Source organism: Rattus norvegicus, chromosome 6 (genome assembly GCF_036323735.1).
Source record: "Rattus norvegicus strain BN/NHsdMcwi chromosome 6, GRCr8, whole genome shotgun sequence".
In the NCBI taxonomy this organism is placed as follows: Eukaryota; Metazoa; Chordata; class Mammalia; order Rodentia; family Muridae; genus Rattus; species Rattus norvegicus.
This window is the reverse complement of record NC_086024.1, coordinates 104711963-104848590: the sequence shown is the minus strand read 5'-3', so window position 1 is coordinate 104848590 and position 136628 is coordinate 104711963. Positions and strand designations below refer to the sequence as shown.

At 48.3% G+C, this 136628-nt stretch overlaps 1 protein-coding gene, 1 long non-coding RNA gene and 1 pseudogene across 6 annotated transcripts; 1 reads left to right on the top strand and 2 right to left on the bottom strand.

Moving 5' to 3' along the window:
- Positions 1–22278: 22278 nt before the first annotated feature.
- Actn1 (actinin, alpha 1) lies at positions 22279–117106 on the top strand. Of its 5 annotated transcripts, XM_039112992.2 has the most exons (22): positions 22369–22776; positions 74877–74991; positions 79069–79188; positions 85331–85417; positions 87290–87377; positions 87827–87905; positions 90598–90679; positions 91849–91934; positions 99421–99513; positions 100795–101025; positions 103011–103158; positions 105799–105949; positions 106956–107064; positions 107974–108114; positions 109404–109586; positions 109799–109933; positions 110843–111022; positions 111970–112116; positions 113075–113155; positions 113596–113661; positions 114809–114967; positions 116192–117103. In XM_039112992.2, exons 1-22 carry the CDS (start codon positions 22672–22674, stop codon positions 116348–116350), a joined length of 2745 nt encoding a protein of 914 aa, XP_038968920.1. In that variant the 5' UTR covers positions 22369–22671; the 3' UTR covers positions 116351–117103. The 5 variants fall into 5 exon arrangements, with proteins under 5 accessions (XP_038968921.1, XP_038968920.1, NP_112267.1 ...); XM_039112993.2 differs by lacking the exon at positions 113075–113155 and having other exon boundaries at positions 22279–22776; NM_031005.4 differs by lacking the exon at positions 113596–113661 and having other exon boundaries at positions 22419–22776; positions 116192–117106.
- On the bottom strand, positions 40428–40926 carry Ndufaf2-ps1 (NADH:ubiquinone oxidoreductase complex assembly factor 2, pseudogene 1; annotated as a pseudogene).
- On the bottom strand, positions 114534–116192 carry LOC120103564 (uncharacterized). Its single transcript, XR_005506086.2, has 2 exons — positions 115587–116192; positions 114534–115201 (listed from the first exon to the last, which is right to left on the bottom strand). It is a non-coding gene; the product is annotated as an uncharacterized LOC120103564 (long non-coding RNA).
- Positions 117107–136628: the final 19522 nt, after the last annotated feature.

Sequence of the window (136628 nt, the reverse complement as noted above, 5' to 3'; positions counted from 1 at the left end):
AGGGCACGTGTCTATTTTTATGAATAAAATGTATGAATTCACATACATAAGGACTCACAAATATGGAGACGTCACACACTCTTGGTTTTTGTTATTTATTTATTTATTTATTTATTTATTTATTTATTTATTTATTTATTGAGATAGGGTCTCATATAGCCCAGGCTGGTCTCAAACTTCCTATGTAGCTGAGAATGACTATGAATTCCTGACTCTTAAATGCCAAGATCAGATGTATGCACCACCACGCCCAGTTTCCTGGGACAGTTTTGCTTCTCTGGGTCAATCATGTCTTTGCCTTGTGTTAGCAAATGCACTTTAGCCTCTGCAGGTTTCAGTCATTTTTGTTAAGCAGCTAGGAAGGTCCACCTATCTTCTCTTGTCCCTCATCAGAATTGTTCATGGACCTTAACACAGTGAATGGGAAATATACTGCAAGTCCCTATGGGGAGCTGATGAGATGGGAGAGTCAGAAAGGGGTGTTCATCTAGAAGCTTCATATCCAAAGCCTACTCACCTGCTCTCTCTCTTTCAAGTTGCATCCCAAAAGTTGTGGAGCTGAGGCTGCAAGGTGTGGGTGGCACTTTGTTGTTTGATGTACGCGGATGATGACCTCATTCCTCACTTCCCCGGAAGCATGTCCGCGGAAGGGAAGGCATGGAGCCTCACTGGCTGGATTTCAGGCATTAGTGAGCAGGTTAAGGAGACCATTGGGAGAAGTGTGATATCTCCAGGTTTCAAAGTGTCAGGAAGTTGGGTGTGTTGGCAAGAGGGTCAGATTAGTCCTTTGAAGAACTGGGACCTAGGCTGGGGGCAGGGTCCCAGTTACCAGATCCAGTGTGCCAGGTCTTGTCACTCTCCTGGTTTCATATTCTTGGGCTATTTGTAAAATGGAGTTATGAATGATTGCCACACAGGACGTACACACATGCAGGTGTGCGCACATGGGATGTTCATACACAGGATACACACATTGCATTTGCCTACTCAGGCTGAGGGGAAGGGATCCCTCCAGCTGGCACTGGACAGAGGTGGAGCATTGAGTCTAGACAGATCATGGCTCCCCAGCCTCCACTCCACCTCCTTTGTCCTTTTGCCAGGGGGCGGGGCGGGACTAGCCTTGGACAATGGCATTGTGTGGCAGAGGGGCAGAGAGATGACTCAGAGAGTAGAGGCACCTCTCTCAGAGCCTGACGACATGAGTTCCATTTCCAGGACTCACACGGGCGGAAGGAGAGAGCCCCAAAGTTTGCCCTGTGACCTTCATGCATGTGCAGTGTTCTCCCCACAATAATAGGTAAGATATAAATGACATGACAGGAAGTTCACGGCTAAGCAAAGTGAAGGATTCTAAGAGGACTCTGCAGTCTCCTTTGCCCCACTGCTAGAGGAGGCTCCCTGTTGGCACAAAGGTGGAAATATGAGGCAAGACGGCTAGATTGCTGTCTTCTTGACCAGAAGGCACCAGTGTGATGAGGGGGAGGAGAGCACATTAGCTACGGGACTCTGTAACCACTACACAGTCCAGTCTATTTCAGTTTCCTCCTCTTTGAGAGAATAACACCTATTTTACATGGTTTGTAGTGAAGCTTTTTTTTTAAAGATTTACTTATTTATTATACATAAGTACACTGTAGCTGTCTTCAGACACACCCGAAGAGGGCATCAGATCCCATTACAGATGGTTGTGAGCCACCATGTGGTTGCTGGGAATTGAACTCAGGACCTCTGGAAGAGCAGTCAGTGCTCTTAACCACGAAGCCATCTCTTCAGCCCTATAGTGGAGCTTTAATAATGGGATATATATTATTCTCTTAGCTCGATGGAGACTGTTATTCTTCCCTTCTGTGGCAAAGGCAAGTAAGCCCACCAATCAGACCTTCCCATAGGCCTCTAGGACATAGCAGGAGGTCAATAGTTCCTCACTGAAGCAGATACACAATCCCTATTATGCACAAGGCAGGGATTAGAGTTCTGTCTTTCCACACTTCCCATTTGTTTCAGATAAATCCTGCGGCAGTAATTTGAGGCTGTTGAGAGATGCGCTTCTGACAGCCACTGATGTCCATTTTCCATTTGTAACAAGCTGTGACAACTCCACCTTCCCCACCTATCCCCACCCCTCATCAGCCGGACTGCTGGGGACTAGAGGGTGAGAGCCTTCCCACTCCATTCTTCACGATTTGGCCACTCAGTGCTAAGAGGGCAAAAGAAACATTTGGGAGCGTCAGCATTCAGGGCTCTGGCATCTCACCTGGCCCCTGCCTGGACAGTAATAAAAATAAATAAAATTAAATGAAACTGAGCTGCGAGGGCCTTTGTGCTTTGTAAGTAGATTGGTAATGCTTGGGGGGAAAATTCTGCAAACTCTCAAAAGGAAAAGAGAAAAAAGGAAGAAGGGAGAAAGGGAGAGAGAGAGAGAGAGAGAGAGAGAGAGAGAGAGAGAGAGAGAGAATAAGCCAGCATACACACAGAAGAAGAACACAGTTCCCTGGTTCCTAGTAGCCTGAGTTTGTCTGAGATGAGCTCCAGTTGGGTTTTCTTCTACGTTTTGATCCCGGTAGCTCACCGAGAAAAGCAGCTTCTTGAAACTCAAAGAGAAAGTGAATCGGTGAAGCAGCTTGGCTGCTCTAGCTGGTACTGCTGATGCATGCAGGAGTCTAGGAGGCCAGAGATGGGTGAAAGGGAGGTAGAGGATGGGGGTGTAGAAGTGGGGCAGTAGGGGTGGGGGGTGGGGTGGGCAACATTTCAAGACCCAGCACAATGTAAGGCAAAACACACTCAAACCGACACATACACACACAGCTGTGAAGGAGAGGAAGGCAGCATCCGCAAAGGCCTTATCCTCAAAGTGTGGCAAGGCTGGGCTGGGGCTTGTCTGACCTACAAGAGCTTCCACTGAACAAAACAGGTAAGGAGCCATCCCAGGCAGGTGGTGAAAGTGAGTTCCACTCCACACACCTTGTGAGAAACAGATGACTCTGTGCTCCGAGATGACAAACACCTCCAGAAACTCATCTCCATTCCTCCTTTGTTCCAAAGCAAACAGTTCCTTGGCTTCTGTTTCATGCCCAGCTGAACTCTGTGGGAGGGAAACTTCTGGAACCAAGCACCTGGATGGCAATAGCTGTCAGCAAGCCTCTGGGCCAGCTGTGGCCACAGGACTGGGGCTGCTTTCATAATGACATCTGAATACCCAAGTAACTGTGCTTCTGTTTACCCATGCACCCCATGAGGGGGACAGCGACAACAGGACATCAACATTTTTAGCACATGTGGCAGAGACAAGGGTCTGTGCTCAGAACTTACGGATATAAGCCCGCAAAAACCTGTTAACAACCAAGGAAATTGAGGTCCAGATAATTACATCCTGTCCTGGGACTTCTATTGCTGCGATGAAACTCCACAACCAAAAGAGAGTTGGGGAGGAAAGGGTTTGTTTGACTTATACTTCCACATTGCTCTTCATCACAGAATGAGGTCAAGACAGGAACATAAACAGGGCAGGCTCCTGGAAGCAAGAGTTGATACAGAAGCCTTAGAAGGATGCTGCCTACTGGCTTGCTCCCCATAGCTTGCTCAGTCTGCTTTCTTATAGAACCCAGGACCACCAGCCTAGGGATGACACCACCCACTATGGGCTAGGCCCTCTCCCATTGATTTCTAATGTAGAAAATGCCTTAGAGCTGGATCTCACAGTGGCATTTTCTCAACTGAGGCTCCTTTCTTCTGATGACTCCAGCTTGTGTCAAGTTGACACACAAAACCAGCCAGTACCTATCCCTGTGGAATGAGGAAGCCAGGAGTTGAACCCAGGCTGTCTGACCTCATCCCTCTGTGAGGGTAGATTGACTCTCAAAGCTGGGAATGTATACAGTGTTTCAGATACCCACTGCAGATGTGAGGGTCCTCTGCCATCCAGGAACAAGCAGGAAGCACAAGGCACACAAACACACCTTTCCTAGTGTCACCACAGTGAGACACGGTAATGGGAGGCCATAGACTTGCTGGCAAATGGCCCTACAAGAATTCTTAGAAATGGCTTAGGTTTTGGAAACACATGAGGGTTGGAGCACCATTTACCAAACCGAGTAAGTCACCGAGCTTGGCACAATGAGGTGTGCTCTCTATAAACCCGCACAAGTCTGGTATCTTTAGTGGTTCTTACGGTTGTGAAAGCAAGTGGAGAAAAGCTATTTCTGGGGTGGTAAGGAATTTCTTCCCAGTCTGAACCGAAATCTGCCTTTTTGTCACTGGGTCCTATTTGAACCTGGAGGCAAAAGGCCCTCTGCCCATTCCACTCTATTTAGCAAGCCTAGCTGTCTGCTTACCGTCCCGGACAGGCTAGAGGCGGCAAGTTAGAAAACACAGATGCACACAGCACCCAGGTTCTCCCCCACACTGTCTGTGTCTATGCGACATGCTTCGGTAGGGGATGACATTGTTCTAAAGCCCAAAAGGTAAATTTAGCCAGAGGTGGGGATCGCTGCATTGAGAAGAGAGTGGCTGGGCTGGGGAGGCGGCTCAGTTGGTAAAGTACCTACTGTGCATGCATGAGGAACTGAGCGTGATTCCCAGGTCCCATGTTAAAAAGAGAATGGGGGGAAAGCTGGGTGCAGTGGTGTAAGCCTGATACTGATGTAGGGAGGTAAAGACAGGAGGATCCTTGGGCACTGCTGGGCCAGTTATGTAGGCTAATCACGGAGTCCTAGGCCAGTGAGATGTGTAAGGGGAACTGACCTCTCATATGCTAGGCAAATGCTCTACCATTGAGTAACATCCCAACTCCTGATAAGAATCTGAATCCTCATCCAATTTATTCTAGGATTAGAGTGACAGACAGACAGACAGACAGACAGACAGACAGACAGACAGTGAGAGACAAAAACAAAGACAGAGAGACAGACAAAAGCAGAGATAGGCAGACAGTGTATAGGAGAGTATATTTTGGCCTCTCCAGCAGTTCCTCAAGAGCAAAGCTGTGCTCTCTGCTCCTGGCTGAGCCCTTGGGTCTTTGAGTCAGTAGTCACTCCCTTTTCAGTTCAAGAACACTCTCTTGCTTTGACAGAGAGAGTGGACATTTCAGATCCACAATAAACTCTGCTGCGATTTACCTATCCAGTTTCCGTCTGTGTAGTTTACCCCCAGGCTCCCGACACTGGATTGCATTTGGTTTATGCTTGAAGTAACCTTGTGTCATGGTTAATTTTACCTGTCAGCTAGACAGGGCTGTGGAGGTAGCCAGCGACCTGGAGGAACACTATCACCGCTTGTCAGTGAGGGTATTGTTTTGGCCCAGACTAACAACTGAATCGTTAGAGTGAATAAAAACAGTCTGTGCTCCCCATCGTGAGCGGGACTGGTCTAGTTGCTGAAGACTGGCTGGAATGAGACAGGAAGCTTTGTCCTCCTACAGTGGAGAGGCGTCTACCTGTCTGTGTCCCTGGACCTGATGTCACGTCTTCCTTCCACAGGTGAAACTATCTCAGAACTCACTTTGCTCCCCTCTGTTCTCAGTCTCTTGGCACAGAAGGCCCCGCTCTCACCCCATCTCTGGCTTCTTCCTTTTGCATTCTACGGGATCCTTGCCTGCCTGCAGGGTTATTTCCAAAACAAGTGAGGGATGGGCACTTCGAGGGCCCACACATTTCCATCTGCTATGGCTCCCAGGAACAATTTGGAGAAGGAATGTGTGTCTTAGCAGGAACTGAGTTCTGCTGTGTTAGCATCTTGGCTTGTACATGGAGGGAAGAAAGGAGGGAAGAAGGGCAGAAAATCAGGAAGGAATGGCTAGCAGCTTTCAGCAACCGAGTCTCGATGAATACCTCTGGAGGGATAGCTTGTGTTTGCAGGTACCCTATAAAGCTGGCACACTAAGTGCAAGGGGACCAATGTCAGCGTGCCACATGCCACTTACAAAATTATACCCACCGACTGATTTCCATTCCCAGTACTTGAAAACACTTCATCACACTGTCAGCACTGCTCTTTCTTGTTCCAAGGGGACTGCCTCAGACGGGTGGGCATGGTGGGGCCAGGAGGGCCTTGGAGACCGGGACAACCACCTCTTCAAGGTCTCCCCTAAAGGCAGCTCTCTGAAAGGCCATGACAGGGTCCGAAGCTGTGCCAAGATGGAGTTACAGGGCACATAAGAGGGCCTTGAAAACAAAGGTGTGTGGGAGTGTGTCAGGTGGGTATGAGGTAATGTTCCCAGAGTGCTCTGGGGCCTCTGATTAAAGGACCGTTTATCCCCGAGTCATTATCCTGCCTAGTATTTGTGTCCGCAACACCAGCTGTGACAATGGAGCCCACAAAGGCCAACCCGCGGCTGCTGTTGCCTAATGTGCACAGAGAAGGCTGGAGGCGGACATGAGCTGATGAAGTTGGTCTTTGATCCAAGCACGGGCTCAGCTGGCTGTGGTCTGCAAGAAAGCCCAGATGGGTTAATGCAGAGTTAATGTTTTCTGGGCCCCAGCAAGGGTGGCAGCTCACATTTAGTTTGAATATATGCAAGGAAAGACTCCAAGTGCTCCTTCCTTCCTGCTTTCTCCTCCCCTTCCTCCCTCCCTTCCTTCCAGATAGAGTCTCTGTTGCCCATTCTGTCCTGCAATTCATATAGACCAGGCTGGCCTTGAACTTGCAATCCTTCTGTCTGAAGCTTAAAATGCTGAGATTTCAGAAGCGTGTCACCCTATCTTGTTTCAGCATCTTTTGTGAGAGACAGGGCTCAGGGTGATAGCCCAGTGTGTGAGGGTCAGCCACAGAAAGTGGTAGACAGAGATCTTACCAGGGCAAACAGTATGCCTAAGTGGAGATGGGCCAGGTTCTGACTTCTGTGTGCCTCAGCCACACAGGCCAGGGCTGCCATCTGGAGTCATCACAAATCCCATTTCCTCCCTGCTTGGTCCTTAGAAAGAACTGCCCAAATTCACCCAGAAGCTGGAGATCTGGGCTTCCAGTTGGAATACTCCGCCTTGTCTGTAGCCTCTGCACCCAACCAGAAGCTGGTAAATGTCCCTGTCCCCAGCTGTGAGGGATAGAAAGCTGGCTAGCATCCAGTTCTCATCCAGTTCACTCCAGCATGTGCTTTCAGAACGTTTGTTCTATTGTCACATATGTCAGGCACAGGCTAGGATGTGCACTTCGGGGTTACACTCTGGTCACGTCTTTCTGTGGCTTTGCTTCTTCTTCAGAAAACGGACATTAATTGTCATGCGTCACACACTTGGTGAGTGCTCTGTGAAGATGGCCTTCCAGCTGGATGGTGGTGGGGCCACACCTTTAATCCCAGCATTTGGGAAGCAGCTGCAGGCAGATCTCTGAATTTGAGGACAACCTGATCTACAGAGGATCTCTATGAGTTTGAGGCCAGCCTAGTTTGCAGAGAGAGTTCAAGTATAGTCAGGGCTGTTACACAGAAAAATACTGTCTCAAGAGAGAGAGGGAGAGGGAGAGGGAGAGGGAGAGGGAGAGGGAGAGGGAGAGGGAGAGGGAGAGGGAGAGGGAGAGAGAGAGAGAGAGAGAGAGAGAGAGAGAGAGAGAGAGAAATGGCTATCCAATATGGGAGCCAAACCCTCAAGAAGGTCCAACTCTCAACTCTCAACATATAGCACTGAATGAAGGCGCAGGAAAAGAAGGGAGAACTAACATTCTCCATCTCAGCATCTGTGTGTCCACAGCATCCCTGACTTCTTCATAGAAGCTGGAATATATATATACATATATATATGTATTATATATATGTATTATATATATACATATATATAATACATATATATATGTAATTTAAGGAGCACAGAATCTCTGGACCATGGCTTCATGGCTGGAGATGAACAGAAAGAAGCAGAGGTGGGCATGTGTTGCTTCAGAGATGAGGTCAAGAAGTACAATGAAGCTTCCTCTTCTTTTTCTCTCTCTTGGATTCCTCAGCTCAGGGAAGTCAGCACCATGTCAGAAGGACACTTAACTGGTTACAGATTGCCTGGGTGGCAAGGAGCAAGCCACATCAGAGGAGCATTGGGACAGATTTCCCTTCAGGCTTCAGTCTGAAGTCACCAAAGAGACTGTGAGTCACAGCTTGGGGACCCCAGCCCTGCTCCTCAGTGGTGCCCTGCTTGTCCTTCGAGTCTGCCAGCTGAATCCTGCAGCCATGATAACCAGTTGTTGGCTTACGTGGAGAGGGGTAGGTAAGACTTGAAAGCAAGGGCTCAAGAGAGAGAGGAGAAAGAGAGGAGAGAGAGAGAGAGAGAGAGAGAGAGAGAGAGAGAGAGAGAGAGAGAGAGAGAGAGAGAGAGAGAGAGAGAGAGAGAGAGAACTGTAGAGATGAGATGGCTCAGTGGTTAAGAACACTGGTTGCTAGGACTTCAGTTCTCAGAACAACCTTCCTTAACTCTAACTCCAGGGATTCTGATGTCCAGAACTTCATTTTTCTTTTCTTATTTTAGGTTTGTTTTTTGTTTTTTGCCTTCTCAGTTGGAAAGTTGGCGGCTCTAGGCTGATCCTTACTGCTGGGATCTCAGGGGAAAGCAGCTTCTCACTCAGATTTCATTCTGATTGGGTGTCGTAATCATGCTGAAATCAATTATTGCGCCTGATTGGTCAGGCCTGGAAGGGGCGGAGTGAACCCTACCTGAAGCACCAGGGTGGTGCTTTCCCACAGGAGTAGCGAGGCACAGTTGCCAGGAGCAGGAAGTGGTTGCTGAGCGGCCAAAGAACAGGCACTTATTGTCCCTGTGCTTTGATTGTGTTCTTCCGTGTGTCTCCTGCTGCTCCCCTCAAGCCACCTGGCTTCCTGGCTCTTTGTAGAATGTTCTTGTTTCTTCCTCTCGTTCAGGTCTTAAACACCACCCTTCAACAACACTTCCCTTCAACACTGTTTTAATCTTTTTTTTCAAAATCAGCTGTTTTGGATGTGACTGTGTCTGTGGTGTGTGAGCATGGCTGTATTTGTGCGTGGCACACGCAGGCGTGTCCGCCAGTGCCACAGGCAGATGCTCTGCGGTTCGCTTTATTGTTCTTCCCCTTATTCCTTTAAGGCAGGGTCCCTCCCTGAACCTAGAGCTAAGTCTGGAAAATAGCCAGCTCCCACAGTCCTCCTGTCTCACCCCCTCATTGCTGGGGTGACAGGCACATGACTGTCATGACTGCTAAAGGGGGGAAATGCTAAGGGGAAAAAACCCTAAAGAGTTTGTACCTAGTTTTATGTTTGTGCCTATTAAAAGAATATTTTAAAAATTGGCTGTGGGAGCTCATGCTTGAAATCCCAACACGGAGCAAAGGAAGCAGGAGAATTGCTGTGCGTTTGAGGCTAGCCTGAGCCACAGGCTTTTTACTTGGGGATTTGAATTCAGCCCCTCTTGTCTGTGCAGCAAATGCTCTTAAACATTGAGCCATCTCTCTATAATAGTTTTTAAAATTATTTATTGATTTTTTTATCTTATGTGCTTGGCTGGTTTATCTGCATGTGTGTTGGATCCCCTGGACTAGAGTTATAAACAGTGGTGAGCTGTCATGTGGGTGCTGGGTATAGAACTCAGGACCTCTGGAAGAACCGTCAGTGCTCCTAACCACTGAGCCATCTCTCCAGCTCTGAACCCTCTCTCTAATCTGAACCTCACCTTGAAAACGCAAGTGCCTTCTCTCCCCTTCATCTCTTCTAGATTCCCTTTCTTTTCTTTTTCCCCTTGAGACAAGGCCTTAATTATTTACTTCCACTGAAATGTATGCTCCACAGGGCAGAGTCTTTCATCCATTCTGGTCCCTGCTATTTCCTTTCTACCTAGTGCCCAACACATAGTAGGTACTCTATAAGCAAAGGCTAAATGAAGGAAGGGGTGTGCACAGCTACCCTGTGAAGTAGCTGAGAGGAAAGTGAGGCTTCTGCAATTACAGATGAGGCCCTAAAACTTAAAGGATCTCCTTGGCTTGAAAAAAAAAAAAAACAAAAAACAAAAAAAAAACCAAACCCAAAACAGTTGTTGTTTTAAACACTAATTGTTGAGTGTTAATGAGAAAAGAGCAGAGGGGAGCTTGATGCATTACAGCGTGCTCCCACGGAGTGAAGGTTTGAAGGCACCCTGATGCAGCAGTTCAGACTGAGAAAGTGGCAGGAGACTGGAGTCCCCGCCTGGCTGCTGGTAATACAGACTTCCCAGGCGCGAAGGAAACACCTGCCCCAGCTCAGCCAGATCTGAGTCACCCAGAGTCATTTCGTTTCAGTAAACAGCAGCAGTCACTTTTAAATTAACGTGGCTCGTTTGAACTTTACTGGTTTTATAGCTTCTTTGAAATAGAATCTATTTTGCTTTTGTTGTTGCCAATGCTAATGGAAAAAACAAACCTAAAACGTTTGTACCTAGTTTTACGTTTGTGTGTGTGGAAACAATAGTCTAAAAATCGGGCATGGTAGCTCATGTAATCCCAGCAGAAACTGAAGCAGAAGGATTGCTGTGAATTTGAGGCTACTGAGCCACAGGCTGCAGGACCGGAGACCTTATTTCAAAAAAAAAAAAAAAAAGGAAAGGGGTGGGAGGGGGTGAAAAGAAAAGGGAGGTGAAGGAGAAAAAGAAAAGGGAAAAAGAACTGGCAAGAGGGGGCAGTGAGAAAAATAGTCAAGTGTAGTGACATATGCATGACTGTTACAATGACAACATGTCACTTTGTAAGCTAACAAAAGTAACTAACTCAAACATTATAACAGAAACTAATAGGTTAGCAAGCATTTGTATCCTTTACAAAGACACTTACTACTCAAGATGGCCAAACACTTTAGAAAGAGTTAAACCTTTGTCCTTGACACTGGAGGGGGGAGTCTAAGAAGGATTTTAAGAGAAGGCCCAGGACTCAAAGATCACCTGGTCAGTCTAGCCTCTCATGCTGCTTCTGAGGAAAGGCTGGGTTTGCTTAGCTGAACTCAAGGCTCAATTCCTGACCTTCTCGTGCCTCCCACCTAGGGAGAGTTGACCCCTCCCCCTAAGCTATCTCATCAACTCCAGGAAGTGACCTGGCTGGCCTCTGGGGTTGAGAGCAAGTGCTCCTTGTCTCTGCCTCCCCCAGCCCCAGGAATCTGCCTGCCACCACCCAGGTTGGGGGGGATTACTCACCAGGAATTCCCAGCTGTACTTTGGGTGTTTGCATGCTGATATTTGCTGGGAACTAGAAATATCTGGGAGGTCTTCCCAGCTTTTCTTAGCTGCCTGGGGCAGGGCAGCTGTCGAGCACGGCTATCTTTGTTCTCAAAGCTGACCCCAGAATTGCTGCTGGAGCTAGAGATTATTCTAGGGTCCTTTCCTGCCTTTAGCCCAGGAAGTTGGGAGAGAGATAGAAGTTTGCTCATTGAGGAAAAGAGGGTACCAGAAAGCCAGTTGCTCTGTCCTGAGACCAGCGAGCTGGGCACAGTGTGGGAAGCAAAGAAACTCTTTTGCCAGCTACAGGCCAGTCTTTTCTTAGAGATCCTGAAAGGCAATATGCCCACTGTCCCACACACCCTGCAGTCTGTGGTAGGAGGGGAGGAATGGCCCTCAGGAAACAGTTTCAGTCAAGTAGAAGATGAAGTCTGGGAGAGGCTGACTGGGCTGCTCAAAGGACACAGGCCACTCAAGTTTCTCCAGCATCGCTTTTCCTAAAGACTCAAGGACTTACGAATTGCTTGTGTAGACCACGGCAAAGGAATGACTTCTGTCTCAGGTTTGATAGGGAAACTGAGGCAGAGGGCTGGGATTTTACTAAAGCCCTGTTTCCTACAGCAAATAATTCGCAGAAACACTGGAGGTGGAAAATGTGAACAAAGGACTCAATTAGAGCAGAAAACAATCTGTCATCTCAGAGAGGTGTGCTGTGAGAGTTTCAGAGAATGTGAGTTCAATAATTCATTTGCTATTGGGTCTGAGGACCAAGCTAGTTTCAGCCTTTTGAACCTAGAAACCCAAGAAAAAGGGCTGCAGTTTGCTTTCTGTCACCATGATAAACACCATTATCAAAATATAACTTTTTATTAAGAAAACAGTGTTGGGGGGTTGGGGATTTAGCTCAGTGGTAGAGCGCTTGCCTAGGAAGCGCAAGGCCCGTTCAGTCCCCAGCTCCCAAAAAAAGAACCAAAAAAAAAAAAAAAGAAAGAAAAAACGAAAACAGGGTTGTTGGGTTGGGGATTTAGCTCAGTGGTAGAGCGCTTGCCTAGCAAACGCAAGGTCTTGGGTTCGGTCCCCAGCTCCGGAAAAAAAAAAAAAAAGAAAAGAAAACGAAAAAAAGAAAACAGGGTTTATTTCATATTACAGCTCCAGGTAACAGTTTATCACAGAAGAAAGTCAGGGCAGCTCCTGGAGACAGTGGCTGAAGCAGAGCCCACGGAAGGATACTGCTTACTCTTACTAGCTTGCTCTCCCTCGCTGCTTCTCCCTAGCTTTCCTTACAGCGCACACCCCCTGGCGAGGGATGATACTCCCCACAGAGTACTGGGCCCTCTTAGATCAATTAGCACTCAAGAAAATGTCCCACGGAGATGCTCACAAACCAGTGTGATTGATTTGGTCCCCACATTGAGACTTTTCAGATGACTCTGGGTTGTGTCAAGTTGACAGCTGAGGCTAACTTGGGAGACATGATTTTCCCATCTCCCTCTACCTTCTGTGGCTTAAAATTGAATATCCTTTATTCAAAAATGCTTAGGACTACAGACTGTTTCGGATTTCAGGGTCCTCACCCTTGATTTGGGAGTACTTACCTATACATGATGTGGTATCTCAGGAACGGAGCCAAGGTGTTAATACAAAGTTAATTTCTGCTGCAAATACACAGCCTAAAGGCAAATTTACACAATATTTTTAGTACATCTGCATGTTGACTGCAATCTATCATGTGAGGGAGGTGTGGAATTTTCCACTTGTGATGTTATGTTGGCACTCTCAAAGTTTCAATTCAGGGAACATTTCACATTCTGGCTTTCACTGGGCCTGGTGGTGCATGCCTGGAGTCCCAGCATCTGAGGTGCTTCAGAGCTGGCTTAGAGGTTAAGAGCACTGGCTGTTCTTCTAGAGGACCTGGGTTCAATTTTCAGCACCCACATGGCAGCTCACAGCCATCTGTAACTACAGTCCCAGGAGAGATCTGAAGTCTTCTTCTGCTTCCTCAGACACCAGGCACACGTGTGGTGCACTGAATTACTTGCAGACAAAATACATGTAAATAAATTTTAAAAATTTTTTTAAATTCCAGCATTTGGGAGGTGATGGCAGGAAGACAAGAGTTCAAGGTCATGTTTAGCTAAGGCCAGCCTGGGCTGTTCGAGACCTTGTCATAAAAAAATAAAGATGGGGGCCTGAAGAGATGGCTCAGCAATTAAGAGCTCTGACTGCTCTTCAGAGGTCCTGAGTTCAATTCCCAGCACTCATGTGGTGACTCACAACCATCTGTAATGGGATCCAATGCCCTCTTCTGGTGTGTTTGAAGATAGTGACAGTGTATTCACATACATAAAAATAAATAAATTAAAAAAAATAAAAATAAAAACAAGCAAACAAACAGTGCAGAAGTTCAGATTAAGGGTGCGTACTCATTCTGTGTCCAAATGACTACTCTGTCTCTGTGTTCTTAGGAAACGTTTATAGGAACCCATTGCCCTCACCCTATAGAGGAAGAGAACCCAGGATACAAAGAAGGAAATCCCCAGATTGATGGACTAGGGGCCTCACGGTGGTGTCAGTTTCTAGTATTTTATAGATCTTGTCTGTGTTTCCCTATAAGGCTCTGCAGGGCCCAGAGCTCATAGTAGAACAAGGAGAATGAGTGACTGTTCAGAGGTCTGCTGTCTACCAGGTCCTGGGCTGGCAATCTGTGGGTTTTTTTTTTTTGTTTTGTTTTTTTGTTTGTTTGTTTTTTGTTTTTTTGTTTTGTTTTGTTTTTGTTTTGTTTTGTTTTTTTTCCGGGGGTTGGGGACCGAACCCAGGGCCTTGCGCTTGCTAGGCAAGCGCTCTACCACTGAACTAAATCCCCAACCCCTCATTCTGTGGTTTTTGTCTCACTTCAAATGTCAGTCCAAGGACGAGGGCTGTAGATCGGTGGAAGAGTCCTTGTCTCACAGGCACGAAGGCCCAGGTTCAGCCTTCAGCAGAAAAAGAGAGAAATACTTTGATTTGCATTTGCTTTAACAAATTCACACCCAGTTCATTCCTCTCAGATTGTGCCAGTCTGTAACTAGCTGTTATATGGCCAGAGTCTACCGGAGGAAGCCCAGGTCTGAGCCCAGTTAGGGCATTTGCATTTTCAAAGGCTTCCAGCATGCTGCCCGCATGGAGTGGGTGTGTGCTATGCATTCCCAGAATTCTCAGGCATCTCTGTGTCTCCTTCTTTCCCAGGGAGGTTTGCTTCTCTACCTAGAGCAAATCTCTCTCAACACCAGGACACCTGTGGCTCCTAGTGACCCACAGAAGCAGCTACCCTGAACATGCCTAATGGAGGAGGCTCTGAACATGCCTAATGGAGGAGGCTGTGACTAAGTAGGAGGTGATGGCCTCTCTCTTGAACAGCTCCACAGAAAGGGCTGCCAGGGTGGAGAAGCTTCAGAGTTCTCATCTCACCTGAGCAAATGCGGTAGGTTTCAGCCCTACCCTCTAGTGGTTGCTTTTTTTTTTTTTTTTTTTTTTTTTTGGTTCTTTTTTTTTCCGGAGCTGGGGATCGAACCCAGGGCCTTGCGAACCCAGGGCCTTGCGCTTCCTAGGCAAGCGCTCTACCACTGAGCTAAATCCCCAGCCCCCCCCCCCCCACCTCTAGTGTTTTAATAGCAAGAATTCTTCTCACCACGGTCTCTGCTCCTTTGTTCTTGCAGTCAGAGAAATCCGAAAGATGCAGAAGAGAAACAACCAGGACTCCAGGAGGGTTCAGCGTTGTTTCCTGTTGACTCTTCCCCTTTGCCCTTTCACTATCTCGCCTCCATTTTCTCTGCACACCTAACTCCAGGGTGTGATGGGGATTGAACCCAGGGCTCCAAACACACTACACATGCCTCCACCACTGAGCTACACCTCCAGCCCAGGACTCTGTTTGACTTATTTGGTTTGTGTCTTCTTACCTTACCTAGGTTCATCTCAAACTCAGTCGTAAATGATGCTCTGGTCTCCATCTACACTGCAGTGGCGCTGTGGGTGTGAACCACCGGGCCTAGGGAGAGATATATTTCTTTTTTTTTTAAAGATCTATTTATTTATTATTTATGAGTACACTGTCACTGTCCTCAGTCACACTGGAAGAGGGCATCAGATCCCATTACAGATGGTTGTGAGCCACCATGTGGTTACTGGGATTTGAACTCAGGATCTCTGGAAGAGCAGTCAGTGCTCTTAACCACTGAGCCATCTCTCCAACCCAAAGACGATATATTTCTTTTAAACTTTCATTTGAAATATCAGCTGATGCATGGAGGTATAAGACCCAGGAGATACAGACATGTAGATTCTGTGAATTCAAGGTCAGCCTGGTCTATAGTAAGTTCTAGGCTGGCCAGGGTTATACATTGAAATCTTGTCTCAAAAAAAAAAGGGGGGGGGGTTGGGGATTTAGCTCAGTGGTAGGGCGCTTGCCTAGCAAGCGCAAGGCCCTGGGTTCGGTCCTCAGCTCCGAAAAAAAGAAAAGGAAAAAAAAAAAAGAAGAAGAAGAAGAAGAAGAAAGAAAGAAAGATCAAGTGAAATGGCATTCAAAATAGACTTTATTTATTCAGCTGGCTCAATTTCTACTAAAGCAAAATAAAACACCTTCCACTTAGAGACAAGCAGTCCTCACAAACAACGGTCCATTGAATGGTCACTAAACATACACTGTCTATTTTAAGAGACACAAGGTCCTGTCTCTACCTTGTGGACCTGCCCCATGTCTCACCTTTTTGCTTTGTTGTGTTTTGCTATTATATTTGAGTTAGCATGTTGCTATGCTGCTAAGTCAAGCCTTGAACTCAAGATCCTCTGTCTTTGTCTCCCAAGTGCCAGGATTAGAGATTCGTGTCATCACAATCAGCCTCTTTACTCTGTGTGTGTGTGTGTGTGTGTGTGTGTGTGTGTGTGCTGTGTATATACATGTGTGCATGTTTGTGTAAGCATGTGCATGTGTGTATACTCATGTGTGTATGCATGTGCATGTATATATACTCGGGTGTATGCATGTGTGCACGTTTTTGTATGTATGTGCATTGCATGTGTGTCTGTTGTTGCATGTGCACGTGCAGGTTGGTATCAGGGGTTTTTCTCAACCACTCTACCTCTTACTCCTTTGAGACAGTCACTCACTGAACCTGAAGTCTGCTGATTCAGTTAGACTGGCTGGCCTGAGAGTACCTGGAATCCTCCTGTTTCTGTCTCCCCAGTGCTGGGATGACAGGTATGTGCTACCACCATGCCCAGCTTTTACGAAGGTGTGGAGGATCAAGTCCTCCTGCTCACACAGCAAGCACTTTATTGAAGGAAGCATCCCAGACCCCTTTCTTCATTCTTTACTCCTAGCACAGTACCAGGCACAGATAAAGACCTGGTGAGGGCATGAAGGAATGAGTGAATGACATTTGGGGAATTAGTGAAATAGGCATAGCAGATAGAGAATGAATTACTACTGGACACTATGGTGACAGGGATAGGAGTCATTTATTCATTTGGATGATCAATAACACATAAAAAGACTTACCCAAAAGAACCCACTGCTCACTCACCATAATGGCTTTTTTTTTTAAAACAATACCAGGTGGTAGGAGGATATGAAGCAACTGAAGTCCTCTTCTCCTGCTGCTAGAGAGTAAATTGTTACAGCCAATTTGAAGAACTGTTTGACAATATTGACAATATGAAGCATATGCCAACCTTGTGACCTAGCTGTTTCACTCAGAGGTATACATTCAAGAGAAATTAATGGTTATGTTCACCAAAAAGACACAGAAATGTTCATTGTGACTTTCTTCATGGTAGTTACAACCAGCAAGCAGTGAAAATGTCTGTGGATATACGTGTGTAATGAAACACACACACACACACCCCCACACACACACACACACACACACACAGAGCTACACAGGGCTGGGGGATATAACTCCTTTGTGGCCTAGCATTCACAAGGCCCTAGTTTTAATTTTCAGTAGTGCATATAACTGGGCATGGTAAGAAGAAGAAGAAGAAGAAGAAGAAGAAGGAGGAGGAGGAGGAGGAGGAGGAGGAGGAGGAGGAGGAGGAGGAGGAGGAGGAGGAGGAGGAGGAGGAGGAGAAGGAGAAGGAGAAGGAGAAGGAGAAGGAGAAGAAGGAGAAGAAGAAGAAGAAGAAGAAGAAGAAGAAGAAGAAGAAGAAGAAGAAGAAGAAGAAGAAGAAGAAGAAGAAGAAGCAGCAAAGCAGCAGCAGCTCAGGGTCATCCTCAGCTACATTGGAAATTAAGAGGCAGCCTGAGCTACATGAGACACTGCTGCCAAACAAGAATACAACAAAGTTTAGCTGGGTATGCTGGCTCAGGCTTTTAATCTGGGATCTTGGAGATAGAAGCAGGTTGATCTCTTTGAGTTCAAGGCCAGCCTGGTTTACATAGTGAGATACTATTAGCTGAAGGGGGGAAGGAGGAGAGGAGGAAAGGAGGAAGAGGAGGAGGAGGAAGAAGAGGGGGAGGAGGAGAGGAGGAGGAAGAAGAGGAGGAGGAGGAAAAGGAGGAGGAAAAGGAGGAGAGGGAGGAAGAGAAGGGGTGGAGGAGGAGGAGAAGAGGAAGAGGAAGAGGAAGAGGAAGAAGAAGAAGAAGAGGAGGAGGAGGAGGAGGAAGAGGAGGAGGAGGAGGAAGAGGAGGAGGAGGAGGAAGAGGAGGAGGAGGAGGAGGAGGTGGTGGAGGAGGAGAACAGCTCTGGGATATGAACCAGACTGGGTCCTGGAAATGCTTTTTATCTATATTTGGCTGACAGGGCATAGATGCTTGGGTCAGTACTTTTTCTTGAGATACGTTCTGATTTAAAAGTGGATGTTATAAACCTGCAAACACCTTAAAATCTGTATTAAAAAAAGGAACAATTTTAGTAACTATGTTTCCTCTATAGCAGGTTGCATTACTCTGGGATTAATGTCACTAGAGAGACCACCAACTGTGAGAAGCTGTGACTCACCTTCAGGGTCTTCCACCCACTTCCTGACCTGCTGCCCCATGCCATGGTCACCTTCACCCATCATTCCCTCTTTTCTCAGAACATTCAGGTCTTCTTAGTAATCACCCATCCTTAATTAAGCTGGTGTTCTTGAACCCACATGGTCCTGTCCCAAGAACTCCATGGGGCCCCTCAGTTGTCCCTTGTTTTTAGCCCTCTCCTTCAAATTGAATCCCTCTTTCAGACTACAAGTAACTCAGGTTTCTGTTTTTAAGAAATCTTCCTTTGAGTGCGGCTCCCCTCTATTGCCAGGATTCCTTCTGTGCTTGTGATCTTAACTTATTCACCACTTAGTAAATCCGTTTCTTTTTCTCTTTTAGTTTTTCCAGGTAGTCCTGGCTGTCCTGGGACTTGCTCTGTAGACCAGGTTGGCATCAAATTCAGAGATCCGCCTGCCTCTGCCACCCACTTAGTGGCTCTTAAACTCACAGCTGTGGCCACTCCACTGAAAGCCTAGACCAGAAACTTTTCAGCTGTGAGGTGCAGAGGCCGTTGTTTTAGGTACTGCCCCCAGATTTTTCTGCTCTATCTGATGTGGCCCATTTCCCTCACCTTGAAAACCCCTCTCCTTCCATGATACAAAAGCTCCAAGCTCTCTCCTCCTCCTTTGCTAACTGCTTTTTCTTGGTCTCTTTCATAAGTTCTTATTTCTTATTTCTTTCCCTCCCTTTATTCCTTCCTCCCTCCCTTCCTTTCTTTCCCCTTTGCCTTTCCTTTCTCCCTTCTCACTATGCAGGCATCAAACCCAGAACCCAATATATGTGAAGCAGATATATAACTCTGAGCCACCAGGCTCTACCTCCTTCTTTTTTTTGGTTCTTTTTTTTTGCGGAGCTGGGGATCGAACCCAGGGCCTTGCGCTTCCTAGGTAAGCGCTCTACCACTGAGCTAAATCCCCAGCCCCGCTCTACCTCCTTCTAAGCACTGTGTGCCAAGGATCTTCTTTTGACCTCTTCTCAGTCCATACTGGTGTCTGTCACTGCCGCTCTCCTAGTGACGACACCATCTATACAACAGATGATTCTCCCATCTGTTTCCTCTGAGGTCAGACTACGAAGCCAGACTGCTTTCTAGACAACCAAAGCTGGACGTCTGAAGGGCACTTCGAGTGTGTTTGAACTCAATCCACAGTCCTGCACCTAAACCTTTCGATCCCAGCTCCTGTGGTCAAACTTCCCTCATTCACCAAATTTCCCAAACTACAAATCCTTGTCAGTTCTCAGCCTCTGCATCGGTGATATTTTGAGTCAGAGCATTCACTGTTGTGAAGAGGCTGGTGTGGCTAACGTAGGATTCAAATGGCGTCCTGGCTTCCTATCAACTAGGTGTCACTAAGGACAACCATAAAGTGACTGGGCCTGGAACTCACAGAGTTCTGCCTGTCTCTTCCACCTGAGTGCTGGGATTAAAGGCATGCGCCACCATAGCCTGGCTTCACAAAGGGATTCTTGACATTGACATATCCTCTTGTAAGGACAGGGATTAAAATCTACTAGGATTGAAAGTCACTAGACGAAAAGCATGTATCTAGGTATCACTGTGCAGCTTGGACAAGTTTCTACTTCTCTAGACTTTGCTTTATTTTCTGTTATATGAAACTTAAGTATTTGTTACAGGTAAACCTCACGGTCTGCTCCACAGTGTGTCGTGGACAACTTGCTACTCCTCTTTATGTCCAGTTAAACTCCTGTTTGTCCCCCGGTATCGTCTCTATTCATGTCTTTCCTGTCACAGCCTGGTTTCTACAACAGGTCTTTGGGTTTGCAGCCAGCTGTTTCCCTCTGACTTCACGGGGCACACTAGGCCTCCTCTCTAGCCTGTCTCTCTTTCCCCGTCACAGTTCCAGTCTAGCTATCTTGAGATGTTAGGCATCCAGCTGTATGCCATGGAGTCACCTGCTCCTGTGTGCTAACTTCCCTGATCCCTCTGCCTGGAAGCTCCCAAACTCACGTGACTCTCATCCCCTCCCTAAAGCTTACTCAGGCTGTACCTGGAGCCTTCCTCTCTACAGAGCTCAGTACTCTTCCAGGTTCTATAGAACCACATCGATCTCCCCCTGCTTCTGTCTCATCTTTGCTTCCAAGTCTGTCTCTGATGTACTTGTGGGGGAAATTTGTGGATTTTTCATTATTATATGCGCGGCATCTTGCATGTTCTCCGACAGGCAGAAGGTGTTTGGAAGATATTTATAGAGTGAATGAACAGACAGAGCCCCGTTATTGCTATGTTAGATTTAGAGCCATAGTTTAGAAGTGCTTATAAAACAGCTCATAAATCTGCTGTCTCTATCCCACAAGCAGTTGTGTCCCTGGCCCGGGACTTAGAGAAGACACAGTACTGATGGTAACACTGGCATGAATGTGTGTGGTTGACTCATGACAAGAGAATATGTTTACACAAACCCATCCCTGTGTCCCTCTGCCAACCGAAGACGCTTTTTTCTCCTACTCTGACCACTGTGGGCTTCAAGTACCCTAATTCAGAACTCTTCCTGTCAGTAAACATCTAAAAAGTAGACTACACTAGCCCCTGGAATAAATAGCCACCCTACAAACACAACTGGCCTCCCTTTCCACAGTTTAGAATCCTGGATTGAACTAACCACAGATTAAAAGTATCCCAAGAGTAGGGGATTGCCTGACCCTGTAGACTTCATTTTCCTGTCAGGATTTCCTCAACACTGTAAGTAATCACATGAGATTTCTTTTTCTTCTGTTTTTTTTTTTCTCCCTTTTTCTTGTTGGCTGCACGCACAGCTGTGTGACGGTATTAGGAGCCCTGGAATTGGAGTTACAGGTAGGCTTGAGCCTCCATGTGGGCGCTGGGAATTGGTCTTAAATGCTAATCCATCTCTCCAGCCCCCGAGTCACATGGCACTTCTGTTCAGGAATGATTGAAAGTGTACAGTGGATGTATGTAGGCTACATACCAATCAATCCTGTTCTGCTTTATACCTGTGAGACTTAAACACTTGCAAATTTTGGTATCCGCAGTGGTTCTGAAATCAGTCCCAAGTATTAAGGGATGACTGTATAAATTAAACCCTATTCGTGCAAGGAGGATGTATCTGTTGTCCACATCAGAATGCACAAACAACTGTAGTTTTTCTTGTTACTGGTTCTCATACTCAGCATCCCTCACAAGACCATCAGGAATCCGGGTGGTCTCTTCCCTGGATGCAACACTGCTGGACCAACACGTCCCCACCTCCCTTTACTGATCCCAGGGAGTACCCCCAGTCACCAAGCAATTTAGCTAGTCTTGCACTGTTTCTTCCTCCTCCAAGGATAATAAGGTTTTTGTCAGGCACAAAGTTACACACAAAACGGGCCTGTAGAATCCATGCCGGCACAGTCTCTCGTCCACTCCACTCTTCGAGTCTTAGTTTCCCCTCTGTTAGGTGTATGATACAGGTAGACCATTTTAGGGCTCTTCCTAGTTTCAGGAAAGTGTAGGGAAGCTGTAAAATTGGGGAAGGAGGAAACTGGTCTCCAGAAGGTAGCTTCAATTGTGTCAGTACACCAAGGCATACCTGCCAGGGAGCCTGGGTAGCCTGGCAAACACACAAGCAGTCGGCAGCGGGCCAGTGCACCGAACCCTAGAAGTACCCAAGGATCCTTGGTGAGGCGGGAAACTCAGTGGGCTGAGACGTGTCAACTAGCCACAGACCTGGCTCCAGGGATCAGCCTGGTCCCGAGGGGCGGGGCGGGAGTGGTGGTGGAATCAGGAAATTCCTTTTTACTGTGGGCCCTCTCCACCCCTTTCCAGGGTGCCGAATTGTCCCAACCTAGGTTCCCCCGAGATAGAGAAAATGAAATATGTCTCGGATTTCCCCGCGCCCTGCCGGGGTTTGTAGCTTGCGTGGGACCTCAGGAAGACCGGTGCGCCCGAGTTCTGGGCCTTCCCGCCCGCTGGGAACGGGACCAATCCTCGGCGACTCCTCGGGCTCCCAAGCATAGTGCCATTTGGTCCCTGAGCTCTGGGAGGCGTCCCCAGGCTCCACTCCCGTTCAGCTTAAGGTGGTGTCACATGAGCTGCGGGGGAGTGGGAACCCAGGGAGTGGGCGGTGGCGTGCGCGCAGGGAGGGGGCCGCCCAGTCCACCTATATGCACAGAGACCCGCCTGACGGATGCCAGGAATTCCCAATGAGAGGCGCTGGGGGGAAGTTTGGGCAACTCGGCCTGGCCAATAGAGAACCTCGGGAGGGCTCTGCCCCTTCTCCCCGCCTCCGCCCGCCTCTGCTCCCGCAGCGCGAGTGTTCGCTGAGCGCAGTGTGCGTGGAGATTAGGTCGGAGCGCGCGCCCCGGGAAGGCAGTCCGCGAGCTCCAGCCGCCGCCGTCAGCAGCAACCTCCTCGAGCAGAGCCGCGGCGGAAGCGGGCTCAGGGGAGCGAGCCCGGCCCCGCCAGCCCAGCCCAGCCCAGCCCAGCCCAGCCCAACCCTGCCGACTCCCTCCCCACGCCCGGGTAGCAGCCGCCGTCGCCTGGAGAGAAGGTGGAGAAAGAAATCTAGCCCCTAGCACGCACGCACCATCATGGACCATTATGATTCCCAGCAGACCAATGACTATATGCAGCCTGAAGAGGACTGGGACCGGGACCTGCTCCTGGATCCGGCCTGGGAGAAGCAGCAGAGAAAGGTTAGCGGCCACCCCCACCCGCCACAGCCCCGATCCCTGATCTGGGTTCTGCCCGCTGCACTCCTGGGCTCCGGGTTGGAAACCAGTTCCCGGCGCGCAAGAGCGGAGGCGGGGACATCGCGGCCACTGCGAGGTGGGGTATTGGGTTACAGGCACCGGGCGGGAGAGGGGAGCACCCTTGCCCCAGAGCCCGCGAACTGCTAGCGGCGGTACGGGGAGGTGGCGCCGCCGGCCGGTAGATCGGCTCCGAGCGGGTGGTCCGGGCCACCCGGGTGCTGCCAAAACCGTCTCCCCGTGGGCAAGGCGCGGGGGCGATGCTCCGGGGGCTGGGACTGAGACTTAGGCTCCATGGCTGCTTACATGGGATCGATTTTCCCCTTCCTTCTCTTTTTCCTGGCGCCTCCATATGGCGTGCGGTGGCAGCACGTTTCCTGGGCCGCCCCTGGGGCTCTGTACCATAGGGGCAATTGCCCCGGACACTGCTCGCTGAGCTCGGTCCGCAGACAGTGGGCGAGCCGGTGCTGGATGGTTTGGCAACCGCCTCGGGGTCTACCTGGAAGTGGACGTGCGGGAGTGCGACTGGGGCTGAGAAAAATCGGGGGTCGTTCGCGGGCTCCCCTGGGCCTTGTGGGGGCGGGGTCAGGACGGTGAACCGTTTTATTGCCTAACTCAGTGAACTGGTGGCTGCAAGCCTTGCATCTGCGTTCTGCCCTCTTCTTTTGCTGGTGAAACGCGAGTTTAAGTAGCTTGGCTCTAGTTGGGCTCCTGGAAGAGAGACAGTCTCAGGAGATATTTGGGGTTGTTTTTCGAGGATCCCTGCTTAGCCACGGCCTTGTATTCTAGTCGCCATCAGCGAGGTTCAGGATATGCTGCTCCGTCTGAGCTGGGAAATTAGCGATGGATCCCGAGCATAATGGCTAGTGGTAGGGAGAGGACAGAAACCACTCTTGGTTGGGGAGGGGGAGGCATTAACTCTACTACGGCTTCCTGCCTGAGCAGAGAGCGCTTTTTTTAAGGCGGTACCCTGACCCCCCCAACCCCCAATTTCCGTCCAGTCCCTCCCCATTTTATACTCTCCCCCCACACATACTTCGTGATCTGGGGATAGGGGGGTTCAGGATGGCGCGTCCCTCTGGATAGTGCGGTTAGGGCTGGGCTTGAGGGAGAATGCTCATGTCCAAAAATGGTAACATTCATTCCCTTTTTTAAACTTAAAAGGGGGGGAGTTTAGTGAGCCGGCTGAAGTTTTTTCTTCCAGCGTAAGGCATCCTGTATTAGCTCACTCAGGAATCCTAAGCTCTGAAACGGTGCCCTTTTAGTCACTTCATCAGACAAGCAGAGGTAATTTAAAACACACCACAATGGGCTTCCTTAAACAGGCGACCTGGGGCCCTGCCCCTGTCTCTAACTGCAACAGCAACTTAAGAGCCGTCCCTTGGCTTTGAACTAACTCTGTAATGTATTGGTAGCTAGCTTACAGACACCGCCTTCTTCCTGTCAGCCCCCTCCCCCTCTGCTGGCAGGACTGAGGGCTGAGGGTCTTTCCTGGTTCTTCCCTCTTGAGTTTATTTCCTGGGACTGTTGGTGGGAGAGAAAACTGAGTGAGCAGTTTGGAGATTCCCAGGGAAGGCAAGAGATCTCCTTCCTTCCTCTGCTTCTTTCTCTGTCAAAAAAAAAAAAAAAAAGTTTCTTAAGTGACGTTTTTTTAAAAGTGTGCATTGATGTTTTGCCCGCACTTATGTCCCTGTGAGGGTGTCAGATCTCCCGGAACTGGAGTTACAGACATTTATGAGTTGCCACGTGGGTACTGAGAATTGAACCCGGGTCCTCAGAAAGAGCAGCCGAAGCTCTTAATCCATGAGCCATCTCTCCAGACTTTTTTTTTTTTTTTTAATCTTTCTTAAGAATAGATTTTAAGTTGAACAGGAGGGGTGGGATCAGAATGGTGGAAATCTTGGGATCTTCCATGGAGAATAGAAGTCCCTTCCAGGAGTCCACTTTGTGCTGGAAGAGACAAATGATGGAGCTATGGAAGGCCTGGCTAGTGTCCAGATACTGAGTCTTGGGCCTATACCCTCATTCAGTATTAAGGAATGAATGGCTGGACAAACATATTCAATAGAGTTGGAGAGAAAATGATAGCTTCCCAGAACACTGACTGACCTGGTAGGAACAGGCATCTGGGGAATTTGGTCATCTGGGGAATTTGGTCATCTCCGGGCACACATAACATATATAGGCTGATATTGGCTAATGTGTGGCAGCGTGGTACCCATTTTATCTTGGAGATCCCAGCAGCCCTGTGAGCTAGACACATGTGAGGTTGAGTAGACCAATGAAGGGAGAAGTAGCCAGCCATGGCTGAGGGCCGGGACACAGGGCACTGGAAGCAGCTGGAGGAAGGATGGAGAACTCAGTCTGGCATCCTAAGCCAGGGGGTTTTGGAATCAGGGGATCCACATTTGCTTAGGTTAATAGTGGGAGCCTGGCAGAAGGCCCTCTACTTTTGATTGGAAAACCTAGTCCAAGGTTGTGCCCCTGGCCGTTCGTTCTCTGTTGCCTTCTGTGAGCATAAGTTTCCTCACCTGTGTAGACATTAGCAGAATGATAGGGGCATTTCTAAAAGCTTAAAGCAACACCGTGTAGGGTTTGCTATTCTTCCTACTGACCGGGAGTGGGGCAGGTATTATGTGGGGTCACTGCCTATGAGTGAACAGGGCCAAAGGAGGCAGGGGAGAATTGAGATGGCGTGGTGCAGTGGGAGCCAAAGGTCACAGCATGAGAGACAGAAGGCAGCCTGCTTTTAGCCCTGGTGCAGCTTAGCTGTTTGTGAGACTGGGGGCAAGTCACTTTTCCTCTCACCTCTGTGTGTGTGTGTGTGTGTGTGTGTGTGTGTGTGTGTGTGTGTGTGTATACTAGGAGGTGGCTAGAGGTTGATGTTTGTCGACTTCCTGCGTCAGTCTCTATTGAGAGTCATTCTATGTCCTACAGAACAGGCTGGCTTTGAACTCAGGTGTGCCTCTGCCTCCACACCTGGCCAACTCTCCACTTTGTTTTTGAAAATGGGGGTGGGTAGGTGGGGTGGTCTCTCTCACGGAATCTGGAGCTCTTGACTCAGCTAGTCTAGCTGGTCAGCAAACTAGGGATTTGCCCGTCTCTCTGCCCTGGCCAGTGCTAAGCTTATAGGTACAAGCCACTGTACCCAACTTCTTACCTCTTTTTTTTTTTTTTTTTTTCTTTCGGAGCTGGGGACCGAACCCAGGGCCTTGTGGTTGCTAGGCAAGCGCTCTACCTCTGAGCCAAATCCCCAACCCCCTGTACCCAACTTCTTATGTGGGTGCTAGAGATTGAATTCAGGTACTTAATACTTGTGCAGAAAGCCCCTCCAGGACTGGGCCATCTCCCCAGCTCTGAGCTCTTTCTAGCTATATTTCACAAATGCACTGTGAATGCTGACTGTCAGCCAGGCTGAGTTCTGGGTGTTGGAAGTGGGATGTAGAGTGAGACAGAGCAGATCTCTCTGTTGTTTCCTTATCTGTGAACCCGATGCGTTTCTGCCCCACTCCCCCCCAACCCTCCACACCCCCCAGCTCTTACCCACTCCTCTGAAATAGTGTGGTGGGAGCACCTTCCTGAGGTGGATGCTGACAGAAGCCTGGGCAGGCAAGAGGCATGACTCAGGAGCCAAAGGGGGATGGTGTGGTTGTGCTTATCCCTTCTCCAGAGAATGCTTTGGGGCAGAGTTCTTGGGTCTGGTCCACACACCTCCAAATGCAATATAAGACCATGGCGCAGCACCTGTGGACCAGAGGCGATCACTTGGATCACCTTCCTGACTCCCAGGATCAGGCCTGAAGTCACCTTTCTTTCCCAAGACAGTTCTTTTCATGATGACCAAAGGCGTCTCTCTGTGTGTTCCTTCTCCAAGATCTTGCCACACCCCTGAGTGTACGAGCACAGGTGGGAGGCAGACTAAAGAGAGTATTGACTTGGAGTCACATCCTGGATCTATCCTCTTTCCCTGTGACCTCCAGTCAGGTCCTTTCAGCTTCGCATCAGGCTCCATATTTGTAAAAAAAAAAAAAAAAAAAAACCAGCCGATTCAGGGTTTTGTTTTTGTTTTTGTTTTTGTTTTTTAAATGTGCATTGGTGTTTTGCCTGTATGTCTGTGTGAGGAGGGTGTTTGATCCCCTGGAACTGCACAATTACCAGCTTTCATGCGGGTACTGGGAAGTGAACCTGGGTCCTTTGGGAGAGCAGCCAGAGCTCTTAAATCACTTCACCGTCTCTCTCCAGCCTCCTAGCTGATGCAGTTTTAACTTGAGCTGTAGGGTGGTGCTTGTGCCGTTGAATTATTTTCTCTTCTCTCTGGTCTTGGAAGTTCTGGGTGACTGTGTATTCCCACAGGTGTCAGCCTTGGGGCTTTTCATAGTGAGACACTTAATCAATATTGAGTACTTACCAGCTGTTGGCAGGTGAATGAAAATGGCTGTGGATAGGACTCAGGTCCTGATTCTGCACCAGTGGTAGGCAAGGTCTCAGCAAGATAGGCCACCACCTCATTCACACCAGCTTCTGGGCAGCTGTGCAGTCTCATGGGAACTTACCTACGATTCCCAAAAGGAAAGGGCTTGCATGGATGGGCTTACCTGGGAAGGATTAGATATCCCAAACCAGGATGGTACCTGGCAGAAATGAAATTAGAAAGAGCAAAGACTTGTCTCTTCTATCCTCAGACTCTTTCCTCGTTGTCCTCTTGACTGCCATCCCTGTGACAGTGTCTCTGGGGCCAAGAACCCGGTCTGCCCTGTTCTTTCCTGAATTTCTGATGCTGAGCACAGGGATAGGACTGACTGAGGCGGCTGCTTGGGGACATAGATGCTCTTTGTTCTAGATAAGAAACCGATCCTAAGCCTGCGTCCTGCTTCCAGCTTCTGCAGATAAATGTGCACCGAGTATGCCAGGGGTGGGAAGTGTGTGTCTAAATTGTGGCTTCCTCACTGAGTAGCTGTGCCATCTTGGATCTACATAGTGAATTCTATCTAAGCCAGCTTGATACCCTGTCTCAAAGCCCCCCTCCCTAACCACTCCCCCAAAGAAAACAAATCAGAAGAAAAGTACTTAAAACCTGTGTCATCACGTTATAGTTGTAACAAACTTGACACACCGAGAATGACTTATTTTATTTATATGAGTACACTATAGCTGTCTTTAGACACACCAGAACAGGGTATTAGATCATGTTACATACAGATGGTTGTGAGCCACCATGTGGTTGCTGGGGATTGAACTCAGGACCTCTGGAAGAACAATCGGTGCTCTTAACTCCTGAGCCATCTCTCCAACCCATGAGTGTCCTTTAAGAGCCATTTAGCCCAGGAACTTGCCCTGCCCTCAGACCTCCCAGCCACTTCCCCCAGCTCACTCACCTTACTTAGAACCTGATGGAGCTGCTTCCTCTTCAAACCCTGCTCCACATGGGTAGGCTGGGAGCAGCTCCCCCCCACCCCCAACTGGTTCAGCAATGGACAAGGCCTGAAGAAGGGGGTCGGGAAGGGTTGGGCCATCAGACCACAGATGCCAGCTGGCCCCAGACCAGGCAGGTATGAGAAGGCCTGGCTTGTGGTCCGACAACCAGTTTCCAAGTTGAGGGACACTAGAGGTGGGTTTGAGGGAAGAAGAGGCTGACAGGCTCCCGTAGGGTACGTGGTCAGTGTCCTCTGGAGGAATCTCTTTTTTCTGAGGATGGCTTAGGGAGGTCCTCTCTAAGAAGGTCTGGCACTGGGCACCTGGATGATAGCCACAGACTAGAAATTGGGCTTAAGACCTTGTCATACAAGATGTACTTTGTATGGGTCTAGAGCTGAGATGGAGTAACCCCAGCCTGAGATACGACCTGGCCGTGGGTGTTCTGCTGTGTGGCTCCTGGAAAGAGTTCAGACCTAATGTCGTTGAATTGTTGAGATGACCTAATGTCATTGAATCGTTGAGATGATTACTGGAACCAGTTACAGGGTGTCAACTGAAAACCCTGGGTGCTCTGCCTTGTGGGTCATGACAACCGCAGTTTAGGTGGAGAAACTAGGGGTTGGGTGGCTGGGGGTTGGGTCTCATGTAGCCCAGGCTGACCTTGAATTTTCTGCTTATCTGAGAATGGCCTCCCGTCTCTACATCCTAAGGGCTGGGAGTACCGATGTGTAACAGCACACACTGTGGTGCTGGGTATTGAACTTGGTGTTTTCATACATGGTGAGCAAGCATTCTACCAACTGAGATATGTATCCGGCCCCTGTCTCTTTACTTTCCAAGAGAGATGCCTAAGTGAGTCTGCCCAGATAGGTCACTGGTCAGGTTCCTAAGGCTCACACCTCTTTGTACTCTTGGGGTCCTCCCAGCCAATCAGCACCATTGATACACAGGCTGACATGCAGCCAAGAATTGCCTGTTCCAGTGGCCTTGCCTTTTCTCCTCTGGATATGGCCAGTGACCTCACATCGCTACAGGAGCAGTCCTGTGAGCTGGGCCCATTTACTGAGCAAGACTACTGTCAGGGCTAGATGTGGGGCGCATCCTCTTCTTCAGTGGTAGCACTTAGGAGACAGAGGCAGGTGCAATGTCTACCTGGTCTGTGTAGTTAGTTCCACGACATCCACACAGTGAGACCCTGTGGAGTAATAATATGCTGGCTGGTTCTACAGTTGCATGTGACAGTGAGGGGACAAAGAGTTCCTCAGACCTCTCAAGACCTTCTGTTGACTTGGGGTTATTTCACAATACTTTGGTGGGTGGAGCACTAGGAGTCCAGCCTACAGCAGGTATCCTGAGGGCCTGTGTGCATGTGTGTCCATCATGTTTCACACCTGGAGAACTGTCTGACCGTTTTAGGATCTCAAGGTCAGGGTGACAGTGGCTTTAGGAGCTGAGGCTGGTGGTCCCTTCCCCCTCTGTTGTTTCGCTGCTGTGCCGCTTATAAAATAGTCAGCATGCGTAGGAACATTAAGCAAAGATGGATGGATATATACAAATAAAACCCCAGGGGTGGACATGTTCTGGAATTAGACTGTGGTGGTGGTTGCCTGGCCTTGTGAATAGATTCAAAATGACTGGATTGCGCATTGCGAAAACGGTGACATTGATGTTGTGAGAATTCTGTCTCAATTGAAAAACCCAAGAAAAGACTAATAATATAAAGAAGAAGCTGACAGCTGGCTGTCATCCCACCTCCCCCCATGTGAGCACTGTCACAGGGGTTCAGATGGTATCTGCCGGCCTCATAACTTATCCTCACTTTGGTAACAGCGCTCCTGCACCCCTACCCCCCATTTCTTCTTGTTCACTCTCTACTCCTGGGCTGGGATTTGGAACCATGAGCTATGGTAGGAGTAGAGCTGAAGAGTCATCAGGAAGGGAAGCGAGTTGTCTGATTGGCCTCTTGGAAACTGCCTGAGAATATATGATACATAAACGCCAGAACAGGGCTGGGGAGGAAAGGTGGCTTTTCTTATCTTCCCAAGTCCCTACCTTGAGAGAGAGTCCTGGGGATGTTCAAATATAAACCCCGTTCGACTGTGGTCACTTCACACCTTCTGCGGTCCCCAGGGTCAGCAGGCAAGGGTGGCTTTCCTCAGGGTCCCAGGCAGCCATGGGCTGGGGAGGCAGCCCCCCCTCCTTGGGAAGTTGCCTAGCAATTGTGGGTAGGTGACTTAGCCCACTATAGAGGTGGGAGGAGAATAAAAGGCAGTGAGGATGGGAACTGGGTGTAGATGCGGAGGATGCTGTTCCCCTGGAAACTGCCTGCTTGGTCCTTGGCTACCGGGGGCCTCTCGTGGGGCTATGATTCGCTATCTATTGAGATGGATCAGAGTCTTCTTCAAGACTGTGTCCCAAAAGTTCCAGGGTGGAGGGACGCTTGCATGCCAGCCTGTAAGTCAGACACGCTTAGTCAAGGCCACCGTTAGCATCCACAACAGCAGAGGACAGAGGTCTTCCTAGAATGACCTGAATTTAGGGACACAAAGTAACATGCACTCTGGCCCACAGAGAAGAAAGGGTTGGACATGAAGACCCAGGTGTTCATTTTGGTTTGAAGTATTTCATGAGCCCAAGGTACTGAGAGGGAAATGTAAACCCCATTCACCTCCTGGGAAGGGAAGAGAAGATTCTTGAAGGTGGACTGGCCAGGATTGCTGTCTGTTTTGCATCAGTCAACCAACTTTATAAACAGTAAGTAAGTAAGTAAGTAAAAGGACCAACAGCTCACAGTGATTAAAGGTTAACTGACTGAGATGACCTCAGTCTGCATGCCTCTTCAAGGAAGGCACTGTTAGTCTACTTTGGTAGACCGGAAATTGAGATACAGAAGTAGCTTGCCCAGGAGCTGACCAGCTAATAAGCTGACTTATGAGCAAAGCTAAGCAGATTAGCTTCCGAGTTCTGATTTTTAGCCATCAGTAGACACACCCTCTGCTGTGAAGGGGCTTATGTTTTAACTGAGTCTTAAATGTGAGTGAATAATACCTCAGGGTGGTATGTAGTCAAGGGCTCATTCTGTGATTCATGGTTTGTCACATTTATACTCTTGTGTTAATCATGATGTGATTTCTTGCCTTTAATGGTGATGAGCAAACTTGTGAGGACTCATCTCCATGTTAGGGTAGAGAAAATGAGGTTCAGAAAAGTTAGGTGACATTAACCAAGGTCTGGACACAACTTGAATGTTTAGGGGGAGTTTGGGCCAAAGTCTTTGGAGGGTCTCTTAGCTTGACAGATCCTAGCTGACAAGACACTTCCAAAGTTGGGGGTGGGGAATGCCAGTGGGCACATTGTGCACCCCAAGCTGCTCTTGGCCCTGACTCCGGCTTTTGGGGAGTAGCTTCCTCTGCTTTGGGGTTCAGCAACTCTCCCTCCTTGCGGCTTCCTTCTCTCACCTGCCCTGTCCTTTGTTTATGGTCACCTGGGAAAGGGGGCACCAGACAGGCTTTGCCCCAGGCAGCAGGACTATTTTGATTACAGGTGTCCACACTTTAAGCCTTCAGAGTGAGGTTCAGAATGATATAGGGGAAAGCTGAGGCTTAGGCTGGTTTTGCCATGACAGGACTGGAGGTTTCTGGGCCAGGCTGAGGAAATAGCTCCTGCTGAAGGATAGTGCCATTTATTGAGCCCCAACATTGAACATCCTAGGCCTCAGAGGGTCTAAACCAGAGGCCCCAGCTGTTGGTTCTGGGTGGAAAGACAACCAGGTGGGAGAGTCCCTCTTTGCTTAACCTTGCTACTGCTGCACGGTGGTTGGAGCTTGTGGGGCTGTCTGGAGTGGGGTTGCAGGCCCTGGTCTGTGTTAACCAAGCCACGGCTTATAGGGCCCTGAAGACTTATTTTAGTTGTTTGAGACAGGTTTTTGCTCTGCAGCCCAGGCTGACCTGGAACTCACTGTGTAGCCCACTCTGGCCATAAACGCCCAACAATTCTGTTTCAGTCCCCTGAATGCTAGAATGATAGGCACGTTACAGGTATGAGCTACTATGCGCCTCTTTTGAAGAAAGATACTTTAGTATAGGCTTAAACACAAGGATAAAGGGAGAGAAAGGTGCTCAGAAGAAAGTACATCTGCAAGCACGACTGTGGGTTTCTCAAAGAGGAGTCTCAAAAAAAGACAGACGTCAAATATCGGTATGAGCTCTTCCAGGGAAAGTTGCCCCTTTTAAAGTCATCTGCAGAGGTGAATATGATGGGAGAAAGATGGTGTTGGGTCCCCCTTTTCAATCCTCTGTAGGTGAAAGCCACAGGAGACAGAACCTGGAGGTGAATGACCTCCTTCAGGCAAATCTCTTAGTGTATCTTGCCTTCCCTTGTAGGACATGAGACCCATTCCCTTTCGGATGGAAGTGTTGTGAGGGTCAGATCCTCTCTTCTCACGTCCCACATAGAGAGGCCAAACAGCTTATTTTGAGGGATGGAGAAAAAGTGGAACTTTTAATCCCTCTCAGCCCAGTGCTAGCCTAGGAAGTGGGGCCCTGCCCTGCTCTGCCTTGTTGCCTGAATCATAGGCCCCTTTGTGTCTCGCTGGCTGCCAGCAGCCCCTCTGTTGTTTCTGGCTGAAGTCTTGACTCTGGGGGAGTGGTTCCCTTCAAACACCACAGACATCCTCCAGATAATACATAATGGCACCTTCCAGTCCAGTTCCCGATATTTCCAAAGGGCTTTTCTTTCCAGGAACCCAAAAGTGCTTTTCCAGACTCAGCTCTGGGAGCTGGGATGAGGAGGCACATGAATGTGTTTTCCTGGAGGCGGGAACTGGGCCCAGATCCCTGTTTCCTGCCCTCCGGGTTACTACGGACAGGACTGTCGGTATCTGTGCACATGGGGCCCTGAGCTCACTCACTCCCTTTTCTCTGGATCACCCCCACCCGCCATGACCTTTAATGTATTGTTCTGTGGTTCTGGGAATGTAATCTAGCTAGGACTTTGTGCATCCTAGACCAGAATGACGCCCCCACTCTCATCTCCTTTTAAAATTTAAGTTAAGCAATGCGGGGCTGGTGAGGTGGCTTAGCAATAAAAAAATCTTGCTACTAATACTAAGCCTGACAGCCTGAGTTCAGTGCCTTGAACCCACATGAAAGAAGAAAAGAACCAGTTGCTGGGAGTTGTCCTTTGACCTCCACATATTTGCACAGGTTTATAAAACAAATTAAGGTATAATGGAATAAATTATTTTTCGAAGTTAAACAACAGTAATCTTAGACCCTGATTAAATATATTTGTAACTTTATCTTATCTGTGTTTGTACATCAATACATATTTACTTATTTATTTCTTTTGTTTTGTGACAGGGCTGCTCTGTAGCCCTGGCTGTCCTGGGACTCACTCTGTAGACCAGGCTGGCCAGGAACTCAGAGATCCACCTGCCTCTGCTTGCCGAGTGCTGAGACTAAAGGTGTGCACCACCACGCCTGGCTTTCTACGTTTCTTTTGAAAATTAAGAACTATACCTTTGATGCTTGCTCTTGGGCCTGTCTACTGCCGCCCTACTGAGGCTGCTTGGCCCTGAGTGGTAGGGTCACTTTGGCACCCAGGAGTGCCTGATTGGGGAACCCTGCCCTGGGCCTTTCTCCATACAAGCCCCTGGTTGAAGAGCAGGTCCAACTTGGGGGTGTACCATCCTGGGCCTGTGACAGTGACTGTTCATGTGTCCCACTGAAGCAGATGTCTGTAGTACTGTGGGCTAACATTCTCGGTGTTTCCCAGATAGGCTTGCATTTAGGGCTCACCTGCAGCACTTGAGATGGAATGGCTGGCAGGGAAGTGAAGGTTCCTGGAAAGGCCTGAAAGGTTTAGGTGAGCACAGCAGGTGTTTCTAGAGTGTTTGCTTTTGAAGCTAGTTCTTAAAGAGCATGCTGGCTTTAGAGTTCTATTTTAAGGCAATGGCACATTTGAGTTGAGATCCAGGAGCACTCCTTTCTGGAATCCCATTGGCTTCCCTGGTGGTGTGAACCTGTATCCTGAGCGTGATGTTTTGTTAATAAGCATATGGTCATCTTAATCCTGTCCAGGCAGCTGGCATGTATCCGTGACCATTTTAACACTGGAGGTAATGGAGCTGGAGAGATGGCTCAGTGGTTAAGATAGCTCAGTAGTTAAGAGCTCTGACTGCTCTTCTAGAGGCCCTAAGTTCAATCCCCAGTACCCACACAGATGCTCACAATTGTCTGTAATTCCATTTCCCGGGGACCTGCCACCTTCACACAGACATACATGCAGGCAAAATACCAATACACATAAAATAAAATAGATAGGTAGGTAGGTAGGTAGATAGATAGATAGACAGACAGACAGATAGGTAGGTAGGTAGATAGATGATAGGTAGATAGGTAGGTAGGTAGATAGATGATAGATAGATAGGTAGATAGATAGATGATAGGTAGATAGGTAGGTAGGTAGATGATAGGTAGGTAGGTAGATAGATAGATAGATGAAAGGTAGGTAGATAGGTAGATAGATAGGTAGATAGATAGGTAGGTAGATGATAGGTAGGTAGATAGATGATAGGTAGGTAGATAGATAGATAGATAGATAGATAGATAGATAGATGATAGGTAGATAGATAGATGAAAGGTAGGTAGATAGATGATAGATAGGTAGGTAGATAGATAGATGATAGGTAGGTAGGTAGGTAGATAGATGATAGGTAGATAGATAGGTAGGTAGATAGATAGATAGATAGATGATAGATAGATAGGTAGGTAGGAAGGTAGATAGATGATAGGTAGGTAGATAGATAGATACTGGAGAGAAGCTCATAGCCCCCATTGCACACTGTTGAGGCTTTGCTCAGGTTTCATTGTTCCTTGCAGGTGGCAGGTAAAGCCAGGGCCCAGCTTCCTGCCTCTGTGGCAGCCTATCTCAGAAGTCAGTCTCAATGTTGTCATTTTTCCTAAGCCTGTTTTTTGGCATCTAACTCCCATGTCCTGCGGTTACCTGCTTCCATTGTCCTGCCTGCCATCCTAGGGCTTTGAGGTTAGGGTCTTGAGGACTTACACTTCCTTGTTATTGTCTTCCCAGAGTAGCATTTTTCTTTCTATCATGGCTGTCTGTCTGTCTATCTATCTATCTATCTATCTATCCATCCATTCATTCATCATCTATCTATCCATCCATTCATCTGTCTATCCATCCATCCATCCATCCATGCATCATCCATCCATCCATCCATTCATCATCTATCTACCATCTATCCATCCATCCGTCCATCCATGCATTATCTATTTACCTACCTACCTACCTACCTACCTACCTACCTACCTACCTACCTACCTATCTATCTTTCTATCTTTTTGACTTGTTTGGGATAGAGTCTCATGTATGACCTTGAACTTGTGATCCTTTTTCTTCCATTTCTAAGTACTGGACTTACAGGTGAGTTCCACCAAGCCTGGTTTTCAGTGGTGATGGGGATTGAAACTAGGGTTCCAGAAACTACTTGTACTCTGTGAAACAGACATTCCTGTCGGGGGCTTAGATGAACATAAGAGTTTTAGAAAACAGCAGAGATAGGGAGCCATGGTAAACCCCTGTTATTCAGTCCCAAGGACAGCTAGTGGGATGACAGCATGTCACCCCTGTCCCTGCCAGGCTTCTTTGCTCCCCCCTTATTCTCCCTGGCTGTCAGCCATGTAGCTGTTTCCTTGCCCAGTTGGCACCTGGGCTTCCAGGATGGGCTGGTGAGAAACTTGGAGGAGACAGATATGTTGGCGGACTTGCTATACTGTCTCAGAGCATCAGTGTGAAACTCTTGGCTCTGAGGACATTTGGAGGATCAGTGATCTGAGGTGCCTTGGTGTGGCAAGTGTGAGTCTTCAAAAGTCTCCCTGACAGGCGCTGTCCTGCTCCCTGATGACAAGGCACACAGAAGCTTGTGTGAAGGGGCTGTTTCCCAGCTCACTGTGTGCCTCTCGCCAGGTGTCTGGGTAGCAGGAAAATTCAGCAGGAAAGTCTTGTGTGTCAGGATCTGAGTGGCCAGTTCTACTCCAGCCATGAGGTTGTGTCCTGGGTTCAGGACAGAGGTCTGGTTGGTTCCTCAGATTCAGATGTAGCTTGGAACCATTCTCATCATTGGACTGGGTCAGAGCATTGGATGAGCTCAGACTCTGCTAGGCCTCCTGTTACTGTGCCCTTTGTGTTCAGTCACGAGGGTGCTGTTGATCACCTCTCAGCTTCCTTGAAGACAGTCCAGCTATGGTTTTCCTCTTAGCCACGTGCACACTCCAGATTTCTTTCCGGAGGGACTATCCATGCTGGCCCCTCCCCCACTGCTTTCTCCCTGGAGGTTGAATATTTGGCTGGGATCCCTGCTTCAGAAAGTCTTAAGGAGTTTCTGGTCCTTTTGTGTTTGCTTGGAGATCAAACTAAGGTCTCCATTTTCCTTCTTCTCTGGCTGGGCTAATGTTGAGTGCACTCCCTGAGGGTGGGCCTTAGCCTGCTGTCTTTAGCCACCTTAGTATTTATTTTCTTAGGGTTTCTATTGCTGTGAAGAGACACCATGACCAGAGGTAACTCTCATAAAGGACCTTTAATTTGGGCTGTTCAGAGGTTCAGTCCATTATCGTCATGGCAGGAAACATAGCAGCAGGCAGACACGGTGCTGGAGAAGGGGCTGAGAGTTCTGCATCTTCATCAGCAGGCAGCAGGTGCCACCCGTGGGCATGGCTTGAGCATAGGAGACCTCAAAGTCCACCCCTATGGTGACACACTTCTTCCAGCAAGGCCACATCTACTCCAACACCTCCCAATAGTGCCACTTCCTATAGGCCAAGCATTTAAACGCAAGAGTCTATGGGGCGATTCCTATTCAAACCACTATAGGTGTGGAACTAGATGGAACCTTGGGGCCAGGTCATGGTGTCTAGTAAAGCCTTGGTTCTCTTGCCACTTCCTTGTCAGGACTTTGGAGAGTGGCATTTGGGACCCTGTCCCTTTTGAAGAGCTGCTTGGCAGAGTCCTGTCCTGTTCCCTCAGCACAGGAGCACTGGTGATGTAAAGTTCCAAAGCCTCAGGAGACCCAGGGGTTTTTGTTGGTGCTGGACCAGCCATAGCTGAGCATGGCTTATAACCCAGGTTGGTTATAATCACAGAATGGTGGTCAGTGCTTCATGCCAGTGGTTAAGGTTAAGGTGGTGCTCAGGGTCATGGATTACCACGTGGGAATCATCTCCAAGGCCTGGACCTTGTTGGTGTTTGGTGTCTGCCTCCCTCCCTCCCTCCCTCCCTCCCCTTTTCTTTGTCTGTTTGTTTTGAGACAGGGTCTCAGCTGTGTAGCTCTGGCTGTGTAGTGAGCAGGCTGATCTCAAACGCAGAGAGGGTCGCCCACCTCTGCCTCTCAAGGGCTGGGACTAAGGGTGCACACCACTGTTCTTGACTTGTTGGTGGTGGACTTTTTCTTTTAAGGTGTGTTTTTATTTTTATTCATGTGTCTATGTGAGTGTGTGTACACTTGTGTTTGGGTTCCAACAGAGTCCAGAAGAGAGCATCAGATCCCTTGGAGCTGTAGTTACAGGTGGCTGTAAGCCGCCTAACATTGTGCCTGAGACTTGAACTCAAGTCCTCCGTAGAGCAGTAAATGCTCTTAACCACTGAGCCATCTCCCTAGCCATGTTGGTCCCTTATGAAGGGACGCTCAGCAGATTCAAGCTACTTCTTCGGGTGATTTTAAGATGAGCCACTGGGCTTCCCAGCCTGTCCCTGAAGCTAAGCCTTCTGCAGTCTTACTTGTGGGAACTTTCTGTACTCTCGGTCTTCAGGAGTTTCTCCTCACCTGAATGGTGAGCAGGGCCAGGTGGATAGAACCAAGTGAATGTCCTTCCCTTACCCAGAAGTCAGTGCTCCATGATGTAGGCTCAGCCTTCTTTGTCTTGACTCCGGAAATGCTTGGCTAGGGTGTGGCCTTGAGTGGGAAGCCAGTTGCCCCAGGATATCTGAGTGAGACTTTGGAGTTATCAGTGGTACCTTAGCTTCTGTCCCTTAGCCTGGCTGCTCCAGGCATGATCAAGGATGGGAGGTTCAAGGAGGAGTAGGGACTGTCTCTGCCTGTTGCAAGGTAGGCTGACATAATCAGCTCCAGGGTTGCCTTGGCCACCATCACCTGTGTGAGGGAGCTTTCTTGTCCTGTGAGCTCTGTGGGTTCAGTGGGTCCAAGAACCAGGCAAGACTTTTTGCGTGGAATCTAAGAAGAACTGGTGTCACAGTCGGCCTTGCCCCTCACTCATTCAAATTCAGAGCCTGCTCTCACCCTTCTTTCTCCAACACCTGTTTGAAGAAAGCAAATCACAGGATGCCAAGTCAGAAGGGACCTGGAAGGTTATGTGGATGAAGAAATGAGAGTGTCTAGCTGCAGTCTGACTTGGCCAGGGGCACTCTGCTATGATCTTATTCTGTGTGAGGCTGGCTTTGTCTTTACAGACACATGGGAAGGAACTGTCTTTTCCCATCCCTTCAAGTGGGCTCAAGAACCTGAGAGTGGACATGCCCAGCTCTGACACACTGTACTCTGAGGCAGATAAAGCTCTTTGGGCTTCTGGCCAGTATGTGGGGGGCCTAATTTCAAGTGAATTTTGCAAGTTAGAGGTAGTGATGGGCAGGTAAGCTTCTATACACTGATCATCCTGGACTGGCCCGTGAGTTTGCGTGTGAGCAGGGCTACAGGGACCCAGCAGCGTGGAGGGGGTGGTGATGGCGGTGGTAGTGACAGTCCTGGTGATTACAGCTCATACTCGACTCCCACATGCCTGGTCCTGTACTGAGTCCAGTTCCTGCACTCTAGGTGAATCATGGTAACCACCTTCTGGAGAAGTGGCGCTGCGATGTGCCTCAGCTCACACAACTCTTTGTGGGGGAGGCTAAACATGGTAAGGATTTCCTTATTCAGAGCACATGGAGCTACCTGCTGTCCCAGCTGCCTTCCTTCTGGTGGTGATGTCTCAGCCCTGCCTGGAACATGGAGGCCCCTCAGAGATGGAGCTGAGTCTCTACTTCCCCAGGTCCCTGGAGATGCTCTTCTGAATTAATAGCACAGCACATTCCTAAGGAGCAAGGAGGTGGCCCTGCCTGATGTCCCACATGTATCAAGTGGTTGATATAGGGGTAGCCTGGGGTCATAGGAAGGCTTATTATCCCTCCACATTTCCTTGATTGGCTTTCAGCACCAAGGATGGTCTTGGAAGTGAGGTTCTGTTGGGCCAGCTTCTGTCAAGGCAACCCTCCTAGCACCCAGGAACTTGCTACTGGCCCTGCTGCTATAGGCAGCCCTGAGTAAAGTCCCTCCCTGGTCTGTAGGTATTCCAGGCCTCCACTCTTTGGAGCTGCTGTGGTCATGGTGATCCTCTGTTGCAGAGTCTCTGCTGACTGCTGCCAACTGTCTTGTTATATTCCCATAACAAAGTAGGGACACTTGGCTCTTTGGACAGGTGCCCAGATCAACTCTTTGAGAACTCACCTAGGCTGTCAGAGCAGACAGACCGCCACACTAGCTCTGTAAGACTAACACCCCCAGCACCTCCACTTAGTGAACAGAAAGTGGTAGGTGGCTCAGAAGCCACAACCCAGTGTTTAGCCTGGCCCACAGCATCCTGGGCCCGTGAGGGTCTCCCTAGGCTGTATGTGAAGCAGTCACCAAGCTTCTGGGAGCTTCTCCCTTTGTTACATTATAGCTGGGCTTGGGGCTGGGCCACTCATTGCAGAAAATCCCAGGGAGGTGAACACAGTGATATAAAGATAACCAGAAGCCAGACTGAGGCCGGCCCTCTAATGGTCCACCTCAGTGATTCCTTTCTTTCAAGTAAAGTTTCAGGTACCCACTGTCACCTGGACTGGTTGCAAGGGGCTGAGTGAGGGAGCCTGGTGGGTTGTATGCATCGTGGGGACCGAGGACCTGATGGTCCTCTGAGGTTATGATGAAGTTGAAAACTTAATTGCTGCTGACGATGACGATCTTGTTGCCTCTGCTGTCTCTCTCTTCCTCTTCTGAAGCCCATGCTGCCCTCCAGTGCACTGTGTGGCAGAGGACGACTTGGGATTTATTTATTTATTTTTTCAACTTTTAATCTCTTTATTTGTTAAAATAACGATATCCATATAGACCATATGATGTCACCACAGCACATTCACTGACTCTGTCTTTTGCTGTCTTCTGGCACCCAGGATCCTGGCTGGAAGGTTTTGCCAGTGCTGGTGGGAGCCACTGAGGATTCTTCCTTCCCAAAATAGGGGGCAGAGGCTTGCCCTTTAATTTGAGTTGCAGTAGGTGAAGAGTTCTTCACTGGTTTCTTTACCGAGTTTATCTTTTTCATAAAAATCTTGACCTTTTATTTTAATTTCTTCTCTGTATTTTTCATTCTTTAGTATTTCCTCCATAGTAGGTGGAGTCTTTCTTTTTCTTCTTATCCACGTTTCCCACTCTGTTGGGATGTCTCCTGCTTCATAGTCTACCTCTCTTCTGTTTGTTGTTTCTACAATCCTTTTCTCTCGAATAGTCTGCCCTCTCCAGTTCTTGTACTCGGCAACGTAGTGGTATTTGTTCCCCAGATGGTCCGTGCCCACGTGCTCCCTTACCTCCCTGGACAAGGCGCTCCAAACAGCGCACCACACCCGCCACTAGCTCATGCTTGCGCGCAGCTCAAGGTCCTAGGGCTCTCCCACGACCGACTTGGGATTTCTGATTCTCCAGTCTCCACTAAGTGCTCGGAATCATAGGCATGGGACATCACACCTGGTTTAAGCTGTTTTGTGCACACCAGGCAAGCACACTGTCCGCTGAGCCACACTGCCAGCTCTTGCCGAGGGTTCCTCTCGAACCTCTGCATTGCCACTGTGTTATACTAGCCTACTGCAGTCAGTACAATGGTGTATTCTGTAGACTGTCCACCTGGGAGCAATAGGCTACAGTATCTAATCTGGGCGTACAGAAGGCCATAGGCTTAGCTTTGTGTGAGTCCTGTTCACACAATGACAAAAACCTCCCAACAGTGTAGGCTCAGAGGCATCCTCATTGTCCCGTAACCCAGAGCAGTAATAGTAACTTTAATATTGGGCAGTGTGGGTGCAAACCTGTTTCATAGCGTGTGGCTGGAGCTGTGTTCTCTTCTGTGTCCAGAGAAGTTAACCCAGCAAATACTTTCCTCGTAGGAACCTATCCAAGGTCTGGTAGCCACCATTTCATACCTGGGGAAGCTGAGGTCCAGAGGGGTATGGTGACTGTTGTGTAGCTGGTAAATGACAGAGCTAGGATCCGACACCAAGGACCATGATTCTTTCTCTCTTGTTTTTGTTTGCTGAGAGAGGGTCCTGTTCTGTAACTCACTGTGGCCTGTAGCTTACTGCATACACTAGACGTCAATCTTAGAACATTCTGTCTTGGCAGCAGAGATTACACGTGTGAGCCACCCCATCTGGCTAAGGCCATGGCTCCTCTGCAGAGGCCTCTGTGTGATCTTTGTGTCTGTGCTCCAAGCTGGCGTTGCACCTGGGATCCAGTGAGCTCTCAGAAGAGCTGTAAGGTTTGGAGCCCCAACCCTTGAAGAAAAGCGGCTTCTTTGTTGGAGGAAATGCTGTATGGTACCCACTGGGAATGGGAGGCTCCTCAAAGTTCCTCTCCTGACTCCCTGTAGTCACTGTTGGGGTTGAGGGATAAATTCAAGTTTAGGTGGAGTAGATGGGAGTCCAGAAGGCTCCCCCTCTGCTCCCGAGTTGGAAAGAGAAGGCTCTCTGTTCTTTTTTTTTTTTTTTTTTATTACTTTTGGCACATCAGCATGGCTCGCTGTCACAAATGCCACCAGCCAGTTCATTCCTACATCGAGTGTAGATAGCAAATACTTTAGAATTTAAAGACAGTGTCATCTCCTTGGAGGCTGATTCTGACTCCTGCTCTTACCCATGATGCCTGTGTGTTGCATGCATGATGCAGAACTTACAGGAAATTTTCATTCAGGCACAGAAGAAGTCATGCAAATTAGCTTCAGATCGTGCCTGGACAATTCACTGTGCAGCTCGTGCACTGAGATCTGCATGCTCTTGTGACCTGCTGGGAGTGACTGGAGTAGAAAGGCTAAGGAGAGGAGATGCCATCTTAGTACAAATGAGCATCCACCCTCTCCTCATGCAGGCAGTTACCAACGGGTTTGAACTAACAGCATGCATCATTGACTGAGTGCCATGACCGTGTATGAAGTGGGTGGTTAGCAGGTACATGCAATTCTTACACTTGAAAGTTAGGAAGGAGAGCATTCTAGCCAGCTACATCTAGTTCTTCTGCTCAACCCACGTTTGTTGTGGCTTAGTTATTTATTTTAACTTAACATTGTTTCTTTTGTTTGTGACATGGTACGTGTGTGTGGTCAGAGGGCAACTTGTAGGAGTTGGTTCTCACCTTATACTGTGGGTCCTGGGGATTGAACTCAGGTCTTTGGGATTGGTAGCAGACATCTTTATCTGCTGAGACATATCCTCAGCCCAAACTTTTATCCGGCCACCCTTCTGTGTAGTCCTGGAATTCTTTAGAGATCTGTCTGCCTCTGCCTCCTGAGTGCTGGGATTAAAGGCATGCGCCACCACTGCCTGACATCTGTATTTAACAGATGTGCTGTGTGTCAGTTCACAACCAGGACACAGCCTGAGATCTGAGTCTTTTGGTGATCAATACTGAGCAATAAGCATTTTCTGTTCTGTTAGAGTCTTACAGGACCACAGGCACCATTGTTCCATCTGGTGATTATGAGGCACCTATCTCCCTTAAGCCTTTGTTACATCCAGATAATAGCCAGGCGTGTGATCTCTGCCAATGAGGCGACAAGTGGGTGAGAGTTCCATGCTGGCATATCCTAAGGACTCAGAGGTCAGCCCCTGCTCTACCTGCAGGAGACAGGTAAAGTGACACTGAGCTAAAAATCCACAGGTAAGGAAGTAGTAATACTTGATGTCAAAATCCAACCTGGAGGACGGGTGATGAAGTTCAGTGGGGGAGCATTTGCTGAATATGCTTGAGGTCCTAGGTTCTGCGTGTGTGTGTGTGTGTGTGTGTGTGTGTGTGTGTGTGTGTGTGTGTGTGTGTGTGTGCGCGCGCGCGCGCATGGCACACATATACGAAAAAACAGAGCATGGTAGGCATGGTTCTGCAGACCTATGACTCCAGGATCAGGGGGCTGAGACAGGAGGATCACTACATGTTTGAGTCCAGCCTTGACAATACAGAGATCTGGAATAAGACCCTGTGCCAATCCTCTCCTGCCCCAAGAAAAGAGAAGAGAAGAAGAGGAGAAGGAAGAGGGAGAGAGAGCAAGTCAGGCAAATGTGTTGGAGAAGTAGGGTGTGTGGAGATGGGCAGAGTTTAACCAAGGGCAGGAAAGCTCTGGGGACAAAGGGCCAAGTGAGTGTGAAGGAGTGGGCTGGAATACAAGAGTTGGGGGGATTGGGTAGCCCTGGGTGAGCCCTGGTGAGTCAGTAGAGAGATAAGCTTTGGCCATCTATGGGGAAGTAGCAGTTACTAGGCTTGTTCTGGGATCTTTGAAGCACACAGCCATCCAACTTGTGTGCTACATGTTAGGGCCACGGATTGATCTCATGTACAGAAGCTCACGTGTGGGGCAGGGTGGAGACTCACATCATAGGGATATTTAGTGGAAGCTGAGTTGGTTTGAGGCCACAGGCTGTCGTTTAGATGAGAGGGGCTGCGTGGGGGTGGGCCGAAGCAGAAATAGGTCTCTGTGGGAGCTGTGCGGGGACGCAGGCTAGCTCTGAGTCGGGTATCTAATAGTGCTCTCTAGCCAGAGGGACTAAATGGATACGGTGGGATTGACGTGCTCTTGAATGCGCTTGGCTGGACTCTGTCCTGCAGCTGGGTGGGGCTTGTGCGGGGAGAGGGCTCTGTGATGCCTGGCGTCAAGGCCCTTTACTGTATGTTCTAAGAATTCAGACTGACTGTGGGCATAGGCACTCTGAGGAAGGCTGTGGAGGAGGCACTGGCATGTTGCCATGGGAACTCTCTTTGCTGTGGGTTTCTACTTGCAAGGATGCCCTAGAAGGGAGTGAGCTCATCCTACCTGCAAGGTGATGAGTCAGCCCCGCCTGGGCTGCCAGATGGGAGCTTGAACTGCAGACCCCTGCCCCTGCCTGCTCTATAGGCCACGCAAATACCCTGCCCGGGATGTCCACTTTTGTCACCAGACGGTGAAAGTGACTGCCGTCATTCATTCATTCATTCATACTAAAATTCTGAGTCCAGGTAGTCTCCGGTCACCTCAGCCAAACCTTAGGCCTCTGTGCATAGAAGATATCTGCTAACCCCTTAGCTGAAGTGGACTGGGCCCCAGCCACAGTTGTTTACAGCCAGAGGCTGGGTGACTACAGAAAATGGGGGCAGGAGTACAGGGCTCAATTTTTTTAATAAATGGAGTCTATGGGAGGACACGGCAGGTACTGAGTAGCTTTTTTAGGGGTGAATAGAGTGTCCAGGGGGTTAGGTGGTGCTGCTCTATCTGATGGAAGGAAGCTAGAGTTTTCTGACAGTTTTAGGTACCCAGAGGTCCAGGGGTTCTGGTTCCTTCATGGATAACTCATCCGACATGCACCGAGTCATGAGAGAGTCAACCATCAGACGGGGATAGATTGTGGGAATCTGGAAGACCGTGATTTGAGAAAGCCAGACCCTTGTACCATTGCCATTGGGGGCTGTCATGGTCCTCGCACGGAAAAGTCGTGCTCTCCTGGCTCTTGATCTGGTGGCGTTACCCACACACCCACCCCCCCATCCCCCACCCCCGTTTGAGAAGATAAATGACTTCAACAGGAAAAGGACTGTCTAGCCCTTTCACCTAAACAAAACCACTTATGTTTCCAGAAATCTTTCGGTGATTTAATCTTCCCCGGAGTATTTGGATAGCAGTAATCATAGTGTATATAAAATTTAGCTTGGCTTTTGTATTTTCCTATTTGGCATTTTACCAAAAACATTTTTTTTTTTAAACAGAACTTTGCAGCCTCTGTATTTCTCCCCCAGGGAAAGTGAGATCCAGGAATAGAGGTTGTTTTCATAGACGTGTACTTATTTGTAGATTTCCTGTCTCTTTCCCCCAAAGCATTAGAGGTAGGCATATGCAAAAGCTTCTGCATAGCCAGGCCTCAGCGTCAGAGGACCCAGAGCGTTGGTAGGTTAGGGTGAGGCCTCTGAGAATCAGTTAGTTGGAAATCATTGAGGAAGAAGTCAGTTCAGGAGACTAGAGAGGTGGCTCAGCAGTTACGAGCGTGCACGGCTCTTTGAGAAGATCCAAGTTTGATCCCCAGTTCCCACCACAGCAGTCGCCAGCTAACTCCAGGGAGAAGCTGACACTACTGGCTCTTTGGGCACCTGCACTTACTTTTGCATGTGTGCCCCATACGCCGTGTGCACTAATTTGAAAAAGATAAGAGGTCAGTTTCCTTGTAGTTTCAGAACTCTGAGAGGTTGAGTTCCAGACTAACCTGGTCTCAAAACCATTTTAAAAAGGGTTGTTAGCTAAGAGATGGCTCAGTGGGTAAAGACACCATGTGCTTCCAAAGCCCAAGGAATTGAGTTCAATCCCCAGGGCTTATACGATGGAAGGAGAGAACTCATTCCCACACGCTGTCCTCTACCCTCCACTGCATGCCATGGTGCAGCAATGGCTCAGTGGTTTAGGTCACTTGCTGCTCTTCTAGAGAACCTGAGTTTAGTTCCCAGCACCCACATGGTGGCTCATAATCATCTGGAACTCCAGTTCTGGAGGAGATAGCTAATAGCATCTTCTGACCTCCTTGGGTACCAGCTACACGCGGTGCGTATACATATATATATAGGCGGACACATTCCTACACATAAATGAGTCTAAAATTTGTTTTTTTTTATCCCCAAAGGGAAGAAGGTTGGAGAGATGGCTAGGTGGGTAAGAGTGCTTGCTGTGCAAGCAGGAGGATCTGTGTTCAAATCCCCAGCGGAGAGCTGGGTATGGTCGCATAATCCTGTAACAACTGCACTATAAGCCTACGGAGACAGGAAGATCTCGTGGGAGGCTTGATGAGAGACCGTCTTAAAGAGAAGGCAGAGAGTGAGTGATAGGGCAGGCACCCAGTGTCCTCTGGCCTTTGCACACGGATGTGTGGGTGCTCATGTGCACGTGCACACAGACATGCACTAAGTACATAAGAGCAAAACCAAAGCACAGGAACACAATTGTTTTGTCAACTATACCTCAAGGAAAAAGCTGGAAGGATAAAATAAAGAAATAATATGGGAGTGGGGGTTACGCATGCCCTAGGGTGTGTGTGTGTGTGTGTGTGTGTGTGTGTGTGTGTGTGTGTGTGTGTGTGTGTATGGGGGGGGTGTGGAGATCAGAGGACAACTTCGTGGTGTTGGTTCTTTTTTTTTTTACCTTTGTGTCTACCCCAGGAATCGAATTCTTGTGTAGCAAGTACCTTTACCTGCTGAGCCGTCTCACCAGCCTGATTGATTTTGAGACAGGGCTTCAGTATGTAGCTCTGGCTGTCCTAAGACTCACAGAGATTCTCCTGCCTCTGCCCCTCAAGTGCTGAGATTAAGGGTGCATAGTCCTGCCCCAGTCTTCACTCTGTTTCCGAGGCCTCCCTCAGACTCCTTACATGAGCTTAAGCAGGCGGCACTCTGTATAGCTTGTTTCACTAAAAGCAGTGGGTTCTATAAGTCAGCATCGGTCTCTGTTTTGACCCCTTTGGCCTCCAAAACAGGAGGGAAACTGGAATAAACTGCTTGTCTCCCAGTATGAGGAAGTCTATGGGCTCATTCGTTTATGAGCGCTAACCAGCAAGGTCATGAGCAGTTAGGAGAGAGGTCCACTGGACGTGCGGTCAGTAGTTCATGGAACACACAGAAACCTCTTCTGTATTCTTGGTTTTCAAATGAACTCAGAGTAGAAGTCAAGGCTTGGTGTTAAATTGCACTTGTCTCAAGGTGTTGCTATGGGAAGTGGAGGTCATGAAATCCAGTGATGCTGTTTCTTGAAGCCTAACCTGGGAGAACACAGGTCCTTAGATGCTTCACAGCGTTTCCTGAAGGCTCCAGGGACAGTCCATGGTGCCCCAGCTTGGAGTCCACAGGTTTTCTGAGGCCTTTACTATGAAGAGAATGTTTGCTTTGCCTGCTGGGTACTGCAGCTTCTATTTCGTTATGAACATGAGAACATGGCCACTCTGCCTTTGCAGCATGCTGAGAGGAAGCCAGAGTTGTCTCTGGCAGGCTGTTTTGCATCTTGCAGGTGCGGCCTCCTCACACAGCAGGGTAGAGGTACTTCAGGGAAGAAACCATGTGATCACTTGGGCTGGGCATGTCACCTTTGCCTGCCATCTTAGGTCCCAGCTGACACTGTCTATTAATGTCGCCATGGTGGCATTTTGTTTTTTCTTTACTGCTTTTGGTTATTATAGACAGTGACTTTTCATTTCTTGGTATTCTCAGGAGAGCTGTGTACATTGATGGGAGGTAATATGATCTGTGTGTGTGTGTATGTGTGTGTGTGTGTGTGTGTGTGTGTGTGTGTCTGTCTGTCTGTCTGTCTGTCTGTCTGTCTTGTATAGTTAATGTTGGTCTTGAATTTTAATCCCCCTGTCTCAGGCTCCTGAATGCTAAAGGCAGGAGATGAAGCAGAGAACATGGAGGAACACTAGCTTGCCTCCATGCTCACATTTTTTTTTTTTTTTTTTTGGTTCTTTTTTTCGGAGCTGGGGACCGAACCCAGGGCCTTGTGCTTCCTAGGTAAGCGCTCTACCACTGAGCTAAATCCCCAGCCCCCCATGCTCACATTTTTAACAACCCAGGCTGACCTTTCTAGGGAATGGTATCACCCTCAGTGGGCTGGGCCCTCCCACATCAGTTAGTAATCAGGAAATCCCCCAGAGACCTGCCCACAGAGCAGTTCCTCAGTGGAAGTTCCATCTTTCCAAGTATGTCAAGTTGACAGCCAAAGTTAGCCATTACAGCCTGGAAACAAGACAATAAAGATTACTATAGTTCTACCATCCCAAGAGCATTGGTGAACTTACTGCCTATGGCAGGCAGACCTTTGCCCACTGTCAGGGGGTGGGAAAACTTTTTTTTTAAGACAGGGTTTGTCTGTGTAGCCCTTGGCTGTCCTGGAATTCAATGTGTAGATCAGGCTGGCCTTGAACTCAGAAATTCACCTGCCTCTGCCTCCCAAGTTCTGGGATTAAAGGTGTGCACCACCACTGCCCAGCATCTTAAACTATCTCATCCATGAACCTTGGGCTTACGTTGGCAGGTTCTGAAGGCCATATTAATTGTTTGGTGCTACGTGGAATGTGGTTCAGGAAATTCTCGGTGTTGAGAGATTAAACCACCAGTGCTTGTTTCTCCTTAGTAACTTCTGCAATAGCAGGAATAGCAGGTGAGACATTAAGGGGTCGAGATCTGGGTGGTGGACAGGGGCCAGCAAGCTTTGGCAAGGATTATTCAAGCATGGAATTTGTGTCCAAGAGTATTGTGCCTAGATCTGGACACTGACCATATCCCCTAAGTTTCTGCCTGTTGGAGAGGCTTGTCTGAACAGGCAAGGTGTTTGGTAACATTGGAGGGAAGTGTGAGGGAGTCTGAGCCTGCTTTCTCACTTCCCTTCCTCACTTCTCTGAGCTAACCACACCATGACTCAGGTGCATACTACCCTCCACTCCCCCAACTTCAAGAGGAAGCTCCTAGGTTGAGGACCTCTTCTGTGCTGGCAGGATGCCTGGCTCAGTTCTTGATCTCCTAACCCAGAACATTACTTTTCGTCAGTCTACTGTTACCTTAGCCATTATCTTCTGTGTTCCCCAGGATTTGGGACAAGGAGGAATTGGTTACTGGAAGAATTGTTTATCCTCAAATTGGGAATAAGGCCTTGTCTTGATTTGCTCTAGGAATCGACAAAACACAGGACTGGAGAGATGGCTTAGAGGAGTGAGTCTCAACCTATGGTTTGCAACCACTTTCAGGTTGGGTCAAGCAACCTTTTCACAAAGATGGCTTAGGATCATTGGGAATAATCTAGCAATGAAAATAATTTTATGGTTCAGGGTCATCACAACATAAGGAACTGTTAAACAGCAGCATTAAGAAGGTTAAGAACCACTGGCTTAGTGCTTAAGAGACCATATCATGTGTCCCCTTCACAGCCTTGAGGTAAAAAGAGCAGGAGAGCTGGCCCTGCCCCTCACTGGCTTTAGCACTCCAGAGAGTTGAGCCTGCACTTTGCCTAGGCAACACAGTAGAGTTGGCCCTGATGGTGAAAGCACAGGTGAGCCAGCCCCTCACAGGGTGTAGCACTTAGGAGAGTAGGCTCCAGGCCTTGACTGGGCAGCACAGTAGAGCTGGTTCTGGAGGCATGCATGTGGGTGATCCAACCCTAAGGGCATGAGAGCCAGGGATCTGACCCTGCCTCCTGCCAATGGTGGCCTAGGATGGCCTAGCAGGAGAGCTTGTGATGGAGATGCAGGAGAGCTGACAGACCGACCAGCTCAACTACCACCCAGTTCCAGATCCAGGGCTTTGAGTTGGCCCACCCCAAAATCTACATCATCTGTGAGCAGTTGGGGCATGTAAAAGGGCCAGTCCTGCTGATCCAAAGCTGCAGGATCTCCATGACACAGGGCAATAACAGGATAACAGGGAGGAGTCCTGATGAGGATCCAATATTGATGGAGTCACAGAAGCCAGAGACCTTGAATCAGAACAGTGACTCATTGCAGTAAACATTTGCAAGTGAAGTTGTGTGAACAGAGGGGTATACTGTGGGACACACTGTGACGTACTATAGTTTCCACTATCAGATGTTTTCTATACTTTGTTTTGCTTTATTTTGTCTGTTTGTGTGTATGTGTTTTATTTTGGGGGATGGAGGGCAGATAGGAGGGGACGGGGTATAAATGTAACTTTTATATGCCAGATGTAATTGTCATCTTGGAGGCTCACTGCTGAATAAGCTCACCCTTTGTAGTTCTTTCTGAACTCTGGCTGGCTGGTTCAACTCAGCTGTTCCGGCTCAAACTCCTCTCCAAGTTGACTGATTCGAACTGGCTTCTCTCTCAGCTTCTGACTAAATTGTTCTGCTTGGCCCCAACTAACTTCCAAACTAACTTTGGCAATTTGTTCTAATCTTCTGTTCCTTCTTATTCTCTGTCTTCAATGGCCTCTGCTGACCTGCACTTCACAAACTGTACGAACTGAACAGAACTCACAGATGAACTCAGCTGAACTCAGCTGTGGCTGCATGAACTGCACTGACTTAACCGATTCAACTTCTGCTCTCTGTGCTGCTCTTAAGTAGCCTCTCTTGTCTGTTCTCATGAGAGTTGGCTGTATCCCTTCTCTGACAATTCTGTCAAACATTTCTCTGATTTGTCACTTCGTCCCTCAATTAGACATTAGTTTCAAACATGGCTGTTTCCTTCTACAAATTAACTTTATCTTCATTGTTTGGGATTAAAGCTACTAAGGATATGTCTGATTCCAGCCAGAGGGATTAAAGATATGTCATTCCAGCAGATCACCCAGACCTGGAAGATCTTTGGATGTGATCCCTTGCCAGAACGGCAATATTGCTGGATTAAAATACAGTGTACAACTGGGAGATGAGTGGTATTGGGCTCCATGATTGAAACTCAAAAAGAATCAATAAAAAGTTTTTTAAAAAACCACATAGAGTTCTTGTGGAGGACCTGAGTTTGACTCCTATTACCCATAATGGGTATCTCAACATTGCCTGAAGCTCCAGGTCCAGGGGATCTCATATTTGGCCCTTGTGGATACCTACACTCAGTTGATCACACACACAGATAAATGTATATTCTTGTAATTTTAAAAAATAATAAAAAAATGTTTAAGTCCACTTAGATGGCATCAAATGCCAACATTGGTGTATATGCTGGCGCTCAGTGTTGTATACACAGCAGTGACTCACTTGGGTGGCTGAGGCTTGTTCAGTGAACAGGCACTGAAACCCAGGTCCCTGTCATCTGACTCTATTCATAGAGTAGAATGGGTTCTGAGCTGGGACTGTCACAAGGTCTACAAGTGTCCCTTGAAGGAGGAAGAGAGAAATACACGAATGATAGTGTTTTACCATTCTCCAAACCCCTGTGCCACATGTGAAACTGTTGCTCTCTAGAGATGGATGTAGAAGATGCTTAATGTCCTGTGTCCTAATGCTAACCATGTGACACACATTCCAGAACTGATTTCCAATTTCCAGTGGCTGTGGAGAATCAAAATCATGGGATGTACCAGAGAGACTCCTGGCCAAGGGCTCTTTCTTAGAATCAGTGATGAGGCTACCACTGTTAGTGGTACCTTTGTAAAGTAATCCCCATTGGCACCTTGTCTTGCCTACAGGTTGTAGCCACGTGGGCCAGTGGGGATTGATTTGTTCTGTCTGTCTCAAGTAGGAATTGATTTGTTCTGTTAGGCACTGTGCCTTTCTTTCTTTCCACGCTCAGAGTATCCCAGTTAGCACTACAGAAGGCCCACTAAGGTCACGTTGATTATGAGGTAGAGCTGACCTCTTGGGGACAGCAGTGGCTTTTGGTGGTGGCCAGTAAAGATGTTGCTTTATAAGTATAGTGAAGGGCCTCCCATCCTCCATTAACTACACAGCCACCCATTCACAGTGACCACAGTTTCTCCATAGGTATACAGTGTCTCACAATGTGGCTATCCTCTGTCACCCAAGAGGGGACTTTCACCCCAGGACTGTATTCTTTAAAGAGTGATCAGTGGGCTTCCTGGGCACTCCAGGTCTATGAACCACATGGCCCTCTCAGAGCTCAGGTGTGTGTGTTTCTAACAAGTCTCCCATGTAATTTTTTTTTTTTTTAAGATAAAGCTACAGACTCTGGCAGAGGAGTATTACTCCTTTAGTGTGAATATGGGAGTGGTTAAGCTCAACGTACTCAACTCCTTCACTCATAACTTCCCCTACCTCCAGGACATTCTAGTGGAGCCTTCTCTCCGCTGTGGCTCAGATCCTCAATTCTAGCTGACCCCGGCTGGGAATGAAGTATTCTCTCTGGACCCAGAGCCCCACCTCCCATTACTAAGAGAGAAAGAACGGAGAGGAAATGAGGTCGCCTTCCACGGTGTTGGGTCTGGAGCTGGTGGGCTGGTAGACAAACTGCAAGGCTACTTTAAAGAGGTTTTACAGTGGCTGCAGGGAGTCTGCCCTGATAGATGTCAGTCATCCTGGGGATTCTCCAGCATGTTAACCTGGCCGATAACCCACACTGCTCATGGATTCCTCACAGCCTGTGTTGTTCCTCTGCTGAGCACAAACAGCTATGTCCTTTACTGACCTGCCCATTTCTGTTGTTTGGTTTCCTGTGGAGGGAGGGCTTTTTGACTCTGCATCCTGCCTTGCTTGGTTCCCTAAACCACCTCAGTGACTTCTGTTCCTCTAGTCCCCATTTAGCCAACTTCTGTCCTAGATGTCTCTGTTGTGGTTCTGGCTTCTATATGGCAGTGTGACAGCAGGGGATTGGGTTGGCCCTGAACCTGCAGCTTCCTCACTGCCGTGGGACTGGGTCATTTTACCTGGGGGTCAGCCAGCAGCTGTGTTTGCTGGCACAGACTCAAACTGCCTTTGTAGACAAGCCCTGTGAGGGCAGCTCAGGAGGCTTATAGGATACAGTCTACCAGGATAACCCCTGATGCTGCACTGTGAGGGACTGACTAGGGCTTGTGTTGGGGAGTTACAAGAAGAAACGCACGCCCTGGCTGCTTCTGTGTCCAGGGAACTTCTCAGGGGAGATGAGAGCCACAGCACAGAAAAGGAATCGGAAACTTACTCTTCAGCTAATTTCCAGCTACCGCCTTGGACTCCGCAGCTGGTGGCCTCTTGAGCAGAGACAGCTTGGAAAATTCATTAATTCTTAACATTAGGTATGAACTCTGTGAGGTGTGCAGACTCGTCACAGAGGGTAAGACGTGTGTAGGACTTGGTTCAAGAAGGTGGGAGATAGATTTATACTTTTGTGGGAGTGACCAGATTACCCTGTACAATGAGCCTACCATCCAGAAAAACCTCAGAAGGGCAGCACATCCCAGCTGGCATGAAACAGACCTGCTTAGACTGTCCCACCATTGTGGGCTCAAGTTTAAGTGAGATGTCTGTCATCCTTCCTGCTTTTAGACCCTAGGAGCTAAGTTGAAGAACTCTTCTTGTGTCCAGAGCCTTTTGGGTCAGAGCTGGTAGGCAGGCTGGGCTCCTGCAAAACCCCTGCTAGGGCAGCCTTTTCTCATGCCCGGGTTGTTCTGTTTGTCCCTTTGTGCTAGTTACCCCTGTCTGCTTGAGTGTTAGGCCCTCAGGAGACCACCATGCTCAGCATTGGGAGGACTTTGACATTTTGTTTAGGTGGGGACGTTATTGAGAGTGTGCAAGGGTGAGAACTGGAGGCTCTGGCTCTTTAAGGCTGGACCTTCTAGTGAATTTTGGCAGAGGCCACACTGAGTGTTTAATTTTAGGGCCAGGGAGGGGGCTGGGGAAAAGTCCCCAAGCATCTGGTTTGTGTTAAGCCCTTCCTTTAGAAAAAAGGCTGTGTTTATGGTTAAAATCCGGCAGAGATGGGTGGGGGTGGGGAGATGGAGGGGCGTTGAAAGGGATACCGTTATCCAGCACCAGACCTTGCAGCAAAAAGACAATGCATGTAGCCACTGTCTTGTCCCCTAACCCCATCTCAGCCAGCTGGGTCCAACGCTGAGAAAACAGCCATACTATTTTCATCTCTGCCATTAAAGCAAGATGTTTGCCTTCAGACAGCCTCCAGCAGCTGGACTTTGCCAGGCTGAAGCTGTGTCCCTCGCGCCTCAGCACTCCCTGGAGTTGGCTGCCTGTCAGCTCATTTGTCTGCAGTCTGCTGTCTGCCTGCTCTGGGTAGGTCAGCCACTATTAGGTCAAAGCAGGGGCCACAGGAAGCGAAGCTGCGGGATGGCTCCAGCAACCAACCCTTCCTCCTGTGATCCCTAGATGGACTGTCAGAGGGCCCCCAAAGTCCTACCCTCTGCCAGTAGAAAAAACGGAGGGCCAGACAAATGACCAAGCTCGTCCAAAGTCTCTCACAACAAGCTGGTGTCAAACTCAGGATTTAAACCAGACTCTGGACTCTGATGTCCTTTGTGCTCCTTGTGGCTCTACATGGCTTTCTTTTGCTGCATTGTTCAAATTATCCATCCTTGCCTCTTAGCCTTTCGGGTGCCCACGCACAAACTCTGGGGACAAGAGAGGGCTTAAAGGGTCTCCATGGTCTCCAAGGTCCATGGAGAAGTTTCACCAGGCTATGTACGTCTCAGAGGCTGGGTTTGCTCACCGCTGTCTTCTAACAGTAGTAGCCTGTGGGAGCTACTGAGTGATGAGATTGCCCAGCCGTGGGGGAGGGGTGACACAGGTGTTCCAATTGGAACCCGTGCTTCTGGAGGGGTGCCAGGCATGTACTAAAGCTTGCCTGGTCCCAAAGCCACATCCTGTGTTCTCCTGTCTTTTCTCAGCTCAGCTCTTCCAGAAACCTAGAAGCTCAGTTTCCTCTGTCCCATCCCTTTAGATTACCAATGAGGAGACTGAGACCACCACAGCATCTAACCAGAGTGGGCCGAGACCTTACTTAGGACCCTTCCAGTGTTGGGAGGTGAGGTAGAGAGGGAAGTCTGTGTCCTGTCCTTTTGACTTCCTGTCCTGGAGGATGGTGTGTCAGGCGTGTGTGTCTCCAGTGCAGGTGAAGTGAAGTGGAATCTAGGCCTCCAGGATTAAGTTGAATCATTCTCTTGTGTCTTCCTAAAAGGGAAAAAAAAAGCAGACTGGAGTGGCTCACTTCCTTCTGGAGAAACTGGAGCCTGAGTCACCCCAGAGTCAGGACCCGGGAGGGGCCCCCAGTTTGCTTCTCTTCTGGCTGTGGGAGAGTACTTCCCTTCTGCCCTTCTGCCAGGGCAGAGGGCAGGGCAGGGCCTGAGGCAGTCTAGTTGTCCCTACCTCCCCCTATCTTGGGAGGTCTTAGTTCTTTTTTGGAGCAGGCAGGAAGGGAGGAGCCATGGGACGGTGTAACTCAGGGATTGTCAGTATACAGGGCTTAAAGGGTCTCCATGGTCTCCAAGGTCCATGGAGAAGTTTCACCAGGCTATGTATGTCTCAGAGGCTGGGTTTGCTCACCGCTGTCTTCTAACAGTAGTAGCCTGTGGGAGCTACTGAGTGATGAGATGGTTTTGGAACCTCCTAAAAGTGGACCTGTTTTATGTTTGCCCTTTTGTGATTGGTTTGTTTCACTTCAGATTTGTCCAAGTAGAATCCTGTGTCAGAATTAACTTTTTTAGGGCTGAATAATATTCCATTGTATGTATTAGCACATTCTCTTTATCTGTTCACAGATGATTGGGTTATTTCAGTAGCTTGGCTATGGTGAATAATGTTGGTATGAAGTTTGGTGCAGAGTTGAGTCATGGCATCTCTGTGTGTGCCCATGAGACCTTTGTGCCCTCAGGTGGGGTTGGCAAGTCAACAGAAGGCCTTAGACACTACTCCATTCTCTTCTCCCCCCTGACTGGGCTTATCACGGTAGCTGTCTGTAAAGGCCAATGGACTGGCGGGTCCCCAAGAACACATCATGTCTAGTGCGGCTGCTAAACCATTCTGGGGGAGTCTGAAAGTTCTTAGCTAACTTGAAGTTTCAGTATCTTCCATTGAGAGAAGAGTTTTGGGGGGGCCAGGTCCCCACCTCTTCCTGCCTCCTCATTTTCTTTAGCCTCAGACTTGGGGAAGGAGCTTGCACCCTCCTGGGCACCCCAGGGATTAGTAGAGACCCCCTAGCTTGCTGCTGTCCCCACTTCCTTGCATTCACTTTATCCCCAGCTTTTCCTCTCCCAAGGTTAGCGTATGACACATTTTTGGCCAGTGAGTTCGATACACTAATGCAAAACTTCCTAGCTTCCCCTGGAGCTGAGCACCATCTGTTTCTTTAACAGCAGGATCCTCTGTCCTGATTCCTACTCTCTCCCGGGCTGCTGTAACCAGCAGGTGGTTGGCCCCTGTTTTTTCAGCCTCTAGTTGCAAGCCCTTTCAGACTAGTCAAGTGTAAGGCAAACCGGTCTCTGCCTGCTGTTAGTGTGGGCTCAACGTCAAGCAGCCAGTGTTCATTCCTGACCCTGCTCCCTGCAGAGATCTGCATGTGGTCCCCTCTGGGCTGCTTCAAGCTACTTTAAAGCATGTGCCTCCTTGATAGTGGGCCTGTCAGCTAACTGGCGCTCTCTGGAGTGGGTCCAGTTTTTATGCTTTCCCAGAGCCTAGTAGTGGCAGGTCCAGCACCCTGTACAGATGCTTCCTGACTTGTAACGAGGTCGGTCACGTTCCCAATAAGACATTGGGAACTTGGAAATATTCTGTCAAGCTGCCGGTGACACAGCACTGTAGCTTAGCAAGTGCTACACTTCAGAGCACTGCTTGTACCCCCTACCCCCCCTCACTTTTAAAAAGATTTTATTTATTTAATATTTTATTCTGTATGTGTCCGTGTGTGTCTGTGCATGTGCTCGAGGAGTATTGGATCCAGGCAATTGCGAGCTATCTCGTATGTGTGCTGGGAATCAAACTCAGGTCCTCTATAAGAACAATGTGCACTTTTAACTGCCGAGCCATCTTTCCAGCCTAAGATTTATCTTGGGTGTTGGTGTGTGGTATATGCATGTGAGTGCAGATGGCCAAGGAAGCCGGAAGAAGGGGGTAGATCCCCTGGAGGTAGAGTCGTAGATAGTTGTGAACTGTCCAACGTGGCCGCTAGAAACTAAACTTGAGTTCTACTCGAGAGTAGTATGAGCCCTTAACTACCGAGCTCCTCTCCAGCCCAGTTGTCCCCCCATGCCCCCTTGTGAATGCATTGCCCAGTGGTGTAATGGCTCACTACCACTGCCCAGTGTCACAAGAAGATACTACTGAAAATCACTGCCCTGGGGAATGATGACGGTTCCGAATTCCAATATGGTTTCCGCTAAATGCAGAACCCCCGGAAAGTTGAAAACCTGTTAATTCCAATTATAGGATGGCATCAGCCTCTGTACTGAGAGGATGCCCAGAAACAGCAAGAAAAGAGAGGGAATTAGGGATCTGGTGTTAGGAACTCTAGTTTGGGTTTGGGACCAGCGCTCTCTCTCTCTCTCTCTCTCTCTCTCTCTCTCTCTCTCTCTGTGTGTGTGTGTGTGTGTGTTTCTTTCTTAATAAATACTACATTTGGAATGTATGTGCACGTGTGTGGTGAGCATGGTGCTCATGAGAAAGTCAGAGGACAACTTGGAGGACTTGTTTTCTCCCTCTGGATGGAGCCCAGGTTGCCATGTCTGGCAGCAAGCACCATCCCTTCACCCCTGTGCTGTTTCTTTGCTAGCTGTGCTACTTAACCCTCCTGAGTGTCGATGCTTCCATCTCTAAAATGGGAATCAAAGCAAACTACCGCTTAATAAACCTGATAAAAACAGTAAGTATGCCCCTTGGTATGAAGTGCCGACCAAATAAGGGCCAGCTGTCGATGGTAGGTCCCCTGCACTAGCTGGGTGAGGCCTGGGGTGGGGGTGGGGTGGGGGACTCTTGGGGGAAGCCCCGCCTTCCTCAACATACGTGATTTTCCTTGCTTCCCCTGGGTCTGTTCTAGGTCAGGCTCCTTGGCCAGGCTGCTTGAGAGGAAGAGGGGACAGGTGGCAGGCAGGCTCTCCTGTATAAGGGGGAACTGCCTCTTCCCTGGGCAGAGCGGAGCTACTAAACTCTGTCATGGGGCTGGCTGTGTGCTCTCAACTGGGATTATGTGTGAGGGAGAGAAAGGGTCCCAGAGTGCTTTAGGCTTCATTCTGATGTGCTGTGCTCTCTGATCTTGAATATCCTTCCTTCCCTCCAGCTCCAGGCATTTGGCGGAGAATCCCAGCTTCTCTGGTTACTTTGTTACTGTTTCATTGGTGGGCTTTGCTTTTTTTCTTTTTTCTTTTTTTCCCCTCAAGCTCCAGAGCATCCATTTTCCTTCTCGGTGCAGCCCAGCGTCCATTTCTCCTCTTTCACTCCTGTGGAGGCTCTGGGAAGTGGATCGGAGCCTGAGTCCTGCTGGGAGCCACATTCGCTGCTTTCTTGAAGTGGGAGAGAGGCTCCGCAGCAGTTGTATTTGAAAGGGAGTTGACATCTTAGCAGCTATGCTTTTGAACCTCAGTTTCTTTCCCGGCCCCCTTTTGTTTTTTTCCATGTATGGTTCCTGTGGTTGCACACGTACACATGGGCTTGATGTCAGGTGTCTACTTAGTTGCTCAGACTGAAGCTAAAGCCCCCTGATTTAGCCAGGGAGCTTGAGGGCCCCACTTGTCTCTGCTTGCTTAACACTGGGGTTACTGTCTTGTTTTTTACCTGGGTGCTGGGAAATCTTGGGCAGCAAGCACGTTACTCATTGAAGCTTCTCCCCAGACCCTGGTTTCTTCATCAGTGGAGGCAGACAGGGATGTGTACCCTGTGGGGACATTGTTAGAACTAAATCAGCATGATAGATGTAGACCACCTGGGCTGGTGTCTTGTACCTGGCGAGCTCCTGTCAATAGATGTGATAATAATGGGATGAACCAAACTGTGTTTTAGCCTTCTTTGCGAAGGCAGGGAGCCTGACTTCTTGTGCATTTCTTTAGCCCACAGTTGCCCAAGCTTGCTTGATTACAGGATTTGCTTAGAGTACCTGTTATAATACCAGTTTGTGGGCCCCACCCTAGGACTCCTGAACTAGAATGGTATTTGTCAGGGTGGGATTTCTGACAGGGTTTGATTTATAGAATGCAGCTAATTTGAGAAATGTGACTTTTTTCCCCCCTCTCTTTAGCTCACTCTCCCTGAATAATTGATCTTAACCAGATGTATTGATAGGAGGCAGGTATGAATCCTCTGGAAGTGGGGGACATTGTAGAGGGAGACCTTGTCTCCAGCGATAGACCCAGAATTGGAACGTGGGTCTTCTGATGCTGTGTGTCCTGCAAATATTCCTTTAGAGCATGTAGAAGTGAGGGGTGGAAAGAGGATGGTGGGAAGGGGTGACTCACTCAGGTTATCTTAGGGACTGTAAAGAACAGCTGAGGTGACAGATGGTGAGGTGGAGACCCTGGTGGGCCTTGGTCTTCATCTCAGAGCCATTGAGCATCGACAGGTGTTGGAATGTAAAAGATTGGAAAGGCTCAGGTGGCGCAGGCTAGGCAGGGTGGGCAGGGCTGCAATGCTTGAGGAAGTCCCATGGGTAGACAGTATCCCTTCCATTTTGATTGATCTGGAGAGCTTTGTAGGAGCACACGCAAGGCTGGCTCCCCAATTCAGATGGGAATGTGTGTAGCTGCTGCATGGCTTGTTGGCCCAGTGCCTGGGAGATGATCTTTAGGTGCTCTACACCCCCAGTTTGCTGGAGGCTCTCACGACTCACAGGGTGGTTTGGCTAAGTGTTGGTGAATAGCAGGAACCACTGCTGAGGTAGTTGTAGGAGTATGGCTGGGGCGCAGTGACTCTGCCACCTTCCCCTGCCCTCCCTTGTGGGCTCAGCTCAGATCCAACACCTGGTGGGGTAGGGGTGGGGTGGTCTCTGAACTCTCTCTCCTGGAGTGTGTCTAGGCCCCACCCACTTACCTGTCTTCACTAGCAGGGTTTTGAGCTACCTTGTCTCAGGTCACCCCTTTGTCTCCACCTGCTTGCAGCAGTGCGAAGTCTCTTTCCCAGATGAAGGTGTCATTGTGTGTTAACCCACACCCACCTCTCACACCCACCTCACCACCCTTCTATTTATTTCAGCTGAAATCCGACCAGAGATCTTCAGTGGCTTCCATTGTTCTCAGGGAAAATAATCTCAATGTGCAGTGGGCACCCAGGTTCCTGGGCGGCTGGTACTGTGCTTGCCCACAGAGACTGTGTTTGTTTTTTTTTTTGTTTTTTCTCTGAGTTGGCCTCTGCCCTACCTAGAGCCTTGGTTGTTTTGATTCTTCTGCTTGCATGACTCCCTTTACCCCCCAACAGCATATGCATGCAGCCCAGTTCTCGCTGGTGATGTAATATGGATGGCTTTTATTGTCACACACACCCCCCCTTCACTATTATCAGGAGGGTCTCTTTTGCAAACTTTTCACCTAAGTAGTGCTCTTTGGACAGGGGGTCAGGTCAGAACCCAGCCATGCTTCTTTGACGTTTCCTATGTCCCCTGGGGGATTCTAGGTCCGTGACCCAGGAACTGGTTTTATTTACTTACAGTATCAATACTCAACCAAGAATGAATGAATGAATGAATGAATGAATGAATGAGTCAGCTCCAACCCCCTGGGGGAGGTGTGGAGAGAACGGGCTGATCAGGAGGATCTGCTTCGGTGGCCTGCTTCCAGAGAGGCTGCTGACAGGGGGCCAGCCCAAACCCAAACAGGGTATTGCTCACACCCTGGCATCCACACCACCAGCTTGGCTGCCTCTTTAATTATTCATTGTCTCTCTCAATGGGCTTTGTGTTTCGGAAGCCAAGAGACAAGAATTCAAACCCACTTTCTACCTTCCCAAAACTGAGCCTTGGAAGAGGACCCTGCCCGACCTGACCCCAGGGAGCCGCAGGGCTAGCGCCCCTCTTCTGGCTGGACCTGAGCACTGGAGGTGATTCTTCGGTCTGTGTCCTGGACTGCCCTTTCGCTGCCCTCTTCAGTCCCAGACTGGGCACAACTGGAAAGCGCTCTGCATGGCTGTATATCCTGATCTAGATTTTCTACAGGGTGGCAGGCAGAGCTGGTGGTCACACTGTGTCTTTATCGTTGGCTAGATTTCCTGGCAGAGACTGAGCTGTCCCAGGAACCACAGTCAAGGTCTCAGTTCATCTGGTACTGTTGAGGTTGCCGCTGCCTATCACCCTGTCGCCTCCTTTAATGGAGGATTGCAGAGCAGATCCGAGATGATGCATGCCTCAGTGAGTTGGATGTACACACTGAGTGAGCCATTCCCTGGGTGCTTCTAATAGCCAAAGTCATTGATTAGCTTCAGAGCCTGATCGATTGCCTCTGCTTCTCTTGGGCCTTGAAGGTGTTCTCTTCGCCCTCAGTGTCCATCTTTTAGGTGAGGCTATAACACTATGTTTTCCTCACAAGGTTTGGAGGAGGCTGGAGTAATGATAGCTGGCCTGTGTTGCCTCCACAGCCCAGGAACTGTGAATGGTGGACTCTTGGATCTCATTGGAGGGCAGTGACCATGCTGACCCACAGATGAGGCTCCTGGCTCTGCTCCAGACAGAGGTCTCTGAGCATCCCAGCACAGTCAGAAAGCCTCTGCCAGATCTTCAGTTCCACAGATGTGTATCTGTGCCTAAGTTGCCTGCAGCAGATCTGTCTGCCCTGTCCCTGGAGCCAGGCTGATCATGAGGGGTTGGCTAACTGCCAGGCCAGCAAATCTGTTAGGCTGGGCTCCTGATAACCCTGGCTACTGATGGTTCTCCCGGACAAGCTGGGAGAGCAGTGATGGTAACAGGTAGCCATCAACTAGACCATGGGTAAGGGTTGGCTAATTCTCCTTCTAAAGGGGTTTAGAGTTTCTGTGCTGCTTTTTTGGTGTGTGCATGCACATGCATGTATGTAGTTCTGGGAACTGGGAACTTGTACATACTTGTCAGTGTCTAACATAGAGCTATATCCCAAAGCCTCTCTGGACTACTTTGTTTCGTTTTATTTTGTTTTTCAATACAAAGTTTCTCTGTGTAGCCCTGGCTGTTCTGGAGCTTTGTCTATATGCAGACCAGGCTATCGTTGAACTCACAGAGATCGGCCTTCCTCTGCCTCCTGAGTGCTGGGATCAAAGGTGTGCACTGCTGCCTCCTCCCCCGCCACCCAGCTCTGAGCTACTTTTTAAGGTGCTGATCTGTACTGTATGTGCTCAAGGAAAAGAAATGTGACTGGACCTCAGGTTAAGGGAATTGAGGTAATTAGGTCCTTTGATCATAGTCCACTGTCATCAAGGATCCATGGCAGATGACTGACCGACCGTCACATTTACCCTAAAGTCTCCCCACAACAGACCCTCTCAGACCCCTCCACTCTTTACATTCCAACAATGCAATCCAGTATTCAGCCACGGGGAGAATGTCCTGGATGGGGGTTGCTGGGTTATAGGGTGGGTGCACATTGAATCTCTCATGGGATGCAGACCACACTCTGGAAGTGCGGTAGAGTCCCCATGTCACCCAGCATCTTCCAGGAGCTTTCCAGGGTTCAAAGAGCCCCTTGGTATACACAGCAGTTCCACAGCCCCAGGATGGTTCGCGCAGTCTCATTTATTGGTGTTCCTTCCCGTACCCTTTCCCTTCTTGTACCTTGGATTTCTTTGACTGCCTGAGGCATTCTAGGCTTTTTGCAAGGATGAGCTCCTTGAATGCCCTCTACCCCTCAGCAGGAAAGGTATCCTGGAAACTGAGGCTCAGAAAGGTCAGGAATCAATTAGATCCCAAGGTCAGTAAAGTGGTAGGCCAGGGGCGCATCAGGTCTCCTGTGCCCAGACTCATCTCTTTTTTTTTTTTGGTTCTTTTTTCCGGAGCTGGGGACAGAACCCAGGGCCTTGCGCTTCCTAGGCAAGCGCTCTACCACTGAGCTAAATCCCCAACCCCTCCAGACTCATCTCTTAACCACCAAACCCGAGGTTCTTAGATGGCGGGGTCCACAGAGCAGTGGCATCTGGAGAAATAGGATGTTTCCACCTTCCCAGAGCACTGGAAGCAGGAGCTCTGGCAGTGGGACACATCCGTACTTATTCTAACTGGTGGTTCTGCTGTGTGTTCAAATTGGAGGCCCATTCCCCTCAGGTGTTTCCTCTGTCCTTCTCTTTTCCCATCCTCCTTTCTTCCTTTCCAACATTGGGTTAGTATGTGTGAGCCCAGATTTTGGCTCAGACTGCTTTTCAAGGTACTGGGTGTCTGTTACAGACAGAGATGCTTCTCTGTGGAGCCTGAGACCTCCGCCCCTCCCAAATCCCTGAAAGCTGTCGGCAGGACAGGGTCCCAGCTATCTCCAGCCATTGCATGGAGGATTGAGTTTCTGGACACTGGGTCAAAGGATCTAGATGAGCCTAGGTGTGTGGACTGTGGTACAACTCAGAGCAGAGGGGCCGGAGTGACAAAGGGGAGACCTGGACAGCGTCTTCGTCTAAGCAGTACTTTGTCCTTGGAATTTGCAATTTGTGCTAAGGATGTGGTAACTTGGTTTAAAAAAAAAAATGCAGCACATAAACCGATCTGTCTGTTGTCTGTGGAATCAGGAGTTCGAGGTCAGCCTCTTATATAGTGTTAGGCCAGCCTGGGTTACGTGAGAGACCCTGTCTCAAAACCAAACCAAACAAATTATGCTTTGTGGTTTGACCCCTGGAGAGCAAATTCCACACAGGGCCTTGGAATCCAGTCCAATTCCACGTCTCTGGTCAGCATAGTGCATTCCACCGAGATGGCCCAGGAAGAGACGGCCGTTAACCTGATCTTGTTTTCTGGGCCCTCATCAGAAATCAAGTGTTTTTCCATCATCACGGAAGGGGTAGATTCAATCCTCTCACGCATAGGTGCAAACATTACTGCGTCAATGCCGTACTTCGACACTAGGGAAGAGGTGCGTTAGGGGCTAGAGCCTGCCAGACCACAGAACCCTCCCTCCCACATTGAAGATTAGCAGGCTTGTCATGTGTGGGAGTTCTCTGTGGAACTGGGTGACCTGTAGGTCTTAGGATCGGTGCCAGACAAAACCAAATGAGCTCACTTCTAGGTGGCTTTTCCTTCTATGGGGAAGGAATGCACAGGCCAGTCCTGTGGGTCCTGACTTGCTGAGGTCTGTGTGCTGTCAGATCAGCAAGGGCCAGAATCACTCTAGATGTGAGTCAGGGACAGCCATCCCCGCCTCGCCTCCGGGAGTGGGATGCCACTCTGCTTAGAGAAGACTTGCTCCTTCAGCCTTCAAATCCTCATCCCACACACACGAAGGCTTAAAGTGGAGTGAGTAATGGAATGAACTTTAGCTCCTCCTTCTGTCGTTAGCCATGAAGGATCCAGGGCCTGCTTTTGAGACTGCATTCTTCCAATGGGCCAAGTAGACAGAGACAAAACAAAAACAAAAACAAAAAAACAACCCCACCCAGTATTTGCATAAAAGATTCAGTGGGATTCTAGAATATTTACTCTTTGGCTATTACCACCAGCTCTAAGCAACCACTACTTAATTTGTTGATTAATTTTGAAGCCAAGGTCTCATCTCTGCTAGCCTGAAGCACACTGAGTAGACCAGGCTGGCCTCAAACTCACAGAAATCTACCTGCCTCTTCCTACCCAGTATGTGCCACCATACCCAGCTGTATTTACTTATTTTTGAGTCCTCCAGCCTCAGGCTTCCAAGCGCCAGGCCCTTAGCCTAGCTTTATTAATGTATTTTCTGTCTGTGTAGAAGGAACATGCACGCACGCAGGCACGCACGCCATGAGCTCTAGACTGGTCCCTTTGCCATAGCTCACAGCAGTCCTATGGAATGAGGTTATTTTTGCTCTTCTTTTACTCATGCTGGAACCAAGACTCAGAGAGACCAAGCAAGTCTGGAACTATAAAGCTGGTGGTGATAGAACTTGTAGTTGCTGGGCATTTGCTGTGGACTCTTCCGTGTTTAGGAGCAAGGCAGTGATGGGGATGTGACACTGGCAGATTGGTAGGTGCAGCTGACGCTTGTGGCTAGGAGCTAAGAGGACAGACTGTGTGTCTTCACTGGATTATGTGTCCCAGTGTCATGAATTCTCCCAGGTTGCAGGTTCTGTACAGGGCAAGGAAGACCATGCCAGGGTCTCATGGTGGACCCTTTCCAAGCAGGGATCCAGCAGCCCCTTTGACCTTGGTGACCCTTCCGGTTTCTGGCACTGTGTTTGCTGAAATGGGCTCTAGATAGACACGAACTAGAAAACACAGCTCCCCTTCCGCTTGAAGCTGATGTGTTTCTCCTCATCAATGGGAGAAAACAGGGCCCCTTGATTGCCAATACTTGGTTCTCTGTGAATGATTAACTCTGATTAAATAGAAAGAAGAGAGGAAGTGACAAGGGACATTTATTGTACTCCTGCTATAACCAGGGCATTTTGCTGGCTGGTTAGCATACATTGTCTTAATCCTGAAAGCCCTCAAAGTAATGGCATTGTTTATTCTCTTTGTGCGGTCAGGCAATTGAGGCCCAGGTGGATTAGTAAGGTCACTTGGACCAGCTGGGCTGGCACGTTTAAAGCATCTGTCTGCTGTGGACAGAACACTGACTGTAGGTCTAGTTAGCCCCATTTTACTTGTGAGGACCTCGAACTGAGAACCTTGCCCGTGGAATTAAGGCTAGTGAGAGGTTAGGTTGGGACCCAAAGCTTAGCCTGTTTGGCCATCTGTATTCTGAGTTGCCCTGACCCCTGCACTCATGCATGGATGTGAGCGGTGGATGGGTTGACTTAGAGAGCAGAGAGAGCAACCAGGGGTTGAGGACTCCTTCACAGCAGCTCCCAGGTGGGTGGAAAGTAAACAGATCTGGGTGGAGATGTTCCACAGAGCTCTGCCTTTTATCCTGGGGGTGGGGGTGGGGGTGGGGGTGGGGTGGGGGTGGGGGTGGGGAAACCAGCTGATGACGCTTGCTTTGAAAAGCTGGCCAGTGGCCTTTAATAAGCTAACCAGACACTCCTGTTGACATTACCAGCACACCAGGCTTCTGAGATCTCTTCTGGGTGGGTCTCTGCTTAGACAAAATACCTAGAACACGTTCCCGGTTCCCGGGCCAGTTGTGGACTCTGAGGGACTCTAGGGTGGCCCTGGGGAGTGCCCCTCCCTATGTCAGCTGGCAGGTGAAGCAGGGAACTTAAACCCAAGCACACCAGGAACTCTGGCCACAGCTGGGGTCTGGCTTTGTCCAGTACCCATGGCATCTCAACTAGCATGGCACTTGCTGGTGGAATTGAAAGACTGTAGGGTCCAGTGAGGGTTTGTTTGTTTGTTTGTTTGTTGTTTTTGTTTGTTTTGCCTAGACCTGCTGGCTCCGCTCCAGGGAAGCAGATCCCAGGAGAGGAGCCAGTTTGTATAGGAAGTCCCAGGCCAACCTCAAGAGGTTTAGTTTCTCCTTTGGGTGCTCTGGGACTATGTGGCTAAGGGGCTATCCTTTGACTTTCCCCACAATGAACCACTATAGACTTAGCTGTGGGGGGAAATGTCCCCGGATTGCCCTCTGTCCCTGTGTCTAGTTACGCCTTTTCTTACAGGATTTTACCAGGGGATGTTTTCAGAGCCCCCTGTCTCTCTCATGCTTTGGCTTTTTTAAAATTTTGTTTTGAGTCAGGGTTTCTCTGTGTAACCCTGGATATCCTGGCACCCTTGGTCTTGCTGGCCTTGAACTCACAGAGATCTGCCCGCCTCTGCCTCCCATGTGCTGGGATCAAAGAGGTGCACCCACTGCCCGGCTGTCATATTCTCTCTGTGTGTATGTACTTATGAGGCGGGATCACATTTAGTTCAGGCTATCTCCAACTTAGTGTGTAGCTGAGGAGGACCTTGAACTGACCTCCAGCCTCTAGCTCTCCAGTATTGGACTTATAAGCACAAGGCACCATAGACAGCCTTCATTCGTTTAAATATAAGGGAGTAGATTCCCCTCTTTGTTATGGAAGCCATCAATAATACAGTAATAGCATAGACACTCTCTTCCACCAAATGGTCCCAGAGAAACAGGAAGTGTCTTCTGTCTCATCTCAGAAGCCTTATGGTAATGTTGAAATTTACACACTTCAGACAGACTCTCTTTACCTTTGGATGGGTTTTTAAATAGATAACCGTGGCATGCGGTATAAACATTCAAAAGAAAACAAAAAGGATATTCTGTGGAAAGCAAACAGCTCTCCCTCCCCAGTTTCAAACCTCTCTTCCTCCACCCTAGAGCCAGTCCCGGTTCCCACGTTCTCTTGTGTCCTCTAAGGAGATTCCAGTACAAGCTTGGTTGGTTCTGTTTTTCATTTTTTGAGAGAGGGTCTCACTAGGTCATCTAAGCTAACCTCGACTGATGGTTCTCCTTCTCCAGCCTCGTGAGCTCCTCCATTGCTCCCTGGATGCCAAGCTTTAGCCTGTTTAGTACACTGGTTACAGTTTTCTGCTGGGCTGGGAGGGTCAGGAGCTGCGGTCTTAAAACCAAAACACTGGTCATGTTTTGAGTCCCTTGAGGTTAAACCATTGGTCCCTGTGGAATTTGTTGGGAAGAAACTACAGAGGAACAGAAGACTGTTACCAAGTGTTCTCTTTAGCTGTGTTGTTGGGGCACCAGATGATGGGATTTCAGAGCTGAGTGAGGTTAACTTATCTGAGGTCACGTGCCTAGCTGAACCTGGGCAGGCCCAGGCTTCCTGACTGACTCCAGTCCTTTGAACACCAACTTCCCTGAAGTGTGCCAGGACTGGTAACCTTGGTTCCAAGAAACAGAGCTGTGTCCAGGAAAGGTGTGGCCAGCAGGTGAGGCCTCAGCCTGTGGTAGGCTGCCGCTGTCCTGTTCCTGCCTAGCCAGTCTCATTTGGCTGCAGGGCATTGTTTACTCTGTACTGGTGTCACTGGGGAGCCTCTCTGGGCAGGTCACTTAAGCATGAACAGAGGAATAAATGTCCAAAAGAAGAGGCTTGCCATGAGAGAAGGCTGAGAGTGTAACCAGCCAACTGTATTTATAGGCAGTCAGGCCAGGAGAGCAGCTAAGGATCCTGGGAACTTTAATTCCTGGAGCACAAGTGTGTTTGTGTTTGGACACATTTGGTCCTAGTCATTTGTCACGTCTGTGTGACTGCATACAGCTTTAAACCTGTGTTTATAAGCAGAAGTCATGCAATCTTTTTTTTTTTCCCTTTTTCTTTTTCTTTTCTTTTTTTCGGAGCTGGGGACCGAACCCAGGGCCTTGCACTTGTTAGGCAAGCGCTCTACCACTGAGCCAAATCCCCAACCCCAGAAGTCATGCAATCTTATTCCAGACTTAGTTACACATAAGCATCTTCCTGTGCTCACATAGTTTCAGAACCCATCATATTAATCATTACTAAGTGGACACATGATGATTTACGTAACTATATGCCTTATTAACACAATTAGGGGGCTTTCTGGTTTTCTTCACTTCAGTTAGGCTAGGGAACAAGTTATCATGCTGTATGCCTTTTCTTTATTTGGCATTTTATACCCAGGAGAAAGTCTCTGAATTGAGGTGTATAGTTCAGGCCTGTGCTGGTTCATGTTGACAAGCTGATTTCCTCTAGAGCTGTAACCAAGCAGCCTGTACACAGTTGTACAGGGGCGTTGCCTTGCACACCCTCTAACAATAGGACTTAGCAAGAACTCACTTTGCAAATATAATGGTTGGCTGTCCTAGTTTGCTTCCCATTGCTGTGATAAGCACCGGGACCATGAGGAACTTGGGGAGGAAAGGATTTATGTTGCTTCCATGTCCAGATCGGAGTTCATCGTGAGGGAAACCAGGGCAGATACTCAAGCAGGAGGAGCAGCAGCAGGAACCACGGAAGATGGCTGCTCATTGACTTTCTAATCCTAGCAGCTGCCTAGGATCTGTGTCGCAGTCAGATACCTTTTTTATATTCCCAAGGGCTGCCTGACCAGGGGTGGCATTGTCGAAGCGAGTCGCCTTCCCACCCCATCAATCAATAGCTTAGAAAGGGCCCCCACAGATTTGCCACAGGATAATCTGATGGAGGCAGAGCCTCAGTTGAGGTGCTCCCTTGCCAGATGATCCCAGCTTGTGTCAGGTTGACCAGGTAATCGGCACGACGAGCTTACCGGTTGTTTTAATTCACAGGACATGGCAGAATGTGTGTAGCCATCTAATGTCCTCTGGGAAACACATGGTCTGTCGATCAGTTCCAGCTGAGGAGTCCTCTCCCTTCCCCACAGGATGTCCCCTCCTCTACTTTTGATAGAAATGCCCCCAGCTCTTGCTACCAGATTCTCAAATGGCTGATGTCACCGGTGTCCTTTATGAGTGATAGACACAGGTATCGGTTGGTGCTTACGCGCCGCACAGTGTGTTTGTATATAATGTGTTCACAGACTTAGAAAGGGTCCATGACGTCCCACTGTGGGAGCAGAGATACCCAGTGAGCCTTAATTTAGATTTGGCTGCCGACTGTAATTTTTTGGAGGCAGACCGGGTCCTTCCAACATGCATTGTATTTTCAGTTTTGGCAGTATTTAAAGATTGAGCAGTTCCACATAGAAGTCCAGGTTTCTGGCCCTTTTCTTTTCTTGTTGAGGCATCTCTGTGAAGATCCAATGAGTTCAGTGAGACACAACATTCAGAAGAGGGTCCATCCCATAGTAAGCACGTGCGTGCTTAGTAAGCACAATTACTGTCACGTCAACTGTGGCATGTATGTTTGCCTCTGTAAGACCAGATTCTCCACAGGGCATGATGAGGGGTTGTCTCAGTTTTAGATAGGCTTATTAACATCTAGTGGGTAGGGTCCATGATGGTGCTAAACGTCTGATTTCTGAGATCGTGCTACTCCTCCAGCCGCAGGATATTCTGACCTTACATCCCGGAGTATCAAGGTCAAGATACCCTGCTTGCGTCCTGAAGCATGTGACCCTTGGTGTGGCCTAACAATTGTTCTGGTCTTAATCAACACTTCCAGGAGCTGCCTGGGCTTTTGTAGGATTACCATTGTAAAGAACCTTACTCAGCCCTGCCCAGGGGACTGTGTGAACCCCTTCAGCACATTCACACTGTGTTCTGTGACATACCACACGTCCAGCTCTGGGTCCCTCAGTCCACTGAGCTCCGATCTTTCCCGAAGCTCTCTGTCCTTTATCCTCTTGAAAGCAGCTGCCTAGGATCTGTGTCACCGGGATCTTCCATGTATGGCCATGGAGAGTTGTAGAAGTGAAGTCACTTGCACAGGATCATTTGGGTACAGCTGCACAGAATCCATATTTCCCACCAGCTGCCTGTTCTGCCTGGGGCCGAATCAGGCTTGCCTCTTTGACTATGGAAGTTGAGATGACCTCCTCAGACAGGCCTTGTCTCCTGCTGGTCAGAGACCCAGTTCCTGAATCCTGTTCCCCCTGCCCATCTCTTTCTGGTCTGCCTCCCTTTGGAGGGTCACCCACTATCCCCTTTCTTACATCTCACTGCCATGCTACCCAGAGAGGCCGTCTCTCTCTTACCAGCACTGCTGACACTGGTGGGGGTTTCCAGAACCCATGTGGCTTTCATTTTTCCGGCCACTGGTTTTCAGTGGAATTTCATGAAATTTGGCTCACTTGTGTGACCACTGAAAGTTTCAGCCTTGGTTCTATACCCCTTCAAGCACCCTACTCGCCCTTACCTGAGCTGCAAAGCTATGTCATTCTGGGAAGCAGAAGTTGTAAGGGAGTTAGAGTTGGTGTCAGTGACCCGAGGAAATGTACTTAACCCTCTCTGATCCTGTGCCCTCAATATTAAAAGGAGGATGTTGGACTCAACACTTAAACATCTCTTCAAGCGCAAAGCCATTGATGGAGTGTGCTTATCATATGCACTGTGAAGACCGTAGCTTTCTCCCTCTGGCATGGCAATGGGGCTGCTCAGAAGCCACAGAGTAGCCCTACCCCCCCCCCCCAGCTCAGGTACCCCCTTCGTGTTTTTGTTTTGAGATAGGGTCTCCCTATGTAGCTGTCCTGGTATGTAGATCAGGCTGGCTGTGAGCTCATGGAGATCCACCTGCCTCTTCCTTGAAGTGCCAGGGTTAAATAAACGTGTGTGCCACCATGCCCTCCTCCCCGGGTTTTAAGAGGACTCTCCTCAGACCTTCTATTAACAGTCCACAGTGTCTGCGTTGTTACTCTCATGTGCCTGTTGGATACCTGAGTTGGAGTGGTGACAGGCCACTCACCCACAGTGATAGATGTGGGGTCTTTGTGGGTATCTTTGTGACCATCTCTCCTGTGTGGTCCTGCAATTCCTGCTCTGTGGAGGGAGGCCACAGAAGCTTGTGGCTTTCCTGTGTTTGCTGCCCTCCTTCCGCTAAGGTCAAGGCTATGGCTGACACTGACATTAAAACTCAGCCCCTGACTCCTGCCATGGGAATAATCATGTTACCCCAGTCCCTGCTGGGTGTGACCATTCGGAAATCTTAATAGAAACAACAATGGAGGCAGTCGTGATAACAGCAGGGGCCATTTCAGACACAGTCATATTTCAGGGCCATTATTAATATAAGCAAATACTACTACTTAGTATTATTTCACTTAAGCTTTGCCTCAGTCATGCCTGGTAGTTAACTGTTGTCCCCATTGTATATAAAAAACTGAGGTATATGAAGAAGGCTGTGTGATTATAGACACCTTTGAGCCAGGAGACAGGAAAGACACATTCTCAAAAACCAGGAGCGTTCTCAAGGTATATTAAAGGAGACGTGTTGCCATGGTAGTTGTTAAGGGCAAAATGAGAACATGGTAGAAGCCGGGAAACTGAGAGCCAGGCCCTAGGAGGAGTTGGGACAAGATGTGTCTCTCTCACTGGCCAACCCATGTACTCCTATCCTTTGTGCCCCTAAAATTCCCTGCTATGTGGATGCATTCTTCCCTTCACGCCACCATTAGGTACCAAGGACAGGGAGGGGTGAGGGGACCCATTTTTCCTCTCCCTGTCCAAGATCTGCAGAGGCTGGCAGTTGGATGCACATGAACACATGTGCATGTATGTATGTATATGTGTGCACAGGGGGGAGAGATACAGGTATAGAGGGGCACAGCAGACATGTGCATGTATGTGTGTATATGTGTGCACGGGGTGGGGGGTACAGGTTAGAGGGGTACAGCAAAGGCACTGCCACAGTTGTGGGAGTAAGTCTCAAGTATGGTCCTTGCCTAAGCATAGCTCCTGAGACCCTGTGTGTGACACACCCCTCCTCCAAGCACATTTCTAGAGCACAGTGGATCTTGTGAAGGGGCCAACCACCTTCTCCCTCTCCCTGTCTCCTTACTAGACTGTGAGATAAACAGGCTCCTGGAGGAGAGTGAAGACTTGTGGGTGAGGGAACCTTAGGTAAAGGAAGGCCCTGGGATGCAGGCCCCGCCTTTTTATTTTATGAAGTTGGATCATTAGGCCTCTGAGTGTAGCACTGCCCACCCTGTTGGGTATTGTGTGGGGCCAGGAGTTTCTGAAATGGGTGTCCCTTTGGCTGCTAGCTTTTCCTTCTTGCTGAGTCCTCGGGCTACTGCTAAAGAGATGGTCTTTCTGTGGGGACCTTGCAACCTAGGGAGAACATAGTTGCGCAGTACATGGTGGTCTGTGGCTTCTCTGCTGTGATGCAAAGGTTTGCTGTCAAGACTTTACTGACCCGTCTGCTAGGTCTGTTCTTTAAGTATTAGCACCAGTCCCAAAGGTCTCTCAGAGCAGCAAAGCAGCACCTGGAAAGGCGGGGCCTTGGGTAGCTTGGTGACTGGAGGCAGGGAGAGATTTTGGAGAGAGGGAGATGGGGAGAGAGGGAGAGAGGGGGAGAGGGGGGGAGAGAGAGAGAGAGAGAGAGAGAGAGCACTTGTAGTGGAGCACCCTTCCCAGCCTTGTCATGGTTTTTGCTGCTGGTGGTGGTGGGGTTTTTTTTTTTGTTGTTGTTGTTGCTGCGTGGGTGGGTATCTTTTTCCTTCTTACTGTTAATGGCACCCTTACTACCTGACAGGCACTTTGTAAATCGGTTTTTAAATCCTGTGGACTTGAAAAGTGCCTTGCAATCCCCATTTTATTGCTGAGGGAATTGGAGTTCGGAGAACAGTGGATTCAGATCTGGTTCATAGAAGAGTGTGTTCTTAACATTGTATTGCTCCATGTCCCCTGTGCCTGGGCTTTTTATGGCTACTGCTTGTAGGGTACTTTAATCCTTTGGAGGGGTTCAGGGCACTAAGCTGTGGGGCTCTGGGGACCAGGGCTTTTATATTGACTCTTCCTTGAAAGGCTTATTGGTCCCAGAGCTTTGTCCTGGAGACCTGAACAAACCCAGGTGTTGTTTTGGCCCTTGCGGCTTCCCCAGGATATGGGCTAGCTGCTTTCTACAGCGCTCCCCTCTTTCACAAGCCAGTGTCTTCTTACAACAGCCTCTTCCTCCCTCAGCTCCTCCCCCCTCTTAGAGACCAGGTTAATAAACAAGAACTCACAGCCCTCAGCTGGGCAACTCCCATCAGGAACTTTGTCTTCCCATTGCTGGCACTGGCCAGTTTCCCTGGAAGCCTTGGGGAGGAAGCCTTTGGCTGAGGGTGGAAGGGACTAAACGTTGGAAGATGGGCCTGGAAGAGGCTTAAGAACTAGGTGTTGGGAGATAGGAGATGTTAATCATGGAATAAGACACTCCCATCCCCGGCCCCTGTGAATGTGCAGTGTGGTGGCTCTGGCCCAAAGTGAAGTATGGACAGGCGACAGTTGGGAGAGATTGTGTAGAAACTGTACTCTACTTACTCTAAGGATTCACACATCCTTTGAAATGTAACTCGGCGGGGGTAGGGGGCACCTGGTGGACCCATGCCTAGATGCCCTCCTGAGAAATCACGCCATGCAACATACCTAGTATATGGGGGAATGAGGAAGGGGGGAAGGGGTAGAGGCAGACAGATGGGAGCAGAGCCACGAAGGCAGAGAAGGGGGGCAGAGAAGGACAGAAAGAGGGAGGGAGGGAAGGAGAGGGGAGGGAGGGAGGGAGGGAGGGAGGGAGGGGGAGAGAGAGAGAGAGAGAGAGAGAGAGAGAGAGAGAGAGAGAGAGAGAGATACTGGCTGGGAACAGAGAAAGAAAAAGTGAACTGGGTGATGAGCACTCCTTTTATACCTCACCCATGCCTGGCAGGGGCAGGTAATGACAGCAGGTGACAATGTAAACCGTTGCTAGGTCCCTGGGAAGCACCTGTAAGCTAACATTTCTCCCTTCCTGTTTAATTAAAAAAATGAGGAGCTAGAAGGGGGTAATGGTGGGACAGGAGTGAGGTTGTCTTCAGACGGAGGTCTTTAGAGTGAGGTGTTCTTTAGACTACTTCCTGATGACTGGGGGTGACAATGTCTTTGGGGGCCCTAAGAAAACTGGGATGCTGGCCAAGTCCTGGGATCTGGCTGCTTCGCTGATGTCCAGGATCTGTGAGAATATCTGCAGCTAGGAAGGTGCAGGCCCCACTGAAGCATCTGTAAGAGTAGACCGGATCGCCTGTGGGGAGCTGCCCTGGAGCTGTCCTGGATGCAGATTTTGAGTAAATACTGGACCCAGCAGATGATGGAACAGATATATATATAAAACTAGGAGCAGAGGATAAAGTTAATGTGACTGCAGGGAACAACCACACTGAGAGTTTCTCTAGATTCTGCTGAGTGGGTGGCCATCCTCTCTGGTCTCTTCGTGTGGCTTGTATGATGAAGATGGCCCAAGCCTGTTGAAGGCCTTTCCCAGAACAACTGTTAAGGTGTGGTGTGGGGGTCCTGGAAGCCACTGAGGCCTGTGGTGAGTGCCTCAGAGACAGTGTGGCTCATGAGGAGACTGAACCATCTGCTTTTCTTCCCTTTGTAATAGACCTTCACGGCCTGGTGCAACTCCCACCTGCGCAAAGCAGGGACCCAGATTGAGAACATTGAAGAGGACTTCCGAGATGGCCTGAAGCTCATGCTGCTCCTGGAGGTCATCTCAGGTGAGAGGGACCGGGTGGTACCCTCTGGGTTCTTTCTGTCCTAGCATTGGTTGTATTCTGTCCATGCTCACACTGGCCTCCTTGGGCACCAGGCACATGCATGGTGCATTTGCTTATATGCAGGCAAAACATTCATATAATAAAATAAATACAAAAAAAGAATTAATTAAGACCACTTTTAATTAAGTAACATCATGACAATAAAGTAACACCACTTACTTTCATTCCTTGGAGGGATTACCCTAATGACCTTATCAGCCCAACTCCACTTGGAGTGTCACCATGCTGGGACCAGCCAAGCTTCCAGGACCTGAACCACTAGGGGACAAACCATATGCAAACCATAGCATTGTGTGTCCTCTTGGGTGTGCAGGCCTCTATTTTTGCTGCAGACATCATCCTATCATCTTAAACCAAACCTGGGATGGCAGACTGCTCTGTCTCCACCTTTCTTTCCTACATGACATTTGCATTCCTTGCCTTCTTTCCTTCTTTAAGGATCCCCTTTTATTTAGCCTTTTATCCTGTGGACCTCTGGTGACACCCACCTAGAGGAAACCAGGAAGGCCTTAGGTTCTGTCTCCTCCCTGTCTCCTCCTCCCTGCAGTCTTGCTTTGTGAAGCTGCCCCAGGCATAAGATCCTCTGACAGCCCAAATATGGTCAAGTTGTTCCCTCGATGGGAAGGCTTTTGTGCCTCCCCAGGGCTTCCAGCCTGGGTCCACATTCCTTTGCAGAGCCCTTAGGATCATTTGAGAGCTGGCACCTGCTTTCTTTCCAACTAACTCTTCCCAAAAAGGTAGCAGACCTCGGGCCCTCTGCCATACTGGGAGGCTCTCCCGTCTCCCCAGATGACAGGCTGTCCCGTTCCTGTTTGTGTGACTTCTGACAGCCTCATTTCTTTAAAAACAGCTTTTCATATTTCCTTTAAAGTGAAACCTGAGCAGAGCAAAATATACACAATGGAAAGCATAACCATTTGGGATTTTTTTTTAAGGGGAGGGATTATTTATTTTGGCTCATGGCTTCACACGTGTCAGCATGTTGTGGCAGAGAGGATGTGGCAGAGCAGGTCAGTGGGCATCACGATAGCAAGAGGCCAAGAAAAGAGTTCGTGAAGAGGCCAGAGCCCAGTGGTATTCTTTCTCCCAAAGCCCCGCCTTCTGCTTTCACCGCCTTTTAATGAAGCCATCATGTTATGGAGCCGTCAAGGCATCATCCTGTTGATTGGGTCAGATCCCTAATGATGTAATTATCTCTGAGAACATCCAGGCGTGTACTTGACTAATCTTGGCATCTCTTAATCCATTCAGGTCAACACTTAAGACTGAGTGAGCGTCACCGTCTGCCTCTTGTCAGCTTGACACCTGAACACATCACTTTAAATCAGAACGTTCCACCCCTGAACCCCAAAAGACTACATTCAATTTATCTCCATGAGTCCTCATGGACTTAATAATTCCAACATTGTTCAGAAATCTAAGCCCAGAGTCCCCACTGAGACTCAAGGCGATTCCTTAGTTGCGAACCGCTTCAGTAAATACCTCTAACTTACTGTGGTACTAATGAGAGGGCTGGGGGCATAGGAAGGAAGAATAGTACCGAAATAAGACCAGAACTCAGAACGGTGGAGATTGCAGCCTGCACAACCATGTCCAATCTTGGGGAGGCATGGTGGTACGTGTGAACGCAGTGGGCTTGGGTAGCCCTTCCTTCCTCGTGGTTTTTCTCTTGTGTTGGTTGCATCTACTGCCCTAGGCTTTCATTAGCAGACATTCCATATTCCCAGCATCTTCAGCATCCGTGGGGTTTCCATTACAGCGCAGGCTTCACTCCAACAGAGCTCTTTGTAGGTAATTCAACCATGTTATAAATTTCCTGGCCTTCCAGGCCTTCCTTTGAAATCTGGATAGACACTGCCATGGCTCTGTAACTCTTGAATTTTGCACACCTGCAAAACTAGCATCATAGGGATGAAGCCAAGCTTTCTGCACATCCCTCTGTCCCACATTGCAGTGGCCTCTGAATGCCTGGATGCTGGACATAGGAGAATGCTTCCTGGAGCTCTCCCTTCTAAAGGAAAACTTTTTTCCTTAGGTCTTACTTTTGTGTTATTACTAATTTTTAGTCACCGTATAAGGTAATAGGTTTCATTATATATGCACATGCCTGAGTACTTTGTTCTGATTCATCTCCCTCCCTCACTGCCCTCTCCTGGAGGGAAGGAAAGTCTTTTGAACGAGTTTACAGTTTTATATTATGGAGCCTGTGATGGGTGGGGTTTGGCCAGTTCTTTAGATGCCAAAGCCATCCTTATTTCCAGACATTTTCTTCCTAACCCAGTGTAAAGTGCTTGGCGTTTTGTTTTGTTTTGTTTTGTTTTGTTTTCCAAGAGAATAAGGGATAGTTTATTCTGGGGTTGTTTTGAGTGACCCAGAAACACAGATTTAGGTTTCCCTAAATTCTACATTGCAACATGGATCATGAAGTTTTTGTAGTTGTACGGAACAAAGAAAGTCATAAATCAAGACAATTTTAAAATATGTTGGTGGCTGCATCAGACAGACAGTTACAACAGGATGGGGCAGGCTTCTCTATTAGGCCCAAGATGCTATCTGATGACATTCTAAGCTTTGATGGGAGCTAATAGTCTGCTAAGTCAGTAGCGTTCAAAAGATTTCTATCAGTCACAAGTCGTTAGGTCCCACACTGTGGAGAGAGGACTAGCTGGGGAAGGCCATTAAGAAAGAAACTCCTGGATCTTGTTAATACTGTCTGGGGCTTCTCCATGCCACTGATCTCCAACAGACACACCCTGCCTGTTCACAGCTTTTAGCTTCGCTTGCTCTTTTTCAGGCGAGGTTTCAGGGTTTCCAGATTGTTCCGTGCTGCTCTTCGCCCTTGATTCTCACTGTAAACCTTGCTAAGAGCACCTGCCGGTAACTACGCCGCAGCCTGAGTGTGATGGATGCTATTTCATTACTCATCCAATTAGCCCATTCCCCTTAAATGCAGCTTCCCACAGAGTTTCAGGTCACCCTCAACATTGACCAATTCTTTGCCAGACTATAACATGAGTGCCTCTAGTCCGTTCATGTGCCCTTGGCCTATCTGTCTGGCTTTGCCTCTGTTGCATCCTGGTTTTCTGCCTCGCTCATTAAGCTTTGATTATAGCACGCTTGGACTCCCCTGGTACACGTCTACTCATGCTTCCATACATCTGTTTCATGTGTCCTTTTGGAGGTGTCATTTCATCAATAGGTCCCTAGACAGTGTCTGTTCTGGAGGGTAAAGTGCCTTTAGTGGAACATTAGGCAACACCCCCCCCCCCATATTATTCTTTTAGTCTCCTGACCTTGAAGCTTGAGGAGCAGAGGTGTCCTTCTATGGAGAAGGGTAGGTTGTGGCCCTGGAGCGGAGCTGAGGCTCCGGGCTCTGGGCTCTCTCCTTCCTCCTCCTCCTTAGAAGGACACAGTTCCTTCTTGATATTTGCCCGTTGTGCATGTTTGTTTACTTTTAATTTAGTACCTTCTTTCCTACTGGACTACAGTTACATAAAAGCCAGGAAACTTGTTTATTCTCATATTCCGAGCACCTGGCCCGTTTCTGGCATCTGTTAGTAACATCATAATAAATGCTGGGGCTAGAGAATGCTCAGTGGTTAAGAGGCTGGCTGCTCTTCCAGAGGACCCGGGCTTGGTACCAAATATCCACAGTGGGTGGCTCACAATTCCCTGTCACTCCAGTTCCATGGGACCCAGGGCCCTTCTTCTGGCCTCAAGCATGCATGAGTACACACACACACACACACACACACACACACACACACACACACACACACATATCTTGAAGATATAAATTCTGAGCGACACACACAGGCTTGTCTCTGGGATATGGAAGATGAAGAATCCAGGTAGACCCTACTTCTCTCTGACTCCCTGCCTGGACGCCAACTCCAAATACCCGACAGGGACATCATGCATGTGCCCATTTAAGAAGCGCTTCAGGTGAGGGGGACTGTGGATCACCCGGGCTCCAGGACGCTTGCACTCACCTTCATTTTCCTTCCTCTTCACCAGGTGAGCGTTTGGCCAAGCCAGAGAGAGGCAAGATGCGAGTGCACAAGATCTCCAACGTCAACAAGGCCCTGGATTTCATAGCCAGCAAAGGGGTCAAGCTGGTGTCCATTGGAGCTGAAGGTGAGGCTAATACGCTGTGGTCACTGCTTCCTTGGCCCTCTCTCCCCTGACTCCTGGGTTCACGTGGCCTTGGAAACAGGTACCCCACCGCCTCCATGGTTCAGCCATACCAGAACTCAGCCCTTGCCCATTCTCTCACTAAAGTCTTTATGATGTGCAATTGCATGTGGAGTGCTGGGCACCTCCCCTGTTACACACCCCCCTGAAGTAGCTTGCTTTATTCATTCACTCATTCATTCATTCATTCATTCATTCATTTATTTTTGAGGCAGGGTCTCATTATGTAGCCCTGGCTATCCTGGAACTCACTCTGTGAATCAAGCTGACCTTAAACACACAGAGATCTGCCTGTTTCTGTTCTTTCTGAGTGCTGGGGTTAAAGGTGTGCGCGCCCACCACCACCTTTTGGGGAGAGCCAAAGCCGAATTTTAAATAGCTTCTTCCAGCACCACAGTTCCCTGGCTCCTTTCCCATCACCTCGAACTGTCTTTGTTTTTTTTGTTTTTTGAACAAAAAGCTGCTGAAGCCATTGTCGACATGTTCCTCACAGTTAAAAGAAGGTAGCCAGGCTCCTGGCGTCTGCAGTGCTGGCTCTGAAGTTGAGGCTAGAATATTCTAACCAGGCCCTCTGATGGCGTGACCTGTGGACACAGCATGCGGTCACTGGGCTCCTGCTGGGGGATGTCAGGGATTGAGTGGTGCCATCTTAACTCACTTGGTTGTGAGGAAAGCCATGCTGAAATGCTTTAGCCAGCAACCCCCCAGGGTGGAGCATCTCCACTGCTCACCCCCACTGTAGGAAACTATGTCATGTGACTTGCTTGGGTCCTATCTTCTGTGAGTGGTCAACACAGAACCCCAGTCCAGTCCAAGTATGACATTGGAGAAATGCACCTGGGGGGAAATTGCTCCCCTAAATCTGGGAGAGCAGATTACTTGTGGGTAAAGTGAAAAGTCCTTTTGCTTCCAACATGGAGGGGTTTTATGCTCATCCGTGGGCTTTAAGACAGGGGCAGCAAACTGTAGTGTGTGTGGCGTTGTCTCGTTGACAAAGGTCTTAATGCACAGCCACATCTGTTCGTTGGCCTGTCTGTCATCTGGTGCAGCTTTGGGGGTCAGCAGCGAAGCTCAGTAGTTGCTATAGAGACCACATGGAGAGCAAAGCCAAAAAACGATTTCCTGTCGGGCCCTTTATTGGGAAAGTTGGCTGACCCCTGGCCTTACCTGTCTGGGTGGGTGCTTAAGGTGTCAGACACCTGGATCCTGGCACTCTTGCAGCCCTGACCATCTCAAGGGCGGAGGCTATGTTCTTTCCACCCCGTGGCCATAGGTAGCTGATAATAATCGGTGTAGTTCAAAGCACGTGTGTGTGGTAGGTACTCAACTTTGTGGCTGGAAAAACATTTTTTGCCTCTTAATAAGAATAAAAAGAACATTGTGTTCTACCAGGAGGGATTGAAACCTTGGACAATTTTTTCTGGCAGAGGAAGCCAAGAAAAATGCCACTCAATGGTCTGGCACCAGTTCAGGTCTCCACTAGGGTAGGAGGGAAGGAGAGAGTGTGGGAAATGGTCTTGGGGAAACAGTAGCGATAGGTGGGGACTGCAGTGAATTGAGAGAGCCTTTTCCTTCGAAGAAGGGCAGGCTCACATAGCTCTGATTGACTGTTGTACGTGAAAGTGTGGGACTATTTTGGCAGGTTTTAAAAAGAAGCCCCAAAAGGCAAGAATTTTAGAAAGAAAAATTGGCGAAGGACCACCAAAGGGGAAGGGAGGAGGTGGAAGATGGATAAGTGTCTTGGGCTAGCCTGAGCCTGACCCAACAGGAGGATGACCTCATCGGGACAGGCTGGTGAAGTGAGTTTGACAGACTGAGTTTTAGGGTGAAGAACAATTGCCAGAGAGGGAGAATGTCAGGTCGTTCTGAACTATTCCACACCTGCACAGCAGAGTCAGGCCCAGGCCTGGGGTTCAGGCTCCAGGGCCGAGTTCTAGCCCTCTTCCTATTCTGACATGCTCCACTGTGCCCCCTGACACACTATGGCCCCCTGACACTGCTCAGCCTCTGCCAGGCCATGTGGGTCCCTGTGCCCCACTGCTGTGCTGATCCGGTACCTTCTGGTCCCTTTAACCTTGTTATAAAGTGAGATTTTAGCTGTCTTCTTCAGTCGTTATAGTAGACAGGCTGAGACTTCTGGGTTCAGTCCAAACCCGGGATGCTCTGAGGTGCTTGGGAAACCAGTTGAACACACCCTGGGGATTTGCTTTCTATGAGACAGCGCTTCAGTGCCATGGGGGCAGACCTAGAAGGGAAGGGGAAGACCTTGGGGACTACCAAGGACTACATGTGGGGAGCAGACCCTGGCAGGATATCCCTCCACTCCAGCACTAACACTGACTGACCAGGCCTGGCAGACAGACCCCATGTGTGGACCAGGCCTGGAGAGATTGCCAGACCTTATGGAATAGAAGCCATGCTCCTGTGGGCCTGCCTTGTCCCTGGGGTGTCTAGATGGAGCAGGTTCACATCAGAAGCAGGGAGATTTCTTCTATGACACTTGTGTCTGGGACATCTAGATCTCGTGAAGTGGAGACTTGGTTGGGTGAGGGCTTGTGATTTAACCAGGGGGGAGGGGACCCAAGCAGGACTTTTAAATTTTGAGATTTTGAGAGGAAGCTTGATGTTTGGGTGCCAAGAGCTTGGGGCCATCCCTACAGTTCAGATCTGTCAGGATGGGGGCGAGTGGGTGCAGAAGCCTGAGCGTTGGCCTGGAGGCTTGTGGCCCCTGAGGTTCCACACCTTTCACATTACATGGGGTCATTTTGGTCCTTGAATGTGGGCACGCGATTGCATTCCTGGGAGTGGGGAAGAGAAACAGAGTCTGAGCCAGCAGGATATGAGCAGAGTTTAGCTCAGAGTTTAACTCACCATGGACCCGGAATGGCAATGGGCCTCATTCTTCTGAGCAGCCCTTGTAGTCAGGCTACCTGTGAGCTGGAGTTTCCCTGGTCTGTGAGCTTCCAGGGTCATATGAGACTAGCAGGGCTGAGGCAGTGAGAAATTCTGAACAAACCCCACTGTCCTTCCTCTTCGCTGGCCTCTTCGCTATGACTTAGAATCCACTAAGTTCTGAGAAGTGGGAGAGGAATTATTAGGACTCCAAAAAAAGAAACCACCTCTCCCGCATACTTGAAAGGTCCCTGTGGGAGTGCACTGTGTTCAGCCCTCATGGAGCCAGGCAGACTGGAAGAGAACATCCATTCTAGAAAGGCTGAACTTCAATGTTATCACTTCCATAAGCTTAAGATTTCCCCCTAGAGTCAGAATGCTGTCCATAAAATTTCATTGTAAGGACCCCCCTCCCCCTGCCCAGTCATTAAAACCCCAGGAATGCAACTTTGAATGGTTCTGTTAATATCTATTTGAGCACAGCTGAGCTCTGTCACGTGGGCCTGCCTTGGGAGTGACTGAGCACTGATAAGTCCTCGAGGGCCAATGACAGGCCTTCGTGCCTCTGCCTATCATGATTCATGCCTCATTCCTTTGTTTGTTCGTTCGTTCGTTCGTTCATTCATTCGTTCATTCATTCATGGAGGCCTTGCCTTGCTCAGCGCTAGGTCTGCCCTGGTCTCTGAGTAATGATACAAGACAGGACAAGTCCCAACCCTTGTCTATCCAGAAGACAACAGGAAGCTCCCACAGATTTCAGGTAGAGAACAGTGAAGGGTTAAGTGGGTGGTCAAGGAAGGCTGCAGTGAGACGTCCTGAGGGGAGGGAGCGTCCTGAGGGGAGGGAGCGACAAGCCATGTAGATATTCTGGGAGAGGGAACAATGAAGATGCCAGAGAGGACAGAAGGAGGGACCCTAGAGGCTCTACTAGCTCCAAAAGGCCTTGCTGGCCGCTAGCCTCTGGGTGGAGTGGAAAGCCCTGGCTTTGAGAAGAAGAGAAAGGTGGTGGGGCTCAGGGGATTTAAGTCACTCTGTCCTTTGAACATAGTTTCCATGATAAATAACTGAACAACAGGTTATTTATACAGAAACTTTACTCAGTACTGCAGGTCTTTGGCCAGGGACAGAGATAGAATTTCACTGCCAGAACTGACCAGCTTTGGGATGCTTGGTCCCTGTTGCCAGCTTTTTCAGCGAGTTTTCTTTTTTTTTTTTTTTAAAGCCAAATTATGCTTTTAGCCGAGGTGTGCTAACGTGTGTGTTTAAATTTGCGTTTAAAGTTACCTAATGTAACGTCTGGGGAAAATGATACCTGACTTCATGTTCTGTATTTATTCATGTCTCTCACCTGTTGACCGATGAGAGCTCAGACTCTGTGCATATCAGTTTAAACCTTTGTGGTGGTACAGATGTTAAAGTACTGGAGGCTGTAGATCAATGGTTTCTAATGGCAACCCTTTAATACAGTTCCTCAGGTTGTGGTTGACCCCCTAACCATAAAATTATCACCACTGCCACGTATAGCTGTACTTTTGCTACTGATATGAATTGTAAATGTCTGATATGCAGGATGTCTGATGTGTGACCCCTGTGAAAGAATCGTCTGACCCCCAAAGGGGTCAAGACCTATGCGTTCAGAACAGCTGTTGTAGATAAAGCACATTTTTTTTTTTTTTAAAAAAAAGGTCATTATGAGGTGGGGCTCGGCAACACACACCTGTAATCCCAGCCTATGGGAGATGAAAGTAGGAGGAGCAACAGGTCAGCCTGGGTACATGACCCCACCCACCCCAGCTTTACATACTGATCCAATGCCTTCCCTCTAGTATTTCCTGCAGAGCTCTGGCTGACTGTACTGAAGGGGAAACAGTTGCCTGCTACCACAGCTCTCTGGGACTCTAACATGGGCCTGTGGCCCATGACTATCTGTGGCTCTGTTAGCAAGTTACAACATGCCTTGTGTCCCAAGCAATCACTGGTGTTCCTTTACTCAGCACACCAGTGCAGACCCAACGCAGTAGTATTGCGGAGAGCAATAAGCAAGATATCCAGTGGAGACTTTGCCTTTCACTGAGAGGAGCTTACTGTCTAGTTCTGCAAACTGGTTTGGATTAAGGAGCCTCAGCTGAACCTCACCTTTCAGCCCACACGACCAAAACAGCTCTGTGGTTTAGGCTAAATTATAGTTTTCATTTGTGTTAAGATATATTTACTTTTATTTCGTATGTGTTTGCCTATACAAATGCTATGTGCTTGCCTGCAAAGGCCAGAAGAGGGCGTTGGAGCCCCTGCAACTGGAATTAGAGACAGTTGTGAGCTGACACATGAGGATGCTGGGAATCAAACCTGGGTCCTCTAGAAAAGCAGCTGCTGCTCTTAACTCTTTTTTTTTAAAAGGGGTTATTTATTTATATGAGTACACCATAGCTGTCTTCAGGCACACCAGAAAAGGGCAGCAGATCACATTAGAGATGGTTGTGAGCCACCACGTGGTTGCTGGGATTTGAACTCAGGACCTCTGGAAGAGCAGTCAGTGATCTTAAACACTGAGCCATCTCTCCAGCCCCTGCTCTTAACTCCTGAGCCATCTCTCTAGCCTTGATCTATATATTTATTCTTGAAACCAAGCCTAGAAACTAAGAAAAAAAATACATAGAATGAAAGAAAGAGAGAGGGAGAGAGGGAGGGAGAAGAAGGAAAATATGATAAAATTTGTAGCATCTAAGGTCTGAAAAGTGCAAGCACTAAATATAGCAGGGTTTCTGAGCTGCCATCTTGAATGCATTTTAAAACAAAAATCTATTTTAAAACTTAGGGCATCTGGAGGTTGACCAATCAGAGGGTTGGTTAAAATGGCGCCTCTTAAAATGGACGTGTGTAGCTTTCTGTTCCCCAGGCTCCCTGCAGGAGTGGCTATTTTGAGAGCCGTGATTGTCCACAGACCCCCAGTTCATTGCCCCCCCCCCCACCACCACCACCTTTGTGAGGGCTTAGAAATCTGTCCCCTCAGGCGGGTGACTGTGGTTCAGGGTGTAGAACAGCATCCTTTCTGAAGAACACACTGTCTCAAGAGAGTCACTTGTTCATTGTTTTCCCTCCCGCAAGTGGGCGGTTTGTGATGTGACGTGGGACTGCTGAGAACCTGTGTCTGTCTTGCTATGGCCCACCTAACATGTCCTGCATGTTTCTGTAGAAATTGTGGACGGGAATGTGAAGATGACCCTGGGCATGATCTGGACCATCATCCTTCGTTTTGCCATCCAAGACATCTCTGTGGAAGGTGGGTTTCCTGCTTTGTTCTGTCCCTTCTCAAACTCTCACTTCTCCCCCTGCCTTGCCTACCCAGTCTTTCTCTCCAGCCTCATCCGGAACTCCCTCGTATGATTTCAAATAACCCTCCAAAGTATTGGCCCAGCAGCATTCCTGGCTTTGAGAAGGCCAAGGCTAGGATGAGAGTTAGGAGGAATCTTAGGAAAGTGAGGGCGCCCTTGTCCACTGATGTGCTCATTGCTCCCCCTGGTGGCCACCTTCCAGATGTACACAGGTTGCCCTGGTACGAGAGAATACACCCTCTCTGTATTCCTTACTCCAGCCATTTTATTTATTTTTTTTAAAACTTTGTGCCTGATAATTATGCTTTTATCACTTACCGTTCACGGTTTCCTATGTACATGATCTATACATTCAAAAAACACTTTTTTAAACGATGAGATTGAGATAAGATGCTTTTAAAATATGCAGCTTTAATTTTCTACGCGTGTGGGTGTTTTTACCTGCGCATGTCTGTGTTCTGTGTGCGCATGCCTTGTGCCCCAGAGTCCAGAAGTGGGCATTGGGTCTCCTGACACTGGAATTACGTTGTCAGCCTCCCAGTGTGAGTGCCGGCACTAAACTTGAGCCCTGGAAGAGCAACAGGTACTCCTGACCACCGAGCATCTCTTCAGTCCCGTAAAGATTTAATTTTATATGAATATGCATATGCGTATGTGTCTGTGTGTGGTTATATGCAGGTGAGTCCTGGTGCCCTCCAGAGGCCAGACGCATTGGCTCCTGGAGCTGGTGTACAGGCAATTGTGAGCTATTCTAACATGGGTGCTAGGAACCCAGTTCAGATCCTCTGCAAGGGCACTGAGTCGCCTCTCCAGCCCCATGACGACTCACAGATAGATTATTATTTATTTAGAGGCAGGATCTCACCGTGTACCTCTGGCTGGCCTAGAACCCGCTATGTGGACCAGGCTGCCCTTGAACCCCCAGAGATTACCTGCCTCTGCCTCTAGAGTGCTGGGATCAAAGATGTGCCGTATCATACCTGGCTCCTGTGTCGATTTATAATTGGTTGCTTGTACTTGAATAATTATAACCTTTGCACTCATTCTTTAGCATTGTGTTTTTTTTTTTTTTTTTTTTTTTTTTGGTTCTTTTTTTCGGAGCTGGGGACCGAACCCAGGGCCTTGCGCTTCCTAGGTAAGCGCTCTACCACTGAGCTAAATCCCCAGCCCCTTTAGCATTGTTTTTAAGTCCATTTTATGAATTAAATATGTGAGGTCGCCCAGGAACCCGTTTTAGTAAAGGATATCACCTGCAGTTCAAGGATCTGAACACACAGAGGCAGGGCAGCCCGCAGCCTGGGTGCTGGGAGTTCACCATCCCCCTTGGGTGCTTGGCTTTACTGATGCCCACCCGATCCACATAGAATGACAGGGCATCAGAGTCAGATCGGTGCAGTAATGGGAAGGAGCCTTACTGCAGATGAACCTGGACAGGAATCCCTTCTTCCTGGTTCTCCATGCTCACCCTGTAGGGGGCTTCTGGTCATGTAAGTTTCATGGACTCTTGCAGCTTGGAGAAGCCACCAGTTGCTAACTCCCCTTATATTAAAGTCATCTCTTGAATAGGAGGGAGTGAGGCAGGTTACTCAGAAAGCTGCTGTGTCTGGACAGTTTAGTCTATGGTGTAAGTGGCTTGCTTTTTTAATTCTTAAATAACTTTTCCAACTTTGCCTAACAAATAGATATGATACCCTAGACTTCTTCCCTTCTTGTAGCGATGGAGTTGAGCTCTTAAGGTCCCTGTAGGGCCTCATCTGAGCAGTGTCCTCCCTTCCCTGGGTGAGCCCACTGACCTCCTCCCTCCACCCTTTTTTTCACAGAGACATCAGCTAAAGAAGGGTTGCTCCTGTGGTGTCAGAGGAAGACAGCCCCATATAAAAATGTCAACATCCAAAACTTCCACATCAGGTGAGTGCTGGAGCCAGGGGGTCACATGGAGGCTGGCCTGCCTCCTTAGGGCATCTCATGACCTACCCTTGGCTGGAAGAGTTGGGGGGGGGGCTTATAGTTCTTCTTGGGAAGGTTCTGTCCCTTTGAATCTGCCATCCCTCCCTGTGGTGTCTTAAACCTGACTACTGCCTGGCACACCTCTGTTGGAATTTGTGACACTGGGAAGACCCCCAGGACTGTGTCAGAAAGCCCAGGGTTCTAGACCAACAGGCTAAGACTTTAGCAAGGGGGTTGGGTGGGTATGGTGGATTCATCTCAATTTGCCAACCACTCAAAAAGCTCGACCCCAATACCTGGGAATGTGGCAGGCAGAGAACTCCCTTTCTATCCCTGTCTTCTAAATCATGCTTCAAAGAACTGTTTAATAAACATTAGAAGTCATGCTCCACCTCTCTCTCCCTGGACAGTTGGAAGGATGGTCTTGGTTTCTGTGCCTTGATCCACCGGCACCGGCCCGAGTTGATTGACTATGGAAAGCTTCGAAAGGTACTTGTGCTCACTTGATCGCATGCCGTCTTCTCTTGCTTGATGACTGGTCCCCAGTGGGTGGAGACCAGCTGAGGGACGATAGGACAGGACCACTTCTGAGAGCCCGTTGTCTAGCCTGAGAGTTGTTGGCCTATGGGCCAGCTAGGCTGAGCCCCACCCGGAAGCAAGCGGGAAATGCTTTTTCCATTCATTACCCAGTGTGCACTTCCCAGATCCCTTTGCACATACACAGCCCACCAAGAAAGCCACCAGTACAAGATTGCAGTGTTTGAACGATGCTATGCAAAGTGACATTTCTCCCTTCCATCATTTCTGGTTTTATAAGGCAACAGTTTTAATTGATGATGTAAAGTGTCTTTTATCCCAAGAGACATTTTGCCCCTGTGTCCCTGTGTCCCTGTTCCTAGACAGGCACTGCGGTGGGTTTGATCTCTTGTGTTGACCCTCAATTTTATTTATGCTTTTGAAATAGTGGTGGGTTTCACTATGTTGTCAGGCTGGTCTCCAAGTCCTAGACTCAAGTGACCCTCAACCTCCCAGGTATCTGGGACTGAAGCCATGTGGCATTACATAACCTTCATTTATATCTGGATGTCAGTTCACTTGGTGATTTTCTTGCATGAGAATTGTATGTCACGGGCTGAGGAGGTGGGGCTGTTGTAAACTCATGGTGGTTCCAAGTATTTGAGCTGGTCAATGGGCACTGGCCTAGACACCTTGGTGAGGTCTGTCCTGAATGTTTATCTACCATGAAGCCAGGGTCACGAGCTCTTCCCAGCTCTATGCTGTTTTGGAATGGAATGAAAATGGAACCTGTTGGTGTATAGCCCTCTTGGCAGGTGGTCTTCCTTTCCTCCCCTTTCCCCAGGATACCTGAGGGCAGTGTTTAGCCTACCAGTACCCTCAAGCAGACACACCTGTGTCCTGGGCCTTCTTGCTAATCAGGAACCAGGAAAGCCCTGGTGGCTCCTACTGAGGCAACTGGTGGTGGTAGGGCCCCTAGTTTAGGGGAAAAAAATGAGATTCCCACCCTCTAGCCATCCCCACCCTCCACTAATGGAGAGGAGCCTGAGGCCTGGCCCTGTGTGCAAAGCTAGAGCCACTGGTCTCAAGCTAACTTCTGGGGGAGAAGTGAGTCCCAGCCTACCAGCTCAGCTGCCTTTGTATGGGGGAGAATGTCCCATATGTCACAGAATGTCCCATATGTCACGTGCCTATTGGAGAGCTCCTGGCTTCCACTTTCTGACCTGTGAACAAGGCTGCCCTGAGATTCCAGTGTATACCTCCCATATTCATTCTCTCTCTCTCTCTCTCTCTCTCTCTCTCTCTCTCTCTCTCTCTGACACCTCAGTTTCAATTCTTTGCTTACCTCTCAGAATCCTGATCCAGTGGGAATCCCATGTTAAATCTTTTTAAATACTTTTTTGAGGTTATTATATAATTACATCATTTCTCTCTTCCTTTCTCCGAATCCTCCCATGAAACATCCCCTCCCTTTTGCTCTCTTTCAAATCATAGCCACCTTTTCTTTAATTACCATTGCTGTTGTTTTCCTTAATTATTGTTGTCACTGCTGCTGCTGCTGCTGGTGTGTGTTCCTAAATACATAAATATAAACCGCTCAGTCCGTATGGTACTTGTATGTGGTATTAGGTAACTGCTTGCCGTGCTCTTCCCTTGGGAAGGCTCTCTCTCCAACTCCCAGTGTTCCTAAGTGGCCTGCAGTTCTTTGTCTAGGGTTGAGGCTTTCCCCCTTCTGAGTTAGCATGGCTACCGGTGTCACCGTTGTTCAGGTCATGTGTAGGCAGACACGGTGGCAAGGCTTCACGGGAGTAGCTTCTGGCATTTATAGGAGCTGCAGTCTCACAGTAAACCCTGTGATTCTTACAATGCCCCCACCCCGCCCACCCCCTTTCACAATAATCCCTGAGCCTCATGCAGGAGTGTAACTTTTGGAGGACCCTCCATACGGTCCTCCATGGCAGCTGCACCACCTTAGGAGACTGGTGTGTGGCCTGCTGGGCTGAGAATGTGCCTAACTCCATTTCACACTAACTCCTTGTTTGAAATGCACTCCAGGCTGCAGGGATCCCAGAGTCCCCAACATCCTTTGCCACCTTTAGCTTTCTAGAGAAGATCACAGAGGCATGAAGAAAGCCACGGCTTCTTAGAATAACCCAACACGTGGGAATACTCAGTGGGTCACCTTCAACTTCTCACTCAATCTTTACAAACTAGGAGCACACATCCCAACTATTGAGTTCAGAGCGGGGAAACTAAGTCTGAGTTCTCTACCCACGTGTCCTGCCGGAACTGATGGTTCTCAATCCCACTTCTTAGTAGTTCTTTCCTATCCCAACTCAAACATCGGGCCTGTTTTTACCCCATTTCCCTGACATACTGAAGCATGATTGGGAAAGAGAATGTTTCAAACCTCTAAATAGTGGCTCCTAAAAAAGGCCTTAAAGGCAACCTTTCTTACCCAGAGCCTGAGAGGGGGCTGGTAGGATATCTTTCTCTCTCTCTCTCTCTCTCTCTCTCTCTCTCTCTCTCTCTCTCTACACACACACACACACACACACACACACACACACACACACACACACACCCTGCCTGCCCCATCCTTTCCCAACTGGGCTGACCTGTGACCTGACTCTCCACACGCTCACTTGGTCCTTTTCTCCTTTAGGATGATCCACTCACAAACCTGAACACAGCCTTTGATGTGGCAGAGAGATACCTGGACATTCCAAAGATGCTGGATGCAGAAGGTAAGGGCTTTCTTCACCGGCCCACACCTCACCCTCCCCCTGCCCCCCCAGCAGCCAAGGCACGAAGGGAGTGAGTGGGTCTGTCTTCCTGGACAAGCTCAGCTTAAAGAGCTTGGATCACTTGCCTGCCAGGGCTTCCGTGTGGGTCAGAGGAAGAGGCACTGGCTGATAGCACACAAACAGCAGAGAGCAATCTTTTGGAGAGGGGAAGGTAGACCTTCCTGCTCTGCCCTTGCCTTTGGAAGAAGCAGGCACCACGGCCACTGTCCCTTGGGCTCTTCTTGATCCTAATGCTCATGTGCCTTTTACAGTGCCTTAGCCCCACATAGAGGAGCTGAAGAGAGTCTAGTTGGGGCAGGGGAATTGTCCAAGATTGCCCCCTGATAACCCTTTAGATCTGAAAATTTCTTCAAGATGATTCCAAGCATGAACAGAAGCATATGCTGGTCTAACACCCACCATTCATTCCAGAAGGGTTTTTGACATTCCATCACACCTTTTTTTTTCTCTGTGTCCTTTTGCTGTCTTTCTTGGACTGTATTAAATCTCAAATCTCATGTCACTGCCACCTCCTTCCAAGTACATGCCTTAAAGATAACGGGTATTTTTGCATGTAACTAAAATACTTTCCAGGGACCAGATGTGCTGACATGTGCCTATAGTCTCAGCACTCAGGCTGAGACAGGAGGATCGTGAATCTGGGGCCAACCTGGGTTCTATAAATGAGACTGTTTCAAAAACAAAAATAGTTTCACATCTAGCAAACATGACAGTGATTCCATTATATCTCTTGTCATGTGCATGACCAGAGTCCCGTAGTTTAAAATGGCCACTGAGGGTGGGTTGGCTGTGCCCATGCATGTACTTGGGTGGTGAACTCTATAGGTCACTTCCTCCTTCCTTTGACCCCTTCTATTGATGCTACTGACGTTGTAATTGGAGGAGGACTGCCAGGTAAGGTAGTCTTTGCTAGCCCTCTGGGATATCACATCACCCATACCTCTGTGACCCAAGTTCCTGTTACTGGAAGTTGACTCTGAAGGCTGGCTAGATTCAGGACAGACCAAGTGGCAAGGTCACTTCATAGTGTGCCAGCTTCTGCATCCCCTTGAGAGATGTGTGCTTACGAGGTAGCTCTTAACTGCAACTCTTTCTCTGTCTCTCTATAGACATCGTCGGAACTGCCCGGCCAGATGAGAAAGCCATTATGACCTATGTGTCTAGCTTCTACCATGCCTTCTCTGGAGCCCAGAAGGTACCCGGGCCCCTGCTCCTTCTCTGCCCAGCACACCTCATGCCAGAACCCAGCCATGCCCTCCTGCCCCCTCCCTCCGTCCATCCCTCCATATCCAAGTGCAGGGACGGCCTGGTTCTGGTCTTGTGGGTAGTTAGCTGTGTTTCTAAAGAGGTCTTGTTTGCCTCCTCCCCAGCTCTGCATTTCTGCTGTCTCTCACCAACTCTCAGTACTGAAAACATATAGCAAAGTGACAGTCCTCTGGAACCTCATGCCCCAGCCGCATGGCCCAGGCAGAAGGGTGGGGTGTGTGAGAGATCAGTGGGTCCCGGCTGCAGGAGACCAAAAGCCGCAGCCCCACTCCTGTGGAAACAACAGTCTTAAAAGTACTGGGGCTTCCACTGGGCTATGGTACACTTCCTCTCTTCACTTACCAGTTTGCAAAGTGGTCATACCCCTGCCCCCTCAGGCATGATTTAACAAGTCAGTCTCCAGCCCTTGAACCCTATCCTGCCTGGATCCCCCACTATACACTTTGTTCTTAGACATAAGCATGACCTGTGGGAGGAGGGGAGAGGATGTGAATGGCAGTGAGGCCGCTTCTGGTATCCTGTCCCAGAAGGCTCTGGGAGGCAGAGGGTAAAGCCAGGTTGTATGGTTCTGTAATACACCAGAGCCCAGTTCCTGCTGTGGGCACTGGGAAACTGGAAATTGTCACTTAGTACCATGCTTAACTGGGGCAGCAGGCGTCCCTCCCAGAAGCAGCACATTGGCTGTGACCACAAACCTCCATGGCTTTGGTCCCTAGGCCTGCCATATGTTCCTCATGACCTCAGTGACCTGTCAGAAGTGCATGATGGGAGGCTCTGCCCCCACCCCTACCTCCCTTGCTCATTTCCCTGTCTGCTCACCTCCCTCTGGCCTGCTCCTCTCCTCCTGCTCACTCCCCTTCTGTCTTGTGCTCTCCGTCTGCTGCTGCTGTTTGAGTTTTCTCTGTACTGCTCTACTCTCTCCTCAACCTCTTCTCCTTCTCTGTGCAGATGTGTAGGCACGATAAGGCCGGAGGGGAAGGCCATGTGACCTAATGTTTCATGTCACTGCCACGCCTTCTCGGTGCGCAGAAGGTGAGCTCACCCTCGGCCTCGCCCACTCTCCCGGCTGCCCTTTGGTCCATCTTGACCACCTCTATGGACAGTAGCAGTAGTTCCTGTGTGAGAGAGGGTTAGTTAATTCACCCATTCCCACAGAGGACAGGGCACTCTCAGAATCCTGGCAAGCACACTTAGGGATGCCAGAGAAGCCCAGCCTCTTGGTGGCCTTCCTTTGTGTCTTGGTGAACACTGGGCATAGGGGACCTCACAGGGGAAGGCAGACAAACTGTCAGAGCCTGGATCCTAAGCCATTCCCTTAAAGACCCAGGATCCCTGTTACCTCTGAACCTTTCTTCTTCTTGCCTAATCAAGACCATCTTCTCAAATCTAGGCAGCAGTCAGGGTGGGGAGAAGTCTTCTGCCTTCTCCCTGGTGTCCAGGCCAGAGTCCTGAATGTCACTTGCCAGACAGGCCTTTCATGGATAGTTGCAAACAATATAAGAATACCACTAGGATGCCGTAGACTGTGGAACTTTGAACATTCATTACTAAAACCTACCCTGCAGAGAGCAGCAAAACTGTTTTCCTTTTCTTGTTTTTTCTCTTTTTTTTTTTTTTCAGTTGGTCTTTTTGTTGGCTTGTTTTTGGTTTTTTGTTTGCTTGGGTTTCTTTTTTGTTTTGTTTTTGTTTTGTTTTGTTTTGTTTTGTTTTTCAAGACAGGGTTTCTTTGTGTAGTCTTGGCTGTTCTGGAACTTGATATATAGACCAGGCTGGCCTTGAACTCACAGAGCTCCAACTGCCTCTGCCTCCCAAGTGCTGGGATTAAAGGCCTATACCACCACCATCTGGCTTCTGGTGCTGGGGTTCAACCCAGAGCCTTGTGCTTGCTAGATAAACATTCTACCACCAAGCTTCATGTCCAGCAGAAAAAATGTCTCTGCCTGCCCCACCCCCCTCTCTCAGAGAAATACTTTAGGAAAAGGCACCTCCAAACATTGCCCAAAGACAACCAGATGAGCAGTCAGCAGCCCTGGTGCCCAGGGCATGGGCACCTGGACCTGCCTTTCTACTGACTGCAGAGGATGCAGCCCTTGCTGTTGGTTCCTCAGTGGCCAGCCTCCAACTTCCAAGGGATCCTCCCTGCTGGCCTCCTGGCTCTTCCTCTGTCCCCTCACCTCTGCTGCTCTCCTCCCGACCTCTCCTGAACCCTGTCCCCCACCTCTTAGCCAGTATATGAGCCGCCTCTCTGCTTGCCTTGATTGGGCGTTTCTACTCAGCCTGCTGACCACATAGAGTGCACTGCCAGGCTGACTTGAGGTGGCCTCTCCTCTCCATCCAACTATCCCAATCTTCTTTTTCATGATCCTTTACCTTTAAGGATTCTGCCCAGGGCTTCATGCCTGCCGACACTGGCCTTGCCTGTGTTTGCTGCCTTCTCTGTGGCCTGGTTGGAGATAATGCTCAGGGGGTGGAGGGTGTGCATTTGTGTGTGTGTGTGTGCATTTGTATGTGTATGCATTCGTGTGTGTGTGTGTGTGTGTACACATGTGCATGCACAGATGCATGGCATGGATGAAGTGTATCTCTTCTGTGTATGGTGGGCAGAGTGTGGGGTTTGTGTGGCTATCCCTCTGAAGTCGTCCTCCTCCTCCGTGCTCTCTTCCCTTTCTTCATCCCTGTCGCAACCATTTCATGCTTTTGTCCATACCCCAGAATGGGAGCATAGACAGTGGCGGAGTGTGGGGCATACTGTTTGATCCTCGGGTCTCCTGGTCAGAGACCTCAACCAGAGTTATCCCACAGCACCTGCCTAGGAAGATCGTCTCTGGAGGGATACAAACCTCCCGCGTGGGGGACGAGGAGATGAACGAGCCTTTCTGCATCTCACACTCTTGCCTTGACTCCCTCTGTGGCTAGTCACCGTGACAAACACCTTCCAGAGCTATATCCATGACCCACCCTCCTCTCCATACCTTTCTCTGGCCAGTCAGACATAATAGAAGTAGAAAATTCCCAGACAAAAGCCATGTGCAAATGCCTGTATACATTGACGTGCAAGCATATGGTGTACACAGCTGCCGAGAGACTGCCCTCACTGGGTGAGACCGACTTCTGTATAGAATGCTGGTTTGCAGTCTGATTCCTTCCTTCCCAGCCCAGGTTTGGACTGGGTGGGGGCGCATCAAGGTTTTGTTTATGCTGCTAGTGCTGTGGGGGTCTCTTGGGAGCTATTTCTAGGCCTGGCTCTTGAATGGGAAGACTTGATTTGATGCGGGTGTTTCTGGTTGCTTATGGACAGGTGGAGCTGCCTGCATCCATCCACCTGTCCATCAATCACTCGGTCCTCCAGAGTAAACCTTCTAAGGGACAAACAGTATTCCCATTCACAGAAGCTGTCTGGAAAAGGAAGGAGGCAGTGCCCGGAGCAGGGCTTGCACTGCAGCTGGTCTGTGCTGCCAGGTGCTTTCTGCGAGCAGCAGATTGGCGCTTGGAGGCTTACACTGAGATCAGGTGCCTCCAGGAAAGGCTTGGGTACCACTAGGGAAGGGAGAGGAGACCATCACGAGGAGTTACTAACAGTGGTGGCTCAGGTCAGCACAGCTAAGGCAGAAGCTTCGAGGTGTGAGAGGAGAGGAAGTCCGTATTACCAGGCCACTATTGAATGGGGAGTTCTGGAGAAATTGAGGCACAGGTAGAGGGATAGATATGTGTTCCCAAACCCATCCCAGCCTGCTTGTCTTGGAGAAGCCCCATTCTGGGGCTAGGAGCCATTGCTGGACTTAGCAAACCCAAGGGAAGGGTAGTAGTAGATTGGGCAGGGGAAGGGGTAGACTGCGCAGTAGTAGTTGGTAGGTAGTCCAGGGAGGAAGAAAAAGTAATTTAAGCTAGAGTTAGAGATCCTGTAGATCATAGGTAGGAACTATGGGTTGTGGGTGATGGAGCCCTGGTATGTTACTTTGCCTAGTTTGAATATTTGATGACACTTTAATTGATGACAGCCTCTCTATAAAAGGACCTATCTCAGGTGACTCAGGACTCTGATTATCAGGGTGGAAATTTGGCATGGGATACCTAAGTCTCTAAAAAACAATGGCTCATGGCTTTGAAAGCGATTATAATATAAAATTAAATGTCATGTGGCCAGGTCTGGTGATACATGTCTTTAATCCCAGCGCCTGAGAGGCAGAGAGGTAGGTGGATCTCTGTGAGCTCGAGAGCAGCCTGGTCTACAAAGCAAGTTCTAGAATAGCCAGAACTACATAGAGAAACCCTGTATAAAGAAATAATGCGTACGTTAAGTTGTATGCATAGTATGGTTGAAAGTGGTCACAAAGACTGTGAAAACACACATCTGGCCCCTTCCTTGGGAGTATTTTCTCGGCCCCTTGACATCTGTGCTTGCACACAGTCTGTCATTTGGAAAGACTTGGGCAGCCTGGTTCTTGCATGGGTTTTAGAACAACCCACTCCATCATAGAAAACCCAAAGTCAGAAGCCAGCCTGGGTTTTCTTCTGAGGTGGCTGCCAACTCCACCTTTCTCCCAAGTCCATTTCTTTTCCTCTCCTGGGCCAAGTTCCTCTCTGGTACTTCTGATCTCTAGCAGCCTTGCTAGGGTTGCTTATGCACTGTGCTGCTGTCCCCTCCCCTGACCCTATCTCCGCTCCCACCATGCATGCCATGGGCTTCTTGTAGCTCTGAGGAGGGGAAGCCAGATGTTTGGGATGACTGCTGTTGCCATCTGTAGCCTGATTCCCCTCATTCTATGAGAGAGGGATGCAGGGCCAACTGGGCTGACTTGTCTCACTTCTTTGACTGAGGTTGGTTGGTAGTGACTAGCCTCTCTTCATAAGGAGGCCACCTGAGAGCACACATATCACCTATGCCCCTGGAAGGCTTATTCAGGGTTAAAGAGGAAGTGGAGAACCAGTGTTCTGAGGACAGCCTCTGTCTCAGAGGACTACTATCCCTAAAGGTGACCCACAGATGGGTCTTTTGTAAAGAAAGCACTCTTGTGTTCGGTTGGCTTGTCTTCACCAAAGGCAGGTCCTTTTGGTGTATGGTGGAGTCCTCTGGCTTTCTCTCTCCATGAAGCTAGCCTGAAAAGGATAGGCCAGGGTGCAGGCTTCGTTTGTAAAAGGGTTAGTTAGATCCCTGCAAAAAGCCCCCAGGAGCCCCCCGTGTGGAAGTCTTCCCCACTTTTCATTCGAAGGAGTCGTCTTTGGCTGTGGAATGGTCCACAGACCGTGACAAAGCTTTCGAGTCTACCTGGCACCGCTCTCAAAGTTGTGCAAACTCTAGCCGGGCAGTGGTGGTACACACCTTTAATTCCAGCACTCGGGAGGCAGAGACAGGTGGATCTCTGTGAATTCCAGGCCAGCCTGGTCTACAGATCGAGTTCCAGGGTAGCCAAAAAGGATGCAAACTTATAGCTGTTGAGCCCAGGATTTCAGGGTGCGTCTGGAGGACAACACACTTAAGGTGAGATTTATTTACATTAGAAACTATAGCAGTAAGCTAGCACGGTGCTGCACACCGGCAATCTCTGTACTCTGGGGTGTGAGGCAGGAGAATCTTAAGTTCTGGACCAGCCTGTTTATCTACAATGAGGATCTATCCACGGTTTGTTAGTGGCAGTGTCTGCGGCTGTACCACCTCCTGGTTGCCTGTGGTCCTCTGCCCTAACTTCAGTAGAAGTAGCTTTGGTGACACCAGGAAGATTGTCACCTCAGCCAGCTTCATGGAGCATACTGACTTAGGGCTGTAAGTCTGCAGTCTTTGTGGATCCTGCGTCTTAGCCTGCTACTAGGCTCCTGAGAAGCAACGGTTTCCTCGGTGCCTCAGGTAATTCTCTGTAGTTACTCAGTGGTTCTCAAGAAGGATGACAAGTAGGACGTCTGTCTGACAGAGGACCATGTCATCTCCAGGACAAGGGTTGAATTGAGAGAAGGGGTGATGACTGATGGCTTTCATGGCAGTCAGGAGTCCCAGAGTCTCTATCCAGATGACTCTTAGATCCCTCTGCCCACTCCCATGTTCTCCTCTTGGAGCCCCAGCTGTTCCAATACCCACACACCATAGGATAGTCTCTTGACATTTCCCTTGAGTGAGCTTTAGGACATTTTTGCTCTGTCCCCATCCCCTGTGTGTCCCAGCACACTTACTCACAGGCATGGGTTTGGTTGCCTTTTCCTCTTTGAAATTTTTCTTGGAAAAAGCCACATGTCATAGACTTTCCTTCTGGTTCTCGGGAAGTTCTTCACGCTCGGTCTCATTTTGTGGTAACAGAAGGTCTTTCTGTTCATTAACCAGATTTAGGTTTTGCCGCCTTTTCTCTTACACCAGATGTCCTCTGTAGGTCACCTGTCCCAGGGTCTCTGGGTTCATATCTACTTTTTCATAGGCATTGTCCTCTCTAAACCATCTCCTTTCTACCCCGTGGTCCCAAAAGAGCTTCAGAATCAAAGTGTAGGGTTGGCACATGTATAGAAACACAGCTCAACTTCAGAACCACTCAAGTGGGCCAGGGGTGGCAGTGAGTACGTTTACACCCAGCACTCGGGAGGTAGAGGCAGGCAGATCTCCATGAATTCAGGGCCAGCCTAGTCTACAAGAGTTGAGTTCCAGGATAGCCAAGGCTACATGCAAGATGTTGTCTCAACAAACAAAACCCCCAACCACTTAATTGGAGTGGATTTGGAGCCCAGGGTCCCTGCTGGTGTTGGATAAGAGCATCTTTTCCAGCCACCAGAGTCTCCATGGGGCTAGGCCTTGTGGCTGGCTACCTTTCCATCCCTCATTCTTCTGGATGCTGAGGATGATCTCTGGTCCGCCATGGCCCAGTGCTTGGTCCACCGTGTGATCTTAGCTGAGCCATCAGTATTTGTGCTGGGTTTCCTAGGCTTGCCCCTAGTGCTGGGTTGATCCTTACATCTTATCCTCCGTGCACTGCCACGACCTTAGGTTTTCTCTAAAGGTCTTTGAACCAGGAGCCTTCAGAGAATCTTCAGGGACCCTAAGAGACCTCATTGTCAGCCAGCACTTTCTCCTCACATCTTCAAAATCCCATCAAATCCAGCTCAAGATTCCCAAGGCCTGTGATGCCTAGAATTCCAGGCTGGGCATGAATTTCTTCCTCTCTCCACCTGGCCTGAGATATTTGAATGCCTTGGTTACTTGATTAATTTCTTCCCAGCATGCATGATGGAAATCAGCCCTTGTCCAGGGCTGGCAAAGAGGTGCTGATGCAGAAGACAGTGGGGGTTGGGGGAGGGTGGGAATGTGACTCAGAGCCTCTGGGGCTTCTTTCCAACCGAATGGAGTGGCAGAGTGGAAGGGGTTTGTTGGCACAGGTGTGTCCATGTACCCCTGCTGCTGGGGACAGGCTGGTCATGACCTTTCTCTGTTTCATCACCAGGCGGAAACAGCAGCCAATCGAATCTGTAAAGTGTTGGCCGTCAATCAAGAGAATGAACAGCTTATGGAAGACTATGAGAAGCTGGCCAGTGATGTGGGTACCCCCATGTTTGTTCTTCTAGCCTGGCCCCAGCAAGGCCCTGTATTATACCCTGAGAGAGTGAAGCCCCCAGGATCTGTACCTGTATTGTCATTCTGCCCACACAGTCCCAGGCTGGTGTAGTGCATGATCCAATCAACCACCATTAGCATAGGGCCGCTTGGTTCTGGGCCTCTGGGAGCGCAGAAGTGAAGTCGGGGAGATGGTCTCCAGGCTATAGTGGGCCTGGGAAATGCCTTCACCTCTCTGCCTCTTGCTTTCCTTCACTTACTGAATGGGAGTTGAGCCCTTTAGACCTCAGAGGCATTTGCAGCCTGATAAACTGCCCCTTGGGAAGGCTTGCCTGAACTAGATAGTACAGGGCTGTGCCAGGTACTTAGAAGACATGTGCCAGGGAGGGCTGAGTACTGTCTCAGGCTTGGTACTTAGCAGTACTTAGTACTTAGTAGTCAGGCCAGCAGGGGACAGGATGGGAAGAGGTTAATCAGCTGACCTGCTGTCCTTTGGTTAAGGTGCTGCTTGCTTCCTCCTTACAGACCTCAGCCCTTTGAACTTTTCCCCTGGCCGTTCAGTGGCTTTGCCCTCCAGCCGAGTGAGGAGAGCCAGTTGCCCCGGCTTTAATCCCTGCTTCACTGCTCCGGCCAGTCACTGCAGCAAGCTGCGTGACCTGGCAGAGCCTTGGAGACCTCCTCTACAGTGAGGGGGTGATCGTAGCACTTGACCATGTAGTATTTCTATGATTATTCCTGTGAGTCACTTTGTGGGTCATGCCTGGCAACGTGCAGGTGTCCCACCTGCTTCCTGTCATCCACCCTAGTAATCCTGCGTCTTCTTCCTCACCCTCACCATGGCTCCAGGATAGAAATCTAGGCTGTCCCAGAACCTAACCTCTTCCTCTGGGGCCAGAGGTTCCCGTTCTGTTCCACTCCTGCTTGGTGAAGATGAGGAAACCGAGGCCTGGCCAGACTTAAGCTCAGGTCTCCCTGCTTTTAAAGCAGCCCGTGGTTCTTTGGTTCTTCCTGTATCGGGGCAGAGAAGATGAGGGATGTGGGCTCTGAGCTGACCATATCCTGGTCAACTTGGAGGAAGTACCCAGAAGCCTTCCTACATGGCATGGTGAGGTCTTCGTAGGTAGTTGGTTGAAGGGAGTGTGCCATCAGGAGAGACTTTTTGCCAGCCCTCTTCCTGGGAGGGGAAGGCCTATGGAAAAAAGGCAAACTGGCCCTTGCACATCCTTACCCTGGTGCCCTTCTTTCCTCTGTCTCGACACCTCAGCTGTTAGAGTGGATCCGCCGCACCATCCCATGGCTGGAGAATCGGGTGCCCGAGAACACCATGCAGGCCATGCAGCAGAAGCTGGAGGACTTCCGAGACTACCGACGCCTGCACAAGCCGCCCAAGGTGCAGGAGAAGTGCCAGCTGGAGATCAACTTCAACACACTGCAGACCAAGCTGCGGCTAAGCAACCGGCCTGCCTTCATGCCCTCCGAGGGCAGGATGGTCTCGGTGAGTGCCAGCGGCAAGTCTGGGGCCTGCCCGGCCGCCTCTATCCCCCAGCTGCTTGGAGGTGGGCTTTCTTCTACCTACAAACCATGTTTCTTACACTTTATCACTCAGGCGTGCGCCCAGGCACAAAGGGACAGCCACTTTCTCCCCCTGACTGTCCGGTTTGTCCATCTCAAGCCCCGAGCATTCCAAACACCCCTACACCTTAAAAAATAAACTTTTAAACAGAATATCTGGTCGTACTGAACCAAACAGTAATGTTAATTTTTAATTTCATATAACCTTGAGTACTTTCAAAATAAATAACAACAGCAAAAACAAACCCACTTTTGTTATCTTAAATAAAAATTAATTTTCGTAGTATGGTTCTAATATGCTAATAAGTAAAATATTAAGAAGTAGAAGTTGTTTATGATCTTATTACCTACTATAAATTTTGTTTTAATTTGAAAAGATATTTATTTATTTGCTTACATTATTATTATTAATTATCATTATTATTATAGTAGTGATCCTAGGCACTGAACCCATGTCCTCATGAATGTTAGGCAAGTGCTCTGATTCAAGTGCTAGCCCCTTCTCTATTTTTTTCTGGGAGATAGGTAGGGTCTTGTCAACTCCTTAGACTGGCCAAAGACTTTCCAGTGTAGCCCATGAAGACCTTGACTTAGGATTCTCCTGCCTTAGTATTCCAAGTAGCTAGGATTTCAGGCCTGTGCTATTAAGTCCAGTTTTAATCGTTATGTATAAATATAGTTTTAAGTAATTCTTCATGCATGCTTTATATAAGATTCTTTCAAACAAAAACACCTATAAGGAGTTGAGTGTGACACATGTTTATAATCCCAGCTCTTGGGAGTCTGAGGCAGGAGGATTATAGCAAGCTCGAGACCAGCCCAGGTTGTATAAGCTAGACCCTATCTGGAAAACAAAAACAAAACCCTAATATCCAAATCAATCTTCTGTATCACGAGTGCCCCTCCATTATGTCCTCTTTTGTGTTTTACCATCCCTTCCTTCCCCTTTATCCTTCCCCAGGGCTTTTTGAGCCTGGAGAATACAGGACAAACTCATCAAGGTAGAACCTTTTATCCCTTCGGACAATGAGTAACAATAACAACAAAAACCGAGCAAACCAAACCCAGACACACTGAGCAAGGCCGGAGAGGCCAGGCCAAGTGGGAGGAGGTGGGAGCAAGATGGTCTTGCACAGAGGAAGTAGGCCTGTGTGTGTGTCATACAGGCAGTTTGGAATACCAGTCCCTTAAAGCTCAGGGCTTAATCAGATGCTTTAGGGTTGTTAAAGTCACTGTGAGCTAAAGGTAGTGCCTCTGATGTGGGGCAAATGCCTGCCGCCTGCCCAGGAAGATGGTGCTCACACTGGCTCTGCCCTAGCTGTTCCGGCTGGGTACCTTATACAGAGGGTATATGCATTTCTTTCTGCTCATGATCGTGCCTGACTCTCTCATCCAAGCTGCTCTCCAGAGCCTAAAGTCCAGAATCTGGGGTCCTTAGCTTAATAGGACGATGCATATCTTGGATCTTGTCTGTCAGATTGCTTCATTCTTTTTTTTTTTTTTTTTCCTTCAGAGCTGAGGACCGAACCCAGGGCCTTGCACTTGCTAGACAAGCACTCTACCACTGAGCTAAATCCCCAGCCCCAGATTGCTTCATTCTTAATTGGTCTGGTCCTCTGGCTTGTTCTTGGGCCTCGGAGACTAGCCAGGATCCTGTTGGAAGCTGGTCTGTGCAAGGGGGTTCCATGGCTGGATGGCCTAGGTGGACTCAAATTCCTTTCCTATCCAAGAGTCGGGGAAATACTAATTAGGTGATAGAGCTCTGTTGAAGGAGTCTGGCCAAGAAATACTAATTAGGTGTGGAGTAGTTGACTGTGGTGTGCATGGGTGCTAAGATCTGGAAGCATCTCTTCCTGGAAGGCTGCAGCCCCTCCGGGTTCTCTGAGCCTGTGCTCCCCATCTCTGCAGGATATCAACAATGCCTGGGGCTGCCTGGAACAGGCAGAGAAGGGCTACGAGGAGTGGTTGCTGAATGAGATCCGGAGGCTAGAGAGGTTGGACCACCTGGCAGAGAAGTTCCGGCAGAAGGCCTCCATCCATGAAGCCTGGACAGACGGTGAGGCAGAGCCAGCTCCCGCCTCTGACGCCCACCCAGCCAGCCACCAGCTATAACTCCTTTCCTTTTGCTTTTGTTCGTGGCATCTGATCTGTATCTTCAGAGTTCTCTGGCATTAGACAAGTTCATTAGCCTCTGGTTGCTTTGGTTTCTGTGTTTGTAAAGTAGGGACATTAGTAGTTCCAACCTCCTGGGTCTGTAAGGGCTAAATGGTGAGATCGCAGGCAGGCTGAGGATTGCTGAGAGCAGTTTGTGAGAGCACTACTCTTGCCTTGTTCGGATCACTGCCACTGGTTTTTCCAAGTCCTTCAGTGTGGCTCTCGGTCCTGCTGACACACTGTCCCTGAGAAGCATGGTCAGTTTGTCTGTTTCCAAATCTCTGACATGTAGATGTTAGTGTCCCTCCTATGTAGTCACCCAGGCTGGTATCTGGCGTCTGCTTAGTGATGCTGAGGGTTAACTGAATAGAGACAGTCAGGCAGGATGGGGCTTTTCTTCAGAAGCTGGTTTTGGTTAGAGCAGTTGTTCTCAACCCATGGGTCTGGACCCCTTTGGGGGTCAACTGTCCCTTTCACTGGGGTCACCTAAGACCATAAGAAAATGCAGATGATTTATGATTCATAACTTTACCGTTGGGGTTCACCACAGCATGAGGGGCTGTACTAAAGGGTCGCAGTATTATGGTGGAGAACCATGGTGTAGAGTGTGGAATGGCTCCCACCCATTTTCCTGCACTCTGCTGGCCACATTGGCTGGAGCCCCAGAGGCAGAGCCAGTGGTCACTGGTGCTGTAAGACTTCTTTATTCAGCCCCAGGTCATGTCCCTTTGGCCTTGGGCTGGGAGTGAACAGGGAGGATCACAGTCTATAGCCAAATGTGAGTGTCCTAGGTCGGTAAGAAAACAGCCAGCTAAGTGGCACATTTAGGATCCCATATAATTAAGTACAGAGTGGACAGGCATGGTGGCGATCGCTGGGCCTGACTCACCCATTTGTATATTTTGTTTTACTTTATTTTTGTTTTCATTTGAAACAGTTTCATCATGTAGCCTTGGTTGACCTAGAACTCACAGTGGAGACCAGGCTGTCCTGGAACTTCGAGATCCAACTGCCTCTGCCCCCTAGTGCTGGGATTAAAGGTCCACACCGGGGCTGGGGATTTAGCTCAGTGGTAGAGCGCTTACCTAGGAAGCGCAAGGCCCTGGGTTCGGTCCCCAGCTCCGAAAAAAAGAACCAAAAAAAAAAAAAAAGGTCCACACCACCACACCCAACAGGAATTCATTTCTTGAGACTAAGGAATTAACCCTAGCCATGGAAGCACACAGGGGTATCTGCCACAGGTCAAGCTGGGGTGGGGTTGGGTGTGGTGCCCCACAGAGCAATGAGCAGCTCTGTTGAAGGAGTCTGGCCAAGAAAATATTCACATCCATGAGTTCTGTGTCTCAGGATTCAACCAGCTTTGAAGCAAAGTACTAAGAACAGAAAGGAATTATGTCCGTGTTGAGCTTATGCTTTCTTGTCATCATTCCCTGAAGAATATGGGTGAGAAGCTAGCTGGATAGCATTTATACTAAGCAACTTGAGTGGTTTAAAGTATAGGGAAGAATATATGGAGATTATATGCATATACTGTGCCGTCTTATATAAGGGATTTGAGCATCTTGGGATATGCTTAGGGGTCCTGAAATGAGTCCCCTACAGATCTTGAAGGACCACTGTATCCAAGAAGACCATGAAGCCAAAGTAGTAATTCTGATAACGTGTGCTACTAAATAGTTTAAAGGCAGAAAACATAATTTATATAGGAATAGATAAATGGGTTTATTTGTAAATTAAATCTTAAACTCACTGAGTTACAATTTTAAAGGGAATGGGAGGGGGAATTCAATACCAGAAGAGAGACAGAAATGCTTTACTGTTGTGCATAGCTTAACCTCACAGACCAAGAAGGTACAAACATCCTGTGGTGGCCAGCATAGCGGATGTTACATGTAAGCAAGTTCGCCCCTGTCCTGAGAAGGTCCTTCCTGAGGCAGCTCGGAAGGTTTTTAGAGAGGTTATTTTTCATCCCTGCCTTCCTCTTCTGAGAACAGGTTCAAAACTGCAAGAGCTGCCTTTGCCCTAGGCTGGGACATGACCGATGGTCCGAGAAGGCTCTAACCCCCATGGATGTGTGGAGCAGAGAGTGCAGATCCCTGACTGCACTGAGAATGTCTAGGAAGGGGGTTCCTGCTGGGCTCTCAGGACTCATCCATAGTAACAGGGACAGGGACATTCGAAACCTGGGTACTGATGAAGTGCTTGGCTTGTTTTGCTTTGGTTTTTCCTGGTTATCCCATATAGCATATATTGCTGTGTTTCCTGAAGTTAGGAAGCAAATGTCTGGCTTCATGCGTTTCTACACATACCTGTGTAACCTGCATACACAACTAGTTTAAATGGCCTGGAAACCCTCCCTTGAGGTAGTGGTCTTTCCAGTCCCTCCCCACAGTTGGATATTCGTGCTACATGTCCACTCTCTGTACATTGCTACACAGCGAGCACCTCCATGAGAAATACCCTGACAAGCAGAGCTGGGACTAGACCAAACATGCTTGCCGAGCTCCTGCTCATCCATGTCTACCCCCCCCCCCGCCCCCAGGCAAAGAAGCCATGCTGCGGCAGAAGGATTATGAGACGGCCACCTTGTCCGAGATCAAGGCCCTACTCAAGAAGCACGAGGCCTTTGAGAGTGACCTGGCTGCCCACCAGGACCGCGTGGAGCAGATCGCGGCCATTGCCCAGGAGCTTAAGTACGCCTGCTCTGACCTCTCTCCCTTTGGTGCCCCAGCATGTGTCTGAGATCTGCTTTCTCAGCTGTTGTAGATGAGGGTGGGAAATAAGGGACTGTACAGACAGATGGTACTCGGCGTGGGGGTGAGGAGAGTTGTGCCCACGTGGGAAAGGAGGCAATACAGAAGGCAAGGCCCCTTCCTGGTGGGAGAGAGCTCCAACCATTCCACTCTTGTGCAGACATTTGGTTATATCACCTATCACCAGGGCAAGACCAGAGGATGCTCACACCCTATTTTATTTGATTTTGCCTTTTGTTTTTTAGGGTTTGCATAGGGTTTGCTACCACATTTTTATGTATTTTTTGTCTTGTTTTTAAATTGTGTGAGAGAGAGTGTGTGTGCATGCGGGCATATGCTTGCCATGGTGCAATGGTGGTCAGAGGACAACTTGAAGGAATTGGTTCCTCCTGTTTTTACTGTGGGCTCCAGGGCTTGAACTCAGGTCTTCAGGCTTGCACAGGGTGCCCTTTCTTGCCAGCTCAGATTTTGTTTTGTTTTTCTCTTGAAACCGGGTTCAAACTCTGTAGCCTAGGCTGGCCTAGATCTCAATGTGTAGCCCAGGGTAGCCTCAACTATGTGGCAATCCTCCTGTCTCAGTCTCTTAGGAGAGTATGGAGATTGCAGGCATGAGTCACCATGGCCCAGCTCCCAAGCCTTGGTCTGTGGCTCTGAGCTTTTCCCTTGGGCCTCAGCAGCTTTCTGTCATCGGTCATTAGAGTCACAATCAACTTTGGTTGGGGCAGGGACTGTTGGAGGGGAGTGGCCACCTTCCCTGCTTTCCGTTTCTTAAATTCCGAAGAGGCAGGAATGGGAGGGTGCTGGATGGTGTGTGGAGGAGGGCACTTTCATTTCCATCAGCACCATTAGTGTTCCCAACATTCCCAAGAATAGGAACAGCAGTACCCCCTTAAACCTCCAGTCTGTGTCACTGTCACTTGACTCCTTGTCTCCTCTCATTCCACAGTGAGCTGGACTATTATGACTCACCAAGTGTCAACGCTCGATGCCAAAAGATCTGTGACCAGTGGGACAATCTAGGGGCCCTGACTCAGAAGCGGAGGGAAGCTTTAGAGGTAGGACCCTCTTCCTCAGTTCTTTGCTTTATGAATTCCCATGATGCCCTGAACCATCTCTTGCTCTGACCTGTTGGAATGACTCTCTTTGATTAGAGTGTGCAAGTGGAGATCTGTTGCTACTTTGTGGGGTCTTCTTTCTTCCACCCTCCTCCACCCCTCTTCTTCTACCCTTTCTACCCCCTAACACTAAGTAGGAGAGAAAAGGGGATAGAAGGGGAAGGGATAATGTTATTGATAGTCTATTTCCTGCTGATTAGGAGCATTGAGTTCCTTGGAGCAAGTTTCATCTTCACTGTTAACTTCTTACTGTTTCTTCTTTGTACACAACTATTTAACAAACCACAGCAATCACTGACCTACAATGCCTCTTGGGGCCCTAGCATTTATATGCCCTGTCAAGAGTCCCCAGAATTTCAAATGTCATACACTTGCAGAAACTCTCTGCAGCTGCAAAATCATGCCCCTGCTAGAGCACGAAGCAAATCATAGTCAGCTGCTGTGGACAGTCTAGAGCAGCCCCGTGTCCCATACCAGGGATTAAAACAGATACATATTCCCATAACATTTCTGTTTTTTTAAAGAAACCAGAATTCTCACTACAGAGACCCTCCTCCTGTCTCAACGTTAACTCATCTTGCAGCTCAGTGAACTTGTCAGCCTACCTCTAGCCTTTTGAGAGCTGTCCTATTCTGTAAACCAGACCCTCTTAGGGCCAGGACAAGTTGATTCCAATGGGAGATGTCCTGTCAATTGACAACCACAACTCAGACCCACTCAAGAACTGGTTCCTTCTGCCTCATCCAGTCCAGTGCTCCTAGATCAAGATGCTTGGGTCGGGGTGGGAGGGTGGGGTGCTGACTCTGGGTGTCACTCTGTTAAATATTCTGCCCCACTTGATACTCCCAGCGAACAGAGAAGCTGCTGGAGACCATCGACCAGCTATACTTGGAGTACGCCAAGAGGGCTGCACCCTTCAACAACTGGATGGAGGGAGCCATGGAGGACCTTCAAGACACCTTCATCGTACATACCATTGAGGAGATCCAGGTGGGCAACCCCAAGAGGCTGGTCCTTTTTAGTATAAATTGAGGAACAAAAGCCTAAGGGTTCCATAGATTAATAGTATTGGCATATGAGATCACATGACTTTTTTAAGATTTATTTTTATGTTGTATATACTGGTGTTTTGCATGAATGCATGTAGGTACACCACTTGCATATATTGCCCAGATTCCCCTGGAACTAGAGTTACAGGTGGTTGGCTATGGTCATATGTATACCAGGAACTGAACCCTGGTCCTCTCTAAAAGCAGCAAGTGCTCTTAACTGCTGAGTCATCTCTCCAACCTCCTACCCCTACAGGGTCTTTGTACTCACTGTGTACTCCTGGTTAGTCTGGGACTCACTAGATCATGCTGGCCTCAAACTCACAGAGATCCTCCTGTCTCCACTGCCCAAGTGCTGGGACTAAAGGAGTATGTCGCCATACCCAGTCTAGCACTTAGATTATTTTGACAAAGTAATATGTGCACATAGTATAATATCCTAAAGATAAAGGGATACTAAGGCAAGGTTGTCTTCCCATAGTCCTCTCTGGCCCCCACTCCCCTTTTCAGGGGTAAGTAATGTATAAACAGAGTCTGCGTGTATACAGACAAATGCATTTCTCTATGTGTTCTTTGTACCTTTTGTATACACAAAAATGTAGACTTTATTATATATCATATCCCAAATCTTGACTTTTAACATTAATCTTAGAGCTCCCATTGGCTCCCATCTTCCTCAGTCTCTTGTGTAATTATAGAACATTAGATCCAAATGTTTGCAGGGGCTAAGGATATAGCTCAGTTGGTAGTATGCTTGTCTAGCACACATGAAGCCCTGAGTTCTATTCCAACCACTGCATAAAATGAGTATGTGAGTGCATGTCTTTAATCCTAGCCTTCTCAAGGTAGAGGAAGAAAAGGGGATTTTGCAGGAAGTGGAAGGAACTAGTATTGGAAGAGGTTACCTGGGGAACAGGACTTGCCCCACCCCCATATGACTGCTATGGTATCGAACATCCCCCAACAGTGACTGTTGAGTCACCAGCCCTCAGGATACAGCTGTTGTCCTGCGGGCTCTGCCCTTGCTTTTCTCTAGCTATCCTGTCTTGCTGGTTCTCTGCCTTAAGAACTTGGTTTGATGTCTCCAGGTCTTTGCTAGGTGTGGAACTTGGCTTTCAGGGCTCTTCAACTCTTTCTTTCCTACCTCTTGGACTCGCTTTGTTTACTGCGTCTGAGGAGAGCCCTGACTCCCCCTGAGTATCAGTACTCATCATGCCATTGTCTATCCAGGGACTGACCACAGCCCATGAGCAGTTCAAGGCTACCCTCCCGGATGCAGACAAGGAGCGCCTGGCCATCCTGGGCATCCACAATGAAGTGTCCAAGATTGTCCAGACCTATCATGTCAACATGGCAGGCACCAACCCCTATACAACCATCACACCTCAGGAGATCAATGGCAAATGGGACCATGTGAGTTGAAGGGCGGATGGGCCTAGGCTGAGCCATCGTACATTTCTTAAGGGTGGGATTTTTATCTTTATCAGTGAGTGAATTTCTAGTCCAAGTTGACATCTTTACTCTTGCTGTGTTCTGACTTGCCCCCTTTCCTCAGTGGGGCCCCCACTTTCTCACCTGAGAGGTGTCTGGCCCACCCACAGAGTCCCCCGTTGTTCCCACCCCAGGTACGGCAGCTGGTGCCCCGGAGGGACCAGGCTCTAACAGAGGAGCACTCGAGGCAGCAGCACAACGAGAGGTTACGCAAGCAGTTTGGGGCACAAGCCAATGTCATCGGACCCTGGATCCAGACCAAGATGGAGGTGAGTTTTGTCATGGGAAGCAGGCTGGGAATGTTCTTTCTCTTCCTACTTAGCACCATTCCAGCCAGCCCAGTCACCTGCTTATTAGGAAGGACCATGACATCTCGAGGTCCAAACCCATGATTATTCAGTTGCAGGGGGTGACGATGGTTTGGTCCCTGTCTCTGTTGGAGCAAAGTAGGATGCTATAAAGGAGCTACCTATGAAAACCCCATAGGAAGAGTAACATAGTCAGCTCAGGCCCTCTGGGCTGTCTTGTCTTTATGACTGCTCTCCAGGCAGTGGGTCTAATTCTTTTCAGAAAGAGAATGGAGCCTCTCAACAGGTATAGAATATTTTGTAGGATGGGAGGATCAATCAAGGAAGGAGCATGGCCAGGGTGTGATCACTGAACATCTTGTGCGTGGAGTCCGTGTCAAGTTTACACACATATGTGCACTCAAGCACACATGCACACACACACACACACTCATGTGCATGCATCCCCAAGACTCTACTTGTAAATGCTTGGTATGTTTTAACAGGACTGAACTGAATGAACTTGCTTTCACCAAGAACCATTTACATGAGTGAGTGGCTGGCAGAAGTGTACATTAGGCCTGGCTCCTGGAGATGAATGGGGTTCAGTAGGGACTGGACAACCTTTCTAGGAGACAAAGCAACAGGGTTGTAGAGGAGGCACATCAGGTGAATTGAGAAATATGAGGGCTCAGCATGAGATAGATGGAAGATGGCTGGGTATAATTAGAGGATGCAGCCTCCCTACCAAGGATCACCGTGCTAAATATCTGTTCCTGCTAAGTGTTGCCAGTGCTAACCTCTTTAGGGCTAGGAGAAGTGACCATAGGGACAGGTCTCTGCCCCGTGAGTGCAGAGTAAGGTGTTATGACATCTTTTTCTGATGAGCAGGAGATTGGGAGGATCTCCATTGAGATGCACGGTACCCTGGAGGACCAACTCAGCCACCTGCGGCAGTATGAAAAGAGCATCGTCAATTATAAGCCAAAGATTGACCAGCTGGAGGGCGACCACCAGCTCATCCAGGAAGCACTTATCTTCGACAATAAGCACACCAACTATACAATGGAGGTAAATAGGCCTGGCCTGCGTCTCTGGAAGGAAGCCTGGGGCTCTTCCTATCCTCCTTGGGGTAGCATCTCCCACTGAATCAGGCTATAGGAGGAGCGAGCTCTCTACCCCTGAAACTCTGCACCTTCAGTTTGCAAGTACCTTCTGGATGCCTGAGAACTTGTTGCAAGGGTACACATCTGGTCCCTAGCTGGAACTTAATGAACCTTAATTTTTAACAAGCACTCGCCAGTGATTCTGATGCTAGTGGGCTCAAGACCTCACTGGCTTAGGTACCTGCTTCCTAAATGATGTTAGCTCTTCATCCCTTAACCACAGGGTATGTTCTGAGGTTTGCCTTGTTAAGTGGTCTCCTTGTTGTTCAAATATCAGAGTGTGTTTTCACTGGCTGCAGTATAACTAACTATGCAGTCAGGGAGACCACCATGGTGTATTTGGCTTGTCGTTGACCAGAAGGCCATTATGTAGTGCCACCGGGGCATTCTGTTTTGGTTTCTTTTGTTGTTGATTTTTTTTTTTAGCTTTTCCCACCACAAGAGCTAGCTTCCTCCACTAGCAGAGTTCAATAGCAAATCTGGGTCTTGTTGCTCTTTGGGCAAAGGCCTGTTCCTTCCAGCCTCCTGCAGGCCTTCCATCCTGGCAGGGTGTGCTGTGTCCCTCCTGATGCTGATACAATAACTCCAGATAGAAGATCAAGTTAACTGTTTTGGTCTTTTATTTTATGGCTATGAGTATTTTGCCTGAGTGAATGTCTGTGCACTGCGTCTGTTCCTGGTGTTCGAGAAGGCCTGGAATTAGAATGATAGATGGTTGAGAGCCTGGGTCCTCTGGAAGAGCAACAAATGCTCTTAACCACCATTTTTGAGTTGGGAGGAGGAATCGTTAGTGGGACAGCCTGGAGCCCAGGCCTGCCGTTCCTTTCTGATGGGCTCATTGCTTGCCCCTAGCACATCCGTGTGGGCTGGGAGCAGCTGCTCACCACCATTGCCAGGACCATCAATGAAGTGGAGAACCAGATCTTGACCCGGGATGCCAAAGGCATCAGCCAGGAACAGATGAACGAATTCCGAGCCTCCTTCAACCACTTTGACCGGGTGAGAGCCCCAATCCTTGCTCACCTAGAGTGACCTCCAACCCCCGACCCAGAGCCCTGGAGGGCATCGCCCAGGGCATGAGCCTGCTCCTTGGGTAGGTGAGGAGGAGAGAGAGGAAGAAACTGATAACAGCCTGCCCTGACTCAGTATACCCCACAGAGCCAGGCTTCCTGAGCTGACCTTGGAAATCCCACTTTGCCCCGTAAACCTTCACAGCATTCCTAGAGAGAATGCTAATGTTGTAGGTGAAAAGAGGAAGCTCCTCTTCATTCTCCACTCTGTGTCTCCTGTGAGAGAAATCAACCCCTGGAAACGAGGCTGCTGGAGCCACAAGTAAAGCCCTGTGCCTGTGGCTATGGGGACTGTCCCTTACCTCTGCCTTGGGACAAAGGGACAAAAAGAGACTCTGCCCCTACCCAGGCTGCCTTTGGGACCCGCTATTGGGGACATTAGAGTCCACTCTCCTGGATTCTCATATCAGCTTCAGGACAGGCTGCACATTCCCGGTGCTCTGAGCTTGGGGATAGCCACAAGGGAGGTTGGGCATGAGGTCAGGTGCTCTCCACCACCCTGCCTGCTTCACTGCCCTCCAGGGACCTGGCGAGGTGTGGGGGGAGGGTTCTGGGAGACATCAGGTAACCTGGGGCACTTCTGGGAGCTTCTCACCCTTGTGGCTCATCATGTTCCCCCCTCCAGCCCTGCTTTCCCAAGCAGGACTGTGTGTGCCAGGGACAGGGCGCCCCTCTGGAACCTTGTCTGTGTGTCTAACTGTGTGCACTTTTATTTCCCCTCTCCCCCCCCCTTCCCCTCCACCCTCTCCATCCGCATGCCTTTGTCCCTGTGTCTCCCCACACACACCACCTTCCACCCCGGGGCATGGCCCACCCTCCCCACCCCCCTCACGGCCTCCTCTTCCCTGGCACCGCATGGCTCGCTGCCTGGCGCACCACGGCCCCAGGATCACTCCGGCACGTTGGGTCCCGAAGAGTTCAAAGCCTGCCTCATCAGCTTGGGTTATGATATTGGCAACGACCCCCAGGTACTCGCCTCCTGCATGGAGCACGCTCAAGGGTGGCCTCTGGGGCGAGAAATAACTCATTTCTCCTTTTTTTCTTCTCTCTTCTGTCTGAATTCTCCCTGTCTCCCTTCCTGTGGGCCATGGGGCTCATCCTCTCCTGCTCTCCCTGCCTGCCCCCTGTCGGGTTCCTCTGACTTCTGACCTCTGACTTCGGCTATCTTTCCTGGGAACCTGCTTGGGTATCCGCCTCCTCTCCCTCGTCACATCTCACCTGTGGACTGGTCTTCTGCATTTCTTTGCTCTGACCTCCTTCAACATGTTCCTCCTACATTCTTCGGCTCCTCCTAATCTTCACACCATAAACCGGGCCCTTCCTCTTTCTGCTGTCCTCCTGGCCTCTGCCTGGGCCCTCCTCCTCCCACCTGTCTGTCCCTCCTGTGTCTTGGCACCACTGCCCACAGAAGAAGACGGGCATGATGGACACGGATGATTTCCGCGCCTGCCTTATCTCCATGGGTTACAACATGGTAATGTAAACCCCATCCTCCACCTGCCAGGCTTTCTCTTGCCCTGGCCTGGAGGCAGCCACCTGACTGGAGAAGCTAAGTCTTAGAAATGGTGGACGAAGGCTCTTAGGTTAGAACTGCCCTCCTCAGGGGGAGTCTCATCGCCATCCTTGGGGAAAGTGGCACCTGAAAAATAGCCCACCCGTGGCATCAGGGTGTGGCTGGGAAGCTTGGCCTCCTCCTCATGGTCTCTGACCAGTTTATCTTATGGTACATACTGTGGAAAAAGGGCTTTTTCACCCCCACAGTGGACACCAGCTATGGACAGCCAACCCCAAGGCTTATGGAGTGATAATTCTGCTTTGTCCCATATGAGAATGGAAGTTTATACTTCTGCCCAGATAACAGCTCCATCCAGACCACTCTTGGCCCAGGCCTCTCTCTAGTCTTGTTCTGTCCCCTCTGTATCCGGCTTTCTGAGCAGGATAGGACCTTAGCTGGACAGAAGGGTGTCCATTGAACCGAGTACAGAGCCCATGGGATGCCCAGCAGGGTTAAAGGCTAGACCAGAAGTATACTCAGTAAATCACATTGCCATCCAGGTCTTGTGGTCTCAGATGAAGTGAGGAAGCCTCATGAAGTGGTTGTAAGAGTTAAATAAAGTGATTTCGAGTACTGTGCACACGTCTGGCACAGTGTTAGGGAAACAGCAAATGTTGGAGCCAAACTGCCTGAGCCTTAATCCCAGCTCCCTACCTACTGGCTGTGTGACCTTGGGCAAGTCACTTAGCCTGTGTGGGCCTCAGATTTCCCATGCAATGGAACACTATGATTGTATTCAGTTGCGATGACAAGATGAATTTAGAATAGTAGATGGCATATAATACATGTTGTGTGGGTGTTAGCCATTGTTCATTTTATTGTCATTATAATTAATACTGCCATCATTTCCTATAAAGGAAACCAAGGGCACTGCAGGGGGTTGGGGGGTTGGAAATCCTGAAAATCCCAACTATTGAGTCACGTTCATACCCTGGGGCAACCCAAGCCAGATCAGAGGTCTGTTGTGCCCTCCTGTTCCAACCATAGGCTACTTAGGGCTGGACGTACACCTGAGACACCCAGTAGGCCACTAGGGTGACAGGTGTGTGTTGGCTGTTTCCTCTAGGGAGAGGCAGAATTTGCCCGGATCATGAGCATTGTAGACCCAAACCGCTTGGGGGTAGTGACGTTCCAGGCCTTCATCGACTTCATGTCCCGAGAGACGGCTGACACAGATACAGCGGATCAGGTCATGGCTTCCTTCAAGATCCTGGCTGGAGATAAGGTGGGTCTCCTGTGGTTCAGGCACCATTTGGACTCCAATCTGTTGGTCACGGGGCTAGGATATGAGCATCTCAGTCATTCCTCTCAGGGTCCCATTGGCCTTGCTGTGCATCTCTGCCCATTAGGACATGGTATAGGTTTTGCAAGGAACCCAGCAGCAAGTCAGCAAAAGCACGTGTGTTGAAGGGGAGGCGAATGTAGAGTCGCTGGAGTATGTAGGATCCTAAGAAGCCATCTAGTTGAGATGAATAAATTTGTAAAAAGCTCAGAAAGAAGAAGTGGTCACCCTGACTTTTGCAGTGAACAGAGGGCAGCCCCATTTCTTCCTCACACTGGGTCCCCAGGTCTCCTGGTTGAAGAGTTTGGAGGTATAAAGTCTTTGGTGAGTCCTAGAGCAGTAACCTAATGTTGTGACCCTTCAATATAGTTCCTCACATTGTGGTGACACTCCAACCATAAAATTATTTCGTTGCTACTTCATAACTGCAATTTTGCCTCTGTTATGAATTGTAATGTAAATATCTGATATGCAACCACTGTGAAAAGGCCATTTGACCCTCAGGTTAGAACCACTGCCCTAGACTTTTCAGCTCCTAAAAACAGCCACTTCGATGACTTACCCAGTGGGGGAAGGAAAGGAAACCCAGAGGCCCAGACTGGCTGAGATGTGTGGCGTGGCCCGTAGATGTGACGCCTAAAATAGACATTCAATTTACTCTCACAATTAGACACGGTGGGAGGTCTCTAGAGAAGCCAGTTGTGTGAATGTGTAAAGCTCCTGGGAATAATACTTGTCCCACCAACTGACCTGTTGACACTGAGCCAGCACGTAGTTACAATATACCAGTAGGATGAATGAAAAGAGTCTGAGTAAAATAGGATTAGAAGGAAGTTGAAGTAGATACTAAAATGAAAAACATGACGTGTTTATAACAAATACATCTGACATATAATTTGTAAATATATAATATGCACTTAAAATATATATGTACATACATATAGATGTCTGTGTTCTATGTATGCATGCATGTATTATGCGGATCAAGTAGAGCTAGGAGAGGAAAAACACAGGTACCTAACCTTACTGGCAAGCTTATGACCTAATCGTGCCAGTGCCGCGTTGCTGAACATGACTGGCAAGTTTACGACCTAATAGTTGCGGCAATGCCGTATTGCTTTCCGGCCACTGCCGAGCTTTGCGACCCTGACCATGCTTTCTCCGCAGAATTACATCACCGGGGATGAGCTGCGCCGCGAGCTGCCACCTGACCAAGCCGAGTACTGCATCGCGAGAATGGCCCCCTACGCGGGCCCTGACTCCGTGCCGGGTGCTCTAGACTACATGTCCTTCTCCACGGCGCTGTACGGCGAGAGTGACCTCTAACCCACCCCTGCCTCCCCCCACCCTGGCCTTCTGCGCGTGCGCCCCACCCTGCTCCTGCTCCGCCCAGTATGGCTGTCTGCGTTTGGTTTCAGCTCAGCCACCAAGGGGACAGAGCTCCGACCCAGGCGGCACCGAGCCTCCCTACCCGCAAAGTGACAGTTTACAAAATTATTTTCTGCAAAAAAGGAAAAAAAAAGTTACATTTAAAAAAAAGTTTAAAAAGAAAAAAAAAACAAAAAACTACATATTTTATTATAGAAAAAAAGTATTTTTTTCTCCACCAGTCTTAAATGGAAAAGAGGAAAAATTAACTATTTGCACCGAAATGTTTTTGTTGTGACATAGGAAAATAACCAAGCACAAAGTTATATTCCATTCTTTTTACTGAATTTTTTTCCTTCTACCTGTTCCATCTGCTGTGTTCATTTCTCTAATTTCATGTCCACTTGGGGGTGGGGTAGGTGGGTACTCTTGTCAGAGGCACACTGGTGCATGTGTGTTTGCTCGCTCACTTGTCCATGAGAATATTTTATGATATTAAAGAAAACCTTTTGAAATGGCTGCTTTTCAAAGAAGATAATTCATGGCTTCTCATTTTTAAGTCTCCTCAAAAGTGTCGCTGGCCTGTTTTATGACTGCAGTGTTGTTATTGTTTTTTTTTAAATTCTGAATATTGCCTATTAAAGATAGGAGAAACTTGGAGATTATGATGTTGCTTGGCACAGACTGTATTAAAACAACACTCCCACGAGATTACTTTGCGTGTTCCTTTTGCTGATTTCCAGAAATGGGGGCTGGGTTGTATCAAGAATGTTGTGTGGTACCCGTATCTCCCCGCCTCTAGATTTCGAGCCTGGTATGGTCAGTCTTTCTTCTTTATTTTGAAGAGGAAAAGATGGTCTCCTCAGTGTACTGGGGGTTGAAAGGTCACGAGTACATGAGGCTCCCCTGGTAAAAAGCCCCAACTTTGTTTCCTGTAACATCTGCGACTTCTCTGTGACCCCAACCATTTTGTTTTTGCTGCAGGGGACAGCTTAAATTGTGTCAGGGTATACAATTCTTTCCCATAGAGGGCTGAGGCTTGGTGGCAGGGTATACAATGAGCATACGCCAGGCCCATTTTCTTTTCACCGATTTCCAGAAGTGAATTCAATCCCTAAAGACCCCAAAATGTACCACAGATAGTAGCTGTTGGTCATTGACAGTGCAGATTGCCAGCACTCCCCCCATATCCAAACATACGTGATGATAAGCTCTAACTTATCATTTATTGTCTAAGATATAGACAATGTGGTGGCGGTGGTGCTGGGAGCCTGTTGTCAGAAGTCCCAAGGCTTCAGAGCAGTGCAAGCATGATCATGGTTAAAATAACTTCTCAGGTATTTATATAGATGTTTGGGAGTTCTGCCTGGAGTCAGTTTTTTTTTAAACCTTTTCCAGATGTCTTAGGCTTTTAATTTTTTTTATTAATTTTTATTTATATGAGTACAGTGTAGCTGTTTTGAGATGCACCAGAAGAAAGAGGGCATCAGATCCCATTACAGATGTGGTTGCTGGGATTTGAACTCAGGACCTCTGGAAAAGCAGTCAGTGCTCTTAACCACTGAGCTATCTCTCCAGCCCCTGGAGTCGGTTTTAAAATCCGTGGCTGGGCCTCCTAAAAAATGGTGGCTGGCTCTCTGCCACACTCTCATTCATTAAGTGCTGCTGTTATAAACATGATGGTGGCGTGTGGAGAACACTAGTCCACACGTGTGCTGGCTGTGGCCAATCTCACTTTAAAGATTCTGTGCCGTTGGAAGAATCACTTACAGGGGTTGGGGATTTAGCTCAGTGGTAGAGCGCTTGCCTAGGAAGCGCAAGGCCCTGGGTTCGGTCCCCAGCTCCGAAAAAAAAGAACCAAAAAAAAAAAAGAATCACTTACACGTAGGCCAGTGGGTAGGCCCCTGCGGCAAAGCCTGAGGTCCTGAGTTTGATCCCTGGGACCTACATGGGAAAGAGAACCAGCCATCAGAACTTTCTGGGCTGAGCTAGAGAAGTCTGTGGTGAAACCTTGTAGGGATTGGTTCAGGGTACATTCTGGGGCTCTCAACTTGGGGAATTGGCCCCTGAGCTACTGAGGATACTAGGTGAGGGATTGGCACTTGCCTTGGGAACTTTCTGTGTTTACCATGGAACAATGGGAAGCTCGGAAGATAATGAGTATCTCTATATGGAGAAAGTCACAGAAGTAGGCTGATCCTGGTTTCTAAACCTTGAGCTGGCAGGCAAACTTGTTCTTAGCTATTTATATGCAAATTAGCTAAAGGTACGTATAGGTGGTCAGGGTTTTCAGACCCAGGGTATAGGCATTTTGATGCTCCAGTTTCTGAAGTTGTGGTTAGTCTATGTCCTTAGCAGTGCTTAAAAAATATTTTTTTAAGCATTTGTTTACCTGGGGTAGGGGTCATGTGTGTACATCCTGTGATTCAGAAGGTCACAGGATGACTTGGAGTTGGCTTCCTTCCACCATGTGGGTTCCAGGGATCAAACTCAGATTACCAAACTTGATGGCAAGAGCTTTACCTGGTGGATGGTTCTTCTTAAGTGTTTATTTTTAACAATCTCATAAGTCGTTTGAACAAAAGTGTGCCCCCCACCCCCACCAAGTTATCCCACAAATTAGGTTTTAGTCTATTGAGGATAAAGGTTCTCTTTCAGTGCTGAGCATGGATCCCAGGGCCTTGTGTGAATCAGACAAGCACTCCACCACTGAGTTAGCTTCTCCCCTTATTTAAAACAGGCATTTAAGGCCATCGTACACATCTTGTGGGTTGTTTTTTTTTTTTTTAATCATTTGTTCATCTTAACTGATTTAGCTCCTCCCCCAAAACAACCCCACTGGCAAACCTCATTAAACTCCTCTGAACACTTTAAACCATAATTACAAGTTTTAATGGTTTTCCCCGGGATATTAGACTCCTGAGACATCTTGCTGAGCACAAAACAACTGAAACTGTTATAAATATCATAAATCAATTCCTGTGAGCAATCTAATGCTGTTTGACTAGCTGATCCCCTCCCACGGCCCAAATTAAAATCACGTGCCTGACTTAGTCACACATTTTAGACTAAAACCACAAAACCAATCCGTGGCAGCCTCTTTTGCTCATTTGTGACAGTTGGTCATGTTGAGGACAAGTCAAACACCAGCGCTTCAGTCGTACCTGTTTGTTATTTATTTTAGATTCAAAGTCCTTGCTACGTTTCCACCTTTGAAGTTGTTCCATCATATCACATGGACTTTGTAAACAGGCATGTGCCAACCATCTTCAGCTCTGTTTCACTTAAGGTCGCTCAAGGTGAACCCCATCTCTTAATAGAAGCTGTCTGCCTGTCACCAGGTGGTCCAGCCTGCCTTTTATCACTTGTCTGTAGACATTTATTGTATTTTATTCTTGGTCAGTATTCCAGCTTACTCTAAATGCTTGGATGGAATCCCCTTCTATGACCCAGCTAACAGCTTCCTCTACCTATGGGAAGCATCTCTTTCCTGACTGTGTAGAAGACACGTTTTAACTTTACATCTTCTCCATCCTACCTCTCTGGGGACCGTTGACAGCCCCACAAGGCTGGTCTGTGGATACGAGCTTCTTTCTGACTCGACAGCACCTTTGAAATCGCTAATGACTAGTCTGAGCATCCGGGCTGACTCAGTGCTGTTTCCATTGCTAGACCATCTCTAATTTTCCCTCTGGGCACAAACTCAGTAGTAGCCAGAGTACAGTCACTTGGCTAGTAAGTACGGAGCATGTTAGCCAGCTTTCTATCCGTGTGATGAAATACACGGGGAGTAATCTGTAAGAGATGCTTGACTCATGCCTCTGGGGGTTTCAATCCATACTTGGCCCTGTTGCCTCTTGGCCTGTAGCAAGGCATCATGGTGGGGAGCATATCCTGAGGAGGTTCATGCTACTGCAGCCAGGCAGCAGAGGTTTCCTTCTACAAGGCTCCACTTCTTAAGGATCCAACCATTTCCCCACAGCAGCCCAGGCTGAATCAGGGCCATCAATACATGGCCTTTAGGGGACATTTCTGATCTAAACCCACAGCACCAGGATGGAGAGTGGCAGCTTCTTCAGAGAGTGAAAGGAGGCATTGGGCGTGCTACCAGTTCCACCTTTTCTTGTAACCACAGGTGGGGGAAGCTACCACCTAAAAAGAGAAGAGGCATAGAGACACAACTGTCAACACAAGGGAAACTTTTGTCAATAACATGGACTAGCCAGCCAGCTCAACCATACATGGTAGGCTTCAGAATGTCACAGGATGCAGGAGTTAGAAGAGTAGGCTCAAGTAGGACCAGACACAGGGTCTGGGAAACCCTGAGGCCTGCTTTCTCTTGCTGTTGGCCTGTCCCACTTTCTGTGCTCGTGGGGGACAGGCTCACCCCACAGAAGCTAGTGCCAATCCCAAGTTTCCAGAACACGCTTGGTCTGACCTGTTGGATGACACTGTTGCTCATTGGTTAGGGAGGGTACCATCCTCGCTCTAAGGGGACCTCGTCAGAGCTATTTCAGTCCATCAGTTTCCCATTTTGTCGGCTCTGAAACTGAGGCACAACTCATGATCAGTCTCCCCAGATGCCTCAGTAAGACATACATCACCGCCAGCACTTGCAAGTGGACACCCGGTAAGAACAGGGCCCTAGACAACCTGCTGACTGCACACGCAGCTCTGGAGAGGAAGGTGTGTGGACGACAGCACTCCAAGACCAACAGGGTTGAGCTCTGAGCTTGATGGCATGGTAATGGTTAATGACACACACACTGAAACAGGTCAAAACCAGGCCCGATGATACGCGTCGAACAGACACAGGTGAATACATGAATAAAACTCTAAAGATGGAAACATCCTGTGGCAGTTTAACCAGCTACACTTTCTTTTGTCTTTTGAGACAGGGTCTCATGTGACACAGGCTGGCCTTGAATTTGCTAACAGGTTGGGGGAGTTACTCCTGGCCTCTACAGGAGGTCACCCTCATAAATAAAAAAGGGAAATTTAAAATCAACTCTGCAGTGTTAGTACATGCCTTTAATCCCAGCAACTGAGAGGCAGAGGCAGGCAGATCTCCAGGTTGGAGGCTAGCCTGGTCTACAGAGTGAGTTTTCAGGACAGCCAGGGCTACACAGAGAGACCCTGACTCAAAAAGAAAAAAAAATCCAAATAAATAAACAAGAACCAATTTTTAAGAAAGTTAGAATTAGAATCCTGTGCTGGAGAGATGGCTCAGCGGTTAAGAGCAGTGACTGCTCTTCCAGAGGTCCTGAGTTCAATTCCCAGCAACCACACGGTGGCTCACAACTATCTGTAGTGAGATCTGATGCCCTCTTCTAGTGTGTCCGAAGACAGGGACAGTGTACTTGTATATAATAAATAAATAAATCTTAAAAAAAAAAAAAGCTAGAATCCTGGCATCTCAGGAGGCAGAAGCAGCCTGGTTTTTAGGGCCAGCCCAATCTACATAGCCAGTTCTGTGCGAGCTAGAGCTGCATAGTGAGACCCTGTATAAAAACACAAAAAACAACCAAACAAACAATACATCCAATAACAGTATAGAACATGAGGATATCGGGGTGTAGGGGGACCCCACCCTCTCAGAGGAGAATAGGAGGAGAAGCTGTGGGAGGGGGAGATAGGGGGCATTAATATGGATATAAAATGAATAAAAAGATTTTATGTATATGAGTCTTTTGGGTGTGTGTGGTGTGGTGTGTGTGGGGGGGTGTGGTGTGTGGTATGTGTGGTGTGTGTGTGTGTGTGTGTGTGTGTGTGTGTGTGTGTGTGTACCCATGGGAGCCAGAAGAGGGCACTGTAACTCTCTGCACCTGGAGTTACAGATAGTTGTGAGCCACCATCTGGGTGCTGGGAAACTGAACCCAGGTAATCCACAAGAACAAACGGCTGAGCCATCTCTCCATCCCCTGGACTATTTTTTAACCACAAATTAACTTCAACATTTTATTATACACTTTGCTCTTCTGAGATAGAGTCTCATGTGGCACAAGCTATCCTTAAGTTTACTGTATAGGTGAGGAGCCTCGAACTCCTAATACTGCTGCCTCTATTTCCAAAATGCTACAGTATGTGCTACCACACCAGGCTTAACATATACTTCCTTGTTATCCCTTGTTGGCAACTTTCATTCCGGATCATGCTGTCTTAACTGGAAGTCCCCTTGAGTTCTGCTTTCCCGACAACATAAGAGGTTTGCTAACTAACTCGGGAGTTGACGTCTGCACGCCATTTTAAAAGATGGTATGTGACAGATGTGGGAGCACAGACTTGAAATTCCACTACTCGGGAAGCAGAAGCTGAAACAGGAGGAATGGTAGTTTGAGGCCAGCCTAGGCCGCATAACAAGAAAGCATTTCAAAGGCCCAATTCCTATGCCCCTCCCCAAAGTCTTGTGAAAACTTAAGGAGCCAGGTATGTAGCGCATCCCAGTAGTCCCAAGGTGCTCGGAGGAGGCTGAGAAAGGCGGAGCATCATGAGTTCAGGACAAACGGCACAGGAAACAGGCGTAGAGAACCCCAGGCTCAGCCTAGCTCTATGAAGAAGACGCTGTTGCATCAATGGTTTTTATCCGAGATGAACCGCTTGGATACCTAAGTTCATGAAGGTCAGTACAAAGACATCTCGGCTCATGCTAAAATTTAGGCAGTCTGCATCTCAAGTGCCAGAGGGCACTTGACAGTTGGGCCGCACAATCAGTGGCTCCTCCCTCTAGAGATCTAAGTGACTAAGAGAGCATGCTCGGCTCCTCCCAGCTTATGGGGTTGGTCCCGGCTTGGTCAACCTGTTTCCCTGGTGATTTGGACTCATCAAACTCAAGAGTCTTAACAAAGCCAATAAGGCAAACGGGAGAATGAGAGCTGAAAAAACTCTTGGGCCATAGTGATGGCAGTAATTTCATAAAATTATACACTTCATAAGGACAAAGTTAAGGCCTGGAACTTGGTAACGCAACAGCAAAGCAAACAAACAAAAAAAACCCAGCTCTTCAAATGGAAAATGTCCCAACAGGATTCTGAATTTCATGAGTCCAGTGTGTTGAAGCACTTAACTAGGCCTGCTCCTTATCTTGGAAGTTACTGGTATCACCTTCCCGCACCCCACCATGTCTGCACCCCACCATGTCTGTAGGAGACCTTCCTAATTGAAGTTTATGTGGATTTCAAACACTCATACCCAAAAGGCCTACTCAGAGTCATAAGGAGATAGGAGAAGGAAGCGGGACACATGCAATAATACAAAACCCAGGGCTTATGGTTAATTTGGTACCTTGTTTGGGAATTAGAATGGCTCTTCTTGCCGATCCAGAATATTTTGTCTATGAGAAGACCTGCAGGACTCTACCGAAGGCAAATTTTTACTTGGTAAAGGGAGAGGGGGAGGGGCCCAGCGAGGCTGCGAGAGGAAATGCAGTAGGAATACAGAAGGAAGGGTTAGAGCAGTGGTTCCCAACCTTCCTGGTGCTGCACCTTTTAATTCAGTTCCTCCTGTTGTGGTGACCCCCAACCATATAATTTTTTTTTGCTACTTTGTAACTGTAATGAATCATAATGTAAATATCTATGTTTTCTGATGGTCTATAAAAGGGTCCTTTGACCCACAGGTTGAGAAACACTGAGGTGGTTAGGGACGTCATTGGCCTGGCCAAATACAAACATGAAGAAAAAGAAAATCGCTCTGCGGGAAGGCCTGAGAGCCTGCCTTAGCCTTTCTGTTGACAAGTGGGGACCTGGAGTGTGTTTCCAGCCCACCCCACGGGTAGGCTGTGGCAGAGTTAACCCCCAGTCTCCTGGAAAGCCAGTGCGTGCTACACGCTGACAAAGTTTGAAGCCAAAGCAAGTGAGAGGCTAGAAGAGAGCCAGCAGGAGTCCTATAAGATCAGTATGGGATGATAAAATCGCTCATCAATGGCCCAACCCAGCGACAGTCGTGACACTCTATAATTATTGGTTAGAGCCTTTCTTGGTGCTGGAGACATAACATGCAACCATAGCTGGTAACGCCGGGATTGTTTATTGGCTCAAGTAACTGATGTAAGGGGTAATGTTGGTTTCCCATAATGCTCAGGCAGGAGTCCACCAACAGAGCAGGATTTAGACTCTCTGGTTAGACCCCGTTCTCAAATACCTCTCCCCCTAAGGCAGCAAGGTGGCAGCTGGTGGCTCTAGCTTCCCCAACTTCCCATAGCTAGCAAGAGACATATTTGGGGGGAAAAGCGGCATCCACTGTGGATATGCCATGTGGTACACCCACACAGAGCAGAGGATTTGCTTGTAGACTTGGCCTCACTTAGGTCCTGTAAACCTCTTTACAGTGGAATGCGCAGCCCCATCCCAGCCACATAGATTCACTGCAATGCCTTAGGGCTCTGCAAGCAGCCGAAACCGCCTGCCTCCCTGATGCTCACCCGCTGGCCGACATGTACCACAGATACCCACAAGGATGGGGGATGAAGGGACTCCTGCCCCAGGTCAGAAGCTGTGACTGAAGAAAAGGGGAGCTGGAAGCGGGTGGACAGTTATAGGCAGCCTCCAGCTGCCACTGTCACCACACTGTCTGCATCTTCCATTTTGTTTGCTCCAGCAAATCGTGCGTGCCTGTAGGGGCTTCTGCCTGACCACAGCAGACACTCAGTCTGAGGACCAGCGGGCTCCCTCAGGGATGGGGTATGAGTGACTCCGTGTGCTTACATCTGGGATTAATTGGTTTCTCGCTGTGTCCCTATTCACAGTCCAGTCCAGCTGTCTGCAGTGGTGGCCTTTATTCACCTTTATCCATACCTGGTTGTCGTCTGTCTGTCTGTTCCTCATTCTCTTTTCATATCTGCCTCCTATCCTCTCACATAGACCTCACATGGTGGTGAATGCCCAAGCAGGCATATTGATCACCCTCAGGGTCCTGCTTGGAGAGTGGCTGTCACAGGGAACCTCTGTGTAGCTCATGAGATGGGAACCCAGTCTTTCCAAGTGCCGGAACTATTGGTCTTTCAGGGTAGGAAGCCAATTGTGCAGCCACGTTAAGGTGGGAACACTGAGGGTCTAGAAGGAGCCACCACCTCCCCCTGGCTGCCCGTATGTTTTCCCACACACACCCCAGCTGGAGGGTGAAGAATGGTAGCTTATGCAGGCAGTAAGCAGGACTATTTTGGTGTGCAGTTGTGTGGCCCTGCAGGGATCAGTAAACTGCCACCAGGTACTTGTGGGAGACTCTAGACTTAGGAGCAAAATCATTACTTTATAATTTGAGGCATTGGGAAAACTGGGCTTTTAAGAAAAGTATTTTTAGGGTATTATATAAACTGCATTTTAACAAGCCGTGTGTGAAATTGTACAGGCTTTATCTTAAGTTACCGGTAGCCATAAAGGATTTCTTGGGGGAGGGTGCACATGAGTGAAACGCTGGGCAAAGTAAGCAGCCTACGTAAATCTCAGCCAGCTTCCCTTCACCTTCCACACAACTAGGGAAGGAAATGCTGTTTTAGAAGTGTTTTTAAAATTAGGAAAGATAACTTAAAAATAGAAGAGAATACCAGCACTAGGAAAACAGAGGCAGGTCGATCTCTCTTAAGTTCAAGGCCAGCCTGAGCTACCTGGTGAATTCCAGGTTAGCCGGGGCTACATAAAGAAACCCCCGTTTGAATAATCAAATAAGCAAATAATAAATAAATAAATAAATAAATAAATAAATAAATAAATAAATAAATAAATAAATAAATAAATGGCCAATTTAAAAATAAGAGACAGGTAGATGCTGCTCTCTAGTGGCCAGATGAAAAATTACAGCCTTTCATAGAAAGAATGAAAAAGTGCAGCCTTTCTACCTCCTGGGAAGACTTTGAAAAGGTCGCAGGTGGGTTATTCACGGGATTGTGAGCTACTCGCTACAGCCATACCACAGAGTGACGGCAGAAGCACCTGGGCACGTTAGTAGGGAAAGAGTGACTACCGTTTGGTAAGCACTTACTTTATGTTGGTCTAAGACAAGCATTTCACACTTGCTTTGACTTTACCCTTACCATTGTTACCCTATTTTAGTTTTGGTGTTTTTGAGACAGGGCCTCTCTATTTGGCCCTGGCTGTCCTGGAACCTACAATGTAGATCAGGATGGCTTTGAACTCGTAGAGATCCACCTGCTACTACACCCAGCTTATTCTCCCTATTTTAAGAGATGAGAGGCTAAGGCCTTGACTGCTCACATCTGGAGTCTCACTAACCCAGAGAGCAACGTTTTACCCATCTTAGGAGTGGTCCTGCAACTTCATATGACCAAGGGTTTAAACAGGCAGGGTCCTTGGATCGGTCCTGGAGATTCTGTGTAAGGGGACAGACTATCGATTTGTCCCTTGAATGTTCTAGGTGGGGGCAGAAAACAATCTAAACAAGTTTATGTCTATATTTTGAGACACCATAGATTAAAAACTCAGCATTATTAAAAGAGACCTTTTTTCTGGATATAAACAAGGACTGTCAAATAGTCATATATACATCTTTCTATATACATACACATGTCCATGTACATATACAGTATGCATACACTGTAGCTGTCTTCAGACACACCAGAAGAGGGCATCAGACCTCATTACAGATGGTTGTGAGCCACCATGTGGTTGCTGGGATTTGAACTCAGGACCTCTGGAAGAGCAGTCAGTGCTCTTAACCATTGAGCCATCTCTCCGGTCCTGACTCCTATATTCTTTTAAAAAAAATTATTTGCCAGATGGAGATGGCACATGGCTTTAATCCCAGCACTTGGAAAGGCAGAGGCAGGCAGATCTCTGAGTTTGAGGCCAGTCTGGTCTACAGAGTGAATTCCAGGACAGCCAGGGCTACACAAAGCAGCAAGTCTGTCACTAAATAATAAATAAATAAATAAATAAATAAATAAATAAATAAATAATTTTTTTTACTTTATGTGTTTTTTGCCTGCATGCATGTAAGTGCACTGTGTGCATACGTACCTCTGAGGAGACCAGAATAAAGTGTCGGAGCTCCTGAAACTGGAGTTACAGATTGCTACAAGCCACCATGTAGGTGCTGGGAATCTAACCTGGGTCCTCTGGGAGAATAGCCTCTTACCCACCGAGCCATTTCTCCAGAGGCCTCCTCCTCTCCCTCCCCTTTCCTCTTTCTCCCTCCCCACCTTCCTCTTCTTTTCTTTTAAAAAAATATATATATATGTCACATCCAGTTTCAAATGGTATGTATTCTGACTGAACTAAAGTCTATGTGCAGACATTTTTTTTTAAAGTTATTTATTTTATTTATATCAGTACACTGTAGCTGTCTTTAGACACCAGAAGAGGGCATCAGATCCCATTACAGATGGTTGTGAGCCACCATGTGGTTGCTGGGGTTTGAACTCATGACCTTTGGAAGAGCAGTCGGTGCTCTTAACCGCTGAGCCATCTCTCCAGCCCCAGACATTTTTTGATAGGCGTTTTCACATCCTCTCTTTTCCTTGATCCCTTAGATTTGGCCATCTCCAGTTTGCAGGTGTGAACACCAAGATCAAGGGCCTCCAAAGGAGAGATCCCCATCTCTCTTCTTCTAATTAGGGGTCTTGTGCCTGCTTGCTCCTGTGTTTATGTGGCTCTCCTCGTGTGAATGTAGCACCTCGGTGATGTGGGGAACCTTTCTGCTGTTAATAAATGTCAGGGTCAGGCACAGCATGCCTGTTGAGCTCAAATGCCCCATCTGCCAAGAATAGGCTGCAGTAGGAGGGAGTGGTGGGTGTGCAGCTGCTAGGCCAGCATTGGTTTCCGGAGCAGCTGATTCCCAGGAATCATCCAGGGAGCAGGTAAAGAGCTCTGTCTGTCTGCCTGAGAGCTACATCTTGGTGACTGTGGGTCTGCTCTGTGGGAGACCACAGGATACCTTCTCCACAGAGAAAGGTGCCCATGTAAGCCCGGTGTCTCTAAGGGCCTAAGAAATCAGAGCAGCAGCATTCAGACTTTGGGGGAAGCTGGCAGCAGAGAGGCCAGCCCCTTCATGGTTCTGTTATTTCACATTTGGGGAACTTTCAGGAAGACAAGGGTAGGAAATCCCCTGGGCAGTGGTCACAGGCCTGATGGTTTCCCAGGCTCGAGGCTTTTTAGGGTCTTTGAGGCCTCTGTCTAGACCTTTAGGGACTGGAGGAAGATAGACCCAAGCTTTGAGGATCAAGAACTAAGCCCTTTCAGTGATGTGGGGAAGGGATTGGCTGGGACTGTCAGCCAGCTCAAGGGGTACAAGAACATCCCACCAACACTGGCCCTCAACTCAGGAACCTGGAGTCTCTGGCCTGCAAAGACCTGTGACTTAGGGAAGGGCCTGTGCCTTCATGGCATGGCTTCTGTGAGGTAGGTGTGTGTGTGTGTGTGTGTGTGTGTGTGTGTGTGTGTGTGTGTGTGGTCTTTGAGAGTTGTTAGACTGAAATTTTCATTTGCAAACTCAACTCTGGGAGCAGAGGGTAAATTCTGGAGCCATGTGTCCATGGGATCAGAGGCCCCTCCAGCTGCCTCTGCTTGGCGGTAAAGTCCATCGAAGGAGGCTGGCCTGCAAGATGACGTCCCCAAGCACCAGAGGAACCTCATTCTTTCTAGGACCAGCAAGGACTCTTCACCCCCCACCATATGCCCATAAGGCCTTCCCAGACTCCTTTGCCCAAGCATGTTTTTTTTTTTCTATTCTTCCCTCTCACAATTTCTCTTCTTCCCTCTTTAAAGATTTTTGTTTTTCAATGCCAAGTGGTAGTACACGCGTTTGACACCAGCACTTGCACGGCAGAGGCAGGCGGATCTCTGTGAGTTTGAGGCCAGCCTGGTCTACAGAGTTCCAGGACAACCAGAGAAACTCTTGTCTTGAAAAACCAAAACCAAACCCAGACCCAGATGTTTTCTATCAGGACAGGAAGGAGGGGGGCTTTCCCTTGCAACCCACGGTGTCACAGTGAACTCGTCACAGCAACAGGCAGGTCCACAAGAGAAAATACACAGCACACTGATTTAATCAAACTTGTATGTGACGTGGGGACCTGCAGAAACGAACACTCGAAGGTTCAGGGACATTGTGGGGGAAATGGTTGGACAAGAAGGGAGCCTGAATAGCGGTAATTGTGTTACCCAGTGCTCCATCCCAGTAACGAAACACTGAGATAGACAACTTCATCCGAGGAAAGGGCTGTGTAGGCTCCAGAGGTCTCGGTCTGTGGTCATTTGCCCAGTTGCTTTGGGGTCTGCAATAACATGGTGGCAAAATAGGAGGAGGACTCAGCTCACTGTGTCGGGTAACAGGGGATGGAGTAGAAGGGCTCAGGGTCTCGGCGTCCCCTTTAAAGTCATGGCCTAAATGTCCCAACTCCCTCCCCAAGTCCCTACCTCCAATGGTTCCAATAGCCTGCAGTGTGTGAGCCCTTTGGGGGAGATTCGAGATCCATAATATATCATAACGAATGGAGGAGGGCCAGAAAGGCTTCTCTCTTCGGATTCTTCTTGCTCGCTCTGCCTCCACCACAGGAATGAAGCAAGATTCTGCGGAATTAGGATCTGAGAGCCTAGTGTCTGGAGAGGTAAGGCAGAGGGTAGGTCTTTCTGGGTCTTATGATTTGTTTTAGGGAGAGGGTTTGCAGTTTTCTACGGCTTGGGGAAGAGAGGAGGATCGGAAAAGGCTGAGACACTTCTGGCTTCTGAGGTCTTTCCTATCTTTCGTTCAATGTGCTCAGCGGGCTAAGGCGCCACCTGCTGTTGTATTGCAGAAGTAAATACATTTGAAATCAGTAAGTTATAAGAAACACACGCAGGCGGTGGTGGTGCATACCTTCAATCCCAGCACTCAGGAAGCAGAAGGATGTGTATCTTTGTGAGCTCAAGGCTAGCTTGGTCTACAGAGTGAATACCAGGTCAGCCAGGGCTACACAGAGAAACCCTGTCTTGAAAAACAACAAAACAAAACGAAAAAGAAAAGAACAATAACATAGGAAAAACACATATGTTCAGTGTTTTCTTCTGAGGAGTGCAGTCATCTGATTTTAACTTTTCAAGAAAGTTATTTGTATGTGTGTGGGATAGAGAGAAAGAGAGACAGAGACAGAGAGACAGACAGACAGACACACACATACAGAGAGAGAGAGAGAGAGAGAGAGAGAGAGAGAGAGAGAGAGAGAGAATGCATATAGGAGGACAACTTTGTGGACTTGGTTCTCTTCTTCCTCCTCTACGTGTGTCCTTGGGATCAATCACAGGCCATCAGGATTGCAAGGCAAACACCTTTATACATGGAACCATCTTTCTCACCTTAAGTTTTTCGAAAGATTTCTTTCTTTCTCCTTTATGTGTATATGTATTGTACTTGCATGTATGTGCATGAAGCACCTGTACAGACCAGAAGAGGGCATTGGATGCCCTGGAACTGGAGTTTCATACCATTTTTTTTTATTTTATTTTATTTTTTTATTAACTTGAGTATTTCTTATATACATTTCGAGTGTTATTCCCTTTCCCGGTATCCGGGCAAACATCCCCCTCCCCCCTCCCCTTCCTTATGGGTGTTCCCCTCCCAACCCTCCCCCCATTGCCGCCCTCCCCCCACCAGTCTAGTTCACTGGGGGTTCAGTCTTAGCAGGACCCAGAGCTTCCCCTTCCACTGGTGCTCTCACTAGGATATTCATTGCTACCTATGGGGTCAGAGTCCAGGGTCAGTCCATGTATAGTCTTTAGGTAGTGGCTTAGTCCCTGGAAGCTCTGGTTGCTTGGCATTGTTGTACTTTTAGGGTCTCGAGTCCCTTCAAGCTCTTCCAGTTCTTTCTCTGATTCCTTCAATAGGGGACCTATTCTCAGTTCAGTGGTTTGCTGCTGGCATTCGCCTCTATATTTGCTGTATTCTGGCTGTGTCTCTCAGGAGCGATCTACATCCGGCTCCTGTCGGTCTGCACTTCTTTGCTTCATCCATCTTGTCTAATTGGGTGGCTGTATATGTATGGGCCACATGTGGGGCAGGCTCTGAATGGGTGTTCGTTCAGTCTCTGTTTTAATCTTTGCCTCTCCCTTCCCTGCCAAGGGTATTCTTTTTCCTCATTTAAAGAAGGAGTGAAGCATTCACATTTTGATCATCCGTCTTGAGTTTCGTTTGTTCTAGGGATCTAGGGTAATTCAAGCATTTGGGCTAATAGCCACTTATCAATGAGTGCATACCATGTATGTCTTTCTGTGATTGGGTTAGCTCACTCAGGATGACATTTTCCAGTTCCAACCATTTGCCTACGAATTTCATAAACTCGTTGTTTTTGATAGCTGAGTAATATTCCATTGTGTAGATGTACCACATTTTCTGTATCCATTCCTCTGTTGAAGGGCATCTGGGTTCTTTCCATTTTCTGGCTATTATAAATAAGGCTGCGATGAACATAGTGGAGCACGTGTCTCTTTTATATGTTGAGGCATCTTTTGGGTATATGCCCAAGAGAGGTATAGCTGGATCCTCAGGCAGTTCAATGTCCAATTTTCTGAGGAACCTCCAGACTGATTTCCAGAATGGTTTTACCAGTCTGCAATCCCACCAACAATGGAGGAGTGTTCCTCTTTCTCCACATCCTCGCCAGCATCTGCTGTCACCTGAGTTTTTGATCTTAGCCAATCGCACTGGTGTGAGGTGAAATCTCAGGGTTGTTTTGATTTGCATTTCCCTTATGACTAAAGATGTTGAACATTTCTTTAGGTGTTTCTCAGCCATTCGGCATTCCTCAGCTGTGAATTCTTTGTTTAGCTCTGAACCCCATTTTTTAATAGGGTTATTTGTTTCCCTGCGGTCTAACTTCTTGAGTTCTTTGTATATTTTGGATATAAGGCCTCTATCTGTTGTAGGATTGGTAAAGATCTTTTCCCAATCTGTTGGTTGCCGTTTTGTCCTAACCACAGTGTCCTTTGCCTTACAGAAGCTTTGCAGTTTTATGAGATCCCATTTGTCGATTCTTGATCTTAGAGCATAAGCCATTGGTGTTTTGTTCAGGAAATTTTTTCCAGTGCCCATGTGTTCCAGATGCTTCCCTAGTTTTTCTTCTATTAGTTTGAGTGTGTCTGGTTTGATGTGGAGGTCCTTGATCCACTTGGACTTAAGCTTTGTACAGGGTGATAAGCATGGATCGATCTGCATTCTTCTACATGTTGCCCTCCAGTTGAACCAGCACCATTTGCTGAAAATGCTATCTTTTTTCCATTTGATGGTTTTGGCTCCTTTGTCAAAAATCAAGTGACCATAGGTGTGTGGGTTCATTTCTGGGTCTTCAATTCTATTCCATTGGTCTATCTGTCTGTCTCTGTACCAATACCATGCAGTTTTTATCACTATTGCTCTGTAATACTGCTTGAGTTCAGGGATAGTGATTCCCCCTGAAGTCCTTTTATTGTTGAGGATAGCTTTAGCTATCCTGGGTTTTTTGTTATTCCAGATGAATTTGCAAATTGTTCTGTCTAACTCTTTGAAGAATTGGATTGGTATTTTGATGGGGATTGCATTGAATCTGTAGATTGCTTTTGGTAAAATGGCCATTTTTACTATATTAATCCTGCCAATCCATGAGCATGGGAGATCTTTCCATCTTCTGAGGTCTTCTTCAATTTCTTTCCTCAGTGTCTTAAAGTTCTTATTGTACAGATCTTTTACTTGCTTGGTTAAAGTCACACCGAGGTACTTTATATTATTTGGGTCTATTATGAAGGGTGTCGTTTCCCTAATTTCTTTCTCGGCTTGTTTCTCTTTTGTATAGAGGAAGGCAACTGATTTATTTGAGTTAATTTTATACCCAGCCACTTTGCTGAAGTTGTTTATCAGCTTTAGTAGTTCTCTGGTGGAACTTTTGGGATCACTTAAATATACTATCATGTCATCTGCAAATAGTGATATTTTGACCTCTTCTTTTCCGATCTGTATCCCTTTGATCTCCTTTTGTTGTCTGATTGCTCTGGCTAGAACTTCAAGAACTATATTGAATAAGTAGGGAGAGAGTGGGCAGCCTTGTCTAGTCCCTGATTTTAGTGGGATTGCTTCAAGTTTCTCTCCATTTAGTTTAATGTTAGCAACTGGTTTGCTGTATATGGCTTTTACTATGTTTAGGTATGGGCCTTGAATTCCTATTCTTTCTAGGACTTTTATCATGAAGGGGTGTTGAATTTTGTCAAATGCTTTCTCAGCATCTAATGAAATGATCATGTGGTTCTGTTCTTTCAGTTTGTTTATATAATGGATCACGTTGATGGTTTTCCGTATATTAAACCATCCCTGCATGCCTGGGATGAAGCCTACTTGATCATGATGGATGATTGTTTTGATGTGCTCTTGAATTCGGTTTGCCAGAATTTTATTGAGTATTTTTGCGTCGATATTCATAAGGGAAATTGGTCTGAAGTTCTCTTTCTTTGTTGTGTCTTTGTGTGGTTTAGGTATAAGAGTAATTGTGGCTTCGTAGAAGGAATTCGGTAGGGCTCCATCTGTTTCAATTTTGTGGAATAGTTTGGATAATATTGGTATGAGGTCTTCTATGAAGGTTTGATAGAATTCTGCACTAAACCCGTCTGGACCTGGGCTCTTTTTGGTTGGGAGACCTTTAATGACTGCTTCTATTTCCTTAGGAGTTATGGGGTTGTTTAACTGGTTTATCTGTTCCTGATTTAACTTCGATACCTGGTATCTGTCTAGGAAATTGTCCATTTCCTGAAGATTTTCAAATTTTGTTGAATATAGGTTTTTATAGTAAGATCTGATGATTTTTTGAATTTCCTCCGAATCTGTAGTTATGTCTCCCTTTTCATTTCTGATTTTGTTAATTTGGACACACTCTCTGTGTCCTCTCGTTAGTCTGGATAAGGGTTTATCTATCTTGTTGATTTTCTCAAAGAACCAACTTTTGGTTCTGTTGATTCTTTCTATGGTCCTTTTTGTTTCTACTTGGTTGATTTCAGCTCTGAGTTTGATTATTTCCTGCCTTCTACTCCTCCTGGGTGTATTTGCTTCTTTTTGTTCTAGAGCTTTTAGGTGTGCTGTCCAGCTGCTGACATATGCTCTTTCCTGTTTCTTTCTGCAGGCACTCAGCGCTATGAGTTTTCCTCTTAGCACAGCTTTCATTGTGTCCCATAAGTTTGAGTATGTTGTATCTTCATTTTCATTAAATTCTAAAAAGTTTTTAATTTCTTTCTTTATTTCTTCCTTGACCAGGTTATCATTGAGTAGAGCATTGTTCAATTTCCACGTATATGTGGGCATTCTTCCCTTATTATTATTGAAGACCAGTTTTAGGCCGTGGTGGTCCGATAGCACGCATGGGATTATTTCTATCTTTCTGTACCTGTTGAGGCCCGTTTTTTGACCAATTATATGGTCAATTTTGGAGAAAGTACCATGAGGAGCTGAGAAGAAGGTATATCCTTTTGCTTTAGGATAGAATGTTCTATAAATATCCGTTAAGTCCATTTGGCTCATGACTTCTCTTAGTCTGTCTACATCACTGTTTAATTTCTGTTTCCATGATCTGTCCATTGATGAGAGTGGGGTGTTGAAATCTCCCACTATTATTGTGTGAGGTGCAATGTGTGTTTTGAGCTTTAGTAAGGTTTCTTTTACGTATGTAGGTGCCCTTGTATTTGGGGCATAGATATTTAGGATTGAGAGTTCATCTTGGTTGATTTTTCCTTTGATGAATATGAAGTGTCCTTCCTTATCTTTTTTGATGACTTTTAGTTGGAAATTGATTTTATTTGATATTAGAATGGCTACTCCAGCTTGCTTCTTCTGACCATTTGCTTGGAAAGTTGTTTTCCAGCCTTTCACTCTGAGGTAGTGTCTGTCTTTGTCTCTGAGGTGTGTTTCCTGTAGGCAGCAGAATGCAGGGTCCTCGTTGCGTATCCAGTTTGTTAATCTATGTCTTTTTATTGGGGAGTTGAGGCCATTGATATTGAGAGATATTAAGGAATAGTGATTATTGCTTCCCGTTATATTCATATTTGGATGTGAGGTTATGTTTGTGTGCTTTCATTCTCTTTGTTTTGTTGCCAAGACGATTAGTTTCTTGCTTCTTCTAGGGTATAGCTTGCCTCCTTATGTTGGGCTTTACCATTTATTATCCTTTGTAGTGCTGGATTTGTAGAAAGATATTGTGTAAATTTGGTTTTGTCATGGAATATCTTGGTTTCTCCATCAATGTTAATTGAGAGTTTTGCTGGATACAGTAACCTGGGCTGGCATTTGTGTTCTCTTAGTGTCTGTATGACATCAGTCCAGGATCTTCTGGCCTTCATAGTTTCTGGCGAGAAGTCTGGTGTGATTCTGATAGGTCTCCCTTTATATGTTACTTGACCTTTTTCCCTTACTGCTTTTAATATTCTTTCTTTATTTTGTGCGTTTGGTGTTTTGACAATTATGTGACGGGAGGTGTTTCTTTTCTGGTCCAATCTATTTGGAGTTCTGTAGGCTTCTTGTATGTCTATGGGTATCTCTTTTTTTAGGTTAGGGAAGTTTTCTTCTATGATTTTGTTGAAGATATTTACTGGTCCTTTGAGCTGGGAGTCTTCACTCTCTTCTATACCTATTATCCTTAGGTTTGATCTTCTCATTGAGTCCTGGATTTCCTGTATGTTTTGGACCAGTAGCTTTTTCCGCTTTACATTATCTTTGACAGTTGAGTCAATGATTTCTATGGAATCTTCTGCTCCTGAGATTCTCTCTTCCATCTCTTGTATTCTGTTGGTGAAGCTTGTATCTACAGCTCCTTGTCTCTTCTTTTGGTTTTCTATATCCAGGGTTGTTTCCATGTGTTCTTTCTTGATTGCTTCTATTTCCATTTTTAATTCCTTCAACTGTTTGATTGTGTTTTCCTGGAATTCTTTCAGGGATTTTTGCGATTCCTCTCTGTAGGCTTTTACTTGTTTATTAATGTTTTCCTGTGCTTCCCTAAGTGTGTTCATGTCTTTCTTGAAGTCCTCCAGCATCATGATCAAATATGATTTTGAAACTAGATCTTGCTTTTCTGGTGTGTTTGGATATTCCATGTTTGTTTTGGTGGGAGAATTGGGCTCCGATGATGGCATGTAGTCTTGGTTTCTGTTGCTTGGGTTCCTGCGCTTGCCTCTCGCCATCAGATTATCTCTAGTGTTACTTTGTTCTGCTGTTTCTGACAGTGGCTAGACTGTCCTATAAGCCTGTGTGTCAGGAGTGCTGTAGACCTGTTTTCCTTTCTTTCAGTCAGTTATGGGGACAGAGT

Bases quoted from the DNA above. Each gene is read 5' to 3' on its own strand.
- Actn1 (XM_039112992.2), top strand. From the start codon at position 22,672: ATGGACCATTATGATTCCCAGCAGACCAATGACTATATGCAGCCTGAA. The intron at 79,189-85,330 runs GTGAGGCTAATA...ATGTTTCTGTAG, and splicing joins GGTGTCCATTGGAGCTGAAG to AAATTGTGGACGGGAATGTG. The intron at 99,514-100,794 runs GTGGGTACCCCC...TCGACACCTCAG, and splicing joins ATGAGAAGCTGGCCAGTGAT to CTGTTAGAGTGGATCCGCCG.